This window comes from Canis lupus, chromosome 20, assembly GCF_048164855.1.
Source record: "Canis lupus baileyi chromosome 20, mCanLup2.hap1, whole genome shotgun sequence".
Lineage (NCBI taxonomy): Eukaryota > Metazoa > Chordata > Mammalia > Carnivora > Canidae > Canis > Canis lupus.
Genome location: NC_132857.1, coordinates 20,397,885 through 20,542,063, shown reverse-complemented (window position 1 = coordinate 20,542,063; position 144,179 = coordinate 20,397,885). Strand labels below are relative to the sequence as shown.

The window sequence follows — 144,179 nt, the reverse complement described above, 5'->3', positions numbered from 1 at the left end:
CGCACTGAGTATTCTTGACTCCCTTTTCAAATATTAGTTGACTGTATATGCAGGAGCTTATTTCTGATCTCCATTCTGTTCCATTGTTCTATTTTTGTGCCAGTACCATGCTGTTTTGATTATATATAGTTTGAAATTAAGAAGTGTGATCTGTTCAGCTTTGTTCATGTTTTCAAAACTATTTTGGCTATTTCAAGGTCTTTTTTAGCTCAATATGAATTTTTAGAATCGTCTTTTTTCTATTTTTATGAGATTAATTCCTTTTTTTTGGCAGAGTCTTTAGGAGTCTTTATATATAAGATCATATCATCTCCAAACAAAGACACTTTTCCTTCTTCCTTTCCTATTCTAATTGGTTTTCTTTTTCTTGTATGATTGTTCTCACAAGCATTTTCAGTAGTATTACAATATCTTGTTCCTGATCTTAGATGAAAATATTTCAACCTTTCACCATTGAGTATGTTAGCAGTGAGTTTGTAAAATATGGTCTTAATTGTATTGAGGTATGTTTCTTCTATGTGCAATTTTTTGAGCATTTTAATCATGAAAGAAAGGTGTACTTTGTCAAATATTTTTTCTGTATCTATTGAGATGATCTTATGACTTTTTTATTCTTCTAATGTTATACATCATGTTTATTGATTTGCTTATTATGAACCATCCTTACATCCCAAGGATTGTGAATGATTCATTTAGTGTTTTGTTGATTTAATTTAATATTTTGTTGAATATTTGTATCTATGTATAATATGGATATTGGAGTATAATTTCCTTTCCTGTAGTATCCTTATCTGGCTTTGGTGTTAGGGTAATGCTGACCTTGTAAGATGAGTTTGGAAGTATTCCCTTCTCTTCAATTTTTTGGAAAAGTTTGTGAGGGACTGGTATTAATTCTTTAAATATTTGACAGAATTCACTAGTGAAACCATCTCATCCTAATTTTTTCTGTTTTGAGAGGTTTGGGAATACAGATTCAATCTCTTTATTTGAAATTGGCTTTTTCAGATTTTTATTCATGATTCAGTTTTAGTAAACTGTATGCTTTTAGGAATGATTTCTTCTAGGTTATCCAGTTTGTTGGCACATAATTATTCTCTTAGAATTCTTTGTATTTCTATGATGTCTATTGTAAGTCTCCTCTTTCCTTCTTTTTTAAAAAGATTTTATTTATTCATGAGAGACATAGGCAGAGACATAGGCAGAGGGAGAAGCATGTTCCCTGTGGGGAGCCTGATGTGGGACTCAATCCCAGGACCCCAGGATCATGACATGAGCCAAAGGCAGATGCTCAACCACTGAGCCACCCAGGTGCCCCTCCTGTAAGTCTCCTCTTTCATTTCTGATTTTATTTTTCTGAAACCTCTGTTTTTCTGAGTTAGTCCAGACAAAGGTTTCTAATTTTGTTTATATTTTTTTTCAAAACACCTCTTAGTTTTATTGATCTTTTATATTGTTTTACTGGTCTTTATTTTGTATTTATCTTTTTCATGTAATTATATTCACTTATATCTTTTCTTTAAGATTTTATTTATTTCAGGGAAAGAGTGAGCAAACAAGAAAGAAAGAAATAGAAGGAGCAGGAGGAAGGGACAGAGGAAGAAGCAGACTCCTCACTGTGTAGGAAGCCCAATGTCGGGCTCTATCCCAGGACCCTTAGATCATGACTTGAGGGGAAGGCAGACATTTAACTGACTGAGCCACCAAGGCACACCTGTATTCACTTATTTTTGCTCTGATCTTTGTTATTTCCTTCTTCCTACTAACTTTGGGCTTCATTTCTTCTTTTCTAGTTTCTTGAGATATAAAATAAGGTTTGTTGAAGATCTTTCTTGTTTATTGGTAGTGGTATTTTTTGCTATAAGCTTCCTTCATACAACTGCTTTTACAGAACCCTTTAGGTTTTGTTTCAATACATCATGTTTCAATTTTATTTTGTTTCAAGATGTTTATTGATTGCCTTTTGATTTCTTCTTTGACATATTCGTTTTCAGGAATGTTATTTAATATCTATATATTTGTGAATTTTCTGTCTTTCTTCCTGTTAAAGATTTCTAATTTATATAATTGTGGTTAGAAACGATACTTGATTTATCAGTCTCCCTAAATTTGCCGAGACTTGTTTTGTGATCTATCATGTGATCTATTCTTGAGCATTTACTGTTTGAACTTAAGAAGAATGTATATTTTTATGCTGTTGGATAAAATATTCTGTATATGTCTGTTAAGTCCATTTGACCTAAAGTATGGTTGTGATCTAACATTTTTTGTTGATTTTCTATTTGGATGATCTACCCATTTTTGAGAGGTATTGAAATCCCCCAATACTATTGTATTAATATTTCTCCTTTCAAATCTGTTAGTATTTGCTTAATATATCTTTTAGGTGCTCTGATGTTTATGATGCATATATATTTATGATTGAGCTATCTTCCTGATGAGTTGATCTCCTTATTATATAATAAGCATCTTTCTCTCTTGTTACTATTTTGGCTTAAAGTATATTTTGTCTGATAAAAGTATTAGCTAACCCTGTTATATTTTTTTTCCCACTTCATGGGATATCTTTTGCCATCCCTTCAGTTAGAATCTATGTGTGACCACAAAGAGCACGTAGATTCACATAGATGAGACCCTTGTATGCAGCATATAGTTGAGTCTTTTTATTTTTTAATCCATGTAGTTACTATATGCCTTTTGACTGAAGAATACAATCCATTGGTATTTAGAGTAGTTCTGGAAATGTAAAGACTTACTAATTACATCTTGTTGTTTTCTAATTCCATTTTTTATTTCTTCCTATCCTTGATGCCCTCCTTTGTAAACTGATTTTCCATAGTAGTATGATTAGAATCTCTTCTCTTTATCTCTTGTGAATCTATTGTAGATTTTTGTTTTGTGCTCACCATGAGGTTTACATAAAAAAATCATATCTATCTCTTTTATGTTGATAACAATTTAACCGTAATCATGTATGAGTCTATTCTTCTCTCTATATATTTTTAAAATTTCAGTGTCACTTACATTTTTATGATGTATCAATTAATGTATCATTAAAGCTATAGATATTTTTTGTTTTTTAATTTGAATTATAGTTAGCAAATAATACTTTCATATGTACACCATAGTGATTCAGCAGTTATATACTCTACTAAGTGCTCATCATAAGTGTAGTTACCATCTATCACCACACAGTTATTACAGTATTATTGACTATATTCTTTATGCTGTACTTTTTATCATGATGACATATAACTGGAAGTATGCACCTCTTAATCCCCTTCACCTAGTACACCTATTCCCTACTGCCCTCCATTCTGGCAACTACTAGTTCTCTATATTTGAGTCTGTTTCTTTTTTATGTTGCTGTTTATTTCTTCATTTATTTTTTCAATTCCACATATAAATGAAATCATAATATTTGTCTTTTCCTGTCTGACTTACTTCACTTAGCATAATACTCTCTAGGGCCATCCATGTTGTCAAAATGGTAAGATATCATTCTTTGTAATGACTGTTATTCTATTTTTTATATATACTGTATTTTCTTTATCCATTCATCTATTAAAGGACACTTCCGTGGCTTCCATATCTTGGCTATTATAAATAATGCTGCAGTGAACACAAGGGCGCATATATGTATCTGAACTAATGTTTGTTTTCCTTGCAGAAAGTGGAATTACTGGGTTGTATGGTGCTTAAATTTTTAGGACTTTTTTTCTATTTTTAATTTTTTTGAAGAATTTCTACACCATTTTCCATTCTGGCTCTGCCAATTTACATTCCCACCAACACTGCACTAGGGTTCTGTTTTCTTCACATCCTCTCTAACACTTATTTCTTATCTTTTGTTTTTTTTGAAGATTTTTATTTATTTATATATTTATGAGAGACACAGAGAAAGAGGCAGAGAGACAGAGGGAGAAGCAGCAGGCTCCTCACAGGGAGCCTGATGTGGTATTCTATCCGGACCCAGGATCATGCTCTGAGCTGAAGGCAGATGTTCATCCACTGAGCAACCCAGGCATCCCTCTTATCTTTTTAATACTAGTCATTCTGACTGGTATGAGGTGGTATCTCATTGTGGTTTTGATTTGCATTTCTTTAATAAGTAGAGATGTTGAGCATTTTTTTCATGTCTTCTTGCCACCTATATGTCTTTGCAAAAATGTCTATACAGGTCCTCTGCACATTTTTTATATGGTTGTTTCAAAGTTGACTTATATGAATTTTGGGGGGTATTAATCCATTATTGGATATATTACTTGCAAATATATTCTCCCATTTACTAGACTGAATTTTTATTTCGCTGATATGTCCTTCACTGTGCGAAAGCTTTTTAGTTTGATGTAATTTTGATTGTTAATTTTTGTTTCTGTTTTCCTTGCCTCAGGGGACCTGTCTAGAACAATGCTTCTAAAGTTGATGTCCAAGAGATTACTGCCTGTGTTTTCTATCAAGAGTTCTATGGTTTTACATCTTATATTTAGGTCTTTAATCCACTTCAAATTTATTTTTGTGTACAGTGAAAGAAAGTGGTCCAGTTTCATTGTTTTCTTTGTAGCTGTCCAGTTTTCCCAAGATCATTTATTAGAGATTATTCTTTATTCATGGTATATTCTTGACTTCTTTGTGGTAGACTAACTGAACACATACTTGTGGATTTACTTCCTGGCTCTCTATTCTGTTCCATTGATCTGTGTGTCTATTTTTGTGCCAGTACCATATTGTTTTGATTACTATAGCTTTGTAGTATAATTTGAAATCTGGGATTGTGTTAACTTCAGCCTTGTTCTCCTTTTTCAAGATTGCTTTGGATATTTGGGGTTCTTTGTGGCTCCATAAAATTTGTTGTTGTCATTCTCAAAAAAATTCTATGCATATTTTGATGGGAATTGCATTAAATCCGTAGATTGTTTTGGATGATATGTACATTTTAAAAATATTCTCCCAAATCACGATCATGATGTATCTTTCTTTGCGTCATCTTCAATGTCTTTTATCAATGTCTTATAGTTTCAGAGTATAGATCTTTCACATCTTTGTTAAATTTATTCCTAGGTATTTTATTCTTTTTGATGCAATTATAAAGGTTATTAACTTTCTTTTCTTCTATTTTGTTATTACTGTATAGAAATGCAACAGATTTATTTGTGTATGTTACAGACCATATCCCCAAAGACCATACCAGGACTTTGTATCTACAAATTTACTGAATTCATTTATGCTAATAATTTTTTGGTGGGAGTCTTTAGTGTTTTATTTGTATAGTATCATGCCATCTGCAAATAGTTAACACTTTATTTTTTTAAGTTATTTTTATTTATTTTTTAAGATTTTATTTATTTATTCACAAGAGACACACACAGAGAGAGAGGCAGAGAGACACCGGCAGAGGGAGAAGCAGGTTCCATGCAGGGAGCCCAACATGGGACATGATCCTGGGACTCCAGGATCACGGCCTGGGCCAAAGGCAGGCTCTAAACCGCTGAGCCACCCAGGGATCCCCTAGTTAACAGTTTAACTAACATATTCCTTACCAACTTGGGCACCTACTCTTTTTTTTAATCTGATTCCTATGGTTAGGTCTTCCAGTACCATGTTGAATAAAAGTGATAAAAGTGGGCGCTCTTGCCTTATTCCTGATCTTACAGGAAAAAACTTTCAGTTTTTCACCATTGGGTAGGACATTAGCCGTGGGTTTTTCATATATGGCCTTTACTTTGTTGGGATATATTTCCTCTAAAACCCACTTTGTTGAAAGTTTTATCATGAATCAATGTTGAATTTTGTCAACTGCTTTTTCTGCATCAAATGATATGAGCATAGGATATTTATCTTTCACTTTGTTAATATGGTGTACCATGTTGATTGATTTCCAGATATTGAACAATCCTTGCATCCCTAGGGGAAAAAATCTCTCTTGATTATGGTAACTTATTTTTTAAATGTAATTTTAAATTTGATTTGCTGATATTTTATTGGTAATTTTCACATCTATACTCATGAGGGTATGGTCTCTAATTTTTTTTTTTTTGTAGTGTCAGGGTAATGCTGGCCTCATAGAATGAATTTATAAGCTTTTGATCCTATCCTATCTGTGGAATAATTTTAGAAGAATAGGTATTAACTCTTTAAATGTTTGGTAGAATTCATCTGTGAAGCCATCTATTCATGAACTTTTGTTTGTTGGAGGCTTTTTGATTACTGAGTCAATTTCATTACTGATTTATTTTAGTCTGATTTTTTTATTTGTATTTTTTCCTTGTTCATTTGTTTCTTAAATTCCACATATGAATGAAATCATATGGTATTTATCTTTCTCTGATTTATTTTACTTAGCACTATACTCTCTAGAAACATTTATGTTTTTACAAATGGCCAGACTTCATTCCTTTTTATGGCTGAGTAATATTCCATAGTGTGTGTGTGTGTGTGTGTGTGTGTGTGTACACACCCCATATCTTCTTTATCCATTGATGAACACTTGGACTGCTTCCATAATTTGACTATTATAAATAATGCCACAATAAATAGGAAGACATATATCTTTTTGAACTAGTGTTTTCATACTCTTTGGGTAAATATCCAATAGTGTAATTACTCAATCATAGGGTAGTTCTATTTTTACTTTTTTTAAGAATCTCCATAGTGGTTGCACCAGTATGCATTCCCACCAACAGTGCATGAGGGTTCCTTTTTCTCCACATGCTCATCAACACTTGTTGTTTCCTGTGTTCTTGATTTTAGTCATTCTGACAAACTTGAGGTGCTAACTCATTGTAGTTTTCATTTATATTTCCCTGATGATTAGGAATACTGAACATCTTTTTATGCATCTGTTGGCTAACTGTATGTCTTTGTAAAAATGTCTGTTCGTATATTATTATTATTATTATTATTATTATTATTATTATTATTGGTGGTGAGTCATAGAAGATTTTTATATATTTTGGATAATAATCCTTTATCAGATTTACCATTTGCAAATATCTTCTCTCATTCACTAGGCTGTCTTTTTATTTCTGCTTTTGTTTTTCTTGCCTTAGTAGACATATCTAAAAAAAATGTTGCTATCGCCAATGTCAGAGAAACTACTCCCTGTGCTCTCTTCTAGAATTTTTATGGTTTCAAGGCTCACCTTTAGGTCATTAATACATTTTGGGTTTATTTTGTGTATGGTGTAAGAAAGTGGTTCAGTTTCATTATTTTGCATGCAGCTGTCAGTTTTCTTAACATTGTTAAAGACACTGTCTTTTTCTCATTGCATATTCCTGCCTCCTTTCTCATAGATTAATCTACCATATAATCATTGGTTTATTTCTGAGCTCTCTATTTTATACCATTGACTTTGTATCTATTTTCGTGCCAGTATCCTATTGTTTTGATTACAACAGGCTTTGTACTGTATCTTGAAATCTGGGATTGTGATACCTCCAGTTTTGTTCTTTTTTAGGCTTGCTTTGGCTATTCAGGGTCTTTTTGTTTCATAAAAATTTTAGGATTATTCTAGTTCTATGAGAAGTGCTGTTGGTATTTTGATAAGGACTACATTAAATCTGTAGATTGTTTTGGATGGTATTGACATTTTAACAGTATTCTCCCAATCCATGAGCATGGAATATCTTTCCATTTGTTTGTGTCATCTTCAATTTCTTTCCTCAGTGTTTATAGTTTTCAGAGTACAGGACTTTCATCTCCTTGGTTAAGTTTATTCCTAGATATTTTATTCTTTCTGGTGCAACTGTAAATAGTTTCCTTAATTTCTTTGTGTTGCTTCATTATTAGTGTATAGAAATGCGGTGGCTTCCTCTTATATTGATTTTCTATGCTGCAACTGAATTCATTTCTCACTTCTACTAGCCTTTTTGTGAAGTCTTTAGGATTTTCTATGTATAGTATCATGTCCTCTGCAATTAGGTAGTTTTACTTCTTTCTTACCAATTTGGATGCTTTTTATTTCTTTTTGTTGTCTGATTTCTGTGGCTAGGACTTCCAGTAGTATGTTGAATAAAACTAGTGAGAGTGCACGTACTTGTCTTGTTTCTGATCTTAGGGAGAAAGCTCTCAGTTTTTCACTATGGGGTATAATATTAGCTATGAGTTTTTCTCATGTGACCTTTATCATGTTGAGGTATGCTTGCTTCTTTCTACTTGTTTTAGGTTTGTTTGTTCTTTTTCTAGATCTTTTAGGTGTAAGTTTAGGTTGTTTATTTGATATTTTTCTTGCTTCTTGAATTAGGCCTGTTTTGCTGTAAACTACTTTCTTAGAACATCTTTTGCAGCTTCCCAAAGATTTTGGACCTTGTGATTTCATTTTCACTTGTTTCCTTTTTAATTTACTTTTCGATTTCTTGATTGACCTTTCATTGTTTAGTAGCATGTTATTTAATTTCCATGTATTTGTGTTCTTTCCAGATTTTTTCTTATGGTTGATTATATAAACTCTAGGTTTATAGAATTGTGGTCAGAAACAATGCATGATATGGCTTCAATCTTTAATTTCATGAGACTTGTTTTGTGGTCTAACATATGATCTGTTATGGAAAATGCTCCATGTACATCTAGAAAGAACATGTGGTCTGTAGTTTTAGGATGGAATGTTTTGAATATGTGTGTTAGATGTGTCTAATGTGTCATTCAAAGCCACTTTTTTCCATGTGTTTACTATGAGACATAGTGAACACAAGAAAACAAGACATTGAATCACAAATACACAAAATATGACTTATCAGAGGTAAAAAGATAAACAGCACTTGAGATATGTCACTGCTAAGAAATATTATCAAAGTCACTGTCTTAAAAGAGGAATGTGCAAATTCATTTATTTGCTTTCTGTTTCTACTTCTATTTATAAACCTTGTTTAAAAGTTAGAACTTTTTGTTAAACAAGCATATAAACAATGGGCTCTGGAATAGAAAAAAATGAAACCAAATCATAATTCAGTCCAATTGTCTTCTTCTTTAGATATTATTAGCTAGTAGACCATGAGATGTTTCCGTCTACTACTTGCCTTCTTGTCCATCTTCCTTCCTTTTCCCCTAAATCTGAAGCAATACTTGTCAAGGGGGAGAGATTGCTACTCAGGGGACATTTAAAGCCATTGTTTCTGTGCTGATATTCTGTTTGGATTATCTGTCCATTGATGTAAATAGTGTGTTAAAGTCACTAATATTAATGTATTATTATCAGTTTCTTACTTTATGTTATTACTAGCTGTTTTATATATTGGGTTGCTCCTGTGTTGGGTGCATAAATATTTAAATTGTTATATCTTCTTGTTGATTTGTTTCCTTTATAATTATGTAATGTCCTTTTCTCTTATTACAGTCTTTGTTTTAAAGTTTATTTTGTCCAGTATAGGTATTGCTACCCTGGCTTTATTTTCACATCTATTTGCATGATAAATGATTTTCAATCTCTTCATTTTCAATTGGCATATGTCTTTTGGTCTGAAATGAGTTTCTTATAAACAGCATATAGATGGACCTTGTTTTTTTTTTTGTTTTTGTTTTTGTTTTGTTGTTGTTGTTGTTTTTTTTTTTTGGACCTTGTTTTTTTATCCATTATGTCACTGTGTGTCTTTTGATTTTGATTAAAGCATTTAATTTATTTACATTCAAAGTAATTACTGACTGGTATGTATTTATTGCCATTTTGTTACTTGTTTTATAGTTAAGTTTGAACCATTATAAAAGCACTAAATTTTTATTTCTTTAATCCCTACATTTTAGGTATATGGTGTTGTCCATTACAGTCTTTTTTTTTTTTTTTTTTTTTTGTGAGTCCCTTGACTGACTTTTAATAGATGTACTTAAGTTTTCTGCTTTTGTGCTCCCTACTTTTTTTTTTAAACTCATGCTTATGGTCTTTCCTTTCCACCCAGAGTCCTCTTTAACATTTCTTGTAAGGCTGCTTTCATGGCGATGAATTCGTTTAACTTTTGTTTCTCTGGAAACTATCTCTCATTCTATTCTGAATGGTAGTCTTGCTGGATAGAGTGTTCCTCGCTGCAGATTTTTTTCCTTTCAGTGCTTTGAATATAGCATGCATCTCTCTCCTGGCCTGCAAAGTTTCTGCTGAAAACTCAGCTTATAGCCTTATGGGGTTTCCCTTGTATGTAACTGTTTTCTTTCCCCTGCTGCTTTTAAAATTCTGTCTTTGTCACCACTTTTTGCCATTTTCATTGCTGTGTGTCTTGGTGTGGACCTCCTAGGGCTGATTTTGTTGGGGACTGTCTGTGCCTACTGAGTTTGGATTCCTTGCGCCTTTCTTTCTTTTCTTTCTTTCTTTCTTTCTTTCTTTCTTTCTTCTTTCTTTTTCTTTTTCCTTTTCTTTTTCTTCTTCTTCTTCTTCTTCTTCTTCTTCTTCTTCTTCTTCTTCTCTTCTTATTTTTGTTTCTTCTTTTCTTCTTCTTTTCTTCTCCTTCTCCTTTTAGAAAGGGACAACATGTGAGCAGTGCAGGGAAGGGTAGGGGGAGAGAGATGGGGGTGGGAATCTTAAGCTGGGCATGGAGCCTGATGTGGAGCTCAATCTCATAAGCCTGAGATCATAACCTAAGCCAAAATCAAGAGTGAGCCATTTAACCAACTGAGCCACCCAGGTGCTCCCTGAGTCTGAATTTCTGTTTCTTTTCCTGGACTTGGGACGTTTTCACCTATTATTTCTTTAAATACATTTTCTGCCCCATTTCTCTCTCTTTTCCTTCTGGTATCCCTGCAATGTGGATGTTATTATGCTTAATGATGTTGGTAAGTTGCCTTTATCTATTCTCATATATTATTATTGATTTTTTCTTTCTCCTGTTCAGCATAACTGCTTTCCATTACTTTGTCCTCTAGGTCACTGATTTATTCTTCCTCTTTCTCTAGTCTACTATTTATTCTCTCTAGTGTATTTTTAGTTACAGTAATTGAGTTCTTCATCTCCAGTTGGTTCATTTTTCTGTTTTCTATCTCTTTTTTTAAGGGTCTCACTGAGGTCCTCTACTCATTTCTCAATTCCAGTGAGTCCTTCAGGACAAATACTTTAAATTCTCTATCAGGCATATTATCTCCATTTTGTTTAGTTCTCTTGCTGTGATGTCTTAATCTTTCATTCTGAAAATATTCCTCTGTCTCTTCATTTTGTCTAACTCTTTTTATCTGTTTCTATGTATTAGGAAAGTCAGCTATATCTTTTCCTCTTGAGAGTAATGACCTTATAAAGAAGAGGTTCTAGAGTGCCCTGCAGTGCAATGTCAGAACATGGCACTTCGTGAGTGTCTCCTATATCTGTGGCATGCATCCTACTTTTGTGGCTGAGCTGCATTTGCCTTCATTCCAATTATCTGCAATGTATTTTTGCCTGTTGTGGGCAAGATTTGGTGCCTACTTTGTTAGTGGGGCAGTCAAGAACAAACTCGGACTTTGGTTGGGTCATACCAGGCACTTGCCAGAGTTGCCAATCACACTGAACTTCAGGGTCCTCTTCCTTTATTTTCCCCTGAAAAGCTTTTGTTGGTGGGCAAGGCCTGCAATCAGACCAGATGTCTGCCCCCAGCCCACTGGTGTGGGTAGTTATCTCCCCCACTCTTTCCAGAACAGGAGTCACTTTGGAGTGGTGCTGGCCCCTATTGTAGCTGCTTATACACTGCCATATTTGTGGTCCTGATTTAAATGGATTTCTGCTGAGGGCATGTTCAAGGAGGCAGGTCCACAGAAGAGTGCTCTTTATTTTTTTTAAAGATTTATTTATTTATTTATTTATTTATTTATTTATTTATTTATTCATGATAGACATAGAGAGAGAGAGAGAAAGAGAGGCAGAGACACAGGCAGAGGGAGAAGCAGGCTCCATGCCCTGGAGCCCGACCAGGACTTGATCTCAGGACTTCAGGATCGCACCCTGGGCCAAAGGCAGAGGCCAAACTACTGAGCAACCCAGGGATCCCCTGTACTATCTCTTTAATGGTGGGGACCCAGTTTCCTATCACACTCCAGATCTCCCAGAACTGAGCCCACTGATTTTTTAAAGTTCCAGGTATTGGGACACCTAGGTGGCTCAGCGGTTGAGCACCTGCCCCGGGCTCAGGGCATGATCCTTGGTCTCAGGATCAAGTCCCACATCAGGCTCCCTGCCTGGAACCTGCTTCTCCCTCTACCTATGTCTCTGCCTTTCTCTCTCTATGTCTTTCATGAATAAATAAGTAAAATATTTAAAAAGAAATAAAGTTCCAGGTATTAAGCCCCACTAATTTTAAGAACTTAGAAAACTAAGCCTCTGGTTTTCAAGGACAAATGTTACCCGGATTCATCTTTCTAGTGTAGGAACCCTATGTCTGGCTTGCCTGTTGTGTCTACTCTTCTCTCTTCTCCATGCCCTAACTTTTTTCTATTGTCATTTGTATAGAATATATGTTTTCCATTTCTTCATTTTCAGCTTGCATGTATTTTTACATCTAAAGTGAGTCTGTTGTAGGCAGTATATAGACACGTCTTTTTTTTTTTTTTTTAGACACGTCATTTTTTTCATCCATCCAGTCACTCTCTTTTGGCTGTAGCTTTTAGTCCATTTACATTTAAAGTATTAATAGGTATGTATTTATTGCAATTTTATTAATTTTTTTAATTTTTAATTTTTTAAAAATTTTTATAGTTCTTTATTCCTTTCTTTTCCTGCTCTTTTCCCTTTTGGTTCAATGGCTTTCTTTAGTGTTGAATTTGGATTACTTTCTCTTTATTTTTTTGTGTATCATTATAGATTTTTGGTTTGCAATTACCATGGGGTACATATATAACATTCTATTTGTATATCAATATTTCTTGAGCTGCTGGTCACTTAGTTCAAACATAAAAGCATGACATTTTTAGTCCCTTCTCCATGTTTTATATATATAATGTATATATATATATATTTTTTTTTTATTTTTCCTGCCAGAGTTAATTTTTTTTTTAATTGGAGTTCAATTTGCCAATATATAGTATATCTTTTTTACTTTATTCTCGCCTGTGTAATGTCTCTGAAGAATAATCTGCTAATAGGCCTTTTGGGATTCCCTTATATGTGAGATTTTTTTCTCTTGATCCTTTTAAAATTTTGTCTTTGTCATTAGTTTCAGACAATTTTATTATATTTGTTCAAGAAGAACATTTTGAATTGAAATTTTGAGGTGATTTATTAGCTTCATGAACTGGTATGTCCAAACCTCTCCCTGTGTTTGGTACATTTTCAGCCATTGTTTCCTTAAATAAGCTTTCTATTCCTTCCTCCCCATCTTTTATTTCTTTTTTTTTTATAAAGATTTTTAAAAATTTATTCATGATAGACAAGGGGGGGTGCAGAGACACAGGAGGAGGGAGAAGCAGGCTCCATGCTGGGAGCCCGATGTGGGACTCCATCCCGGGACTCCAGGATCATGCCCTGGGCCAAAGGCAGGTGCTAAACTGCTGAGCCACCCAGGGATCCCCCATCTTTTATTTCTTGAATTCCAGTAACACAGACATTATTTCTTTTTTGAGGGCCATATAACTCCCATAGATTTTCTTTCTTTTTATAATTCTTTTTATTCTTCTACTTGTATAATTTCATTAATCTGTTTTCTAGTTCACGAATTCCCTCTTCTTGTTGTTCAAGTCTGATGCTGAAACTCTTTAATGTTTTGATATTGTATTCTTAAATTCCAAAATATCTTTTGGTGCTTTTTTGTTTTCTATCTTTGGTGAGCTCCTTATTTTGTTCTTGTATTGTTTCCTACTATTGTTAAATTGTCTGTTTTCTAATAGCTTTTGAAGTATCTATAGGAAAAACAGTTTGAAATCTCTCAGGCAAATTCCATATATTCTTTTCTTGGGGCTGGTTACTGGAGTTTATCATATTCATTTGGTGGATACTGATTTCTCTGATTCTTAATGATTTTTGTAGCCTTGTTAAATGTGTGCACACTTGAAGAAGCAGTCACTCCTTCCAGACTTTATGGACCGGTTTGGGTAAGAGCAGCCTTCCACCTGCAGACGGGGGAAACACTGGCTTGTCCTATGACCCTGGGTCTACTGACTCAGGGTGCCAAGGAAGGGGAGATATGGCAGCACTGGGTCAAAAAAGGGTGTGATTTCTCTCCAGCTCAGGCCACCGAGGTCCACAGTATCAACAACTTTGTTGTCCTTGGTGAGCACAATAGGGGGACTACAGTGGCTGCAAGAGTTATTAAACTCCTAAGTGACATCTCCAGGACTTGTTGCTAGGAACCAGGGCAAGTAGCATTGGTGGATGGAACAGATAATGTGCACATGCTCATTTATGGGAGCACATGCAGGTACCTGTATATTGGCAGAGGTCACTTGCATATATACTTGCAATGATGGGGGCCAGGGCAGGTAGCAAGGGCTAGGACCCATTATGAGCTCACTTGGTATCTTCAGAGAATCCGGATGTCAATGTGTTCTCCTATGACTTCATACTCTATCCCAAGGTGTGGATTTTGCAGCAGAGGCCAGTGAATGGAGGTCAGACCAGGTGTGGAGGGCATGCATATTCATAGCTGAAAGGACTAGGTGGTACAGGTACACACAGTGATGCCAACCAGTGAAAGAAGGCAAGACCAGGTCTGGATCTGTAACCAGATATGGGATTCCTGGATGTAAGTGTGTTCTCCTGTGACTATACACTCTTCCCTCTGGATATATGCACAGCAGTGAGGACCAATGATATAGGGGTCAGGCTCAGCACATGCCTGGGTGAAGCTATCTAAGGTTGGGTGTGGTGTTGCTGACCAGTTGCAGAAAGCAGGGTCTAATCTATATCTACAAGCAGGTGTCAGGGGCCCTGGATATCAGTGTGTTTGCTCATGGCTAGACACTCTACCCTCCATTGTATGTGCGCTGCAGTGGAGGCCAATAATGGGCATTAGGTGAATGGCATGCAGGTATACAGCTGCAGGGGCTAGCTCCAAGCATGGATACAGTGGTGAGATCAGTTAAGGGTGCCTATGCTGGTGTCTTGTGCTAGTGGTTGGTAGGGCAGGGCAAGGATAGGGCCTGGGAATGGGAGAAAAAGAGGGACCAAGACGTGGTTGGTATTAGCAAATGTGATGTCTATCAAGACCCATGTTCTAGTTGGTGACTTTGGTAGGGGTGGAAGCTGCTGAGTTCAACTACTGAGCAGGTTTCTGTGAACAGCAATCACTTCTACTATGGACTTGCGAATAATAGCCTCTGCTTTTCTTCCTTGTTGTGAGCTGGCTCTCTTTGCTGATCTGAGTTGGGTGAAACTGGACCTTCAGAGAATGCCAAGAGAGGCTAAAGAAATTGGCTCATCCCAGTCTCCTTTCTTGACAAAGGAATTCCTAGCTTGGAAATTTCTTGGTGCTGAGCAGTGCCAGCTTAAGGGATGATGCAGGCAAAATGAACTTGTCTTCCTTCTTATATGATTATTCTTGTATTTTGTTCTTATTTGTTTCGTTGTTGCTCCAAAGTGTTGCTAAAACTAAGTGGAATCGAGTTCTCTGGAGCTGTTTTTGTTCACAGATAGTTTTCTAATGTCTTTGTGGGGGCACAGGAAAGCTGAGACCTCCTGTCACCATTTATTTTCCAGAATGTGCCAGTATTTCATGGTTTTGATGCTATTGTAATTTCTCTATTTTTCAGATATTCTGTTGTGTTTAGATATGCAACTGGCTTTTATACATTGATTTTGTATCCTGCAACTTTACTGAATTCATTTGTCAATTCTATAAAGTTTTGGTGGATTTTTAAAGTTTTCTAAATATAAGATTATGTCATTTTAATTCTTCCTTTTCCAATGTGGATGTTTTTTATTTCTTTCTCTTTGCCTAATTGCTCTGTATGGGACTTTCTACACAATTGAACAGGTGTGGTGAGATTGGATACCCTCACCTTGTTCCTGATGTTAGAGGCAAAGATTTCAACCTTTGCCATTAAGTTATACATTGAAAGTATATCCTCTTCCAATGATGATAGCATCAGAGACTTTGAATGGGTCTTCTTTCCCCAAGCTGTATCCTCAAAGCCAGTGTACTAGCAAGAAAAGCAATATTATCAAATAAATTAGCACAGTTTGATTTTCTCAGGGAAGACAGCATCTTCTTAGAGAGACAGCTCTTTCTTGGTTAAATCCTATAATAGGCCCCATTTATCATGTTCTGAAGAGGAGGCAGTGGGAAAAGAGGAATTGAAACTGCTCCACATCATCTTGTGAACAAGGTTCTCTTCACTGGATTGGGGAATTAGCATGCCCTGCAGTAAAGCAGTTTCATTTTACCATTGTTTACACTGTCTTCTGCCCTGCAGTAAATTAATTAGCATGCCCTGCAGTAAAGCAGTTTCATTTTACCATTGTTTACACTGTCTTCTGAGGTGTTTGCCCTTGAGAGGTCAAAGGTGTATCTTTGAGCAAGAGAGTATGGGAGAAAAGAAAGGAGAGATGGGCATCCATTTAAGGATTACCACAAGAAACAAAGAGCAGATTTAGAAGGCCACAGAAGCAGGCCATGATGTATTATCAAATCCCACCAGAGGAGAGTGTAGGAGGCTTGCACCTGCACCTGACCCCACAAATTTTCAGAATAGGTACTAGATCCTGGCGGGGGAGGGGGGAGTGGCAGGTGGAATGTGCTGCCATAAGTTACGAGATCCAGTACACCTGGGTTGGGAGTATAATTGAGAGTAAGTGGAATCTAAGGAAAGGATTCTAAAGTAGGATAACAATATTTTCCTGCAGTTGGCTGAGAATTTGTGAAAAAAGAAAAAGAGATTATTTTTCTTAAGAAAGACAAAAAATAGGACCCTAAGACCCAAAATAGATATGCCTATGAGAAGGCATTCCTGAAAGACTTAGCTTTTCCTTGGATTGTGAGAATCAATCTTATTTAGGGCCAAAATGTTGTCTCCCCCTCTGTTGTAATTTCTTTTAGTTATTCTTCAGTAGTTGCCTGGTAAAGTCTATTTTCTGTGCCACCCTGTGTTTGACAGTGGTGCTTTGAAGATTAATGGAGGGGCACTGTGCTCTTCCCTGTACTGTCCCCACAGGCACCCAAAACAGCATATTGAAAAGTTTTAAGCAGGGAGAAGCTATACCATGAACACATGTCTGAAACTGGTAGGACCAAGTGACTCTAGAGAAGCAATCTACAGCATGTTTTCACAAATCTTTTTCTCCCCAAATAACTAGGAATAGATGATTCTGGAAAAGTCATCTAGAAAGAGGTGGAGAGAAAGAGGGTGCAGGGAAGTGTCTGGAGACAGGGTAATTACACATAATCCATACAAGATAGACATTTGGGTCATAATAGGTGGTTAGTATGAGATTTCTTATTCTTTCCCACAATGGTCTGGTTTGTATTTAAAGTCCATAGAGTATTAGAGTTGCCACCTACAGTTTATGGGCTTGTCTACATGGAGTTTTATGGAGAAAAATATGTGTTTTCTTTATTGCAAAGTACTGAGAAGTATAGTGACTAAGAATATGGCCTTTGGTGTTAGATTGCCTGGTGTTATTTCCAGGTTCTCAATTTAATTGCTATGCAGCTTCAGCCTATTTACTTAGTCATTCAGAACCCCAGTTTTCTCATCTTTACATACTATCTGTAATGGTACCTACCTTATAACATTTGAAATGATTAAATGGGAGGCAATGTAATTTGTAAAAGCTATTGGCACACAATAAGTGCTCAGGAAATTTTATCTCTAATTGTAATACTCATTTATTCTAAAGTGTTAGGAATCTCTACCTTTCCTTGCATATGACAGTGGGGAAACTTATAAGAGAGGATTATAGGATCAGTGTTGTCTGACATGTTTTTGATGCCATCCCTACTAGGAGGAGCCTCAGACTTTCACTTAGTGGTTCTTAACCTTGACTGTACCTTAGCATTGCCTAACAAGTGACTAGAGATCCTGATGCTAGGCCACTGCCAGACCAACTAAATCAGAATATCTAGGGGTGTCATCATTATTTTCAAAGCTCTGGAGCTCATTCTAATATATATAGAACAAGTATGCTAGTCCCTGGCTACCAAAAGTGCAGTCTGTGAAGCAGCAGGCTTAGCATCATTTGGGAACTTATTAGAAAGTTACATAATTATAATAAAAGACAAACCAAGAAACAGACACTTAAATACAGAGAACAAACTAAAAGTTACCAGAGAGGATGTGGGTGGGGAGATAAGTGAAATAGGTGAAGAAAATTAAGAATACACTTATGATGAGCACTGAATAATGTATAAAATTGTTGAATCACTATATTGTACACCTGAAATTAATATAACACTATATGTTAACCATACTGGAATGAAAATAAATTTTTTTTAAAAAAGAACAGCTCTTTTCGTGGATGGAACTGGAGGGTATTATGCTGAGTGAAATAAGTCAGTCAGAGAAGGACAAACATTATATGGTCTCATTCATTTGGGGAATACAAAAAAATAGTGAAAGGGAATAAAGGGGAAAGGAGAAAAAATGAGTGGAAAATATCAGAAAGGGAGACAGAACATGAGAGACTCCTAACCCTGGGAAACGAACTAGGGGTGGTAGAAAGGGAGGTGGGTGGGGGTGACTGGGTGCTGGGCACTGAGGGGGGCACTTGATGGGATGAGTACTGGGTGTTATTCTATATGTTGGCAAATTGAACACCAATAAAAAATAAATTTAAGGGATTCCTGGGTGGCGCAGCGGTTTGGCGCCTGCCTTTGGCCCAGGGCGCGATCCTGGAGACCCGGGATCGAATCCCACATCGGGCTCCCGGTGCATGGAGCCTGCTTCTCCCTCTGCCTATGTCTCTGCCTCTCTCTCTTTCTCTCTCTGTGACTATCATAAATAAATAAAAATTTAAAAAAATAAATTTTAAAAAACTGAGCTCTTTTAATAGAGAAAACGAAGTTTTCTTAACTAAACAAAAACCTGATGAAGACAACATGAAGCACAGGAAATTGTTTTGATAAACACAGAATCTCTGTTTTCTAGGTAGATACTTAAGATTATGAGAGAGAAATAAGCAGAAAAAAAAAAAAAAAAGGCTTCTACTTCCCAAATCACACGTGCATTTCATCAGTGAAATCCAATTTACATCACAGACCCTGACTTTGATCACCTATAAGGTGTGTATTCTAGCTTCTCAGCCCCTTCAATAAATGAAGCCATATGAAATGCTTAAAAGAATAGATACTGAGTTATTGCCTGACATTTTCAAGGCAGCCAGCTTAGTTTCTGTGGAACCTCCAATTTAGTTGCTCATTTAGGAAAAATTAAGGAGTCAAATGGGGCTGCAAAGCATCTTTAAAACTAGCAGTAAACACAGCTTAGCAACCTCAGCCTGTTCAGAAAGCAACCTCAGAAACTAATACATTTGGGAGGTTGGTCGCTAGTGGTGACTAGGACTGATGATTTAGCCCTGCCAGATGTTGGGACACCTGGGTGGCTCAGCAGTTGAGCATCTGCCTTTGGCTCAGGGTATGATCCCGGAGTTCCAGGATTGAGTCCCGCATCGGGCTCCCTGCATGGAGCTTGCTTCTCCCTCTGCCTGTGTCTCTGCCTCTCTCTCTCTCTCTCTCTCTCTCTCTCTGTGTGTGTGTGTGTCTCATGAATAAATAAATTAAAATCTTTTAAAAAAAAGCCTGTCAGATGTAATTATGTTAGACTCTTTCTCATCTCCTAAGGCACTTAATTATGGTAATAAGTTAAAGAAATTCCCAGTGTAGTGCTCTGCAAATATATTTTCATTAGGTTAATTTTGTTAATAGAAATATGCAAAATAGCATTTTAACTCTGTGGTTCTCTACCTTGCTTTTGTTCTTTCCTTGAACTCCATCTTCCCTTACTTTCCTCAGCTGCTTAGCTCTACTTATCACTGTTTCAGCAGATATTAATGTGCTTTTCAAATGCATGGATGCTTCAAAATAGAGTGTCTACTTTTGAAAGGGTGGTTGTATTTTCTTTATTAATATAATCTAGGGTCACAATTAGAGTTTACTTTGGAGAGCTGTGAAAGAGCTACAACTGTTATAATTTCTCTTAATATTGAACCACAAACTATTAACTTCATTTTAAACGTTCTGGGAAAGAGGAAGATAGCAAAGGAGGAAGATTCTGAGCTTACCTGCTCCATGGACTCATAGAGGCAACAACTACACGTAATGCAACCCACTCTGAAAATGACCTAACATTGGCAGAGCAGGTCTTCTAGCTAAAGACATGAAGAAATAGCCCCATGGAGGACAGGAAGGGAAGGAGTATGTGAATAAACCAAACCTCAGATGTGGTGGTGACCTACAAGCAGGAGGGATATAAAAGCCAGGGAGGTCCTTCCCTGAGAAGCAAGGTGATCAAAGCCCAAATCAGGTGCCCACAGCCCGAGACCTACTGGGAAGATGAGCCCTAATAAAATCTGGCTTTTAAAATATGTGGAATTAAGTTTAGAGACTTTGAAAATCAGCAGGGCTTAATTTCAGGAGAGCTGAAGAGTTATAAGTAACCAACTCTGTTCTCATGAAGAACCAGCACACTCCATCACTTGGCCCAAGACCCAGCATAGAAGCAGCAGTTTGAAAAGCACCTGGGGAGATTTAGTGACAGATTTCAAGATGTATGCTGGAGAGGTAGAGACCAGAAGTTTGCTCCAGGATCAGAAATGCTGGTGAGCAGTTTTTATTGCCTTCCTTCAACCTAGCTAGCCAGATGCTTCCAGAAAACAGTTCTGACACTCTCCATCTACCTTGCTAGCACTGCATGTCCCACTCTAGTGTTCCCCTGTGGACCCACCCTGCCCAAACTTCCTGCTTTGGCAGCTGTCCCTCCAAAGCAGCTCCAACCCCATTATACCTGGGAGGTAGCTTCAGTCAGAATTAGTATCCCATCACAGCAATTATCATCAACCATAACATTTTGGCAGCTCTGGAGAGAGGGGGCATCTGGGCCTACCTACCAATGTGACCGCAGTGAATGAAACTCCTCTCTGTCAGCCCCATCAGGGACAAGCCCTGCCCATCAGTATCCTCTCAGTAGTCATGGCTAGTCATGCTGACAGCTGGGCTGAGGGCCAGCCTCCCCTACCAGTACACTTGCAACAGTCATGCCCCTGAAACAACTGGAGGGAACATGTAATATATACAGGGGACACCCTTGTAGCACATGGTTCTTGGTTTGTTCCTCAGGACCCCCCAAGACATATTCTCTGTAAGGTCACTCCTTCAAGACCAGGAAACATAGCCGACCTACATAATACACAGTAACAAACACAGGGTTTAAGACAAAATGAAGAGACATAAGACTATGATCCAAACAAACAAACAAAAAGAGACAAAACTCCAAAAAAAAAAAAAAGAAATTAATGAAACAAAGATAAGCAAACTATATGATAAGAAATTGCAGGTAATAGTCATAAAGATACTCATTTTGGCTTGAGAAAAGAGTGGATGAATTCAGTGAGGACTTCAAAAAAGGAGAAAATATTAAAAAGAAATAGTCAGAGCTGAAAAACACAGCTGAAATATTTTTTTAAAAAACCACTAGTGAGAATTAACAGTAAATTGGAGCATGCACAAGAATGGATCAGTAATCTGGAAGACAAAGTAGTTGAAAGCAGCCAAGCAGAACAGATAAAAGAAAAAAAATGAGCATGAAGATGAAGGGTCTCTGTGACAATATGAAGTATAATAAAATTTACTTTATAGTCCCAGAAAAAGAAGGTGGCATAAATTGAGGAGACAACAGGTGAAATTGTCTCTATCTTAGGGAAGGAAGCATATCCAGCTCCAGGAAGCAGAGACGACCTCAAGTAAGATGGACTCAATGAGGTCCCTAATAAGACACATATTTAAAATGGCAAGAAATTAAAATAAAAAAAGAATCTTAAAAGCAGAAAGAGAAAAGCAGTTACATACAAGGGAAACATCATAAAGCTATCAGCTGATCATCAGCAGAAACTTTGCAGGCCAGAAGAGAGTGGCATGGTCTATTCAAAGTGCTAAATAGAAATAAAACAAAAAAATGACAACTAAAAATACTCTGGCCTGCAAGGCTACCTATAAGAATTGAAGGAGAAAAAAAGTTTCCCAGATGTTAAAGTTCATCACCACCAAATTGGCCTTACATAAAGTGTTAAATATACTTCTTAAAGTGGAAAAGAAAAAGCCATAACTAGAAGAAAATAATTAAAGTAAAAATTTCACTGGTAAATACAAACATACAATAAATGTAGTAAATTAATCCCTTATAATGCTAGTATAAAGGTAGAAAAACTAAAATAGTACAATTAATTATATTATAAAAATTGGTCAAGGGATAAACACACACCAAAAAAGATGTAAAATATGACATCATATACAGAAAATACGGAGGGGACAGTAAAAATTAAGTGCTTTTAGAATGTATTTGAACTTAAGTAACTATTAACTTAATATAGACTTCTATAAATGTAGAAATTATATATGAACTCATGGTATCCATGAATCAAAAGCCTATAATAGATACACAAGGAAGAGAAAAAAAAAGGAATCCAAGCAGAACAGTAAAGAAACTAAATCAAAAGGGAAGAAAACAAGAGAAGAGGAAAGTAACAAAGAACTACAAAAACAACCAGAAAACAATTTTAAAAATGGCAAAAAGTACAGACCTATCAATAATTTAACTGTAAATACAGTAAATAACTTTAACTGTAAATGGACTAAATGCTCCTGTCAAAGTACATAGGGTGACTACAAAACAAACATCCATAGGGTGGATAAAACAAACAAATAAGACCGATCAACATGCTGCCTACAAGAGACTCACTTCAGACCTTAAAACACATACAGACTGAAAGTGAAGGGATGGAAAAAGATACTGCATGCAATATTTATATCAGAAAAATAAACTTAAAAACAGAGATCATTACAAGAGACAAAAAAAGAAGGGGCACTACATGATGATAAAGAAATCAATCCAACAAAATATATAACAATTGTAAATATACACCCCAAATAGGAGCACCTAAATATATAAAGAAAATATTAATAGACATAAAGGGAGAAATCGACAGTTGTACAATAATAGTATGGGATTTAACACCCCATTAGATAATGGATAGGTCATCAGGCAGAAAATCATAAAGAAATATTGTCTTTGAATGTCACATTACACTAGATGGACTTAACAGACATATAACAAGATATTCCAGTTAAAAGAAGAACACAGATTCTTTTAAATAAATTCAAGAAGACTGAAATCCTATCAAGTGTCTTTTCTCACCAAATGATATAAACCTAGAAATTAATTACAAGAAAAAACTGGAAAAAACACTAACACTTGGAACCTAAACAATGCTATTAAATAAACAATGGATCAACAGAAAAATTAAAAATACAGTCAAAAAATACCTGGAGACAAATGAAAATAGGAAAAAAATGTTCAAAATCTTTAGAATGCAGCAAAAGCAGCACTAGAAGTAAGTTTATGGTGATATAGGCTTACTTCAACAAACAAGAAAAATCTGAAACATTCTAATTTTATACCTACATAAACTAGAAAAAGAACAAACTTAATAGGAAATAATAATCAAAAAAAAAAAAGGAAATGATAATCAAAGGAGAAATGAGAGACCAAAAAAAAAAAAAAGATAAATATAAAGAAGACTTGGTCTTTGAAAAGCTAAATAAAATTGACAAACCTTCAGCCAGACTCATCATTGAGAAAGGAGTAAAATAAATAAAATCAGAAATTAAAGAGAAATTAAAATTGACATCACAGAAATACAAAGTATTATGAGACTACTGCAAAAAATTATATGGCAACAAATTGGAAAACCTAGGAAAAAAATAAATTCCTAGAAACAGTCTTCCAAGACTGAGTCAAGAAAAAAATAGAAAATCTGAATAGACCAATTATAAGTAACAAAATTAATAATAATAATAATAATAATAATAATAATAATAATAAACCTCCCAACAAACAAAAAAGTCTAAGGTCAGATGGCTTCATGAGTGAATTCTACCAAACATTTTTTTAAAAGATTTTATTTATCTATTCATGAGAGACAGAGAGAGAGAGAGAGAGAGAGAGAGGCAGAGACATAGGCAGAGGGAGAAGCAGGCTCCATGCAGGAAGCCCAGTGTGGGACTTGAGCTCAGGACTCCAGGATCATGCCCCAAGCCAAAGGAAGACACCCAACCACTGAGCCACTCAGGCGTCCCTCTACCAAACATTTAAAGAAGAGTTAATACCTGTCCTTTTCAAATACACCAAAATATAGAAGAGTAAGGAATATTTCCAAATTCACTCTATGAGTCCAATATTACCCTAATACTAAAACCAGACAAAGACACTATGAAAAAAAGAAAATTATAGGTCAAAATCTCTGATAAACATAGATGTAAAAGTCCCTAACAAAATATTAGCAAACCAAATTAAAAAATCCATTAAAAAGATCATTCACCATGATCAAGTAGGATTTTTCCAGAAATGCAAAGATGGTTCAATATCCATAAATAAATGTAATACAACACATTAACAAAGTGAAAAATGAAGGTATTATGATCATCTTAATAAACGCAGAAAAGGGATTTGACAAAATTTAGCATCCATTAATAGTAAAATCTTTTAACAAAGTGGGTATAAAGACATACCTCAACATAATGAAGGCCATATAGGACAAACACACAGCTAACATCATACTCAGTGGTGAAAAACTAAGTTTTCCCTCTAAGATCAGGAAGAAGGATGCCTACTTCCATTACTTTTATTCGACATAACACTGGAAGCTCTAGCCACAGCAGTTAGACAACAAAAAGAAATAAGAGGCATCAAAATTGATAAGGAGGAAGAAAAACTTTACCTATTTGCAGATGACATGATACTGTATATAGAATACCCTAAAGACTCCACAAAATACTGCTAGAAATGATTAATTTGTAAAGTAACAGAATACAAAGTTTTTTTAAAAAAAGATTTTATTTATTTATTCATGAGAAACACACAGAGAGAGGCAGAGACACAGGCAGAGGGAGAAGCAGGCTCCCTCTCAGGGAGCCTGATGTGGGACTTGATCCCGGGATCAAGTCCAGGATCATGTCCTGGGTGGAAGGCAGGCGCCAAACCGCTGAGCCATCCAGGGATCCCCGGATACAAAGTTAATATACAAAAAATCTGTTTCCTTTCTATTAACAAATAAAATTAAGTGGTAGAGAAACTGAAAAAATATCCCATTTATAATTGCACCCAAAATAATAAAATACCTAGGAAAAACTTAACCAAGGAGGTGAAAGACCTGTACTCTGAAAACTATAAAACACTGATAAAGGAAATTGAAAACCATACAAATGAAATGGAAAGATATTCCATGCCCATGGATTGGAAGAACAAATATTGTTAAAATGGCCATATTCCCTAAAGCAATCTATAGATTCAATGCAATTCCTCTAAAAACATAAATAATATTTTTCACAAAACTAGAAAAAATAATACTAAAATGTGTATGTAACCATAAAAGATCTCATATGGCCAAAGCAATCTTGAAAAAGAAGAACAAAACTAGAGGCATCACAATCACAGATTTCAAACTGTAGGGCAAAGATACAGTAAAGCAGTATGGTGCTGGCCAAGAAAATAAACATATAGATCAACAGAACAAAAGAGAGAGCTCAGAAATCACACTTATATGATCAACTAATCTATGACAAAGGAGGCAAAAAATATACCATGGTGAAAAGAGAGTCTCTTCAATGACTGATGTTGGGAAGACTGGACAGCTACAGCAAAAGAATGAAACTAGTTACTTTCTTACATCATACACAAAAATAAATTCAAAATGGATTAAACATCTAACTGCAAGACATGAAACCATAAAACTCCTAGAAGAAACACAGGCAATAATATCTTAAATGTTAACCTTAGCAATATTTTTCTGAATAGATCTCATCAGGTAAGGGAATTAAAGCAACAATAAACAATTGGGATTACATCAAGCTAAAAAGCTTTTGTACAGCAAAGGAAACTATCAAACAAAATGAAAATGAAGCCTTCTGAATTGGAGAAAATATTTGCTAATGATTTATCTGAAAAGTGCATAGTATCGAAAAATACATAAAAAATTTACACAGCTCAAAACAAAAAAACCCAAACAATCCAATTTTAAAATGGGCAAAAAACCTGAAAATTGGGATGCCTGGGTGGCTCAGTGGTTGAGCCTCTGCCTTTGGCTCAGGGCATGTCTGGGGATCGGGTCCCACTTTGGGCTTCCTGGGAGGAACCTCTGTCTATATCTCTGCCTGTATCTCTCATGAATAAATAAATAAAATATTTTTTAAAAATAAAAAACCTGAACATTTTTCCAAAGTTTTTTTTTCTAAAGGAGATACATAGATGTCCAACAGACACATAAGATGCTCAATATCACTAATCATTAGGGAAATACAAACAAAACCACAATGAAATATTATCTCACACCAGCAGAATAGCCAGTGTCAAAAAGAAAAGAAATAGTAAGTGTTGGTGAGGATGTGGACAGAAGCAAACCTTTGTGCACTATTGGTGGGGTTGAAAATTGGTGCAGCCACTATGGACAATGATATGAAGGTTCCTCAAAAAACTAAAAGAAGAAGCAAACAATCCAGTGATTTGACTTCTGGATATTTATCTTAAAAAAACAAAAACACTAATTTGAAAAGATACATGAACCCCTATGCTTATTGAAGCATTATTTATAATAGCCAAAATATGGAAACAACCAAAATGTTCATTGATAGATGAATAGATAATGAAATGTAATACAAATACACAGTGGAATATTACTCAGACATAAAAAAGAATAAAATCTTGCCATTCACAAAGATATGCATGAAACTAGAGAGTATTATGCTGAATGAAATAAATCAGAGAATTATCAATACCACATGAATTTACTTATATGTAAAATCTAAAAAATAAAACAAATTAACAAAAAACCTCAACCAAAAAAAAAAAGAAACAAACAAACAAACAAACAAACAAACTCATTTACACAGACAAAAAATATATGGTTGCCAGAGAGGAAGAGCATGGGGCTAAAAGCACAATAGATGGAGATTAAGAAATACATATTTTCAGTTATTAAAAAAATTAGTGATGAAAAGTACAGCATAGAGAATACAATTAATATTTTTAAAATACTATATGATGACAGAGTAAGTATACTTGTGAGCATTACATAATGTATAGAATTGTCAAATTATTATGATGCATACTTGAAATTAATATCAGCCATACTTCAATTAAAATCAAAGTATTTTTAAGCTATTATATTTTAAACTATTATATAAAACTTATGTAAACTATTATATAAAATTTTAAATTATTATAATATCAACTATACTTCAATTAAATTTTTTTCAGCATCTTTTCTTGATTAAAACTCTCCACAGTATAGGGATAGAGGGAACATACCTCTATATCATAAAAGCCATATATGAAAAGCCCACAGTGACTATCATTCTCAGTAGGGAAAAACTGAGAGCTTTTCTCCTAAAGTCAGAACATGACAGGGATGTCTACTCTCACCACTGTTGTTCTTTTTTTTTTTTCACTGGTGTTCAACATAGTACTAGAAGTCCTACCTTCAGCAATCAGACAACAAAAAGAAATAAAAGGCTGGTCCTCAGTAGCTCAGCGTGTTCACTCAGCATGTGACATGGAAAATTTCATTTTCCATTATAATTCAGTGGCTTTTTGTATATTCACAGTTCTACAACCATCACCACTATCTGATTTCAAAATATTTTCTTCACACTAAAAACATGCCACTATCCATCACTAGCAGTCACTTCCCATATCTCCCTCCCCCATTCCTGGTAACCACTAATGTACTTTCTATATCTCTATGGATTTGCCTTCTGAACATTTCATATAATTGGAATCATATGTGGTCTTTGTTTCTTACTCCTTTCATTTAGTGCAATGTTTTTAAGGTTCATCATGTAGCATTTTTCAGTAGTTCACTCCTTTTTATTTTTGAATAATAGTCCATGGTATGTATATGTCACATTGTGTTCATTCATCACTTGGGTTATTTTCATTTTGGGGTTTATCTTAGTCTGTTTGGGCTGCTATAACAAAAATACCATATATTGTGCGACATAAACAGATTTATTTCTCACAATTCTGGAGGCTGAGAAATATAGGATCAAGGCATTGGGAGTATAGGTGTCTGGTGAAAGCCCACATCCAGGCTCATAAAAAGGGCGAGGGAACTCCTCTAAGTCTCTTTTATAAAAGCACTAATCCCATCCAAAACCTAATCACCTCCCAAAAAGTTCCACTTCCAAATACCATCACAGTGTGTGTTAGCTTTCAAAATATGAATTTTGAGAAGACACAAACATTGTTTCTAGCATAGTTATTGCAACGAATGCCACCACGAACATTTGTGTAGTCATTTTTGCATGGAGACATGTTTTCAATTCTCTTAGGTGTATACATAAGAGTAGAACTGCTAGGTTATATGTATAGTAAGTGTGCCTTTAACATTTTGAAGAACTACCAAACTGTTTTCCAATGTGGCTGTATTAATTCATAATCCCAACAGCAAACAATGATGGATCCAATTTCTCCACATCCTTGCTAGCACTTCTTATTGTTTGTTGTTTCACACTTTAGCTTTCTTCACATGTGTAGTTTCTGTTTTCATAATTTAGTGAACTCAGGTCCTCTTGGACTTTGGTGGTATGAGGGCAGGGGATGCAGAGGAATGGAATATAAATCAAATCTCCTGGATAGTTGAATTCAAATATTGTTGGAAAAAAAGGTTCTAGGCAACAGCCTTATGAGAGGAGAGGCCTGGAAGAAGGATTAAAACACCATTCATCAGTGTTTAGTTGTTTGATATGAGGAAGAGTCAGAGCACAGGAAAAGAAAAAAAAAAGCCAGCAAAAATTAAGACTGTTCACAATGGAGATGGACACATTGTTCCTAATGCAAATTCGGGAAGAGTGAGCCTATGATGAATTGCACAATTGTGGGGAATGAGAGAAGCACCTTTTTGACCTAAAGAATAATATAAGTAATCAAGAAATATTGCCTGAAACAATGAATAATAAGGCCTTAAGATCAGGTTCTCTCTGAACCGGGCAGATACTATAATACCTTGTACTGACTTCAGCAGAGAAACTGTTCCACTGAGAGCTGAATCAAAGGGGACAATAGAAGATAAGCATACCCACTCCTTATATCTAACCTTTATCCTTCCCTTCCTTTTTAACTTTTACCCTTTCTCCTTCAATAAATATTTTTGAACATCTGTTCAGTTCCAGGAACTATGGTACAGACTGGAGGTACAAAGGTGAACAAAGCACAGATCCAATCCCTGATGTCATGAACTTTTTCATTCTAGTAAGGGCTAAACTGAATATGTAAATGGTTCATGTGTAGTAAATACTGTGGGAGTATAGTATTTGGAGATGTCATGGAACCACAGATTATAAATGCATAATCCAGAGTATAATCCAAGTGGGAAATTTATGCTGGGGCAAGTGGCCTCAAAGATGGGACCTTAAAATGAGTAGGAACTAACAAAGCCAAAACAGAGGGGAAAAAATATCCAGAGAAGAAACAGCATTCTCATTGACCAAAGAACTGGAAAAGATTCCATTTGGCTGAATCATACAGTTTGAGGGAGAGAGGACGCAGAGAGATAAGCAGGGCCTCTATATTTAGAGTTGAGAACTTCTCTTTTCCCTAAGTGCAATGAGAAGATATTGAAGGTTTTCCCCAGCTTTTCCCTCATTGGTAACCACATAGGTTTTATCCCCATGTAACACTGCTCCTCTAGGGCCCCTCTAGGTTTCACCGGTTATTTTGCATAGACCCAAGAATGACCCCTGCTCATAACTAAGTTTAGTAATGGGCCTGGAATCCCTTAAGGTTTCTATCTATGTCATCCTCCACCTTTACGTGCACTGCATTCCCTAGGGCATTTCTCAGCCTCTGCTTGGTGTTGCTTCCAAGTTTACTCTGATTTTCAAAGCACTGGATAAAGTTGTGCTCATTGAGGAAGAAAAGAGAATACTCCCCAATGTGACACTTTGTTTCTTGAGCATCCAATAATGATGTTTGTATCCCAGTGTCTCAGAATCCTCCTAAAGCCCCCACCCCTCCCTATTTTGTCCTGAATTCAGACCAAATTTGGAAATCTGGGTCTGGAGAATAATTTCTGAGACCAACACTGCACTTCCTCATGCTCTTTCTCTCTAGTACATTCTGGTGTCCCTGTGGCTCTCCTTCTGTCCTAAATCCCTTGCTCATATAAATCCATTTTGTATGGCTGACTCAGAATCCAACAATAAATGTAAGTTGGGGTAATGGCTTTGTTATAGTCTTAACCCTCTGTTCTCTAAAAGCAATCAGAATGATTAAAAACAAAACAATAAAACCACACAAATCATATCATATCACTTCCTGCCTAAAGTCTCCAGTAGTTTTTCACTGTATTTAGAATAATGTTCAACTCATTACAATGGTCTATAAACTTGTACATGATCTAGGATCTGCCCACCTCTTCAAATCCATCTTGTGTCCAGCCACAATGATCAAGGATGCTTGCTTCTCAGGGCCTTGGCATTGGCCATTCCCTCTGCCTACATCTCTCTTTCCAAATAAACACCTAACAAATTTTTCCTTAACCTTAAATTCTTTGCTCAAGTATGACTATATCCTCAAGTAACACCTTTCTCATACCTTTAATAGCACCCATCTGAACACTTCTGCCCCTTCTTTCTGCTTTATTTTCTACAAAGCACTCATCATTTTATGATACTAATTTATTTCATTTTCTCCCTCTTTATTGTCTTTCTTCGACTGTAGAAAAAGCCCATGACAATAGAACCACTGTCCATTTGGTCCCAAGAACATGGAAGAGTGCCTGGTAAATGCTAGTTATTGAATAAATACTTCTTCTTGAATGAATGAAATAGTCAATAAATTATTAGCAATAGACTCTCATGTTTAGGGCATAATTATACCTTTTATAAATTATGGTATGCTTGGATTCAAATTTAGAAACTCAGAAATAACAAAATTATCAGCATTAAATCATAGTATCATATACCTTTTATGCATCAACTGTCTCTGGGACCACTTGTTTCTACCCAGCCACCACAGCAACTTCACTACAGCATAGGAAACAGTAGCTCACACCATGCCTATGTCATGTTTCTCACACTTTATCCTGGCACTTCAGTTCCTGCTGAAGGAGGTGACACACAGCTTCTAGGCAAGTACAAACAATGTTGAATGGGGGTAATTTTCACTTTGACCAATGGGACATGGAACCTGAAACTAAATTCTTCTTCCTTCTTCCTCCCTCGGGTAACCTGTCCTGTGCTGAAGTATTAGAAAATGGAATATATATAGCTTCTTGGAAGACAGTCCCTTGAGATCAAGCATTCAATTACACTTGATACCAAGGGGTGACCACCTCAGTAATACATCTTGTGTTTGTTTTTTCTCTTTCCTGTATCCCATAGGGAAACTCTTAGAAATAGTAGGAAAACATGTCACAGAACTCTATCCCATCAGAAAGACATGAAAGCTAGGATATTTATACACCAATTCCTAGGTCAGTGACTGAGAGCTACTGGGGTGAGGGTGGTGATTTCTTAGCACTTTTAGTCTATTTCACATATGGGCAAAATGATATAGATACTGGCAGATGGAAGTTGTCTGAAAGATGTCAAAACAATAGGGTCAAAGGAATATAGTCAGAGTCTTGACAGCATCTGCTCCTCACAACACTGCAGTGTTGGCGGTCAACACAAGGATTTAGGAGGAATCATAATGAGAAGTATGTTCTTTCCTGACATTAGCATCATTGGATGAAATGATATTAAATATCAGAATCTAATTCTGGGATAGAGAATTAGGATAGGGGAGGGTGAACATTAACAATACGACAATTGTTCAACGCCTACTTTGGCCAAAGTTTGCTTGGGTCTTTATATGCATGGTCTCTGATCATTATAATGCCCTAGAACTAAGATGTCCCAGTTTTCCCAGGGTGGTCTCAGTTTACACCCAGTATCCCAGTGCAATCTATAAGAGCACTTTCTTCACTTTCAAAGGTATTATGGATTGGAAATTAATTGACACTCTACAATCTATTTTAAAGAGAAGGAAAATGAGGGTAATGGAAATTAAGTATTGACATATTTATGTAGACCTAAGGGTGAGAGTCAGAATTTCAGTCTGAGTCTGATTCTAAAGCCTCCTTCTTTTCTAATAGGTTGAGCTCATTCAGATTGCAGTCCCCTAACTAAAAGTGGTTGTGTTCCCTTAACACCTAGATTATGGAGTCTAAATCCCATTCCCAGTAAAAGAGACCAAAGCTTCTTGGAGAAATGGCTGGTTTCAAGTATAGGAAGGGAAAGTATATGATTAGCCAGGAACATGGAAAAAATATTACCAAGCCTAGTAATAAATGTTTCCTTTGTATTCAGATGGACAGTTTAAACATAAATAAGAATAAAAACTTCAAGGCACTGAATGATATCAGGTATTTTTTTTAATTAATATAAAAAATTTAAATATATGCTAGAAAATCGCTACAGGGTATTGTGCTAAGTGAAATAAGCCACCAGTAAAAGACAAATATCATATGATATCATTCACATGTGGAATTTAAGAAAATAAACATGAGCATAGGGAAAGTGAGGGGAAAGTAAAAGAAGATGAAGTAAGAGAGGGAGACAAACTATAAGAGACTCTTAAATATAGGAGACAAACTGAGGGTTCCTGGAGAGGAGGTTAGTGGGGGGATGGGGTAACTGGGTGATGGGCATTAAGGAGAGCATGTGATATAATGAGCACTGGGTGCTATATGCAACTGATGAATCACTAAACTCTACCTCTGAAACTAATAATACATTATATGTTAATTGATTTTAAATTAAAAAACAAGAGAGCAGGTATATAAAAGGAAAGAATCAACCATTCTTGTTTTATATATACCTCATTTTATTGCACTTCACTTTATTGTGCTTTGTAGATATTATGCTTTTGTTGTTGTTTGTTTTACAAATTAAAGGTTTGTGACAATCCTGCATTAAGCCAGTCCATTGACACAAGTTTTCCAACAACATTTGTTCACTTCATGTCTCTGTGTCACATTTTGGTAATTCTCACAATATTTTAAACTTTTTCATTATTTTTTAAAAGTGGGCTCCATGCCCAGCATGGAGTTCAGCATGGGGCTTGAACTCATGACCCTGAGATCAAGACCTGAGCTGAGATCAAAAGTAGGATGCTTAACCAACTGAGCTACCCAGGAGCCCCTGGACTTTTTCATTATTACTCTTATTATTATATTTGTTATGGTGATTTGTGATCAGTGATCTTTGATGTTACTACTTGTAATTGTTTTTGGGTGCCACCAACTGTGGCCATATAAGATAGTGAACTTAATGGATAAATGTATGTGTTCTGACTGCTTTACCAGCCAGCCTTCCCTGTTTCTCTCCTAGTCCTTAAATCTGTCTATTCTGTGAGACAGGATTATTGAGATTAGACTAATTAATAATCCTATGATGGCACTCTAGTTGCTTAAGTGAGAGAAAGAGTCACACATCTCTTTTTAAATCAAAAGTTAGAAATGATTAAGCTTAGTGACGAAGGCATGTCCAAAACTGAAATAAACCAAAAGTTAGTACACTCCTGTGCCAGTTAGCCAAGTTGTTGATGCAAAGGGAAAGTTCTTGAAGAAGATTAGAAGTGTACTACAGTAAACACACTAATGATAAGAAGATGAAACAGCCTTACTGCTAATACAGAGAATGTTTTCGGGGTCTAGATAGAAAATCAAACCATCCACAACATCCCCTTAAGTGAGGTCTGATTCAGAGCAAGGCTCTAACCCTCTTCAATTCTATGAAGACTGAGAGGAGAGAGGAAACTGCAGAAGAAAAGTTTGAAGCTAGAGAGATTGGTTCATGTTTAAGAAAAGAAACCAGGGATCCCTGGGTGGCACAGCGGTTTGGCGCCTGCCTTTGGCCCAGGGCGCGATCCTGGAGACCCGGGATCGAATCCCACATCGGGCTCCCTGCATGGAGCCTGCTTCTCCCTCTGCCTGTGTCTCTGCCTGTCTCTCTCTCTCTCTCTCTCTCTCTCTCTCTCTGTGTGTGTGACTATCATAAATAAACAAACAAAAAAAAAAGAGAAAGGAAAAGAAAAGAAAAAAAAGAAAAGAAACCATTTCTGGGCAGCCTGGCTGGCTCAGCGGTTTAGCGCCCCCTTCAGCCCAGGGCCTGATCCTGGAGACCTGGGATGGAGTCCTATGTCGGGTTCCCTGCGTGGAGCCTGCTTCTCCCTCTACCTGTGTCTCTGCCATTCTCTCTCTCTCTCTCTCTCTCTCTCTCTCTCTCTGTGTGTGTGTGTGTATGTGTGTCTTTCATGAATGAATAAATAAATCTTAAAAAAGAAAACATTGCTATACATAAAAGTGCAAAGTGAGCAAGTTATCTAGATGATCTAATTTAATTAATTAATGAAGGTGGCTAAACTAAACAACAGATTTTCAATGTATATGAAAATTCTACTAGAAGAAGATGACATCTAGAACTTTCATAACTAGAGAGAAGTCAACGCCTGTCTTCAAAACTTCAAAGGACAAACTGACTCTTGTTAGAGATTAATGCAGCTAGGTGCTAATTTACCATTCCAAAAACCCATGGGCCCTTGAGAATTAACGGTAACTCTGTTCTGCCTGTGATCTACCAATGAAGCCGAGATGATAGCGAATCTACATACCACATAATTTACTGAATATTTTAAGCCCACCCATTTTGAAGCTTGCTGTTATGTGATTGTCCATCTATTGATAATTACAGAAACTAGATAATGAGGCCATTAGTTCATTATACAGTTCCGTATAGATGTTTTCAAATTTTCATATTAAGAATCATAAAAATGAAATGGTCGTAATTCAACAATGGAACTTGGACACTCAGTGCATAACTGACTTTGTCAGTTTTATAGATGTTTGGACTTCATGAACCATCTTAAACTAGTGCCAAAACAAGTAGTAGAAACTTACTTGTGTAAAAAAGGATGAGAAAGGCAACATTTAGGACCACATATACTACTACATGCAGCACAGACACATACTAAGCAGGAGAGCAAAAGCTGGCTACAGAAGACTGAACAAAATGTTCAAAGTCCTTGAAATAAATGAGCCCTTGGTAAATAGAATTTCTTCCCCTGCAGTAAGGTAACAGAAAGACCTCCTGTCTTTTCAACATTCAGTGACTAATCACATAAAGTATCAGAGTTTTTCTAAGTGCTGGGGAAACAAGATGACAAAATAATCTCTGCCTGAAAACTGGAAGGAAGGAAAGAGACTACAACCACTTTAAGAGATGTACAGTAACTGCAAAGCACTGTAACAACTCAGGGATTAAAGCAATGAAGAATGGCCAGAAGAGTGAAAACTATTTTAAAGAAATATTTGAACTGTCTTAAAGAATCAGAAATTCACCAGAATGATATAGATGAGGAACTGTGTCTTAACTCCAAATTTAACTAAATATTTAAAATGTTTTTAAAGGGAGTAGGTAAAGTTTATAATTTTCCAACGCAAACGTAGTTTAAAAATATGTTCTCAAAAATATTGCCTGTACACAGTAAAAATTCAAGCAGTAGAGAAGACAAAAAAAGAGAAAGTTTGTTATGCTATACCCTATATACTAGTCCCAATTTCCAAAGATGACCACTTTAAACTATTTCTATATATATTTTTAGTTATTTTGACAGATTCTAAGTAACTCTAAAAATGTTACTGATATTTCTGCTTATTGACATACCAATCAGTTGATTTCCTACAGTAAAAGGTAAATTAGCTCACTTAAAATCCTACTAGCTTTATCGGCTACAGTCTTTTAAGTATTCTTTTCATCTTTGGTTAATGATGATAACATGCATCCTCATCTTATTACACTCACCCCTAAGTTAGTAAGTACTTTTCTCATTTCCTAAACAGTATAAGAACCTTAAAAAAGCTTAACTCTACTTACCACCACCCCTGATTTTTGTACTATTATTATATATTGTACTTCCATATATATGTCACATAAGACATTATTACCATTTTTTGAAGCCATCTATAACATTGCATTTATAAAAATATTTACCCTTTCTGATGCTCTTCCTTCCTTTGTGAATTTCTATGGTTCCATCTAATATAATTTTCCTTCTGTCTGAGGAACTTCCTTGTAAAACAAGTTGGCTGGAAATAATACATTTTTTTCTTTACTTATACTTCATTTTTGAAAGAGATTTTTACCAGGAATAGAATTCTAAGTTCAGTTATTTTCAGCATGTTAAAGATAACAATTTATTATATTCTAGCTTCATAGTCTCTGTTTAAAATTTAGCTGACATCTTAACAGTTTCTTCTTTGAAGATATCTTTTCTTCACCCTTTGGCTTCAGAGATTTCCTTTGTTTTCAAAAGTTAGACTGTGATGTCTGTAAGAATTTATCCTACTTGAGATTGCAGAGCTTCTTGCAACTGTAGTTTGCTATTTCATTTATATGGAAAATTCTACAGCAGGTTCTCTTAAACATTTTCTGTCTCATTTTCTCTCTCCTCTCCTTAAGATCTGCTTGTACATGTTGACCGTCACATGGTTTTCCACGTCTCCTGTGCTCTTTCCTAAATTGTCTATCCCCTTTTAAGTTTGTTATACAACAGTGTTTAACTGATACACCCCATCCCCAAATGCCAACATAAAGAGAATGTTATTATTCTAGGATGCTAATATCTATGCCAAGAGCCCTAGATCCCAGCAGATAAAGTTTTCAATTTCTTTAGGAATCAGTTTTCTTTACACACTGCCAGTCATTCTACACACTCCAGGGAAGAGCAAGGGTGGACTTTGTCAAATCTACCACCCATTTTTTTTCTCTATTCATCACTCCTGCTCTATCTACTTGTATGAACTTGGTAATCTTTACTAGAATTCTAGCAGGAAGAACAGTTCTTATATCCACAGCAGCATTGGCTGTCCAAATTCACAGTAGGGATTCCCCTCTACCCTTCACTTTGTTGGGAATGTGTTCTCTCTTGTATTTTTCTTTCTTTTCTTTTTTGCTAGTTTAATTTTTATTGGGAAATATATCACATGTAAAGAAGATGGTATGACGGGCACTAAGGGGGACACTTGACGGGATGAGCACTGGGTGTTAGTCTATATGTTGGCAAAATGAACACCAATAAAAAATAAATTTATAAAAAATAAAGAAGATGGTAAAAATATGTGCAGTTAAAGAATAATAAAATCAAATCCCATAAGCCTATTATTTAAGTAAAGGAATAGAAGATTACTAACAAGACCATATAAGCTCTTAAATGTATACTTCTCTCACCCCCAGGAAATAACCACTGACATGATTTTATCTTAATCATTCCCTTGCTTTTGATTTTGGTTTGTACTAATAATGTAAAAATCTCTAAATAATATATTGTTTAGTTTTATTTAAAAATGAGTAACAAGGATAAACCCAGCTATGCAAGAAAAGGACAATATAGCCATCATCAGATGAAAAAGTTTTTTTAAAAGTTGCTAAGATAGATCTTAAAAGTTTTCATCACAAGGAAAAATTTCTGTGATTATGTATGATGACAGACGTTAACTAGACTATTTGGTAATCATTTTGCAATGTATATAAATATCGAATCATTATGTTCTACACCAGAAACTAATAGAATGTTGTATGTCAATTATACCTTAATTAAAACATTTTTCAGCTTTATTGAGAGTTGATCAGCCCTGAGGAATGTAATGGACAAGATCAAAGTGAGTCATGGGAATCCCTAAGCTTTTGGAGTTGAGTTTTCTGGCAGGATTAAAATGAGAACTAGGGATTAGACATCTGGCATAAAGATAGTGAAAAAAAAAAAGTAGCCCGCTCTGTATTTCTTCCTCCAGGTGCACCATGCCTACCACAACTCTGCAGGTCAGGACAGGACAATTCTGTTGGGTGAAAGGACCGTTTTCTTGTCATTGATACAGGCTGTAAAACATGAGGGGGATAACTAGAAATGACATCCAGGAGGTGGGGTATTGGTGAAATAGATGAAGGAGATTCAGAGGTACAAAATTCCAGTTACAAAACAAACTACAGAGATAAAAAGTACAGCATAGGGAATATAGTCAATAACATTGCAATAAAATTGTATGAGGACAGATGATGACCAATGATGAGCACTGAATAATGTATAGAGTTGTTAATATATTATACACCTGAAACTAATATAGCACTGTACACCAAATATTCCTCAATTTTAAAAGATGTGAATAAAATAAATGATATCCACACTGCTCAGGATATACCTAGTACAGATTAAAAGTAGGATCAGGATCATTTGACCTTTGCCGTCAACTTAAAAAGATAATACAGTGAAAAAAATTAAAAATAATAATAAAATGACAGTGGGGATATTAGTGATGACAGCTCTCAATTCATCTCCAGGTCAGACCTTTCTCACAAATTCCTGACTCATAACCTTCTTGGCAATGCCACTTAGATTTCTAATGGATATCTAGAAATTCAATGTCAAAGATAAATTTCTAACCTCACCTGCCCACCTCCAGAATCTTCTTCAAATGCAGCATCTCCATTTCATTTGAAAGTAACCCCATCCTTCCAGGTGCTCCTACAAAAATTTGAACTCAATCCTTAACTTCTTTCTCTCTGGTCTGTGCTGGCCTTATCGAGAAGACAAAATTTGAATGATACCTTGAAGGAGGTGAGGATTTGGCCAGAAGTTATTTGAATAAAATTATAGTGACTGAAGAAACTGCTAGAACAGTACCTTAAGGTGGGAGCATGTGTACAACCATGGTGCATTCAAGGGACTGCAAAAAGGTCATAGTGACTAGCATGACATGAGCTGTTAAGTACTTTTGAGAATGTCAAAGAAGCAAAGGGGGAGACTGAGCCACTGTAGAGATACTAGCTTTTACCCTAAGTGAAATAGGAATTCTTTGGAAGCCTCAGGGCAGAGAAGTCACATGATCTGACTTAAATTTTAAAAGGACTACACATTATATAATTTATTTGCTTACTTTTTATTGTTTTCCTCTCCCTGGCAACAGAACATAAGCCCCATGACAACACACATATCTTTGTCTGCTTTGTTCACTGTTGCATATCAAGCACCTAGCAGAGTGATATATAGTAGGGGCTCAGTGCATAGTTGGTGAATAAAGGAATGAACACTTTCAGCTCTTAGATGACCCTGCTTCAGTGTGGACTGGCTGCTCTTCATGTGTCTATACACACAATATCTCAGGATACTCCTGGAGATTCCTTCTATTTTCCATATTTCCTTTCTTGGTTTACTCTTTTATTTAGATAAAGCGTGTGTAGAGAAGTACATTTTCAAGAACTTGCATATGTGAAAACAATTTTATCCTCCTTTTGATATGGTAGCTTTGTTATTCAATTCTGTGTTGGAAATTTTTTTTCAGCATTTTTCCTGTATGCTTACAATGCTTCTTTTTTTTAAAAAAATTTTTTTATTGGAGTTCAATTTGCCAACATATAGCATAACACCCAGTGCTCATAGTGTTCTGATATCCAAATCATTGGGATATAAGCAAATTATTTTTATTCCCGATCTTTTGTATGTGACTTTTTTTAATTTGGTAACTTATAGAATATGCGGGGTTTTTTTTCTTTTTTCTTTTTTTTGTCCCCAGTGTTTCAATATTTCAAAACTATGAGGCTTGTATATATATATATTTTTTATCCACTTTAATGGACCTACAGAACTTTTCACTCTGGCAATTCATGTGTTGCATATGGAAGAATTATTTTTTTAATAATAAATTTATTTTTTATTGGTGTTCAATTTGCCAACATACAGAATAACACCCAGTGCTCATCCCGTCAAGTGCCCATCTCAGTGCCCGCCACCCAGTCACTCCCAACCCCCGCCCACCTCCCCTTCCACCACCCCTAGTTCGTTACCCAGAGTTAGGAGTCTGCATCTGGAAGAATTCTTGAATTATTTTATTAATAATATCACCCATTGTTTTACTATTCTTTCCTAGAATCTCTATTATTCATATTTTCGACTTTCTAGATCAGTTTCTATTTTTCTTATTTTGTATTCCTAATTTTCTATCTGTTAGTTGTCTACTCATTTCCTAAAGACAACTTCAACATAATCTGCCAATCTTTTTATTTACTTGTTCATCTTGTTCATTTCTCCTGTGTTTTTAGTCTACATGAGTTTTCCATGTTCTCTGAATTTTTCTTTTTTATTTCATTCTGTTCTTGTTTCATGCCTGCAGTATCTTTTGCTAACTGACTATTAAAGTTTATTTCAAGTTGCTTCTTTCATTGGTTTGTTTGGGTTTTTATCTTTCATGTTGAAAGCTTTCCCAAGGTATCTGGTAGTCCTTGGAAATCTGCTTAGGATGAAAAGCGCAAGATTAAAATGCTGCTTGGAATGTGTAAACACACAGGTGGTATTTGTAGATTTGGAGTACTATTGTAAAGTTATTTGGGGTAGGAGGAGACTTTAGGGAAGGAAAAACTCCAATGTTAATATTATTAAATATTTTCTTGGCCTAGTCAAATTCCTAAGAGAATTTTTTATCTTTTAATCACCTTCCCAAAGGGTAAAAATCTGGCTCTCAGCTTTCTGGTAGTAGAGCATCCAGCATTGATTATTAATAAGGTCAGTTAATCTTTCCTTTTTTGTAGATGTTAGTCATTCCCTCCATGTAAAAGACCTCTTTTCTATACTCTCCCAAGAACAGAAAAGCAGACTTCTGCCAGGATATGTGGTCAAGGGTAGGTACCTACCAGTGTTTAGTGGGTGAGGAATCCTTCTAGAACTGAAACATGAATTATCAGAGTTAAAGTCTCCACTGAAAGTCCAGAAAAGTGGATAAAATTATGTCCACACTAAGACTCTTTTTTTTTTTTTTTTTTTATTTATGATAGTCACACAGAGAGAGAGAGAGGCAGAGACACAGGCAGAGGGAGAAGCAGGCTCCATGCACTGGGAGCCCGACGTGGGATTCCATCCCGGGTCTCCAGGATCGCGCCCTGGGTCAAAGGTAGGCGCCAAACTGCTGCGCCACCCAGGGATCCCCACACTAAGACTCTTTTTTTTTTTTTTTTTTTTTTTTTTTTCACACTAAGACTCTTAAACAGTTTGCACTTAGGCTTCTTGATTTCAGACCTTGGACCATCTCTTGTTTCAGAGGTACCTGATGTTGCTTTCCTGGACCTTTTGAGAACTCTGCAGTGTACCTTGAACTTTTTCTCAGTTATCCTCATGAGTAACATGTTTTTTGGTCTGCTAAATGACTTATTATTTGTATATCTGCTTTTAAACATAGCAAAATTTGTTGTGATGCTCTCCTTTCTTGCAGGGTGTAGGGAAAAGAGATTGGATTAATCATGATCTTCAACTGCCATCTTTAACCACAAACAGATATTAAAGCTTTTAAATTGTAATTGTAACCTTTAGGTATTTTGAATTAAAGGCATATTTTTTAAAAAGGCATATATTTTAAAATTTTAGATATAAATTCTAAGAAAGTGCTGTGAAAAAATACTGAAATACATAGTATAGAATATTAGAGATAATTTAGTCACATACACTATAAAATGTTTATATAAACCTCTTTTTTCACATTATTTTTTTCTGACATTCTTAGCATTCAGTGCTAGAGCAAGTTCTGTAGTCTAAATAGAAAATGGCTTACCTTGACATTTTCCTACTATAATATCACTTAGAATACATTTCAGAGTTAAGAACGAATCATTCAAGAGTGATAAATATACTGATCCTCATTTAAAGTATTCTGGCAGAAGTCACGTAAGTGTCTAAACTCATTTCATTCAACTAAAAAAATAATAGAGCTTTCAATAATCTATTCTTTGCTTTTGTAAAGACTTTTCTTATTTTGGAGTTATTCATTTGAATTTGAAATGTAATTGTGGAATCATATAATTGATAAAAAAATTTCTGAATCTACTAATGAGTGTGAAGATAAAACAAAAAATTAGTTAGAACCTTAAGTGTATATTTTATTTTTATTTTAAGTGTATATTTTAAACTTTAAATGTTTACTCGCATAGGATAGTCATATTTGTAGTTGCTTAGTATATAACCCACTGCTACAGCAGCAAAATTTATTTGAAAAATTTAAACACTGCTTTTAAATTATACACCTTCTAAAAATGAAGCACACAATAGTAAGTTGTAAAGAATATTCAATATTGCTACAGTAAAGGCAAATAACACTTTTTATGGTTAAAAAGTATTAAATTGAAAAAAATTTAAAATAAATAAAAATGAATTATTAAATTAGATTTTTTGCCAAGTGGTATAAATCATTTAATTCAAATTGAATTTATCCTCAATAATAGTATTTGGTTTCTTTGTATAAAATAGTAAATCACCTTTATTTTAGTGATATTGCCTTTTAAAAATGAAAAGACCAACAACATCCTCTTGAACTTGGCCACAGCACCTTCTTTCAAGATACACCTATGAAGGCAAGGGAAACAAATGCAAATATGAACTATTGGGACTTAAGATAAAAAGCTTCTGCACAGCAAAAACAACAGTCAACAAAACTAAAAGACAACCTACAGAATGGGAGAAGATATTTGCAATCAACATATCAGATAAAGGGTTAGTATCCAAGATCTGTAAAGAATTTATCAAACTCAACACCCGAGAAACAGACAATCCAGTCATGAAATGGACAGAAGACATGAACTGATATTTCTCCAAAAAAGACCTACACGTGGCCAATAAGCACATGAAAAAATGCTCCACATCACTTGCCATCAGGGAAATACAAATCAAAATCACAATGAGATACCACTTCACACCAGTGAGAGTGGCTAAAATTAACAAGACAGAACAAATGTTGGAGAGGACATGGAGAAAGGGGAACTCTTTTGCACTGTTGGTGGGAATACAACCTGGCACAGCCACTCTGGAAAACAGTGTGGAGGTTCCTCAAGAAGTTAAAAATTAGAGCTACCCTTGACCCAGCAATTGCACTACTGGGTATTTACCCCAAAGATACTGATGTAGTGGAATGCTGGGACACCTACACCCCAATGTTCACAGCAGCAATGTCCACAATAGCCAAACTGTGGAAGGAGCTACAGCCATCTGCCCTTTGACAGATGAATGGATAAAGAAGATGTGGAATATATATATATACAATGGAATATTAGCCATCAGAAAAGACGAATACCTCACCATTTGCTTCAACATGGATGGAACTAGAGGGTATTATGCTGAATGAAATAAGTCAGTCAGAGAAGGACAATCATCATATGGTTTTACTCATATGTGGAATATAAGAAATAGTAAAAGGGATTATAAGGGAAAGGAGGGGAATTGAGTAGGAAAAATTAGAGAGGGTGATAAACCATGAGAAACTCCTAACTCTTGGAAACAAAGTGTTACAGAAGGGGAGATGTGTGAGGGGTTGGGGTAATTAGGTGACAGGCACTTGATGGGATGAGCACTGGGTGTTATACTATATGTTGACAAATTGAATTTAAGTAATTAATTAATTAGTAAAGAAATTTAGTTTTTAAAAAATGAAAAGGCCAAAGTGTTTCTCTGACAACAAATACAATTTCTATCACTGCCTGAAGGGTTTCCTATTTCTGCAACTACTGTTAAATTATAGTATAATTAAATACTGCCTTTACTGAAACCTAAAATTGGTTTTGGAGATTATTTTATTTTCTTATAAATAGCTAGAATTCACAGAAAGACATAATTATAGGCAATTTATCTCTCAAATCAGTAGTAAAAATATTTCTCATAGACTGAAGCAACAAAATATTTAATTTTTCTCAAAGTAGAATATGTAATAGAATATAGTAGAGGCAGGCTCTGAAGTCATTAATTCAACAAATATTTATTGAGCACTTGTGAAGTTCTTGCCAGATACAATGGCGAGCAAAAGTCTTCTAACCTCATAGCATTTCTAGTCTGTAGGGTGATGGCCTGTGTACTGTAATGCTTTATTGTATTGGGGGTTTTGTTGTTTAATTTAATTTGGAATGCCTTTTGACAGTGGATTTTGCTCTTAGATTTGGCTACAACACCTGCTGCTCCATTTACATCATACACCAAGGTTTCACATATTCATATTCTCTGCCTAACTCCCCCTGACATTAGGTTTTGTGTTCTCTGATCAAGTGAGTCATACCAACCTGGGTTTAAAACCCAACTCTGCTATGCACAGTGTGACTCTGGGTAAGCCAGTTTACTAGTCTGAACCTCAGTTGTCTCTTACGTAAAATAAGAATAATATCACCTACTTCATAGAGTCATTATACATAAAAATAATATCTAAGGGGCACCTGCATGGTTCAGTCAGTTAAGCATTTGCCTTTGGCTCAGATCATGATCCTGGGACGAAGCCCCACATTGGGCTCCCTGTTCAGTGGGAATTTTGCTCCTGTCTCACTATCTCCATCTCTGTCTCAAATAAATAAATATGTTTAAAAATAAAAAATATATATCTAAAATATTTAGCACAGTGGCACACAGGCCAGTTAGTATACTTATAGGTAATATATTCCTAGTTTAAAATGAGCAGAAGCAGTATGTCTTCTTTTAAAATTAATATGAGGCTTTTAAAATAATTTATGAGTAATATCTAAACATAAGGCCTTATTTCTTATTGCATTTCCCAATTATAGGTAAAAGCACAATATTGCCTAAAACATTTGGCAATGATCTAGAAAGATTTGGGAGGAATATTAGGCACTTGACATAATACATTGATATATATGATATTTATACCTATTAGCTGAATTTATTTTATACAGAATAACTCAGTAAATGTAACCCATGCTCCCTAAGACAATTTATTAGGCTATAAAACATTTTTTTCCCAACTAATCATGACTAAAGCAAATGAAAGTACTTACGTAGTGTCTGGTTTATAGTGAATTTTGTCTAAGAGGTTTACAAAAATGATTTTATTTCACACTGACATCATTCTTTTGAAATAGGGAAGAAAGAACTTCAAACGTAATCTCATATGAAACAAATCACAAGTTACAGAGAACCTAAATCACTTTACATATGCTTGAAAATTAATTAGTACATGATCTCTACCATCATCCCATGCATTAGACTATTCTGTCTCCCTCAAAGGCATGAAAAATAACTTTGATTTTGGGATGCAGGGATGAAATTATAACTGAACACTGATTAATAAATTAATTTACCAGATAAGTATCTATTGAAATTTTACTATGCACTAAGCATATCTTAAGACATTTGAAATATAAGAGTCAACAACGTAGGTCCCTGCTCTTGTAGAGCTTATAATTTTATAGTAAAGAAGGATAAAGTAACCAAGTATATTCATTCATGAGCAGGTTAATTTGAGATGGTGAAAAGAACTATGAAGAAAATAAAACATAGTGGTATAATAAAAAATGGCTGGCAAAGAAATAATGTCAGCAATATGGTAGAGTAAGCCCTGGACCTTCCTCCTCCCACAAGCAACTCATGGGCACATTTTCTCTGTGATAAATCCAGAAACTAACTGAAATTTTCCTGTACTGTAGGCAAATACAAGCCAGAATCAAGCCAGTAGGAAGATTCAGGAAATGCTGTGTTCAGAGTTGCTGTCCCTGGTGCAGTACTAGGAAGAGATTCCCTAGATCTGAGCTTCTAAAGGAGGGAAAATGTTGGAGGAGGGGCAAGATGCGGAAGACTGGGTCCCCGAGTCACCTGTCCCCACCAAATTACCTAGATAACCTTGAAATCATCCTGAAAATCTACAAATGCGGCCTGAGCTTTAAAGAGAGACCAGCTGGAACGCTACAGTGAGAAGAGTTCGTGCTTCTATCAAGGTAGGAAGGAAGACGGGGAAAAAGAAATAAAGAAACAAAGGCCTCCAAGGGGGAGGGGCCCGCGAGGAGCCGGGGCGAGTGTCCCCAGGACAGGAGAGCCCCGTCCCGGAGACGCAGGAGCTGCACCGACCTTCCCGGGGGAAAGGGGCTCGCAGGGAGGTGGAGCAGGACCCCAGGAGGGCGGGGATGCCCTTGGGCTCCCCGGGACAGTAACAGACACCTGCGCCCCGGGAGAGCGCCCCGAGCTCCCTAAGGGCTGCAGCGCGCACGGCGGGACCCGGTGGGACCCGGAGCAGCTGAAGGGGCTCGGGCGGCGGCTCCGCGGAGGGGGCAGCGGGGGGGGAGAAGCTCGGGGGGTTCGGGGGCGGCTGCGCGGAGGGGGCTGCGCCACCGGGAACGCGAATCCAACAGGGCAGGCCCCGGAGCCCAGGGCGCCGGGGACACAGCCCAGGATCCGGGCTTCCCCCCGGACAGGCAGAGGCCGGGAGGGCCCAGGACAGCGAGGACGCTCCTGCCCCAGCTGAGCACATCAGCGGCCCCGCCCCAGAGCCTCCAGGCCCTGCAGACGGAGAGCTCCGGAGTTCCTGCGGGGGCTGACTCCAGGGCTCCAGAGCTGGCCCAGCCACTGTGGTTGTTCCTCCTGGGGCCTCACGGGGTAAACAACCCCCACTGAGCCCTGCACCAGGCAGGGGCACAGCAGCTCCCCCAAGTGCTAACACCTGAAAATCAGCACAGCAGGCCCCTCCCTCAGAAGACGAGCTAGACGGACAAGTTCCAGGGGAAGCCAAGGGACTTAAAGTATACAGAATCAGAAGATACTCCCCGGTGGGTTTTTGTTGTTGTTGTTGTTTTTGTTTTGTTTTTTCTTTGTTTGTTTGTTTTGCTTTTTGATTTGTTTCCTTCCCCCACCCTTTTTTCCTTTCTTTCTTTTTCTTCCACTTTTTCTTTTTTTCTTCCTTTTTTCTTGTTTCTTTTTCTCTCTTCCTTATTCTCTCCTCTCTTTTTCTCCTTTTCCCAATACAACTGGCTTTTGGCCACTCTGCACTGAGCAAAATGACTAGAAGGAAAACCTCACCTCAAAGGAAAGAATCAGAAACAGTCCTCTCTCCCACAGAGTTACAAAATCTGGATTACAATTCATTGTCAGAAAGCCAATTCAGAAGCACTATTACACAGCTACTGGTGACTCTAGAAAAAAGCATAAAGGACTCAAGAGACTTCATGACTGCAGAATTTAGAGCTAATCAGGCAGAAATTAAAAATCAATTGAATGAGATGCAATCCAAACTAGAAGTCCTAACAACGAGGGTTAACGAGGTGGAAGAACGAGTGAGTGAAATAGAAGACAAGTGGATGGCAAAGAGGGAAACTGAGGAAAAAAGAGACAAACAATTAAAAGATCATGAAGACAGATTAAGGGAAATAAATGACAGCCTGAGGAAGAAAAACCTACGTTTAATTGGGGTTCCCGAGGGCGCCGAAAGGGACAGAGGGCCAGAATATGTATTTGAACAAATCCTAGCTGAAAACTTTCCTAATCTGGGAAGGGAAACAGGCATTCAGATCCAGGAAATAGAGAGATCCCCCCCCCCTAAAATCAATAAAAACCTTTCAACACCTCGACATTTAATAGTTAAGCTTGCAAATTCCAAAGATAAAGAGATGATCCTTAAAGCAGCAAGAGACAAGAAATCCCTGAATTTTATGGGGAGGAGTATTAGGGTAACAGCAGACCTCTCCACAGAGCCCTGGCAGGCCAGAAAGGGCTGGAAGGATATATTCAGGGTCCTAAATGAGGAGAACATGCAACCAAGAATACTTTATCCAGCAAGGCTCTCATTCAAAATGGAAGGAGAGATAAAGAGCTTCCAAGACAGGCAGGAACTGAAAGAATATGTGACCTCCAAACCACCTCTGCAAGACATTTTAAGGGGGACTCTTAAAATCCCCCTTTAAGAAGAAGTTCAGTGGAACAATCCACAAAAACAAGGACTGAATAGATATCATGGTGACACTAAACTCATATCTGTCAATAGTAACTCTGAATGTGAACGGGCTTAATGACCCCATCAAAAGGCGCAGGGTTTCAGACTGGATAAAAAAGCAGGACCCATCTATTTGCTGTCTACAAGAGACTCATTTTAGACAGAAGGACACCTACAGCCTGAAAATAAAAGGTTGGAGAACCATTTACCATTCGAATGGTCCTCAAAAGAAAGCAGGGGTACCCATCCTTATATCAGGTAAACTAAAATTTACCCCGAAGACTGTAGTGAGGGATGAAGAGGGACACTATCTCATACTTAAAGGATCTATTCAACAAGAGGACTTAACAGTCCTCAATATATATGCCCCGAATGTGGGAGCTGCCAAATATTTAAACCAATTAATAACCAAAGTGAAGAAATACTTAGATAATAATACACTTATACTTGGTGACTTCAATGTAGCTCTTTCTACCCTCGATAGGTCTTCTAAGCTAAACATCTCCAAAGAAAAGAGAGCTTTAAATGATACGCTGGACCAGATGGATTTCACAGATATCTACAGAACTTTACATCCAAAGTCAACTGAATACACATTCTTCTCAAGCGCACATGGAACTTTCTCCAGAATAGACCACATACTGGGTCACAAATCAGTTCTGAACCGATACCAGAAGATTGGGATCGTCCCCTGCATATTCTCAGACCATAATGCCTTGAAATTAGAACTAAATCACAACAAGAAGTTTGGAAGGACCTCAAACACGTGGAGGTTAAGGACCATCCTGCTAAAAGATTAAAGGGTCAACCAGGAAATTAAGGAAGAATTAAAAAGATTCATGGAAACTAATGAGAATGAAGGTACAACCATTCAAAATCTTTGGGATGCAGCAAAAGCAGTCCTAAGGGGGGAATACATCGCAATACAAGCATCCATTCAAAAACTGGAAAGAACTCAAATACAAAAGCCAACCTTACACATAAAGGAGCTAGAGAAAAAACAGCAGATGGACCCCATGCCCAGCAGAAGAAGAGAGTTAATTAAAATTTGAGCAGAACTCAACGAAATTGAGACCAGAAGAACTGTGGAACAGATCAACAGAACCAGGAGCTGGTTCTTTGAAAGAATTAATAAGATAGATAAACCATTAGCCAGCCTTATTAAAAAGAAGAGAGAAGACTCAAATTAATAAAATCATTAATGAGAAAGGAGAGATCACTACCAACACCAAAGAAATACAAACGATTTTAAAAACATATTATGAACAGCTATACGCCAATAAATTAGGCAATCTAGGAGAAATGGACGCATTCCTGGAAAGCCACAAACTACCAAAACTGGAACAGGAAGAAATAGAAAACCTGAACAGGCCAATAACCAGGGAGGAAATTGAAGCAGTCATCAAAAACCTCCCAAGACCCAAGAGTCCAGGGCCAGATGGCTTCCCAGGGGAATTTTATCAAACGTTTAAAGAAGAAACCATACCTATTCTCCTAAAGCTGTTTGGAAAGATAGAAAGAGATGGAGTACTTCCAAATTCGTTCTATGAGGCCAGCATCACCTGAATTCCAAAACCAGACAAAGACCCCACCAAAAAGGAGAATTACAGACCAATAAACCTGATGAACATGGATGCAAAAATTCTCAACAAGATACTAGCCATAGCCAATAGGATCCAACAACACATTAAGAAGATTATTCACCATGACCAAGTAGGATTTATCCCCGGGACACAAGGCTGGTTCAACACTCGTAAAACAATCAATGTGATTCATCAAATCAGCAAGAGAAAAACCAAGAACCATATGATCCTCTCATTAGATGCAGAGAAAGCATTTGACAAAATACAGCATCCATTCCTGATCAAAACTCTTCAGAGTGTAGGGATAGAGGGAACTTTCCTCAACATCTTAAAAGCCATCTACGAAAAGCCCACAGCAAATACCATTCTCAATGGGGAAGCACTGGGAGCCTTTCCCCTAAGATCAGGAACAAGACAGGGTTGTCCACTCTCACCACTGCTATTCAACATAGTACTGGAAGTCCTAGCCTCAGCAATCAGACAACAAAAAGACATTAAAGGCATTCAAATTGGCAAAGAAGAAGTCAAACTCTCCCTCTTCGCCGATGACTGATACTCTACGTAGAAAACCCAAAAGCCTCCACCCCAAGATTGCTAGAACTCATACAGCAATTTGGTAGTGTGGCAGGATACAAAATCAATGCCCAGAAATCAATGGCATTTCTATACACTAACAATGAGACTGAAGAAAGAGAAATTAAGGAGTCAATCCCATTTACAATTGCACCCAAAAGCATAAGATACCTAGGAAGAAACCTAACCGAAGAGGTAAAGGATGTATACCCTAAAAATTATAGAATGCTTCTGAAAGAAATTGAGGAAGACACAAAGAGATGGAAAAATATTCCATGCTCATGGATTGGCAGAATTAATATTGTGAAAATGTCAATGTTACCCAGGGCAATATACACGTTTAATCCAATCCCTATCAAAATGCCATGGACTTTCTTCAGAGAGTTAGAACAAATTATTTTAAGATTTGTGTGCAATCAGAAAAGACCCTAAATAGCCAGGGGAATTTTAAAAAAGAAAACCATATCTGGGGGCATCACAATGCCAGATTTCGGGTTGTACTACAAAGCTGTGGTCATCAAGACAGTGTGGTACTGGCACAAAAACAGACACATAGATCAGTGGAACAGAATAGAGAACCCAGAAGTGGACCCTGAACTTTATGGTCAACTAATATTCAATAAAGGAGGAAAGACTATCCATTGGAAGAAAGACAGTCTCTTCAATAAATGGTGCTGGGAAAATTGGACATCCACATGCAGAAGAATGAAACTAGACCACTCTCTTGCACCAGACACAAAGATAAACTCAAAATGGATGAAAGATCTAAATGTGAGACAAGATTCCATCAAAATCCTAGAGGAGAACACAGGCAACACCCTTTTTGAACTCCGCCACAGTAACTTCTTGCAAGATACATCCACGAAGGCAAAAGAAACAAAAGCAAAAATGAACTATTGGGATTTCATCAAGATAAGAAGCTTTTGCACAGCAAAGGATACAGTCAACAAAACTAAAAGACAACCTACAGAATGGGAGAAGATATTTTCAAATGACCTATCAGAAAAAGGGCTAGTTTCCAAGATCTATAAAGAACTTATTAAACTCAACAGCAAAGAAACAAACAATCCAATCATGAAATGGGCAAAAGACATGAAGAGAAATCTCACAGAGGAAGACATAGACATGGCCAACATGCACATGAGAAAATGCTCTGCATCACTTGCCATCAGGGAAATACAAATCAAAACCACAATGAGATACCACCTCACACCAGTGAGAATGGGGAAAATTAACAAGGCAGGAAACCACAAGTGTTGGAGAGGATGCGGAGAAAAGGGAACCCTCTTACACTGTTGGTGGGAATGTGAACTGGTGCAGCCACTCTGGAAAACTGTGTGGAGGTTCCTCAAAGAGTTAAAAATAGATCTGCCCTACGACCCCGCAATTGCACTGTTGGGGATTTACCCCAAAGATACAGATGCAATGAAACGCCGGGACACCTGCACCCCAATGTTTATAGCAGCAATGGCCACAATAGCTAAACTGTGGAAGGAGCCTCGGTGTCCATCGAAAGATGCGTGGATAAAGAAGATTTGGTTTATTTATACAATGGAATATTCCTCAGCCATTAGAAATGACAAGTACCCACAATTTGCTTCAACGTGGATGGAACTGGAGGGTATTAGGCTGAGTGAAATAAGTCAATCGGAGAAGGACAAACATTATATGTTCTCATTCATTTGGGGAATATAAATAATAGTGAAAGGGAATTTAAGGGAAGGGAGAAGAAATGTGTGGGAAATATCAGAAAGGGAGACAGAACATAAAGACTCCTAACTCAGGGAAATGAACTAGGGGTGTAGAAGGGGAGGAGGGCAGGGGGTGGGAGTGAATGGGTGACGGGCGCTGGGGGTTATTCTGTATGTTGCTAAATTGAACACCAATAAAATATAAATTTTAAAAAAAAGGAGGGAAAATGTTGGTTCATATATTCAGTACTACAACTTTACTGAGGGGGCTCCCCAAATGGCTTGCTTCTCTCTTTTAAAAATCAGAGAGTCAAAGACAATAAAGAATCAAGCAAAGATGCTCCAAAGAAAGGAACAAGATACTTCTCGAGAAATTGACCCTAGTGCAATGAAATTATATGATTTACCTGGCAGAAAATTTAAAATTCCTGTGATAAAGATGTTCACTTTAAAGCATGCAGTTTTGCTTTCAATTTCATGTGTCTTGGTTCTGAATTAGACTTGCAGATGTGTACATAGTTCAAATTTATGTATTGCACATAATCATGCTATTAAGCATTGATATTATATTGTATCATGTAATTAATATAAGCCATGTCCGGGGGGTGCAGGGAAGGTGTTCACTAAGGTCATGAGAACAATACATGGCCTAAGTGAGAATTTCCACAGAAATAGAAAACATTAAAAAGTATTAAATCATGGAGCTGAATAGTAAAATTATGAAACTGAAAAATTCACTAGAGGGCTTCCACATCAGAGTACATCAAGCAGAACAAAAGAAACTGAAATCTCAAAGATGGGCAATTGGAAATATTCACTAGCTAAAACAAAAAAAGAATGAAAAAACTAAAGTATAAGACACTTATAAGACACCATCATGTATATTAGTTTGGACACTGGAACTTTTAAGAAGGATGAGAGAGAGAAAGAACCAGAAAGCTTATTCAAAGAAATAATGATTGAAAACTTCCTAAATGTGGGGAGGAAAATGGATATCTAGATCCAAGAATCTCAAAAGACACCAAATAATAACATCAAATAAATCCACGCCAAGATATTATAATCAAACTATCAAATGACAAAGAGAAATGTTTGAAAGCAGCTAGAGAAAAAAAGATTTGATCCCTATAAGGGAACCCTGTCTCCATAAGACTCTCATTGGATTTTTTTCAGCAGAAACCTTCCAGGCCAGAAGGGAGAGGGATGATATTTTCAAAGTAGTAAATGAAAAAAACTGCTAAATGAGAATGCTATAGCCAGCAAAATTGTCCTTCAAAAGTGAAGGAGAGACATAAAGATTTTCCCAGACAGACAAAAGCTGAGGGCATTTATCACCAGTAGAACTATTTTATAAGAAATGCTAAAGGGAGTTCAAATTGAAAAAAAAAGTACAATAAACATAAGATAGCATGAGAGAGTATGAAACTCATTGATACAGGTGAAATGTACAGACAAGTATAGAATCCCATATTACTATAATGGTAGTAGGTAAATCACTTTTAATTCTACTACAATAGAAGTCAAAAGTATTAAAATAATCAAAATAAAAATATATTAAGATATACAATATGAAAAGATGTAAATTGTGATAAAGTAGGGGGGATTAAAGTAGTTTTTTTAATGTAAGTGAACTTGTGCCCAGCTTAAAAAGTTACAACTATAAAATATTTTATGTAAGCCCCAAGATAACCACACACATGAAAAAAACACAAGTTACACAAAATAAAAAGGTATCAAAGTATAACAATGCCAAAAATCAACAAAACTGAAGATAGAAAGAGAGGAAAAGACAGAAAAGGAACTACAAGAGTAATAGGAAACAATGAACAAGAAGGCAACAGTAAATCCCTTTTTATCAATAATTAAATGTAAATGGATTAGAATTCCTTTTTTTTTTTCTTTTTTTTTTTAAATTTTTATTTATTTATGATAGTCACAGAAAGAGAGAGAGGCAGAGACACAGGCAGAGGGAGAAGCAGGCTCCATGCACCAGGAGCCTGATGTGGGATTCGATCCCGGGTCTCCAGGATCGTGCCCTGGGCCAAAGGCAGGCGCCAAACCGCTGCGCCACCCAGGGATCCCCTGGATTAGAATTCCTAATCAAAAGACATGGAGTGGCTGAAAGGAACAAATATTGTTAAAATGTCTATGCTACCCAACGCAGTCTACACATTCAGTGCAAGCCGTATCAAAATACCATCAACATTTTTCACAGAGCAGAACAAATAATCCTAAAATTTGTATGGAACCAGAAAAGAACCTGAGTAGTCAAAGTAATATTCAAAAAGAAAACTAATGCTGGACATATCACAATTCTGGACTTCAAGCTGTATTAAAAGCTGTAGTCATCAATATAGTATGGTACTGGCTCAAAAACACATAGATGAAACAGAATGTAGAACCTAGAAATAGACTCTCAACTCTATGGCAAATTAATCTTCAATAAAGCAGGAAGGAATATCCAATGGAAAAAAGATGGTCTCTTCAACAAATGGTGTTGGGAAAATTGGACAGCCACATGTAGAAGAATGAAACTGGACCACTTTCTTACACCATACACAAACTCAAAATGGATGAAAGACCTAACTGTGAGACAGGAATTCATCAAAATCCCAGAAGAGAACACAGACAACAACTTCTTTGACCTTGGCCCCAGCAACTTCTTGCTAGACACATCTTCAAAGGCAAGGGAAACAAAAGCAAAAATGAACTATTAGGACTCCATCAAGATAAAAAGTTTGTGCACAGCAAAGGAAACAATCAACAAAACTAAATGGCAACCTACAGAAAGGGAGAAGATATTTTCAAATGACATATCTGATAAAGGGCTAGTATCCAAGATCTATAAAGAACTTATCAAACTCAACACTCAAAAACAAATAATCCAGTTAAGAAATGGGCAGAAGACATGAACAGACAATTATTCCAAAGAAGACATTCAAATGGCCAACAGACACATGAAAAAATGCTGACCACACTCAGCATCAATGACATACAAATCAAAACAAAATGAACTACCACCTCACACCAGTGAGAATGACTAAAATTAACAACTCAGGAACAACAGATGTTGACAAGAATGCAGAGAAAGCGGAACCCTTTTACACTGCTTGTAGGAATGCAAACTGGAGCAGCCACTCTGGAAAACAATATTCAGGTTCCTCAAAAAGTTAAAAATAGAACGACCCTACAAGCCAGCAATTGCGCAATCAGGTATTTATCCAAAGGATACAAAAATAATGATTCTAAGGGGCACCTGTGCCCCACTGTTTATAGCAGCAATGTCCACAATAGCAAAATATGGAAAGAGCCCAGATGTTCATCGACAGAAAAATAGATAAAGAGGAAGTGGCATATATATACAATAGAATATTACTCAGCCAACTTGCCATTTGCAATGACATGGTTGGAACTAGAGGGTATTATGCTAAGCAAAATAAGTCAGAGAAAGACAAATACCATATGATTTCATTTATATGTGGAATTTAAGAAACAAAACAGATGAACATAGAGGAAGGGAAAGAAAAATAAAACAAGATGGAACTAGGGAGGCAAACCATAAGAGATGCTGAACTCTAGGAAACAAACTGGGTTTGCTGAACAGGAGGTAGGTGGGGGGTAAGAATAATGGGTGATCGGCATTAAGATAAACGAGTAGAACATCCAATAGAAGATCAATACAGAAACAAAAGACTTGAACAATACTATAAACTAAATGGACCTAACTGACATATACAGAAGATTCCACCAAATAGTAGCAGAATACACATTCTTCTCATGTGTATACGTATCCCTCTATAGACTAGATCGCAAGGCCAAAACGTCTTAACAAATTTAAGATTAAAATGGTATCAAGTATTTTTTGATCATAATAGAATGAAACTAGAAGTCAATAGAAGAAGGAAAACTGGAAAATCCACAAATATATGGAAATTAAACAACACACTCTTAAATAACCAGAGTCAGAGAAGAAATCAAAAAGGAAATTAGAAAATACCTCAAGACAAAAGAAAAGGAAAACACAATATATTCAAACTTATGTGATGCAGCACATTACATGCCAACAAACTAGGTAGCTTAGAAGAAATTGATAATTACTGGATACACGATCTGCCAACATTTCTCAAGAAGTAGAAAATCTGGACAGACCTATCACTACTATAGAGATTGGATCGGTAATAAAAAAACTTCTAAAGAAAAACCCAGGACAAGATGACTTCACTGGTAATTTCTACCAAACATTTAAAAAATTTTCTTTTTTAAACTCTTCCCCCAAATTCAAAAGAGCAGAACACTTCCAAAATCATTTTATGAGCTAGAATTACCCTGATAACAAAGCCAAAGAAAGCATCAGAAAAGAAAAATTAATCCTAATGTTCCTGGTGAACATATATGAACTAATTCTCTTTTTTAAAAGATTAATTTAGAGAGAGAAAGAGAGCACATGCCCATGGTGGGGAAGAGCAGAGGAAGAATGAGGGAGAGAATCTCAAGCAGACTCTCCACTGAGCATGGAGCCAGTCACAGGGCTTGATCTCATGATCCTGAGATCATGGCCTGAGCCAAAATCAAGCATCAAATGCTTAACTGACTGAGCCACCCAGGTACCCCTAAATGCAATAATTCTCATCAAAATACTAGCAAACTGAATCCCACAGTATATTTGAAGGATCATACACCATAACCAAGTGGGATTTATCCTGAGATTCAAGGAAGGTTCAACATATGAAAATCAATTAATACAGTATACCACATTAGAAAAATAAAGGATTAAAATCACATGGCCATCTCAATATATGCAGAAAAAGCATTTGACAAAATTCAATAATTTTTCATGGTAAAAACTCTCAACAAACTAGGAATAGAGAAAATTATCTCAACAAAATAAAGGACATACGTGAAAATCCCTTGAGTATCATCACATTCAACATTAAAAACCCGAAAGCTTTTCCTCTAAGATCAGGAAAAGTCAAGGATGCCCATTTTCATCTCTTCTATTTTTTTTTTTAATTTTATTTATTTATGATAGTCACAGCATCTCTTCTATTTAACATACTACTGCAAGTCCCAGCTACAATAGTTGGGCAAGAAAAAGAAAATCACCCAAATCAGAAAGGAAGAAGTAAAATTTTGTTTGCAAGTGAAATGATCTTATATGTAGTATACTATAAAGAGGCCACTAAAATATGTTAGAATTAATAAATGAATTCAGTAAAGTTACAGTATAAAAATAAATACACAATAAAACAGCTGTTTTCTGTATACTAGCAACAAACTATCTTAAAAATAAATTAGGAAAAAAAATAAATTAGGAAAATAATCCCATTTACAATAGAACCAAGAAGAATAAAAGACTTAAATATAAGAACTAAAACTTTAAAATTTCTAAAACAATCTATAGGGGGAATGCTTCATAACACGGATCTTGGCAATGATTTCCTGAATATGACATTGAACACAAAGGAAACAAAACCAAAAATGAACAAGGTGGGCTACATCAAACTAAAAGTGTCCATATAGAAAAAGAAACAACCAACAGATGAAAAAGATCATGTAGAATGGGGGAAAAATTGTAAATTACATATTCAATAATGGATTAATCTCCAAAATATATAAGGAACTTCTATAACTCAGAAAAAAAATCAATAATTCAAATAATGGGCTAAGGACTCAAATAGAGATTTCTCCAAAAAAAGATGGACAAATGGCCAACACATGTATTATAAGATATTCAAAACCACTAACCATTAGGAAAATGTAATCAAAACCACAATGGAATATCACCTCATACTGTCAGGATGGTTATTTAAAAAAGAAGAAGAAGAAGAATGTATTGGTAAGGATGTAAAAAAATTAGAACACTTGCACACTATTGGTATGGAACACAGTACCTAGGTTCCTCAAAAAATTAAAATGGAACTACAATATGATCTAATAATTCTACTTCTGGGTATTATCCAGAAGAATTGAAATCAGAATTTTGAAGCAATATTAGCATTCCATGTTCATTACAGTGCTGTTCACAATAGATAGGATGTGGAAATGACCTAAACGTCCATTGACAGGTGAAAATACAGAATTTGTAGTATGCACATGCACTGGAATATGATTCAGCCTTTATAAAAAAGGAAATTCTATCATATGTGACAACATGGATGAACTTGAGAATATTATACTAAGTGAAATAAGTCAATCACAAAGACAAATGACACATGATTCAACTTATATAAGGTATCTAAAATAGTCAAATTTATAGTCAAATTTATAGAATCAGAGTGGTGGCTTCCAGGGGTTAAAGGAGAAAGGGAAATGGAAGATAGTAATCAAGGGACATCAAGTTTCAGTTAAGATGAATAAATTCTAGAGATCTGCTGTACAACATTGTACCTACAATCAACAGTAATGTGTTATATACTAAAAACCTTGTTAAGAGAGTAGATTGCATGTTGTGTTATTTTCACAAAACAATTTTTTTTTCAGAGATTGGCTGGCTAGAGAAAATAAGCACGTGTAAGAAAGTCAAAGAAAGGACTCCCTGCAGAGCTCTTTGAGCTGAACAAGATCTGAAGGAGAAGAGCCAGCAAAGTGAATGTCTAGAAACAGAACATTCAAGGTAAATACCTAAAGATACAAAAAGATTTCAACATGTTTGAATATTTGAAAAAAAGAAAAAGATAAAAGACCAGTATGTCATTTTCACTGAATATCACCTGAATTATCCAGGATCATTGTGATCAAGAAGACTGATAGATAAGTCAGAGTGTTAAGTGGGAGCTGAATTGTGGAGAGCCTCCTGTTCTACAACAGTGTAAAGCTACTGAAATTATTTTCACAGAAAGAGCTACAGAATCTGATTTACATTTTAAAAGACTATTCTGGCAGCTATAAGAGAGAGATAATATGTGTGCAAGTGTGTGTAGGGATGTGGGTGGATAGGCAGGCAGCATCTACTAGGAGTGAAGCAGGGTGAGCTGTTAAGAGCTACTGCAGCAGACCAGATTATACTGTCATAAACAGCCTTTGTGCAAAAGGTGTGGAGAAGTAATGTAGTCAGGATATATTTTTGGATTTAGAACTCATAGAATAGGTAGATGGAGTACGTGATAAATTAGTGGCCACAAATTTCTTTTATCCCAGTATACATGTCCCCTTGCAAGGTGAATTTCTTTTCCTCCCATTTAGAAATGGAATATATTCACGTCCTTAAATCTGGGCTGATTTATGACTTGACTTAACCAATAAGATGGAGAGAAAGTAACTTTATGTAAAGTTCAAACTAGGCCTTAGACATTGCAGATACCAGTTTTGTTCACTTGAACTAATGCCATGAGATCCCACATAAAAAAGTATACTTAGCTTATAATTAAGTGAGGAGTCATATGGAAAAGAGATAAAGCACTACATATGACAGCCAGAATCGACTTCCAGACATGTAAATTAAGCCATGTTGGTCCTTGCAGTTCAGCCAACTTGTCAGCTGAATTCACCACATAAGTGAACTCAGATGAAACTAGCAAGAGAAACTCCCAAATATAATACTGAAAGTCTTAGTCATAGCAATCAGATAAGAAAAAGGAATAAAATATATCCAAATTGGTAAGGAAGACATAAAATTTTTACTATTTGTGGATGACATCACAAAATATAGAAAACCCTAAAAAACCCATCCTTCCCCCCAAAAAACGGTAACTGATAAATTCACTAAGATCGCAGGATACAAAATCATTATACAGAAATCCATTGCATTTCTATACATTAATAATGAAGCAGCAGAAAGAAAAATTAAGAAAACAATCTCATTTACAATTGCACCAAAAATAATAATATAACTAAGAATAACCTTAACCAAATAGGTGAAAGATCTGCACTCTCAAAATTGATGAAAGAGGGATCCCTGGGTGGCGCAGCGGTTTGGCGCCTGCCTTTGGCCCAGGGCGCGATCCTGGAGACCCGGGATCGAATCCCACATCGGGCCCCCTGTGCATGGAGCCTGCTTCTCCCTCTGCCTATGTCTCTGCCTCTCTCTATTTCTCTCTCTGTGACTATCATAAATAAAAAAAAATTGATGAAAGAAATGACACAAACAAATGGAAAGATATCCCATGATCATATATTGGAAGAATAAATGTTGCTAAAATGTCCTTACTACCAAAACCATTTACACATTGACTGCAGTCCCATCACAATACCAACATTTTTCACAGAACTAGAACAAACAATCCTAAAATTTGTATGGAACCATAAATGATGCTGAATAGCAAAAGCAATGTTGAAAAAGAAAAAGCTAGAGGTATCACAATCCCAGATTTCAAGATATACTAGAAGGCTGTAGTAATCAAAACAGTATGGTACTAGTACAGAAACATATCAATCAAAGGAATCAAATAGAAAGCCCAGAAATAAACTCACAATTATATGGTCAATTAATCTTCAACAGAAGAGGCAAGAATATGCAATGGGAAGGTCTCTTCAACAAATGGTTTTTGGAGCAACTGGACAGCTACATGCAAAAGAATAAACCTAGACCACTAACTTACACCATACACCAAAAAGAACTCAAAATAGATTAAGAACCTAAATGTGAGACATGAAACCATAAAAATCCTAGAAGAGTGCATAGGCAATACTTTCTCTGACATCAGCTGTAACATCTTTCTAGATATCTCTCCTGAAGCAAGGGAAATAAAAGCAAAAATAAAATAGCAGAACTATATCAAAATAAAAGACTTCCGCATAGCAGAGGAAACCACCAGAGAAACTAAAACACAAACGACTGAATAGGAGAAGATATTTGTAAATTATATATTAATAAGGAGTTGGTATCCAAATATATAAAAAACTTATATAACTCAACACCAAAAAACCCAAATAATCCAAATAAAAATGGGCAGAAGACATGGACAGCTATTTCTTCAAAGAAGACTGTACACAGATGGCCAACAAATACATGAAAAGATGCTCATCATCACTATTTAGTAGAGGAATATAAGTGAAAACCACAATGAGATATCAATCACATCTGTCAGAATAGCTAAAATCAAACAAAGAAACAAGCGTTAGCAAGGATATGATGAAAAAGAATCCTCCTGCACTGTTGGTGGGAATGCAAACTGGTGTAGCTGCTATGGAAAACAGTATGGAGGTTCCTCAAAACATTTAAAATAAAATTACCATATGATCCAGTAATTGCACTACTAAGTATTTTCCCAAAGAATACAAATACATTAATTCAAAATGATAATGCATCTCTACGTTTATTGAAGCATTTACAATAGCAAATTATGGAAGCAACCCAAGTGTTTATCAATAGATTAATGGATAAAGAAGAAGTGGTATATGTATATACAATGGAATTTTATTTAGTCATAAAAATGAATGAAATCTTGCCATTTGCAACAACATGGATGGATCTGGGAATATAATGCAAAATGAAATAAGCCAGTCAGAGAAAGACAAATACCACATGATTTCATTCATATGTGGAATTTAAGAACTGAAACAAACAAAGGGGGAAAAATAGACAAACCATAAAACAGACTTAACTACAGAGAGCAAATGGATGGTTACCAGAGGGGAGCTACATAAGAGGATGAGTGAAATAGGTAAAGGGATTAAGATTCATTTATCTTGATGAGCACTGAGTAATATATGGAATGGGTGAATCACTATATTGTATACCTAAAATTAATGTAGCACTGTATATTAACTATACTGGAATTAAAATTTTAAAAACAAAAAAGAAACTTTCAGCTAACCCATAGAATTGTGAGAAATAATAAATTGCTTCTTTAAAGCCACTGTATTTGGTGTAGTTTGTTACATAGTAGCATGTAGCTGAAACAGATGATATCTGGAGTGGGAGAAACAGAATTATGGATAGGTTTTAAATGCTTGGCTTCAACATAGTTAAAAAACAGAGGTGCACTGAGTTGGAGAATACTGAGAAGGGATGAATTTAGCGGTGAAAAAATTACAAGTTTTTTTTCACCTATGTTGAATTTGGAAATGTCTATTAGCCATGCATTTGAAGTGGAGAAGCCAACAATGGGTAATTTTGAAATCCATCAACATATAAATAGCCTTTAAAAATATAGGAATAGATAAGACCCGCTTAAGACTAGAATATAGATAGTGAAGAGTACAACTTGGACTCTAAAATATTCTAACTTTTGAAGTTTAAACAGACAAGGAAGAAATAAAAAGAACAACAAAGACAGAAAAGCATCATCTAGTGAGGTGAGAGAAAAATCCAGAAGGGAGAATATAGTCCCATGGAAGCCAAAAGAAGAGAGTGTTTCCAGATGAGCATGATTAAATGATATTAGGAGGCAGCTAAGTGACCACAGGGTGTGTCAACATGGCAGCCATGGGAAGCCATGAGCATCCTCAATGGAGTGTAGACTGCCCTACAGACTACCCTTTTTAGAAGTATTGCCATGCTTCTTAGGAGAAGAGAAATGCTGCAGGAGCTGGAAAAATCCAGGAAGCCTTAAGTCAAGGTGGTATGTTTTGCTTGCTTTGTTTTACTTTGTTTTCTTTTTAAACCCTCCTTACCTCTCATCATCATGTCATGGAATCATGAAGCTGGAAAGTATCACACTTTCCTGTTATCCTCCTCAATTTACAGATTAGAAAGCTAAAGAAACAGAGAAGGTAATTACCCTGTCTATAATCACACAATAAGTGATTGGCTGAATTGTAACTGACTACAGATTTTTTTTTTTGTTTGAATATGAACTGGATAGTAGACAATATCATGAAACTACTATTAATTTAAGTACAGCAATAGAATGGTGGTTATTTAGGAGAATGGGTTGTCCTTTTCAAAAAAAAATTTAATGAATTTATATTCCCACTTCCACCCCCTGCCTACTGCAAGGACAAATCTGTCCTCTATATCTATAAGCTTGGTTTTCTGATTGGTTTGTTTTTAGATCCTCCATATGAGAGAATCATGTGATATTGATCTTTCTCTGTTTGACTTATTTCACTTGGCATAATGCCCTCAAGGTCCACCTATGTTGTTGTAAATGGTAAAATTTCATTCACTTTGATGGCTAGTATTCATATGTGTATGTATCACATCTTCTCTAGCCATTCATTTATCAATGGACATAGATTGTTTCCATATCTTGGCTATTATAGATAATTCTGCAATGTCAAGTTAGTGTTTTCATTTTCTTTGGACAAATACACAAAAGTAGAATTATCGGATCATATTATAATTTTTTGAGGAGCCTCCATACTGTTTCCCATAGTGGCTGCACCAGTTTACATTCTTACCATATGTGAGGATCCCCTTTTCTCCACATCCTCACTAGCATGTGTTGTCTATTTAATAATAGCCATTCTAACAGGTGCAAGGTGATATCTTATTGTGGTTTTGATTTGCATTTCCCTGATGATTAATGATGGTGAGAATATTACCATGTACCTGTTGGCCATCTACATATCCTCTTTGGGAAAATTTCTATTCAAATCCTCTGTCCATTTTTTAACCAGATTTTTGTTGCTGTTGCTATCGAGCTGTATGGGTTTTTTTAAATAAATTTTGAATCTAGTCCCTTACTAGATATATGATTCACTAATATTTTCTCCCATTCAGTAAGTAGTCTTTTCATTCTGTTGATTTTTTTCTTCTGTGCAGAAGCTTTCAGTATGATAGTCCCACTTATTTTGTTTGTATTGCTTTTGCTTAGTGTCAGATTAAAAAAAAAATCATTGCCACAACCTATGTCAAAGTTCTTACTGCCTACGTTTTCTTTTAGAAGTCTTATGGTTCTTTGTCTTACATTCAAGTTGTTAATCCATTTTGTGTCAATTTTTTTGTGTATGATTTAAGGTAGTAGTGATCAAGTTTCATTCTTTTACATGTAGCTGTTCAGTTTTCCCAATATCACTTATTGAACAGACCATCATTTCCCCATTGTATATTCTTGGATCTTTTGTTGTAAATTAATTAGTTTTTTATTATGGGTTTATATCTGGGGTCGCTATCTTGTTTCATTGATCCATGTATCTGTTTTATGTCTTTTATGTTTTTATAGTCAACAGTCTTTCCCCCCATGTTAATCTGTTTTATTTCTTAAATCTCACATATGAGTGAAATCATACAGTATTTGTCTTTCTCTAACTTATTATGCTTAGCATAATACTCTCTAGCTCCATTCACATCATTGCAAATGTCAAGATTTCATTCTTTTTATGGCTGAGTAATATTCCATTATATTTTCTATTTCTTGTGGTATTCTTGTATAGTTTTGGTATCAGAGTAAGGCTGGCATCATTAAATGAGTTTGGTAGAGTTTCTTCCTGTTATATTTTTTAGAAGAGTTTGAGAAAACTGGTATTAATTTTTTTTTAGATGTTTGGTAGAATTCACCAGTGAAGCCATTCAATCCTAGACTTGTGTATGTTGGGAGGTTTTTGGTTACTGATTTAATATCCTTATTAGTAATTGGTCTGTTCAGATTTTCTATTTCACCATGACTCAGTCTTGGTAGGTTGTTTTTCTAGAAATTCATTCATTTGTTCTAGGTTGTGCAATTTGTCAGTATATAATTATTCATAGTAGTCTCTTACGATCCTTTGTATTCCTGAGGCATAAGTTATAACATCTCTTTCATTTCCAATTTTGATCTCTCTCTTTTTCTTGGTCAGTCTAGCTAAAGGCTTGTCAATTTTGTTTATCTCTTCAAAAACCAGCTCTTGGTTTGATTTTACCTATTGTCTTTTTAGTCTCTATTTTATTTGTGCTCTGATCTTTGTTACTTTATAATTAGAATTTTCTGATTAGATTTTCTAACAATTATTCATTAAAAACTATTGATTCTGCAATAGGACCTTCTGACAAATACCAATTTCAATAATTCTCTACATAGTTAATGTAGAATTTTCTGATTAGATTTTCCAACAACTGCTTATTAAAAAATATTGCTTCTGCAATAGAACCTTCTGACAAATACCAATTTCAATAATTATTGAATCCAAAAATGGATTGAACATTTTAAAAAGCAAGATACTTCCCATTAACCATATAACAGAATCCTACAACTGCCTCTCTAATCTCATCTATGGTATATGACCCTTTCCATTAAGAGTATTACCTAGCGAAAGCCTATTAGAAGAAACAACTGGCTCTCTCTAAACTATAGCTTTATAAATAGAGCCTGGAAACTTAAAAGGAGAATTATACTTTTCTACTTTTCTTCTAAATCTCTGATGATTGTTAATACCTAGCGAAAAGATAATTTTTTGTCTACAGAGAAAACCTAAACATAATTATTTGAGTTGAATTAATTACAATAGGACAATGTTTCATTCTCTATCTATAGCCTTGACAAACCAAAATACTACATGTCACTATAACACATACATACATAACATGAATATTCAAATTAATCAAATAATAAATACCCTTACAGCACCCTTTAAGAACAATGCCTCTAGAAAAGGATTCCATCTTAGGCAACATATGTGGGACTGCTATGCTAGAGAGCTCTGGATGCAGTCATGATATGTCTCTGGGGTTTCTGTTCTCCAGAGTTCTCTGCTCTCATTCCATCACATCTCCACAATAGCTATGTCACACACAGTATCTTTCCAAGCTGAATGACCAGAATGTTTAGCTATGCCTGTCACAAGGAATACACAAGTCAATGCTTCTGAGTTTTCCTTAAGAGCCTAGGGTGCAAGGCTGTAACAAAGAAGCCAACCTCTAATCTTGCTACAATTAACATTAATTCAAAAAGCATTTACTAGAAACCTACTTTACCATATATGCTGAAAGATAAAAAGTAAAGTAGAAAATCATCAGAATAAGCCCTTACATTTTCTGTGTTGTCCATCCACAAGTGACATTCCTCCAGGGCTTGCACGAGGATCCTTCCAACCCTGATTTCACCCTAACAGTAGCTTCTTTTATATTCATCCTTTGCAGCCACCAAACATTTGTCCTGTATCGTTTTCCACAAATTTTTTAAATAACTGTTTTATTTAAGATATACTATCCTCTACATTTTTGTTTCATATTATCTATCATAGAGCAAAGCAAATCTTTTTTTTAAAGATTTTATTTATTTATTCCTGAGAGACACAGAGAGGCAGAGACCTAGGCAGAGGGAGAAGCAGGCTGCCTGTGGAGAGCCTGATGTGGGACTCCGTCCCAGGATCACGACCTGAGCCAAAGGCAGATGCTTAACCACTGAGCCACCAAGGCATCCCAAGTAAAGAAAATCTTATTCAAGTTATTTTTTAAAGTGTCAATTTTTTTTTTCAGAAATCAGCATGGTATAGAAAGATGATGGACTATACAGACTAATAAACAAATGGATGTAATGCTAGCTCTTCCTTTCCTACTGACCTAAAGTGGCTAACTTCTTTAGGCCTCAACACCCTCTTCTATAGAGTAATAGAATAATAATACAGTAGTCCTCACTTACTCATGGTTTTGCTTTCCACGATTTCAGTTATCCATGGTCAACCACAGTCCAGAAATAGATGATCCTCCTTTTGACATATCATCAGCAGTTCAATGTAGCCTAATGCTCTGTAACAATGTCTGTGTCATTTACCTCACTTCATTTCATACATTTTCTCACCTCATATCGTCACAAGAAGGATGAGTATAGGAAAAGACATTTTCAGAGAGAGAGTACACATTCACATAACCTTTACTATACTATATGTTTATAATTGTTTATTGTTACTAATCTCTTATTCTATCTAATATATAAATAAAACTGTATATCATTGATATGTATATATAGGAAAAATATAATATACATAGAGTTCAATACTATCCATGGTTTCAAGCATCCACTGGGAATCTTGGAACAAATCCCCCATGGATAAGGGGGGACTACTGTACCTGTCTTGTGGGACTTTATGTATTAAATAATATATGTAAAGAATCTTGCACACTGCTACTATTCAATAAAAGTTTCATTCCAATATCTTATTTTAGATGTGGCATTCTTACAGTTTTGGCAGGTGAACACCAACTATATCAATTATTATATAGCTTTACTTATTTCTCCATTAGAAATAACTTCCAATACTTCCTTTTTGTCTGATGAATAAGTTGCATGCTTTCAGACATTCTCAGTGGGTCTTTTAGTAGCTATAGACTGGAGAAAGTTCTTGAGCCCATTGTGTTTGCCCTGAAATCCTGAAAAAAGTTTGAGATAGTAATTGTGAGATGCTTGATCATGTACTATGTGCCTGCAATCTCTAGCATGTTTGGCCGATATTGTAACTCCTGGTTTGTGTTTCAAGGTAGGGAAGAGAGTCCCTGACTACCAATAGCTTAGAATACTTTGGTAAAAGACTTTGAACTATAGGTTTAGGTGTCTGATATCTATATAAATCCCGATGCAGAGGAGTGGCCAAATCAAAGCCCCAGCCATAAAGACAGCTTTATTTGTAGATAAGGCAGAAAAGGCAGGCAGCCCAGAGAGAAATGGGTGGCATCAACTCAGGTGAGAGCTTCCAATTTAAGTCTCATTATGAAAAGGAAACATAGTGCAGATATAATCACAATACGGGTTAGCAACAGATTATACACACTGACCAAGAAGCACTGGTAAGGCTCCTTCTTGATTCAAAAAGTCATTCATTTGTGGGCATTACTCTTCAAGTGATTTAGTTGTGAAAAAAAGGAGCAAAAATTCCTTCTCCTTGCTTATTTTTTTTATAATGGTGATGATACATTTAGTTTAACATCTTATGTTAAGTAGGTAAGGATGAGAGGGAAAAAAATCATAGGATAGATACATTTATACATCACCTGTTCATAGAATGTCGTTTGACTCATCAAGAACATAGTATATAGCTCAGTATCCTGCTAGAAAGAGAAGGACCTGGGGACAGTGATGGAGCCCTCAGAATGAGGTAGGATACTCAACTCTGGAGGAGACACAGTGAAAAAAGCCAGGGAAAGTTCATTCATGAGGGGTGGTGGAAAGGGAGGTGGGTGGGGGGTGGGGGTGACTGGGTGACGGGCACTGAGGGGGGTACTTGATGGGGATGAGCACTGGGTGTTATGCTATATGTTGGCCAATTGGACTCCAATTTAAAAAAAAAGTTCATTCATGAACTAAATGGTTTTCAAAGTCTTTAGCTAGGAGGAAAAGCTGCTCCATTTGCCCTCTCCTGATTAATGGATCTATATAAGGGAGAAGAAAATGGCCTTTGCTAAGCTCTGACTTCTGTTGTAAGGAAATACTGTGTCTTCCTTTCTCTAGATTTACTTCCTTTTTTCTGTGTATTTATTTGTCATTTTTCTTTTATATGATGCTTCTATACGGTATAAAAGAAACTGAAATCATCTACATACTACTTATTCACCATCCTGAACAATTTTTCACTAGAGGATTGTTTCAGAACAAAAAGTATCCCCACACTCCTAGGAAAAGATTGATTGTTCTGTAGCCTTGGTAATAACCAGCAAAACTGGTTTAACTTGTCTAATTGATCAATGACAACTTGCTTCAGTGAACAAGTCTCTGAAAGCCAACCAAGTAGTAAATGATACTCTCATGCCTCGAAAGTCAGCCAGTAAGTAGCCAACTAACTCCAGGATACATGTTTCTAAGGTTGTTGACAACACACTGTCAACCCATTCTCTTGTGTAAGCAATACAACCACGCCTCTTAGACTGACATCAACTCACTCTTGCCCCTGAAATCAACACACCCTAAACAAACTTTTCCTCAAACCCTTATATAACATTAGGAATTTCCTTTTTTTTTTTTTTTTTTTTTTCAGAATGAGAGAGGCAGAGGGAGAAGCAGGCTCCATGCAGGAAGCCCAACGTGGGACTCGATTCCTGGTCTCCAGGATCACACCCAGGGCTGCAGGCGGCGCTAAACCACTGTGCCACCTGGCTGCCCAGGAATTTCCTTTCTTAATGAGACTTTGCCTGTTCAGTCTAGCTCTTCCTTACTTAAGTAAGCAATACATTTAGTTTTGGTTTTTATTTTAGATTTTGAGTCATGGCCTTAGCCATTTATCATTTTCATTTGAAATGTTCTGTTGTGACATCTCTGTTAAGATACCTACAGCCTTGAAAAGAGTATTAGATATGGTTAGTGATGGTTCAAGGTTCTAGAATTTACTGTGGCAATAATTCATTGTATGATGTTAGACTTCTCTCTTTCTCCCACAAACATCTGTTTCTTCATCTGTAATAAAAAGGGGGGATCCCTGAGTGGCGCAGCGGTTTAGCGCTTGCCTTTGGCCCAGGGCACGATCCTGGAGACCCGGGATCGAATCCCACGTCGGGCTCCCGGTGCATGGAGCCTGCTTCTCCCTCTGCCTGTGTCTCTGCCTCTCCTTCTGCCTGTGTCTCTGCCTCTCTCTCTCTGTGTGACTATCATAAATAAATAAAAATTTTAAAAAAAAAGGGGGTCAACTAGATATCTTTTAGCTTCCTTTTAGTTTAAATACTTCATGATTCTATTCTTGTAAGGCCCAGTAAGACTGGATTTTTTTCTCTACTCCCACATGTTTGTTTTTTTATAAAGACTGATTTCAGATATCTTAATATCAACATGTCAATAATTGACATCTCAAAGTAATAGCAATAGTTCACACTTTTGAATACTTATGTGTTAAACACTGTTCTAATTAAATACATTATATGTATTAACTCATTTGATTATAAAAACCTTAACAAAAAAAAACTATAGTAATTACTCTCATTTTATAGATGAGGAAATGGATGCATAGATAAGAAACTTGTCCCAAAGCACATAAGTAATAACTGGTAAAACCAGGTTTCAAGCTAGGCTGTCTAGATTCAGAGCCAGGTTTATTAAAACAACCTAAAGTATAATATTAGAGAATGGTGCTTAACTATTTATAGCCTACAACAGTATACATTTTTATTTTAGAATTTTTCTGTTGAGCTTTTTAATCTGTTGTTCCCAGTTTTCTTCTTGAAAAATCAATCTAGTTAATATCCATTATTATCATATATTCATTAGGTTTATTATTTTGTGTAATCTAATTCAACCCTTAAATATTTGATTAATAAATTTATTCTTAAATTAAGACACATGTGTGTATATAATTACATGGTCTCCAAACCAATTGCAACAAAGAATGAACAACCAAAAAAGGAATTAACTGAAGAAATAAGTGTCTCTAGATTCCTTTTTCAAGCCCACTAGCAACAGTTTTACATGTGATACAATTCATTTTGAAATAGCTTTACTTTCTAGTCATTGGTGCTGCAGGAATGTGAAGTGTAGTTACTTTGCTTTTAGTAAATGGCATGATAACATGGGGAGAAAAAAGTCAGCCCTCTACAATAAAAATTTCACACCATAATTAGAGCATGATACTCTTCTAACCTGCATTATTTTTCAATCAAAAGGGAGCTTTGAAAGTAGCACTAGAAGTTTAATAAGATCAGTATATTATGTCCGAACTCCTACCCTAGCTTTATTTATAAATTTAGCTTGCTGTCTTCACTCTTTCAGAGAAATCTTTTGGCAAACTTACTAATGATTTATTCATATAAATCACATTAGGGCAATGCTATTCATTAAAAAAAATCACTATAGAAAGGGAAATTAAATACTCTGGTTACAGTAACTGAAATCTTGTTTCTCTATTCATAACTACTCTAAATTACCCTGATACCGTGTATTATTTTAAATTTCAAACAAAACTACTACCCAATACTGTCCCAGACAGTTCTCTTCTCTGTGGCCTTAGAAATGCCAACTAAATTCACTATTATTCTACGCAGACAGTGAACAGAGATAAATACATAATATGCATTTTTTAAAAAGTAGAATTTAGTTTAGGGACTTTTGAAACTTAAATTTAGAATGACATGCCTGTGCAGAATGTATGTCAGATGATTTTTTTGTCTTAATCAGACATTTTAAAACACCGAAGTTAGTACGTAATAAAGACCAGGCGCATAACAAAACACCTCTTGCGTTTCTGAGTGAAACTAAATCTAAATAAATAGCATACTGTGGGGAGGATGGAGTAACTGGGTAATGAGCATTAAGGAGGGCCCTGATGTAATGAGCATTGGGCATTATATGCAACTGCTGAATCACTGAACTCTACCTCTGAAATTAATAATATACTATATGTTAATTAATGGAATTTAATAAAATAAATTTAAATAGCATACTGAATTCATTGACTCTAAAATGGCACTGATTGTCAAATACATTCCATCTTCAAGGATCTTAACATACACTTTTTAATGTGTATATTAAAATTGATGAAATATGGTATTTAAAAATCTAGAAAACAATGTAGATCTTTTAAAGGGCTGGGACAAGCGTCACATTTACAAGATATATCTATCAGATGGATAACTACAGAGATAACTTCTTGGTCTATTAGGAAATGATTCCATGATTCTTCCTAATTAGAAGAGCTGTACTTTTTACCTGGGCCATAGTGATTACTACTATTATTTTATGAATGTCATGAATTATAGAGCTTGCATTTCTCTCTTTAAAAAGAAAAGTCAAGAACCAAGAACTGAGCATGTGCCCTGTCCTGTTAACTCTACTTTAGTAATTTCACATGTGCCTTAAGAACTAAATTCCCTTATGACCTCCTCTTCCCTTTGGCCTACATATCCTTTTATTGTTTATTTTTCCTTGTATCATTTTATGTCTTTGATATGCCTTCTTAAGTCTTGTTTTGTTACAATGTGAGATATAGACAAAAACATACTCAGTAAGAATATATTTTACTCATGATGAACTATAAATTTTATGAAGAAGCCTCCAGGTCAAAACATAAGAAATGAATGGAATAAATAAATAAGCCATTATGAAAATGGAAACAGATGTTCTTTTTCATTTTCTATTCTATTACTTTCTACCTATTTCCCTCCCTTTCAACACATACAACCCAACACACATATTTAGAAAAGGTAGCAAAAGCCAATTAGAAAATTCTATTTGTTAAATGTTGACAGATGTTGTAGAAGAATTAACTAAATTTCCTTCAGTCATTCAGAATTCAAAGAAATTAAATTGCTTAAAATCCTTCCCACAAAACAAAAAATCTTTAAACACTAAGATTCTCTGAATGTAAACCACTTTCTTAGCCTGCAATTTTAGAGCTGTAGAAATTATTTCCATATGAAGAGTCATAAACTAAACGCTATAATAATTTTTGCATTTTATGTTCATCTGGAAAAAACTGGGGAAAAACAGTATAACATATGAGTAACAAATATTTGATATCTATAAGGCATGAATGTTTTATTTTTTTTTATTGGAGTTCAATTTGCCAACATATAGCATAACACCCTGTGCTCATCCCATCAAGTGCCCCCCTCAGTGCCCGTCACCCAGTCAAATTTCTCACATCAAACCTATAAAATTGTGACCATTGTTTTCATTTCACAGATAAGGAAACAAATGTTAAAGGATAAAGAAAAATCACATAGATCCCAGTTGTGGGTGATTTAATAAAATTTCAAACTCATACCTGTTTGACCCCAAAATCTACATTCTTTGTTTTTCAGCACTTATATAGCGAGTACAATAATGGCGTTAACTTCCAGAAAGAATCTCTAGTTTTCCCTCATTTTTCTTAAAACATGTACATTAAGGCTGACAGATCTTAAGAGATTTTGTTGATGTCACGATGCACCATAACACTAAGAAAGTTCTTGGGCCACATTCTCAATTCTTTCTCAGCCCAGAAAGACAAAAATTCTCAAAGACTACAAACTAAATTTTGCTAGTTTTCTTCCAACAACATCCACATAGATTAATGACAGGAAAGCACAAGGGGGTGGGGGGGAGGAAGGGAAGATTATCAGGAGACTGGATACCTTAGATTTCAACAGACCTTTGGCTTGTATCCGAGTGATTTTGCATGTAATCATGTAAGGCAAAGGGACAGAGAGTTTTATTTCTTGTTTATTATGAAATATACAATATAATAGTATAAATAGTATAATAAACTACCTATGTAATTTATTGCTTTACAGATAAAGAAATAGAATGTGACAAATATAGTTCCAGATAGGGTTGTAGTTTCTCTTTATCTGCTAATAAAAGCATCACTCTTCCTTCATCCTCAGAAGTAATGACTACCCTGAATTTTGTGCTTTCTTTCACCAATAAGCAGACCATAGCAATACATAGTTTACTTTTACATACTTTTAATTTTTGCATAAAGTTTTATAAATTTTTTTAAAGATTTTATTTATTTCAGAGAGAGTGAGCAAGGGGGGGTAGTAAAGGGCAGAGGGAGGGGGAGAAGAAGAGCCCAATTTGGCACTTAAATCCTGGGATTCCATGATCATCAGACACTTAAGGCAGACACTTAACTGATTGAGCCACCCAGGCACCCCTAAAATTTTATAAAATTTTTGAGCAATTTTGTATGTATTGTTACAATAGACAACTTCTGACAAGGCTCCCAATGATCTCCATCTGTTGATATTCACATCCTTGTGAAATACCTTTCCCTTAAAAGTAGACTTAACCTAGTGACTCTGCTCCTAAAGAATAGAACACAGCAATAGTAATGGAATGTCTCTTCCATGATAAGGTTACAAAAGACTGTGACTTACAAGTGGCTATTACTCACTTATGCTGGCACTTTCTGTTGCCTTCTTGCTTGTTCTGATAAAGCAAACTGCTACCTTGTTAGATACTTTATGGAGAGTACAACTTAGCAACAAAATCTCAGTGGAGTTTAAAGATTCCAGATTCTTGAATCATCTGAATCCAACTAAATGTCTCTATTCCAGTTGCCATATTCCAATCTTTTCAATATTCTAACTCTCACATAGAGTCCTGACAAGTCTGTAATTCAGCAGCACTCAAGATCAGACCCATATCTATTTTTCAGCTATGCCAGCCCAAGAGCTACAAAAGATAAAGACTTCTTGAGATCAATCACAGTAACTCCTTCGTTCTCTGACTTAACATCAAAGAATTTTAAACTCTCAGTCTATTTTAAGTGCTATCGAAAATATCTAGCCCAACCCACTGCTTTGTATTCTTCATTCCTATTAAAACAAAAGAGCCATTTGGTTTGCCAAAGTCTTGCATTTCAGGTGACCACATACAATAATTTAAGCAAATGTTTGATACTGCATTTCATGATTATTCGTATCTTATTTAGGGTCATCATTGCTTCCAAAATCATGCCAGATAAGCAATCAAGATACCCATATTTGAGGTTTTATTTTTTGCAACTACTCCTGGCACCAAATCAGTCAAGGGTGAGCACAAAGAACAAATAGTTAGAAGTTTGTCTAAGCTGAAAGGAGCTTACCACAGAGGATTGTTTACATGAAGGGCTGGAATCACAGAAGTTAGATGCTGCCATTGGACTACTGATTTCAAGAACATACTACTATAAACCGCAGTCTAGAAGTCATAAAGCTACTACTTCTTCTGCCACTATTGCTACCTCTCTAACTAGTTCTTATTCTACAAAGCTAGTAAAGTAGCACTGACCCCACAAACCTCATAAATCTAGCTGAACTTTTTGCAAGCACATATTAGTAGTATATTGTCACCTCACGCTCATGTTTCATATCTTAGTAATGTGCATCTAGTTGCAACTGAGAATAGAACATATATTTTATCTTACCACCATCTCCAAGTAGAGGATGAAATAGAGATTGAGAAAACCAATCTAAATATCTACCATTTTTAAAAAAGCAAGAATTCTTCAGTTTCTCACTTCCACCTCTGTTTGCAAGTGGCTACATATGACTCCAAGCAAAACTCAGCAGAGAAATTCAAACATAATTAGCTGGAAATGCAATTTTAATAGAAAAGCTACTACACAGATACACAGATAATTTGCAAACTGGCTTGAAGTTGCCTAGTTAAATGAATTTTTTTTTCTAAGCTTATTTCCAAATCCATTTTATTTTTATTTTTAAATTCAATTAGCCAACATATAGTAGTACATCATTAGTTTCAGATGTATTGTTCAATAATTTATTGGTTGCCTGTTACACCAGTGCTCATCACCTCACATGCCCTCCTTAATGCCCATCACCCAGTTACCCCATCCTCGCACCTCCTCCCTCCAGCAGCCTCAGTTTGTTTCCCAGAGTTAAGAGTCTCTCATGGTTTGTCTCCCTCTCTACTTTCTTCTCATTCAATTTTCCCTCCCTTCCCCTATGATACTATGAGCTGTTTCTTATATTCCACATATGAGTGAAACCATATGATAATTGTCTTTTGATTTATTTCACTCAGCATAGTACCCTTCAGGTCCAATTCCATCTTAATACTAGACCTCTTCATAACTGGTATCAGGTATCTGTATGGTTATTTTTTTCTCTATATGGTTATTAATGTTATTTCTAATTAGCTAAGATTTAAAAGATCCAAAATATAATTTTTTGGCTCTGTTTTGGATTAAGTGAGACAGAATCTTTAAAAATTAATGTTAGTCTGGATAGGAGGCAAGGAATTGTAATTAACAGTATTTTTTAACTTAACTAATTCAGATTTCCATCCATGCAGGTTATATCTTTTTGAATTATTTAATAATCATCTGGTAATAGTTTTTTTTAACAGCTAAAATAACCAAACATCCCTTCTTATGTTTCTTACCTGACAAAAAGAAGGCATAAATAAAAAGCATGAGAAATGACAAAATTAACGTAACTACAGGTATGGCAGAAATTAAAATAGTAATATAAAAGTGCCACAAATAACTTTATGTCATTATATTGGTAAACTTAAGTAAATATGGAGAGTTTTCAGATAGTTATCTTATTGTGGTAACATTACTAGTGTTCACCAACACCCTTTTCTTCTGCATAGAGGAGCACAATTTGTACTCCTTGAAGACAGACATGCCTGTGTGACCATTATTATCCAATGAGATATAACCAGAAATATATATACCACATCACTTTCTTTTTTTTTTTTTAACTTATGATAGTCACAGAGAGAGAGAGAGAGAGAGAGGCAGAGACACAGGCAGAGGGAGAAGCAGGCTCCATGCACTGGGAGCCTGATGTGGGATTTGATCCCGGGTCTCCAGGATCGCGCCCTGGGCCAAAGGCAGGCGCCAAACCGCTGCGCCACCCAGGGATCCCGACACATCACTTTCTGATTGAAGCATTTAATTGATACTCTTCTGCTCTCAATTTTTCTCATCTTGTGCCATAGCAATTGTGGAAATACACATAACAATCCAAGTAACCATGATGAGCAGAATCCCTACAACCTGTGTTTGACTTGAAACAGACTTTTGTTGTTCTAAGACTCTAAGATCTAAAGGTTGCTTGTTGCTCCTTCTAATCCATTTTGCTCAGACTCAAATAATCCTATTACAATTAAAGACATTGAATCACCAGTTAGACGTTTCTCTGTGTAAACATTACACGTAGTGGGTGTTCAAAGAAACAAATCATTTCAATAAGTACAAACTGCTGCAAGGCATAATAAATTGGGCTGTAATTCTCAATTTATTTTGTAAGATATGTCTAACCTCATACCAAAACCAAAAAGAACTAACCTTCTGATCTCCCAACATCTATCGTGAATTCTTTCTCATCTTAGTAAAATGACATCCTCATTGTTCAGCTGCTCAGGCCATGAAAACCTTGAATCACCAATAATCCTTCAAATAATTTTATTAGGCCTACACCTTCAAAGAACATCAGAATCTGACTTGTTAACACCTCCACTATGATAACCCTGGTCCAAGAAACCATCACTTTCACCTGGATTATTATAGTAGTCTTCTTATTTTCCCCCTACTTCCAACTTTGGCCACTTCTTTCTATTCTAAACAGAGCAGCCAAGGTGATATTGCTTCTGTCTCCAAAGTCTCCAATATTTTCCCAATTTACTCCAAATAAAAGCCCTAATCACTACAGTGGCTCAATAGACCCAGGGCTATCTGTCCCCCAAACTCCTTGCCATTATCACTCTGAACTAACTCAGAAAGTACTTCATGCCTCACTCATTACCCTCTACCAGTCTGCTCTTCCTCCAATACACTTTGCCTCAAGTCCCCTAGATTACGGACTCTTTCCCTAAATATATGTGACTCCTTTCACTTTTTCAGGTTTACTCAACCTCTTCTCAATGAGAACATCTGTAGGTAAGCTGACATACTCAAATTCCATATCCCATTCACCACTTTACCACTTTAATTTTCCCCTTAATACTTAAGTTCTATCATTATATTTATATTTTATATTCTTTATTGTTTCTCTCCTACAATTAGACTTTATGCTCACATGAGCTTTCTGTTTTATTTGTTGCTATATCCATAGCAATTGGAAAACTGTCCATTATGGATGTGCACTCAATAACTGATGAATGAATGAAAAAAGAAAACATTAAGAATAAAATTTCAGGCCAATCTCTACTCTGCAAAAACAGAAAAATTCTAAATAAAACTTTAAAGAAAATTGTCAACACTGTGTAAAATCTGGGGTTATTCTGCATGTGAGAAGATTTTGTCCTTAGAAAAAGCAAGTCGATACTTTGGCAAAAAAAATGATATATATATATATATACACACATATGTATATATATATAATGATTATATATAGAAGTAGAAAAGCAATTGATTAAATTCATCAATAATACACAAAAAATCTTTTAGAAAGCCAAGAGAATATATATTACATAAAATAATATACAATTTCTTTTATACACATAGAAAAATCTCCTAGTTTCTAAGTTTCCTATGATAGTTTTTTGTATATTACAGCATATGTAATATATAAAAGTACATATAGATACATAATAATGTATATTATACAAATATAATCCATATGCTGTGGACTGAATAGCTGTGTCCCAGCCCCCACTGTCCTCACAAACCTCACAGTCTCAATTTCTTATCTCACTGAAGACCAGTAACAGTTCAGGAACTGGCACTGGTTCATGGAACACACTTTGGGTAATGTACATATATAAAAAAACTATCTCAAATTGCCAAGAAAAAAAAATTTCTCTGGTGATTCTCTGCTTATTAGAGGAAAACTGGAAAAAAGGCTCTTAAGGGTCAGAAGCCACACTAATTTGTTCTGGTAAGAGACCCACAACTGAAACAACAGATTATGCCATTTTAGTCACCACATAATTAAGTTTATAATGGACTACTATATTTCCCCAGGATCCAAAAGTATTCTTCACAAGGCAAAGGCAAACTAAATGTAGATATTACAGTAATAACCACTTTTGTAACCTTTTAAAAATGGGAGCACTAATTTTCTATTAATATCCCTGGGTTGGGGAATTATTTTGATTTACTATTTTGTTTCAGTAGGCTCTTGCTACCAAAAAAACCCTTACCCTATGGGTCAGAAGCAAATAGGGGAAATTCTATCTGTCTAGTCCTGCCATACATCCTGGAAATTGGGAAATTATGATAGCATAACAAATCCACTTAAGCCTTTATGAAAAATAACCACTGAAAAATGTGCTTTAATCATCTGACCCATAGAGGTTCCCACCACTGATGGAACATTGTGATATTTGCAGTCCCCAGTAAGCCCCTAAAAGTTATAATTATTTCTCTTTCTGTAGGATATAGTTGTATCAGTTAGTGGCCTTAAGTCTCTTTGGGCAAAGCTATAAGAAAGATTTATATTATATAGGGGTATATTACAGGACCTTTTTATCCCACTTTCCATTCATTCAAGGATTACTAAATATGTGAAATCACTGTGAAGGGGCCATGACTTTTATATCCTGGTCACTCAAGCAAACTTCTGTTCACCAAAGTGCGTCTAGTGCTTTTATTTATTTGGGGGGGGGGGGCTGTCTAGTATTTTTAGAATACATTTTCCCATAGCCTCCAAGTTTCTGCCTGCATATATTAGTTTTAAAAAATTGTAATTATTTTTCAGTGTAAGCCTTCTACTCACAGGGTACTCTGTGTTTGCCCCCTGAGGCATGTTAGACTGGGACTGGTTACAGGTTAGTTGGCAGTGACAAGTGGCATGTGTGGGCTATGATGTGAAACTGCATCTCACTGTGAGGTAGTCAGCTGAGGTATCTTTAAAGTTCTTCAGGAGATAGAAGAACTTAGCCGACAGGGAGGGTGATTTGTCTGTGCTCATCAGGGAGGTTCTGTAGGGTTGGGAAGTTTGGGACACTCAGGTACAACTGAATTTTCAAAATGCTCACCTTCCAATTCTTGGGCTCTCACTTTTTCCCAACTGACATCATAACTTTCACATAAGAGAGCTGGCAAATTGTTGAATCAATGTATAAGCTGAATTCATAAAAAGCAAGATTAGGTTCTGCCTCTGTTGACTCTAGAACTAAAGGAATAAGAGGTTCTTATTCAGGGCAGCAGTAGAGTCTCCCTAGGATTTGAGATCATATTTTGATTTTAAAACCTAAGCCCTTAGCCTTGTCATTTTTTTCAGGTTTTCTAGGAGACTTAGAAATATACAGGCCGGGAACACCCGGTGGCTCAGCAGTTTAGTGCCCTTCAGCCTGGGGCGTGATCTTGGGGACCTGGGATCGAGGCCCACATTGGGCTCCTTGCATGGAGCCTACTTCTTCCTCTATCTGTGTCTCTGCCTCTCTTTCTCTCTGAGTCTCTCATAAATAAAATAAAATAAATAATAAAATAAAATAAAATAAAATAAAATAAAATAAAATAAAATAAAATAAATAAAATAAAATAAAATAAAATAAGAAATATATAGGCCATCTACAGTCCTTGTATTCCTCATTCTTATCATAGGGCTTCATCTCTGAAACCATTTATTCTGACAAGGCCAATTTTTTTCAGTACATACTTCATGCCAGGCATTTAAGTATTTTTTACCACTGTATACGATACTTTCTGGTGTCCCAGCCTCTGGCTCTGATGGTATATTTAAGGTCTTCAAACACAATCAAGTCAGAAAACTAGCTTTATATCGACATTTCCTTGAGAGTCTGTGGCCTACACTGTTCTTGGTATTGATTATTACATTATCAGTGTTCCTATAGAAAGAGTTAAGTTCACACTGAAATTGCTTACTGTTTAATAAGTGGCTTATATAATCATTGAGCTGGCAGGAGAAACATACTGTGGGCTTAGCTTCCAGGAATTGAAAGTCATAACACAAAACTGAACTGACACTGCAGAAAATCACTTCTCAAACACATCAGGAGGGTTCCACTATAGCCACCACTCCAGAACCATGCCACCTTTGTAACACAAGGAAACCACATGCTAAGTTAGAAAGCTACCACCTCCAGAACTGTGCAACCTCTGTTAAAAGACATTGATGGATCAGATCTCTCCACTGACTTCAAGTCTTAACTGAAGTCTCCTGTGAGTTCTTCTGAATAAAACACTCATACCAGAACTCTTGCTGCAAGGAAATGTAGGAAATATATTGCTTTTCAAGCTCTGCCAAACAAAAAGACACCCTAAAAGGAAGAGGAATAAAATTTAAGCAAAATGATCCATAGTATCTGCCCCTAAAATTTAGGGGAGAGAACTGTGCTAGGGTATATGTTCAAAAATGTTGATGGCATTATTGTTTATATCAAACAAATGGAGACAAACATGAAAATTGTGTCTAGGAATATGTCCAATTAAGTATATAGACAGGAAAAATGAACTATCATATAGTGAATGAATTATGACTACATATAAATATGGATGATTCTTAGAACATAACTGAGAGTAAAGCAAGTCAAAACTACTATATACAGTATGACAATAATTTTCATAAAACTCCAAAGCAAAAAGTTATATTGCTTAAAGATATGTATATATGCAGTATAACTATACTTGAAAAGGCAAATAAGGGGCACATGGTGTGGCTCAGTGGTTGAGCGTCTGCCTTTGGCTCAGGTCATGATCCTGGGGTGCTGGGATCAAGTTCCATATCAGGTTCCTCACAGGGAGCCTGCTTCTCCCTCTGCCTATGGCTCTGCCTCTTTGTTTCTCATAAATAAATATATAAAATCTTTAAAAAAAATAGAAAAAGCAAATAAATGATAACCGTCAAATTCATGAGGGACGAAAGAGACTGAAATTGGGAAGAACATATTTAGCTTCGATGGAATTGGTAATATTCTAGTTGTTAGGTGGCTGTGAATTTACTGGTGTGCATTTTCTTATTATGTTTCAAACATATTACGCTCCATATTTATATACCATATAGTTTCATGCTAAAATTTTTCAAGCTTATGCAAGCTTAGATTGCATTAAAACAAGCATGAGGTCCGAATAAAAGAAAAGAATAGCTTTTCTTCTTTAGTGGTGAGCATATAAGTTAGAGTCATTTCGGGTGATTAAGTTAGGATATTGGCAAGCTATAGTTTGCAAAGTTGCAAACTATCACTTTAGAGGAATACACCTAGGAATTGGTGGATCCACCAAAGAGGCGTAAAATGAGTGCTAATCCCTAGACAAGAAAATGGCTAGACTGGAGGACAACACTGGCAGGGCTGCTGTGGTAAAGGGGGAAACTTATTGCACTTCAGTCTGTAGCACTAGCCTTCCATGCCTCGTGTTTCTCTCAAAACACAAGTCTTCTGTCTGAAATTTGAAGGTTCTTGAAGGTCATGTTTTCATGTGTCCAGAGATTCCTTTTTAGTGAAGGTAGCTGCTATCAACCAGGAGAACAGATTTATGGAGAAAACGGTTACAAATGCAGAGTAAGGGCAGCCTGGGTGACTCAGTGGTTTAGCGCTGCCTTCAGCTCAGGGCCTGATCCTGGAGACCCAGGATCGAGTTCCACGTCGGGCTCCCTGCATGGAGCCTGCTTCTCTCTCTCTCTCTCTCTCTCTCTCTCTCTCTCTCTCTCTCTATGTATCTCTCATGAAAAAATAAAATCTTTAAAAAAACAAAAAAAAAAAAAATGCAGAGTAAGCAGGGACCCAGCCCAGGGTGAGTTTTCTCAAACATTGAGGACACTTTACCAACCTAACCTAAAGGCCCGAGAATGTGTGTGTGCTTATGAGCTAGGCAAAGTTTAGGAGACCTGACAGTCAGTATACCTTCAGAGAACTAGCAAGCCTATGACATTATGCTTTCATAAGTATGCTTAATAAAAAATATTTTTGTTATCTTAACACCAAAGTAACCTGATATGGTAAGGGTACGGCTCAGTGATTCTCTACTTTCCTTGGACACCCACCTTGCACATACATACAATGATGTAGATCACCTATAACTAATTAATTCACTCAAGAATATTAATACAGTCTAGTCCCACTCCTGACTTCAAGCCCCATGTGGGTTGGTTAGCTCCATTTGGTCCCACAGAATTTACCTCAAATCTAGCAAATGTGAACCTCAGACAATAAATAAGGAGAAGTAAAAAAGAAAATGTGGATGATTATTGATGACCTATCTTCATTGCTGGAAAAGCATGGTAAATTATATACTTAGTAGAAATTGTGGTAGGAGAAGTATATGACTAACTGACAAAGTCCCATGGTAGAAAGATGCATAAGTGAGGCAAAGATCACAATTACAGATTTTGAGGCTTTGGTCCCAAACCCCAGTGCACAAGTCTAATCAACTAGATTGGATCACATGGAGATTTCTGTTACCCTAGCAACTATGGCTGGCCCAAATGAACATTAAGAGCAAGAAGCACGCTCTGTCAGTCCCTCCTGCTGACTCCAGACAAGCCTGCGACCTGGCACACATCATGTGGTATCATGTGGAAAGGCTGCTCCCTACCAGAAAATAGCAGGTAGGAACCAAGGCTAAAAGAGGGAGTAACAACTTCATAATCCCATCTGCTCCAGGGTCTCTTAGGCCAAGGTAAGAGATCAAGCAGAGAGTTTAAGCAAAGGAGAAGGAGAAACCTCCAGTTTGTTCCTATTCTTCCAGACTGAAGGATAGGAAGAAAGAGGAAATACTATACCCTTCATGTGAGGTTTAGCCCCTTTGAAGTCTCTGCCTTGGAAAACGTGACCTCATCAAAATTCTTGAACTTGAGCAACTCCTTGTGGAATGAAACTTCTGTTCTTTCTTTCTGATTTTTTTTTTTTTTTTTTGTGGAAATGGTAAGAGTAGGGAGGAAAAAGGCCCTTGAATTCCATCAAGTGATGAACATATTCTTTCAAGAATGAAGCACTAATACAATCAGGCATAAACAGAAGCATACTATGGGAGTTTTAAGTCACAGCCTTAAAAATAACTTTTAAAGATTCTGTGCTGACATGTCATAGCCAATACCAATTTGGGAGAAGAAAACAACATCTATTGGGAATCTACCTGTGAAATGATAGGCACTCTGCTAGCAGGTAAATTTAACACTATGAGGTTTGTGGTCTTTACATCCCATGTTGCAGATAGAAATACAGGCTCGGGAGCAGTGGAAAGTTCATTGTCAAAGGCCTACCTAGAAGCAACAGATCTGAAATGTGCATATGAGACAGGAAGAGTGATTTGGAAAACTATGATATCGATCACTGGAGGAGAATATATTTAATTGAAAAGAAGTGGATTTAATGCAGACACATGAATGGATGCCCTTCCTTTGAGTCGCCTACATATCATGAAGTCACACTCAAGAGTATATTGTCCCAATAGCTGTTTTTGTTAAAATTCCAACTTCATAAGCGCAAGCATGTGTCACCTTCTAAAAATTGCTGCATCTAAAAGCCTTTAGAGACAGACCTTCTAGGACTTCTGATAGTTGGGATTCACTCAGCATATATGTATTGTACATCTTCCACCAGACATGGATGCTTTCAGCTTCCCTTTTTCTCTTCAAAGCTCTATCTTCATCAAAACTCTTCTTAAATACTTCTCATTACATTACAAGGAAATTTTGAGCATCTATTAGTTGCTTTCAACAGATATCTTTAGCAACTGATAATCTCTTTTTCAATGAGAACATTATGCCAAAGGTACACAGTAAACTTCAGGCAATGGCAAAAGCAGCCAACTGGAGACAAAAAGAGCAAAATAACACCCGTGGGCTGGTAGGGAGGGCTCAACTAAGCTGCGGATCCATAAACAAAAGTTCCTATAAATAGAGAAAGCCATTTGGAGAAAGAAGGGAGGATAACTGAATAATTCATGATAGAAGAAAAATCAAGCAGATTTTCTAAAACTTGAACTTAGCCATTACATGTTCCCCTGCAGAACATTAGTTTCCCAAGAGCACAGTTTGAAAACCTTGGATCTAGCTGAGCTTTCAAATGTTCCTCCACATGTGTGATTTCAAGAGCACAGAATAATTCTTTACATTTGAAATGTATGAAGTTTTGTCATATACTGTATATTCATTAGGTTGATATTTTTGAAGTACGCAGATCAAATCTCGTATGAAAAGTGTTGTTGTAATACATCATTTAGGAAAATATTTGATTCAGATGCCCTGCCTTATCATTCCCACAGCACTACAGGGTAGTTCCTCAAAAACTCACAACACATAAAATTAGATTTCTTATTCCATAGGGTGTAGTATAGGCCTAGGAATGTTTTGGACAAGACAGTCTTCAACGGCCACAGAGGCCAAGGTAAGATCCTCCACTTAGTTCAAGGGCTGTTGGTGACACCACATTTTAAAATTACACTTGGTTCCACAGAGGACTCTTGGTAAATATGTGTTATTCCTTCAAACTAATCACCACTTTCTCATTGTCACTAGCAAAAATTGGAACCACAGCAAAATATCAGATGGAAAAGCCAGAAGGAATTCTATGAACAGCATGCAATTCTCCTAGACTCTAGCAAACAGTCCCAAGGCCTTTATTACTAATTTAATGCTCTCAGAACAATTCACAGTTATTTCCAGACAAAGATACTTCCAGACTATGAGCTCCAGAGCCTTTTACAATTTCATACCTGATAACTGCCTGGAGGCCCACTAACATTTCCAATTCAACAAGACCAAAATTAGCCCATCACCTTCTCACCAAAATCCTCACTTCCTCTGCCTCTATAATACATAGTAACCTTATTATTTACCCAGTTTCCTAATCTAGAATATTCAGCACATTATTCTCCACGTTAAGTTCAATCATTTCAGTCTCCAAAGTTTACATATTTCTATCCTCTTCTCTTCCTTGTCCATATCTGTGCCCCCATTCCTTGTCACTTGGATTATTACAATAGCCATGAAATCAAGTAATCCTCCTAAAATGCTTTCTACCTCCTGCCATCCACCCTCACAGCAGCACAAAGGCATCTTCCTAAAACATAAATCTGTTTGCACCCCTCCCCTGCATCAAAGCCTTGGTAGATCCCCATTTTCTTCAGGATGAAGACCAATTCCTGTGCATGCTTGTAGAGCCCTTTACAAGTTCATGTCAATCTCTATTTCCAATCTCCCTTTCCCAGAGCTCTGACACTGCATGACTTATGCTTCCCTACACAAAACTGATTATTCCTCTCACATGCCTATATTTTAGCATGTGCTGTAATATCTGTTTAAAGTGATCTTCTCTGGTTCTTTATGTTGCAAATACCTACTTTTCGTTCAAGTTCTGGCTTCTGCATAATTTTTCCTAAAAAATCTTCCCTCCTTCCCCAGGGTACTAGTCTCTCCTCTCTCTGCATCATCCTCATGCCTCTACTTACTTCTTATGGGCTGAATTGTGTCCCCCCAAAATATATGTCCATGACCTAACTCCTAGTACTGTGAGCATGACCTTATTTGTAATGAGGGTCTTTGCAGATGCAGTTGAGTGGAGGTGAGATCATACTGGATTCAATGACCAGTGTCCTTACAAAAGGAGGGAAGTCTAGACACAGACAAATACACACCAGGGTAAACATCTTGTGAAGATTTAAATGTAGATGAAGTGGTGCATCTCCAAGCCAGGGAACACCAAATATTGCTGGTAAAAGCCAGAAGCTAACAGACAGGCATGAAATAAATACTCCCCCAGACGCCTCAAAAGGAAATAACCCAGCTGACAGCTTGACTTTGGACTTCTAGCCTTTATAGCCCTAGGAAACTAATAGCTACCCAATCTTAGAGTTCTTTATATCACTGCTCTTTAGTTTATACTATTTCTGCCACAAAACAGTAAATTCCTGCACAACAAAACCTGTACTTTGTTTTGTTTCTTTCCTCCCTGTTTCCAATCCTTCCCCACTTCCAGTTCACCAAGCATATTTCCTGAACGCTGGTAGGCACCAAAAGCCATAGAATAAAAGAAAAAAAGTGGAGGATAGGAAGGAGGCTAAGAGAAGGCACCACCATCATCATGGTAGATGGCCTGAAGAAAATGACATATCTTAACCATTCCATCAAATGCTTCCTGATGTCTTCATTAAACATTTTTCTCTAAGAAAATTTACAATTTTAAGGCTTCTAATTATGGATGAGAAGTATGGTCTGTTTATATTGATGATAAAAACTAGTAACCAGTGTTTGGGATCCAACCTGCAGATATGATTTCTTTAGCCCTCAGAATATTTGGTCCACTAAAAGTTTTCTTTGTCAAGTTTTTATTAGTGTTTAACCTTTAAAATCATACATAAAATCCAAAGTTGGGGTTTCTTTAACAAAAGATGACTGGCAAACAATGGCCTCTCATTCCTATGTGTCTGTAGCATCCAGCCTCTAAGTGGTGGTGTCCCCTCAGGTAACACTCAGCCTCTCCTATTCACCACAGTCCCCAGCACACTGTCACCTCTTTTCCTAGATCATTTTGCTTATGTATATCATCTGCCTGGAGTCTGCAGCCCACAGACTGCCATAGGAATGAAGATGGTAAATGTGTCGCAAATACTTTTTAAATAAATCTTTATTCCAAAATATTATTCATATTTTCAAACAATAACTATGAAGAAAATGCAAGCATGGGTGTGCGCATTAAGATAAGTAAATTCTGGGCAGCCCCGGTGGCCCAGCGGTTTAGTGCCGCGTTCAGCCCAGGGTGTGATCCTAAAGACCCAGGATCGAGTCCCACGTCAGGCTCCCTGCATGGAATGTCTCTGCCTCTCTCTCTCTCTCTCTCTCTCTCTCTCTCTCTCTCTGTGTGTGTGTGTGTGTGTGTGTGTGTGTCTGTCACGAATAAATGAATAAAATCCTTTTTTAAAAAAAGATAAGTAAATTGCTAGGGTTGTCCAGAAGATTCAGACTTTGGGATTCTTATTAATAAAACTATCAGATCACCTTCTACAACCCTAGAGAGTGTGAGCCTTAGCCTTCTTCTCTCACTCTTCACCACAGCTATCCAACACTCTGAGGCAAATAAAAGGGTACAGATAGCACTTTTGCTATTTTAATAACCTAAATGGCCTCAAACTCAGGTTCACAGTAAATGCTCTTGTGGTATTTATCATTTTGAAAATAAGTTCAAGAAGCAAAGCAACTCTAAAATGTCCTTTAAATGACAGCATTAGCTCACAGATACCACAGAAAAATGTCTGTTACAATTTATATGCACTTTACTTCGTTGTACCTTCTCTTCATCATTTCATTTTTCTTGGAAAAACCAGAAACACTGAAGGCTTAGGCTGAAAATTAAAGAAAAGAGAAATCTTCAGATTAAAAAAAAATTAGTATTTCCATTTTAGTTCCTGAAAGGTATATGATGTTTCTGGAATTGAACAGCATTGGTTTTGTCAATATAAGATTCTTTCTCTATGTTGAGATGGCTTTCCACAAATGTGTACCACCAATGAATAGAGTTCCCTCTTCAGCATTTTTAGATGAATTTTGTGGAAGAAAAGACCCCCTGAAAAATTATCCAGTGACTAATCTGCTCCTGAGGGAATACTCTTGGGAATCAGGATCTCAAAATCCCCTCATAAGAGATGTGGCTACTAAAGAAAGTGTAACCTGAGTTTATTGGAAATGCTTTCCACTGAAATGTTAGACCAGGAATCTCCCTCTATTTGCATTGAATTATTAATATACTTTATGAGCATCTTTGAGATTTCCATTTCTTCAGAGAAAAATAGAATGATAATGGGGTAAATCATAAGAGGGAACAAATATAGTTCTCAAAATTTGCTTCTCAAATGTTTTGACAGGGGATCATTTATGTGTTCCATTCTTGACCTAAGTCCTTCCTAATTTACCCAGTTTCTAAGTATTACTTTCAGTGATGTGCTGATGAATTAAATGAAGGCTGGGATATGACTGCTTTATAAGACTTTTAAGGGTCATGGTCTCTGTTTATAGAGTTCCCCAAACCAAAATACTTAATAAAAGTCAAATCTCTAATTCCTTTTCAGGTATATATAGGAAAAAGAAAAATATAATGGAAATATCAACCCAAATTATCTAAAAGCTTCTTGTGGCAAAGGATAATTGAATTTCAGGACATGGAACAGTTATAAGAAAAGAAAGCTATTAAAGCATGTGTACAGAAGCTTGATTGGTATACTCAGAAAATAGATCATATGTGGTTATAAATGGAAACGTGTGCTTCTGGGTCTCTTTAGTTTGTATAAATAATAAAGTGTTTTTTATTATCTACATGACATTTCTTATTGGACAGATTGTTTTGTCTGAAGGAGACAGATGGAAGATGGATAATTTCCTATTTTTTTATTAGTTTCAGAGGTAGAATTTAGTGATTCATCAGTTGCATATAACACCCAGTGCTCATTACATCAAGGGTCCTCCTTGATGTCCATGACCCAATTATTCCTTCCCCCTACCCACCTCCCCTCCTGCAACCTTCAGTTTGTTTCCTAGAATTCAGCATCTTTTGTGGTTTTTCCTCTCTCGATTTTCATCTTATTTTTTCCTTCCCTTCCCCTATGTTCATCTTTTTTGTTTCTTAAATTCCACATATGAGTGAAGTCATATGGTATTTCTTTTTTTCTGACTGACTTACTTTATTTAGCATCCACATCATTGCAAATGACAAGCTTTCATTCTTTTCAATGGCTGAGAATATTCCATTATATATACATGTATATATTCTATCATAGATTCCATATATATATATATATATATATATATATATATATATATGCCACCTCTTCTTTATCTATTCATTTGTTAATGGAAATCTGGGCTCTTTCCATATTTTAGCTATTATGGACATTGGGGTTCATGTGCTCCTTTGATTCACTATGTATCCTTTGCATACATACCTAGTAGTGCAGTTACTGGGTTGTAGGGTAGCTCTTTTATTTTTAAGATTTTATTTACTTAGTTGAGAGAGAGTGAGAGAGCACAAGCAGGGAGAGTGGCAGAGGGAGAGAGAGAAGCAGGCTCCTCTCTGAGCTGGGAGCTCAATGTGGGACTCAATCCCAGGACCCTGGGATCCTGACCTGAATCAAGGGCAGATGCTTCACCAACTGAGCCACCCAGGTGCCTGGTTAGCTCTATTTTTAACTTTTTGTGAAATCTCCAAACCGTTTTTCAGAGTAGCTCTACCAGTTTGCATTATCAACAAGAGTGTAAGAGGATTCCCCTTTCTACACATCTTTGCCAACATTTGTTGTTTCCTGAGTTGTTAATTTTAGCCATTCTGATAGGTGTGAGGTGGTAGCTCATTTATATATTACAATATGATTATACCATAACATTGGCTAACACCTTTATCATATGACATAATTATCATTTCTGGGGTGAGAACATTTAAGATCTGGTCTCTCAGCAACTTTGAAGTTTATAATACAGTATTGTTCCCTATAACCACTATAGTACTATATTAGCTCTCCAGAACTTACTTATCCAGTAGTTGTAAGTCTGTAAGTTATGCAATATTTCCCAATTCCCCCACATCCCAAGTCCCTGGTAACCACCACTGTACCCTGTTTTTATGAGTTCAGCTTTTAACATATAAAAGCGATATCATGCAGTCTCTTAATGTTCTGTTGAATTGATTTACTAATATTAAAAAGTCCTCTCATCCTTTACCCTAAATTCCTCCCTAAACATTGAAAACATGACTCTCTCAGGCAGTTAGATGCCAGTAAGGGTTTTCCTCCTTTCACTGATGAAGAGTTCATTAGCTAAAAATGAAAATGTTTCTTCTACTGCAAGGAGAACTGCAGCTGGTTTGCTTGCTAGTAAGTTCACCTGCTGTTATGGGTTGAATCATTTGGATAATGATTTGGACCATTTTTGGAGAGGATCTTCACAAAAGTAATCAGGTTAAGATGGAGTCATGAAGGTGGCCCTAATCTAATTTGACTGGTGTGTTTATAAAAAGGGGGGAAATGGAAACAGATACACAACAGAGAGAGAAAACACCATGTGAAAGTGGGGGATCAGGGTATATCTATAAGCCAAGGAATACCAAAAATTGCCACCAAATCACAAGAAGTTGAGATAAAGGCAAGAAAAAGATTTCCCCATTGCCCTCAGAAGGAACGACCCAAAGTACACCTTGATCTTTTAGCCTCTAGAACTGTGAGACAATAAACTTCCATTGTTTAAGCCACCCAGTTTCTGGTTCTTTGTTACAGCAGCCCTTGCAAACTAATACAGCCGTCAAGGATAGTGTTCTTTCTTGAAAGCACATTCTGACCTCAATCAGACCTGTTAATTATTCTGGTCCTGCTAGCTAATGAGTTTTTAAAGTCTCATTGGGCCCAGCATTAAGAGGAGTTTCCATACCAGCTGCGAAGGGCTTCTTTGCTGTCTTAAAAGGCTAATGTCAGTTCTGATTTTTTTAATCCAAAGCTCCTTTCATCCTATCAGCCCCTGGACTCACAATTTGGCCATCCCTACCACCACACACACACACACACACCTTTCCCCTCCCAGGCTCTACAAGGGGAGCAGGGCATCCAATCTCTCCATTTCAAATCCACTGTTCCAATTTTCCCCTCATCTTCCACCCTCCAGTTAGAAGGGAGTATTTTCTAAACTCTGAGAGAGTTTTCCTTTCATGTTTCTGACCAAGAGATTTTATCTACACCTGAGATTCTTCTCTTACAATGGAGTTTAAGCCTCAGGAAAAATCAGTCATGGAAGCTTTTGCTTCACCCCTGCTTTCCTCCTAACATAACCCTCCCCACTGTTGCCACTTTCTAGTAGATTCCCACCAGGACACTAGAATGCTCCCTCAAAGCATTGGAATATGCCATTCCTTCCATTTGTGTTCTCACAAGTTTCTGTGTGATAACTGTTGAAAGAAATGGATATCATGAAGTAACAACTGTACAGAGGACAGGATTGCCCTCCTATCTTGCTTTTTCAAACTTCTCATTTGTCTCTCACCACTCATTTATGCTCAGCTGTATGCTTTAGCCTTTTTCATCCTCTCCTCCATCCTCCACCAAGCTGAGTGATAAAAGAATCTCAGGAGGAAAATGGACCTGCCTCCACCACATGCCCACAGTGTTTCAAAGAATGTATTGAGGTCCTAAAGAAAAATTTGAAATTTTATAATTATCTGAAACTGTAAATGGTACATAAAATCAGCTATAAAAACTGAAACATAAAGAAGGCTGTTTTAGGATTATGTAAATAAATCTCAATATTTTAAAAGATATAGAATAAAACAGACTCTGTATTCTATCTCTGGAAGAGATCTACTATCACCAGGCCCATCAACCTGCTTTCTTTTCCCTAAGTCATTTTATTTATGCTAGTCTGTGTCCATCCCCATACAATAACGGTTCCCAAAATGGGTTGCTCAAAGACGCACAATACCCCGTCAAGAAGCACTGAATCCTAAATCTTTGTATTTAAGCTTCTCTTGTAATTCTGAGTACTGATCAGGTTAGGGAACCACTGCTAAAAAGCCATTCCAGAAAATACAAATTAATCACACTATATTTTCTGTCACGAACAAATCCATAATTTCTAGCACTCTTTTAGCCACTCCACACCCTTGCCCATCATTGAAATTACAGATCAGTGTCCCAGGAATTAAATAGGCAATAGAGTGCTACTGTGGCTAGAAGCTAGTAGCCACTGGGTCCCCAGTGTAGCAGTCTAACTTTGGATTTGCTCTCTAGTTCAACATACCAGCTTTGTCTGCATCCAGGCAGACATCCTAGGCAGGAAGCCCAGTGCCCAAGGCAAGGCATTTCCCAGAGGTTAATTGTTAATCACCACAACAAAGAAAGAGCTGGTAGGTAAGAGCAAAATGGTAGCCACATGCCTTCTGGTATTTGGTAAGCAGTGCAACTTGTACTGGAACATGTTTCTTTAGATCTTTTTTATTTGTATGTGTGTGTGTGTGTGTGTGTATATATATATATATATTAAGATTTTATTTATTTATTCATGAGAGACACAGAGAGAGAGAGAGACACGCAGAGACAAAGGCAGAGGGAGAAGCAGGCTCCATGCAGGGAGCCTGACATGGGACTTGATACCTAGTCTCCAGGATCAGGCCCTGGACTGAAGGTGTCACTAAACCACTGAGCCATGAGGGCTGCCCCTATTTTTGTATATATATATTTTTTATTGGAGTTCGATTTGCCAACATATAGCATAACACCCAGTGCTCATCCTGTCCAGTGCCCCCCTCAGTGCCTGTCACCCAGTCACCCCATCCCCCCGCCCACCTCCCTTTCCACCACCCCTTGTTCATTTCCCAGAGTTAGGAGTCTCTCATGGTCTGTCACCCTCACTGATATTTCCCACTCATTTTCTCTCCTTTCCCCTTTACTCCCTTTCACAATTATTTATATTCCCCAAATGAATGAGACCATATAATGTTTGTCCTTCTCTGATTGACTTATTTCACTCAGCATAATACCCTGAGTTCCATCCACATCGAGGCAAATGGTGGATGTTTCTCGTTTCTAATGGCTGAGTAATATTCCATTGTATACATAAACCACATCTTCTTTATCTACTCATCTTTTGATGGACACCGAGGCTCCTTCCACAGTTTGGCTATTGTGGGCATTGCTGCTAGAAACATCAGGGTGCAGGTGTTCCAGTGTTTCACTGCATCTGTATGTTTGGGGTAAATCCCAAGCAGGGTAATTGCTGGGTCGTAGGGCAGGTCTATTTTTAACTCTTTGAGGAACCTCCACACAGTTTTCCAGAGTGGCTGCACCAGTTCACATTCCCACCAACAGCGCAAGAGGGTTCCCCTTTCTCCACATCCTCTCCAACATTTGTGGTTTCCTATCTTGTTAATTTTCCCCATTCTCACTGGTGTGAGGTGGTATCTCATTGTGGTTTTGATTTGTATTTCCCTGATGGCAAGTGATGCAGAGCATTTTCTCATGTGCTTGTTGGCCATGTCTATTGTCTTCCTTTGTGAGATTTCTGTTCATGTCTTTTGCCCATTTCACGATTAGATTGTGTGTTTCTTTGCTGTTGAGTTTAATAAGTTCTTTATAGATCTTGGATACTAGCCCTTTATCTGATAGGTCATTTGCAAATATCTTCTCCCATTCTGTAGGTTGTGTTTTAGTTTTGTTGACAGTTTCATTTGCTGTGCAGAAGCTTTTTATCTTGATGAAATCCCAATAGTTCATTTTTGCTTTTGTTTCTTTTGCCTTCATGGATGTATCTTGTAAGAAGCTGCTGTGGCCAAGTTCAAAAAGGGTGTTGCCTGTGTTCTCCTCTAGGATTTTGATGGCTTCTTGTCTCACATTTAGATCTTTCATCCATTTTGAGTTTATCTTTGTGTATGGTGTAAGAGAGTGGTCTAGTTTCATTCTTCTGCATGTGGATATCCCATTCTCCCAGCACCATTTATTGAAGAGACTGTCGTTTTTCCAATGGATAGTCATTCCTCCTTTGTTGAATATTAGTTGGCCATAAAGTTGAGGGCCCATTTCTGGATTCCCTGTTCTGTTGCATTGATCTATGTGTCTGTTTTTGTGCCAGTACCACACTGTCTTGATGATCACAGCTTTGTAGTACAACTTGAAATCCGGCATTGTGATGCCCCTGGTTCTGGTTTTCTTTTTCAATATTCCCCTGGCTATTCGGGGTCTTTTCTGATTCCACACAAATCTTAACATGATTTGTTCCAACTCTCTGAAGAAAGTCCATGGTATTTTGATAGGGATTGCATCAAACGTGTAAATTGCACTGGGTAACATTGACATTTTCACAATATTAATTCTTCCAATCCATGAGCATGGAATATTTTTCCATCTCTTTGTGTCTTCCTCAATTTCTTTCAGAAGCGTTCTGTAGTTTTTAGGGTATAGATCCTTTACCTCTTCGGTTAGGTTTATCCCTAGGTATATTATGCTTTTGTGTGGAATTGTAAATGGTATTGATTCCTTAAATTCTCTTTCTTCAGTCTCATTGTTAGTGTATAGAAATGCCACTGGTTTCTGGGCATTGATTTTGTATCCTGCCACATTGTTGAATTGCTGTATGAGTTCTGGCAATCTTGGGGTGGAGGCTTTGGGTTTTCTATGTAGAGTATCATGTCATCTGTGAAGAGGGAGAGTTTGACTTCTTCTTTGCCAATTTGAATGCCTTTAATGTCTTTTTGTTGTCTGATTGCTGAGGCTAGGACTTCCAGTACTATGTTGAATAGCAGTGGTGAGAGTGGACATCCCTGTCTAGTTCCTGATCTTAGGGGAAAGGCTCCCAGTGCTTCCCCATTGAGAATGATATTTGCTGTGGGCTTTTCACAGATGGCTTTTAAGATGTCGAGGAATGTTCCCTCTATTCCTACACTCTGAAGAGTTTTGATCAGGAATGGATGCTGAATTTTGTCAAATGCTTTCTCTGCATCTATTGAGAGGATCATATAGTTCTTGTTTTTTCTCTTGCTGATATGATGAACCACATTGATTGTTTAACGAGTGTTGAACCAGCCTTGCATCCCGGGGATAAATCCCACTTGGTCATGATGAATTATTTTCTTAATATATTGTTGGATCCTACTGGCTAGTATCTGGTTGAGAATTTTTGCATTTGTGTTCATCAGGGATATTTGTCTATCATTCTCCTTTTTGGTGGGATCTTTGTCTGGTTTTGGAATTCAGGCGATGCTGGTCTCATAGAATGAGTTTAGAAGTATTCCATCTTTTTCTATCTTTTGGAATAGCTTTAGTAGAATAGATATGATTTCTTCTTTAAACGTTTGATAGAATTCCCCAGGGAAGCCATCTGGCCCAGGATTTTTGTGTCTTGGGAGGTTATTGATGACTGCTTCAATTTCCTCCCTGGTTATTGGTCTGTTCAGGTTTTCTATTTCTTCCTGTTCCAGGTTTGGTAGTTTGTGGTTTTCCAGAAATGCATCCATTTTTTCTAGATTGCCTAATTTATTGGCGTATAGCTCTTCATAATATGTTTTTAAAATTGTATTTCCTTGGTATTGGTGGTGATCTCTCTTTTTTCATTCGTGATTTTATTAATTAGAGTCTTTTCTCTTTTGTTTTTAATAAGGATGGGTAATGGTTTATCTATCTTATTAATTCTTTCAAAGAACCAACTTCTGATTTTGTTGATCTGTTCTACAGTTCTTCTGGTCTCTATTTAATTGAGTTCTGCTCGAATCTTTATTAACTCCCTTCTGCTGAGTGTAAATTTTATTTGCTGTTCTTTCTCCAGTTCCTTTAGGTGCAAGGTTAGCTTGTGTATTTGAGTTTTTTCCAATTTTTTTAGGGATGCTTGCATTGCAATGTATTTCCCTCTCAGGACTGCTTTTGCTGTATCCCAAAGATTTTGAATGGTTGTATCTTCATTCTCATTGGTTTCCATGAATCTTTTTAATTCTTCTCTAATTTCCTGGTTGACTCTTTCATCTTTTAGCAGGATGGTCTTTAACCTCCACGTGTTTGAATTTCTTCTAAATTTCTTCTTGTGATTGAGTTCTAGTTTCAAAGCATTATGGTCTGAAAATATGCAGGGGGAAAATCCTAATCTTTTGGTGTTAGTTAAGACCTGATTTGTGACCCAGTATGTGTTCTATTCTGGAGAAAGTTCCACGTGCACTTGAGAAGAATGTGTATTCAGTTGCGTTTGGATGTAAAGTTCTGTAAATATCTTTGAAATCCATCTGGTCCAATGTATCATTTAAAGCTCTTGTTTCTTTGGAGATATTGTGATTAGAATATCTGTCATTTGCAGAAAGCACTGTGTTGAAGTCTCCCAGTATTAGTGTATTATTATCTAAGTATGTTTTTACTTTGGTTATTTATTGATTGATATACTTAGCAGTTCTCACATTAGAGGCATAAATATTCATGATTGTTAGGTCCTCTTGTTGGATAGATCCTTTAAGTATGATAGAGTGTCCCTCTTCATCTCTTACTACAGTCTTTGGGATAAACTTTATCTGATATAAGGATGGCTACACCTGCCTTCTTTTGAGGTCCATTTGAATGGCAAATGGTTCTCCAACCTTTCATTTTCAGCCTGCAGGTGTCCTTAGGTCTCAAATGAGTCTCTCGTAGACAGCAAATAGATGGGTCTTGCTTTTTTATCCAGTCTGAAACCCTGTGCCTTTTGATGGGATCATTAAGCCCATTCACGTTCAGAGTTACTATTGAAAGATATGAATTTAGTGTCATCATAATACCTATTCATCCCTGTTTTTGTGGGTTATTTCTTTGGGCTTCCTCTTTTTTTACAGAGTCCCCCTTAATATTTCTTGCAGAGCTGGTTTGGTGGTCACATATTCTTTCAGTTTCTGCCTATCTTGGAAGCTCTTTATCTCTCCTTCCATTCTGAATGACAGCCTTGCTGGATAGAGTATTCTTGGCTGCATGTTCTCATTTAGGACCCTGAATATATCCTGCTAGTCTCTTGTCTCTTGCTACTAAGGATTTTCTCTTTATCTTTGGAATTTGCAAGTTTCACTATTAAATGTCGAGGTGTTGAACAGTTTTTATTGATTTTAGGGAGGAGGATCTCTCTGTATCCTGGATCTGAGTGCCTGTTTCCCTCCCCAAGTTAAGGAAATTCTCAGCTATGATTTGTTCAAATATGCTTTGTGGTCCTCTGTCCCTTTTGGCGCCCTCTGGAACCCCAATTAAACATAGATTTTTTTCCTTCTGAGGCTGTCATTTATTTCCCTTAATCTTTCCTCATGGTCTTTTAATTATTTTTCTCTTTTTTCCTCAGCTTCCTTCCTTGCCATCAACTTGTCTTCTATGTCACTCACTCTTTCTTCTACCTCATTAACCCTCACCGTTAGGACCTCCAGTTTGGATTGCATCTCATTTAATTGATTTTTAATTTCGGCCTGATTAGATCTAAATTCTGCAGTCATGAAGTCTCTTGAGTCCTTTATGCTTTTTTCTAGAGCCACCAGTAGCTGTATAATAGTGCTTCTGAATTGGCTTTCTGACATCAAATTGTAATCCATATTCTGTAACTCTGTGGGAGAGAGGACTGTTTCTGATTCTTTTGTGGTGAGTTCTTCTTTCTAGGCATTTTGCTCAGTACAGAGTGGCTAAAAATGAGTTGTACTGGAAAAAGGAAGAAAAAAAAGAAAGAAAGAAAAAACAAAAACAAAAAAAAACAAGGAGGGGTACCCTCTGGTTCTATATACTATAAATCCATCGACTTCGCCTGGAGCTTTCCAGTGCTGCCCAGCCAAGAACTTGGTCTTCCCCTTTCCTTCCACCTGGTCTCCTGGGAGAGGGGCCTGATGTGCTGATTCTCAGGTGTGTGCACCTGGGGGAGCTGCCCCACCCCTGCCAGGTTCACTCGGGGCCTGCGCTGTTAGAATCCTGCTCCTGGGGCCATGCAGCCCCTTCCGGGTGGAGCTACCACCTGACCTGCTCTGGGGCCCTGCCGGGCACACTCCAGCCCTTTACCACTTGGCCCGCAATGTGTGGCACTCTGCCCCCAGGGTGCCCCTACTCTGTTAGTGACCCCGGGAGCCTGGAGGCTCCACTGCCCCTCCTGTGGTTCTTCCAAGTTCCCTGCTGAGTGCCTTTCCATCTGGGAAGAATCCGGTGCAGATTTTTAAAGTTCCTGCTTCTCAAGGGCTGGGCTTTCCTAAACCGGAGGCTCTCGTGGGGCCCCCTCCCCGATTTGATTCTTTTTTATTTTTTTCTGCCTTCCTACCTTGTTAGAAATGCAAACTCTTCTCTCTCTAGCGTTCCAGCTGTTCTGTCTTTAAATCTCAGGTCGAATTTGTAGGTTTTCAGGATGATTTGAAAGTTATCTAGGTAAATTGGTGGGGAGAGATGACTTGGGGACCCTACTCCTCTGCCATCTTGCCCCCGTCCCCTGTTTCTTTAGATCTTGTTTTTAATTTCCCCACCAGCATTTCTAACCAATTGCCAAAATGCCTGGAGTTGTGGCGGTGAGCCAGTGTAGGCCTGCCACATAGCTCCTAGCACACTTGCCCTGGGCCATCTCTAAGGATGACTAAGAGGACAAACTTTCCTCACTCTGGCCCTATGTCAGATTCACGGGGGTGACCCAGGGCAAAATGTATTAGCAGTTATCTGCCCTGTGAGGGGGCAATCATCTGATATATGTTATCAGTTATCTGCCAACAGAAGTGTAAATTATTCATCAGTAGCTGAAATGTAAGGATACCCAGGGGCCAGGTTAGGGCTTAATAGTGATTACATATAAACTGGCATTCCAATGGTATTTGGAGTAATTCATGTGTATCATGTATTTAGTGTATCATGGCTTTAGAATATTGAGAGAGCAATCTGAATATTAAATGTAGTCTTGAAATTGAAATCATTGGGATCCCCGGGTGCCTCAGCAGTTGGCGCTGCCTTTGGCCCAGGGCATGATCCTGGAGCTCCCTGCATGGGGCCTGCTTCTCCCTGTGCCTGGGTCTCTGCCTCTCTCTCCCTCTCTCTTGTGTCTCTCATGAATGAATAAATAAAATCTTAAAAAAAAAATGGAAATCATGATACACATTGAAATATTGCAGGAGAAGCAGAATGTTCTTGATCATTCCAATCAACTGGTTGCAATAATGTTGCATTAATCAGAGGAGACTTGGGTTCTCTAAGCAGTTCTTCTGGGGAAGCAAATATTTTTCCTTTGGCAAGGTGCTTACTTCAGTGAGGAGGTTGAAGTGATCACAGAGGTATTTTATTTGAAGTGATCACAGAGGTAAATACTTTAGGTATTTAGGTTGAGTGTTCTGTGCTTTCATAAAATAAACCAGATTCTACCTCACAAATCACTTTTAAAAGTTATATGCAAAAGACAAAAATATGCTAATCCATTTAAAACAGATCCCTTTCTATACCTCCTCTAGAACCAACTCCTAGATTTTTTCACCATTTCAAAGAACCACAGATTTGCAGTTACAAGAAATAGAGGAGAGCTCCAAGTCCTATCCCAAACCAGTGAACTTTGGTGGCCTCTTCCAGTATGGTAACACTATTGTCAGATAAGAGTAGACAGATTTAAGATTAATTTTAGAATACAATTGATAGAATTTTGGATTGGATTAAATGTGGACAATGAGAAAGAAGGGAGAGTCCAGAATAATTTGTTTGGGATTGAATAAGTGGAGGCAAAAGTGCCGTTAACCAAGATGGAGAAAATAAGGGTAATTTTAAGGCAAACCTTCAGTCTGTAGGCTTTGGACACATTATGTTTGAGATGCCCATAAGATATTCAAGATATCAAGTAAACAGTTGGAACTTAAAAAAAAAAAAAAAGGCAAAGGCTTGGAGCTGAAAGTAGAGATCTGTCCTTAAAATACAGATTTGGTGTTTTTCAGCATATGAATAGGATTTATAGCAAAAAGAATGAAAAAGGAATGAGTGTAATAGAAAAGAGCACCAAGGACTGAAGTTTTGAGAGAATATGAAAAGAAGGAGAATTCAGCAAATAAGACTGGAAAGGAAGCACTAAAAATATAGGAGAAAAATTGAGAATAACCTACCATGCCAACTACTGAATCACACACTATTATAAATCTAGTAGCTTTTTTATCATGCTCATGAATTCCATCAGTCAGGAATGCAGAAGGAGCACAGCAAGATGGCCTGTTACTGCATAATATCTGTGATTCAACTAGAAAGAGTTGGAGGCTGAGCTGACAAGATGGTTGAGTGTTGGTCATCTGGAATCATCTTTCACTCATATGTCTGGAGCCTAGGCTGAGAACACTTGAATACAAGAACTGATGACAGGAGTATTTACACATAGCCCCTCCATGGGGCTCAGATTTTTCTAGATGGCTTCAATTAGTCTTCTTACTAAAAGCCTGAGACTCTATGCCAAACTTTCAGCCAACAAGGGAGAAACTGTTTAGCCTTTTGTGACTTAGCCTGGAAAGTCAAGCAGCATCTTCTGCTACATTCTATTACTTAAACCAAGTCCCAAGTACACCCAGACCCAAAGGCAAGGGAGGTCAATTTTACCACTTCACAGGGGAATGGCAAGTTTGCAGAAAAGCATGAAGCAGGAGCCTCGTATTAACCAATTCACGTTATATGCTACAGAGAAGCCTAATAATATGAAGACTTTAAGATGTCCAGATGAATTTGCAGCATCAGATGTTCCTAAGAGTCTTCCCTGAGTTCCTAAATATAATTAACATTGTCTTCTTTTGTCCTTTATTTGATCACCTGTCACAACGTAATCTAAATGTTTCTCCTACTAAACTGGAAGCTATTTGTGAGTAAGAAATAGGCTATCTCCATATTATTAATATTTTTATTTTTGAGACTTAACACAGTACCTGACACATAGTAGAGGTTCAATAGATGTTTGTTAAAGAGAAGACTCTAAACTTCTCTCTTTTCTTTTCTCTTGGTCCCCTATTTCTTACTACTTATAGGACAACTCTAGTAGGCCTTCCAGCCATCTCCTCAAACTCAAAGTCTCATGTTATTTATACTATGACAAATTGTTTGATTAGCTTTATCTGCATATAGCAGGAATAATTCCCCCAAACAATAAAAAAGATAATGTTAATTCTCTATCATATGAAAAATGTCCAGAGCTGGCATGGTAAGTTTACAGTACCAGGGAACCAGGCTTCTATTTTCCTGTTCTGCCTTCCTTATCACTTAACTTCCATCCTTAAAGTCATTTTGGCCCAATAGGACTGACACATTCCAGATTAACAACAGAAGGAGAAAGGAGAGAATAAAAGGAACACCTTTCAGCTGAGTCAACTCCCTTTAAGGAGCCTTACTTCAAGTACCATAGAGATTTTCCATTTATGATTTCATAGCCCAAACTTAGTCAATAACGCACTCCTGGCTAAAAAGGAAGATAAGATATATTTTCATTCTGACAAAAAAATAAAAATAAAAAAAAAAAACCAAAACCAAAAATACTGCCAGCTAACACAAGATCTTATTATTAGGGTCAAAAGATAAAATAGATATTCTAGTGTCTCTGAATTTCTTATCCAGCATTTCTATTACTGTTTATGCCATCATTTTAATTCTTGGATTCTGTTTGATCTTCATTTGCCCTTTAGAAAAAGAACTCTAGCAGCTTAAAGGAAAATGAATTGAAAGTGGAACAGACAGGATACATGGAGACTAGGAAGTTACAAGGCTATTGCAGAAATCTAAGACAAGAAAGATCAATGCCTAAACCTCAGAAGTGATGGCAGGAAGAAAGAGGAAAGGCTGTGAAAGAGCATAAAAGGAACAAAGATTTACAAGGCTGACAATTACTGACAATTTAAATATTTAAATCAAAGTGAAGAAAGTATATATGATGCCCGCTAGCAGTAGCTCTACCAACATAAAACATCATAGCAATGGCAGAAAGCCAATTACTTAAATGGATTATTCAAGAATAAGCAGACAGAGAAACTTGTGAAAACATTTTGGAATTTTAAAAAATACTTGACTATATTATGTGTTTACCTGTACCAAACTTGCTCTCTTAACAGAACTATTTACTCTGAATGGGTTAAAATAGTTCTGAACTCAGTGTTTGTGAAATGGTATATGTGTATTATTAGTATAGCATGATGTGTATGTGTACGACGTTGTGATTCATGAGTACGTGCCCAATGATTTTTACCACACTCCCCTCTGAGGTTTTGTGTGAATAAAATTACATTTATTTTTGGTTTTTATCTGATGCAAACAAATACAAGGAAAAGTAGGATAAGTAGAAAGATTAGGGTAGAGAAAAAAATACAAGGCCTTGTGTCTTTCTTCATTGTCACCTTTTCAACCAAAGAGTGAGTTTACTTGCTATAGGGATGTAGGAGAGTGAAAAATGTGTTGTAATATGAGACTTTTATTGTGAAAATAAAGATCTCTTAAATTAAGAACATCAATTTCATCTACTATGTAATATAAAGGAAAAAAACAACATCCTCTTATTTAAACATATTAAGAAAAGAATTGAAGAGATGACAACATATTCTCTACTGGCCTCTAACTCAATTAACACCTAGTGTCAGGGCTAATTCAGTCTCTAACTAAAGGTTCAGCCTTGCCACAGTTCCCAAGTTGACTCCTTCACTTATGCAACCAGCAGCATTCTTATTTGGTACCTACTTTGTGCTAAGCATTATTATAAGCACTGACGATAAAGTAGTGATTGTATTTCAATTACAATCCCTTTGTAATTTGTGTAGACAATGTCTACACATTTCCTCATAGCACAATTTTAATTTACATTTCCAATCTCCCCTGCAGTTAGATGAGGCCATAACATCAAGTTCTACTCTATAGAATGTCCTCCAGAAAACCTTTTTCAGTCTTCCATGCTCTTTTTCTCTTTCTATCCATTACCTGAATAGAAAATACTCTTAACGACCTGGGATTGGGGGTGTGGAGGGCGACAGGAGGGAAGGAGCTTCTGTCCCAAATGACAGTGTGGAACAAAGCCCAGGCTTCCTGATCCCTACCATCACCAAACCACATTAGACTATAAACTGCATAAGCAATAAATTCTCATTGTGTTTATTGGTATTGACATTTTGGAGCTGTCTGCTGATGTATCTTTCTATACAGACCTTGAGACTGCAGATACTTGGCATATTCACAGGAAAAGTCAGTACAGCTATATCAAAACAGGAAAAGGTAGGAGATGATGTCAGAGAGGTCCAAGAGCCAGGCATTTAGGCCTCTTATAAATACCACATAAAGCCTTGGATTTTAGTGTCACTGAGGCAAGGAAGCCACTGCAGGCTTTGAAGAGAGTGACATGATCTGATTCAGAATGTTAAAAGTGCCCCCTTTGTCTACATGTTGAAATATGAGCAAAGAGTGGTAATAGGAGGCTTTTGCAATAACCAAGTGAGAAATATTGGCTTGGACTAAGGTGGTAGCAGTAAAAGTTATACTTAAGTTATACTTTGAATACATTTTGAAGAGAAGGCCAAGATTGCTAATGGAGCACTATCAATATTTAAATCTCAAATATCCAACTGAAGATATAGAATAGAAAATTATGTTGATGAGTCAACTGTTCCCAGGAGATGTCAACTGTGAATTGGAACTATATGTTTTGGAGTTGCCAGCAGATAAAGAATACTGAAAGCTATGAGATTAGATAAGACCACCAAGGAAATAAGAATAAATAGAGAAAATAAATCCATGGATTGAGCCTTGGAACACACCAATACTGAGCAGGTGGAAAATCAAAAGGGACCAGCAGAGGAAGATAAGGATCAACAAAAGCAAATAAGGTAAGAAGATCACCCAGAAAGCCTGGAGCTGGCCTCTGAAGTCAAGTGAAGAAAGCATTTCAAAGAGGAAGAAATGATCATTAATGTCAATTTCTCCTTAGAGACCATGACAGTTGAGGACAGAGAACAGACCATTTAACAAAAAAGAGATTGTTGAATATTATACCAATAGTTTCAATGGTGGAGATAAAATCCTGACAGGAATGAGTTTTTAAAATAAGAGTGAAAGTAGAGGCAGAGAACATAGAGTTTGCTTTTGACGAATTTTACTGCAAAGCTGGCCTGCCACCAACATTTGTAAAGCTGGAGTCAGGAGTTCAAACAGAAGCTCCAGTCCTTAGGCTCACCTCCCTTGTCTTCCCATTCTCCATTCCACACTACATACATGCATGTGAGCACCCCATGCAGCTCACTCAATATTTGCCCCCTCTGGCATAGAGTTGCCTTTGAACCAATCCTCAGGCCTAGGGGTATACACACTGGTTATGTCAAGAGGACAGACCAGGGAAGAAGCTCACACAAGCAAAATCAGAGCCATTGGGAACAGCAAATTTTGGAGTCTCAAGTATCCAGAACACGGGCAAGGAAGAGAGGAGTATGGCAACATAAGTGTCAACATGTCCATGGTCAGCTATTTCTTCTATAATTCCATGAATGTATGATTTGTTTTTTTTAAGATTATTTATTCATGAAAGACAGAGAGAGAGAGAGAGAGAGAGAGAGAGGCACAGGCACAGGCAGAGGGAGAAGCAGGCTCCATGCAGGGAGCCCGATGCAGGACTCCATCCGGGACTCCAGGATCACACCCTGGGCCAAAGGCAGGCACTAAACTGCTGAGCCACCCAGGGATCCTCTGAATGTACAATTTGAATTACATTTTCAGCATTACCACTTCTTTTTAATATTTCAAGTTTTTAGTTAACAGTTAATATAAAGTGTAATATTAGCTTCAGGAGTAGAACTTAGTGATTCATCACTTCCGTATAAGACTCAGTGATCATCACAAAAGTGCCCTCCTTAATACCCATCACCCATTTAGCCCACCCCCCACTGCTACTTCCCCTCCAGCAACCTTCAGTTTGTTCTCTGTAGTTAAGAGTCTCTTGTGGTTTGCCTACATCTTTTTTTTCCTTTCCCCTATGTTCATTTGTTTTGTTTCTTAGATTCCACATATGAGTGAAATCATATGATATTTGTCTTTCTCTGATTGACTTATTTCACTTAACATAATATACTCTAGCTCCATCCAAGTCTTTGCAAATGACGAGACTTCATTCTTTTGATGGATGAGTAATATTCTGGTGTGTGTGTGTGTGTGTGCGTGTAACACCTTTTTTATCCATTCATCAGTCAATGACATTTGGGCTATTTCCATAATTTGGCTATTGTAGATAATGCTGCTATAAACATCAGGGTGCATATAAGGTACCACCTCATACCTGTCAGAATAGCTAAAATTAACAACCCGGGAGACAACAGATGTTGGCAACGATGTGGAGAGAGTGGAACCCTGATTGTTGGTGAGAATGAAAACTGCTACAGCCACTCTGGAAAACAGTATGGAGGTCCCTCAAAAAGTTAAAAATAAAACTACCACTTTTGCTTTCTTTGTTGCAATTTCATCTTATTAGCCAACTTCCATTTTAGTTTATCCATTTTTTTTTATAAAATGCCGCATGAGTTTATTAATGGAAGGCAACAGAATTACATACTTTGCTGTAAATGTGAACTGAGTTTCACAGTGACCAATCACCAACAGATTCAGAGAAGTGACATTATTGGTCACTAATCATGATGCACACGTGTTATTTACACAATGATCTGTGAACTGAACAGCTAGCAGCCAGATTTGTACTTTATGCCATTACTCAGCTAATATACTGTAATAGATGAAACTTGAACCATGTTGTTGGAAGACAGTTATTATTTAAACCATATAACTGAAATCTACGCCTATTCAAATCCTGCAAAGCTAGGATTGTTACTGCTGCTTTGAAAAACTGTAAGAAAACACAGGCAGTGGTTAGAGGATACATTTAGGGTCAAGGAGGATTTTTAAAAAGATTTTATTTATTTAAATGAGAGACACAGAGAGGCAGAAACCTAGGCAGAGGGAAAATCAGGCTCTATGCAGGGAACCTGATGTGGGACTTGATCCTGGCACCACAGAATCACGCCCTGAGCCAAAGGCAGGTGCTCAACCACTGAGCCACCCAGGGATCCCAAGGAGGATTTTTTTTAAGTGGAAAAAATTACACTTTTTATGATGATAGAATGGTCCTAAAGAGAGGAATAAGTGGGTGGTTGAGAAGAAGATATTTACAGGAGTAACACCTTTTCATAGGCAAAAGGAAATGGAATCTAATACATAAGTGGAGGGTTGGTTTTAGATAGAAGCACAAAAAGTTTATTTTAACTGCAAAGTAGAATAGGTTGTTGTTGAAAAGTAAGGTCTCTCTTGATTGCTACTATTTTCTCAGTGAAATAAAAACCCAAGTATTTAAATGATAATAAAGAAGAAATAGGAAATAATAAAGCCTTGAGAAAAGAGTTGTCTTGGAGAGAGGGAGAGTAATTTCTGAACCCTCTAAGAGCCACTCGAGATTAGTGATTGAAAAGAGACCTGTCAGCTTATTTTCCCCAGCCATTTTCATTCTGTCTGAATCCTATGTGATTTAAGAAACAGACCCATTCTCCTGCCCCAATTTTCAGCCAAACCCTCCCCATCCAAAAGGTCAATCACTGGAGAGTCTGTATTCAGAAAATCAAATGGAACCCTGGAGCTCCAAGTCAGGGTTCTCTGTTATCCCCATCAAGAACATAATAGTCCAAGAAACAAAAAACATAACTCAAGAAACGTAAGTTAAAGTTTTAACAGTAAGTAGAAAAATACATCATTGGCTTGCCTTGTTCTAGTTATTTAACATCGGAGAGAATATAAAATGTTTCTTAGAGAATTTTAAAGCAAGATACACACAAATCAAATAATTTCTTTGTTCTTTCACCTAAATTTCTATGGCTTACTGAATTCATTTTCCATACCATAATTTTCACATAGATTTAAAAATTCAGAGTGATTGAGTAGAGTTTGAATTGAAGACAAAATGAAGTAAGATAAGTCAACTAAAAGAAAATTCAGAAGTCGGACTAGTCCAACGCATAGATCACATGGCAAAAGTCAGTAAGGAAGTCATAACTCTCTTTCATGCAATAGTAACCACAGAGATTAAAAATGCAGTAGATTTTGATGTCCTAACAAAGAAGTTACATTTCTTTTTCTGAGAGAAAAATAAGACCTAAATAAAAGAATGAACCTAATTAAAGAAATTGAATTGACAAATGGTTTATCTATAAACAAAGCAAAAAACTCACTTTTCTGATTTCCACTTACCTCTTTTATTCCATGTCACACTTATTTTTTTTTCACTTCAAACTTTTTGTTTTTTTAGCATCCCTAAGGGAAGCCCTACCATTAGGGTTACCCTACCATTTCTTAGCACTCCAAGCTCTTGAGCTTCCTACACACATTGCCCCCTCTGACTACAGCACTTTACCCCATTTGTTCCTCTAGCTGGTACTTACACAACTTTCAGATCTCACCTTAAATGTTATTGCCCCAAAAGCCTTTCCTTCATTCTCCAACTAGTTTACATTTCCCTATCCTCTCTTTAAAAACACCTTATACTTTTACTTCATAGAATATGCCACAATTTGTAGTCAAATATTTATTTAACATCTATATTTCTTAAATAGTTATTTACCATCACCCTGATTATAAACTGCATGAGGGTAGGACTAAGTATGAATTGTCCACCATAGAATGGACAATAGCGGGCTCAGTGCCTGGAACATGGTAGTCTGCAATAATTAATCATGGAATAAGAATGATATTAACAAATAAGTACAGTCATTCACAGACCAGAATCTGGGGCAAGGGTTGTTTCATGTGTTTAAAGACTTTGAAGAGCAAAAAATAAGGAGAGGAAGAATGGAAGTCACTCAACTACTGCTTGAGAACAAAAAGTTAGCATGGGGTCCTGAGAAAGGACTAGAAGATATATCTGGGAGTCAAAGGACCTCATATTCACAGCTCATGGTCCTGCCACTTAGCCATTTTGACTCTGATAAAGGGACATCACCTTTCTTAACCTCAAATCTTAATATCTGAAAACTGATAGAGGGCATCAGGTGATATCTACACAGAAGATACTATCTGGCATCTCCCCTCTCATTTCCTTTTTATTTTTTTAATGTTATTTATTTATTTGAGAGACAGAGTGCATGTGTATGAGAGAGAGAGCAGGAGTGGGTAGAGCAGGTGGGAGAGGCAGAGGGAGAGGGAGAAGCAGACTTCCTGCTAAGCAGGGACATCCCTCCTCCCCCTGGAGTTCAAATTTAAAAAGTGATTTAATTTTTAAAACATGTCCTTCCTAATCAAAATTTCTGATGCACATTTCTAATGAGCCATGCTTAAATAGTATTTGTGCTTGAGTTTCTCCTACATATTGAATATCAGACTTAGTTGTGACTTTGGCAAAGGCTCTTAGACTTGGTCATGAAGAGAGCAATACAAAGCCATTTCAATTTATTTTTTACACAGCACTTTCAACAACCAAATAAAATCTAAAAGGATATCATCTCCCCCAATAGTTCTTTGAGAGAGAACATATCGTCCTGTAAAAATCCATGAATTTGGGGTCAGTAAGCCTGGGCTTGAATCCTGGCTTTGTTATTTAATAAATATACCACATTGAGCTAGATCATTACATTTTCTGAATTCCAATTTTCTCAACTTTAAATGGAAAACACTGTAATAAAAAAACTCTTAAACATGTTCTAATTTAAAATACGTGGCAACATCTCTGTTGGCCTGGAAAATGTACTTCTAATATCCAAGGGGCAACCTGATACCCAGTTGTGGCTCCACCCCACATGCTGGGTTTTACTCTAGACCTACTGTGTCAGAAATTCCCAGATAAGAAGACCAGATCATCTAGATCTTGTAAAAACTAAACAGGCTCTTCTGTTGTGCTTCCCTGGTTAGGAACAAGGAAGTGGAAGATAGTGGTCAGAAGTGCTGTGAAGCCCCATAAACTAGGTTTCAAAATTGAGAAGACATCTTCCAAAAGGGGCTGCTTCTTCTATGGCAGTGCTTAGGGATAAGTAAGGGATGTTCAAGAGACAGCTCACTTGCAACTGAAGGACAGAACCAAGCTGACAGTAGAGATGTAATCAAGTCAAAACAAAACAAAACAAACTGGGTACCTAGCTGGCTCAGTCAGTAGAGCATGTGACTCTTGATCTCTGAGTTGTAAATTTGAATACCACATTGGGTCTAGAGAGTATTTAAAAATAAAATCTGTTTTTAAAAAAGCAAATTTAATGGCTAGAAAATCAGAAGATTCAAATACAAGGTATTCACCAAGACTGTGGGCTCTCTGAGGGCAAGGCCATCAGAGATGGGACCAAAATACTTCTGAATTCCTGTTGGCCAGAGCAAGAACAAAATGGCAATTCAAAACTTTTATTATTATCGTTATTTTTATTACATTTTCTGTGCTGTTAATATTGTACTACAAGGTCATCTTCATGTTAGATTCTGTTTTGAGTGGGACAGGGATTGATATAGTCAACCTTATATCAATATGAATTGTTCACCATGGAGTGGACAATAGTGGGCTCACTATAATGTAAAAGGATTATTCCATGGAAAGAATGTGGCATCCCTCCAATTAAATTTTAAGTTTCTGATTTTCTCACCACAAAAATCCTAGAAGACAGCACAGGCAATAACTTCTCTGTCACCAGTCATAACAACTTTTTCTAGATAGGTCCATTGAGGCAAGGGAAACAAAAGGAAAAATAAACTGTCAGGACTATATCAAAATTAAAAGTTTCCACACAGCAAAGGAAACAATAAAAAAAAACTAAAAGGCAACTTATGGAATGCAGGAAGATATTTGCAAATGACATATCTGATAAAGAGTTAGTAATCAAATATATAAAGAACTTACAAAATTTGGGGCACCTGAGTGGCTAATTCGGTTAAACTTCTGCCTTTAGCTCAGGACCTGATCCTAAGATTCTGGGATTGAGCCCCGAAAAGGGCTCCCTGATCAATGGGAAGCCTACTTCTCTGTCTCCTTCTGCCCCTTTCTCACTGCTAGTGATAGTGCTCTCTCTCTCTCTCTACTCTCTCCCTCAAATAAATAAATAAAAACTTTTTTAAAAATTAAAAAAAAGAACCCATGAAACTTAGCTCTCAAAAAAAAATAATCCAATTTAAAAATTGGTAGAAGACATACATAGACATTTCTCCAAAGAAGACATACAGATGACCAACAGACATATAAAAAAAAATGTTCATCATCACTTATCATCAGGAAAATAAAAATCAAATATACCATGCAATATCACCTCACACCTGTCAGAATGCCTAAAATCAACAACACAAAAAACAACAGGTATAGGTGAGGACCTGGAAAAGTTGGAACACTCATGTACTGTTTTGAGAATGTAAACTGGTGCAACCACTATAGGAAACAGTATGGAGATTCCTCAAAAAGTTAAAAATAGGACGACCCTATGGTCTAGCAATGGAACTGCTAGATATTTACCCAAAGAACACAAAAACACTAATTCAAAGGGATACATGCACCCTTATGTTATAGCAGCATTATTTATAATAGCGAGGGCTGCCTTCGTATACTGTTGGAAGTGGAAGGTGAGGAGAAACTGTTCAACAATTTTTTTTAAAAAACTGGCAGTTATAAAAGCAGAACATAGGAACATCCTGTGATCCAACAATTGCACTCTGTTTATATATGTCCCTTCTGATATTCTTTCAAGATTCTAAATTTTAAAACCCAGAGTAATGTGTGCTCATGGGATTGGAGATGGACTTCAAGTTGTCACCTGGAGCATCGCGGCTGTGAAGGGACAGCAAAAGATGAATAAATTGCTGTTAGAGATAAGAAGTGACAATCAGACAAATGTCAACATTCCCTAAGAGTTGTTAGAAATATTTGGTAAATAAATAAATATCTTTTAAAAATTGGCTTACTACAATGGGATGGAGGCTGTTTTATTTGGACATTGAAGCAAAGGTCAATTTTGGGTTGATAGGGAAAAACTTAGCAATACCCAGGGCTACCTTGGTATTTCCTGCATCCTGACACATAACAGGTGCTGAAAATACTGGAAGGCTTAACAGTTAAGCACAATGGTTATGGAGATAGATTTAAATTGGAATCCCAGCTTTGTCAAGTGACTGAACATCTAGAAGCCTCTGTTTCTTTCTGTTTAAAATGGAGATGAGAAGGATTGAGTGAAATGATACATGTAAAGTATCTGGCATGTAGTAAGTACTCACTAAGCATTTTAGTTTGGGTTTTCATTTTACTTTAAGAGAGAGAATAGTGTTAGGTAGTATTATTTGAAGTGCTATAAGTTGCTTCAGTAGAATACCTAAATTCCTGATCAAAAAGCCAGGAGCAGGGCCACAGGAGGTCGTAAATAGCAAATTTCCCTCAAGGTGTTCTAAGGAAGTTCTCTTTGTTTCTGACAAAGCAGTGTCAAACAGCTGCCTCTGCTGGCAGATAATGACTTCCTCCATCTTCCTACTTCTAGATGGCATAGCATTAAAACCCCTGCCAGAGTGCCTTCCTCTATTCTTAAAGTTCAATAGAGGAAAAGATTCCATCCATTTCTTCAGGCACCTGTTCCCATGCACTGTAATCCCTCTTTTCAGAAATAGCTATTTTATTTTTAGGTAAATGTCTATGTTTATGTGAAGAAAAAATATTGTAGTAGGAGTTCTGAGTGTGCTCAGATTGAGCCTTGCCCATCACCTTTTATTTTATTCAGAACCCTTTCGAGGCAAGAGATGGAAAGCCAAATCATATCACTGCAAGAAAAAAATAGGCAAATGTTGGCTTTATAATGCGAAGTCCAGGAGTTGGTCTACATTCAAGTACAATAGGAGATGTTCAAACAGTATCCTTAAAAATCTGTTTCTCTTTCTTTTTATCCTTTGTTCTGCTTCCCTCTGTGCTAATGTCAGTGTCCAGGATATGCTTGCCTTACAGAATCTGACCTCAGAAGGATAGGGGCTACTTCACTCTTCTCATTGTCCCCATCACACCAAATAACAAATATCCCATACTCCACTCCTTTCCACATAATTCCCAATAAGGGAGGTAGGTGCAAGAAACAATAGTCAAATATGAATCAAAATGCCAACACTCCCCCCTCCCAATAAAGTAAGATAAAGCATTCGGGTAAACTCTGAATTTGAGGATACAGCTCAGTCAGTCCTAGAGGCCTTAGTAAGGTTTTCTGCTTTCCTCCTCCAAATGAAAATGGAGAACCTGGCTTACTGATCCAATTAATAAGGGACAGAAGCATAAAAATGTTTACCTTTAGCCCAGAAGACTGACCTAGAGCCTGCATAGTTCTGATACAGATCAATATGTGCTGGTTGCTGCATTTTTAAAGGGTCTCATGACTGTCTATAAACCTCACCCATGGTTAATATCATACTGAATGGTCAGCACCAGAGAAATCTTGAAAACATAGTTTTATGAGTAGAAATTAAAAAAAAAACATTTATGATCTAATACCCCCTATATATCCCCTTCCCCCTTGAGCACTAAGCATTATAACCACCAGTTTCCTACAGCCAAGGTTCAGCTCTTTCTGCCCATGGGTCCTGTCTCTGTGCTACTTAAGTAAACTTACTAAGTCACACCATACAATATCTCAAGAATTCTTTCCTGCAACACAATCCTTTCCAGAGACAGAAGAGGGAGAAGAAAAACTTGAGTCTACCTTGAGTAAGAAAGCACTGTGCACAGTGACCCCGCAAATTACAAAGTAGGGCCTAAGTTATCAACCTCGTTGGCACTGAAGTGATGAAGCAGGATTGAGAAGGCACGAGAAGAGGCACGACAGAGGGCCCCTGCAACACGGATGCATCTCTTCCAGGGCTCAACGGGATTTTGACTAACAATTAAGATACTGTTTGAGTATCTTAACAATTTAAGATACTGTTTGTTTGAACTGTTTGAGGTTACACAGTGAGAAAAGGAACAGAGGGATTTCCCATCCTGCAGAACAGAACTTGAACTATCCATGCTGGAAGGACTGCCTTCCACAAAAGCTTCTCACCAAGTGAAGAGTGTTTGCCCTAGCACTAGAGCCCACCACGGTTCACTTCCTGCTTTGTTATAACTCAGTGTTCAAAAGAAATAATTTGTCCTCTGGAGCCCATACACTGTGCTCACCACCTGCAGAGACATCCCACCATCTAATTTTGTGTTGATTCAATCCATTAACTTCAGGAATGGCATTTCCACCTCAATAAGTAAACTGGCAGATGTGCATTTTCTCACTGTTTGGAATCTAGAATGACACCATGTGAGGTGTCTCTGTGAAATGCACATTTCATACTTCTGGTTTCTTATCCCCGCCACCTTCTCTTATTTTCACACTATAATTTCTGGGATTGACAGTGGCCCATCCCAGCAAATCCTAGTTCTGCTTTTCAGAATAACTAGGTGCTATTCATCCAATATAAACTCTCTCAATTTATTTTCCCTTTGTCTTAAAATTTGATTAACATTCTCCTTGTGTCCTCTCTCCTTTCTGCCCTAAAAGGGCCTCCATTCTAAGGCTTAGTGACTCCTTCTAGGTTATTGTTTCATCTCTCCACTTGTTCTTTCTCTTTACTCCTGGCTCTTGCCCTCAGCCTTAAAATATGTTCAAGTCTCTCCACCATATAAAAAAAAAAAGAAAGAAAGAAAGAAAGAAAGAAAGAAAGAAAGAAAGAAAGAAAGAAAGAAAGAAAGAAAGAAAACAAAAAACAATTCAATAAGTACAAAATGAAATCTTTCTTCAGATATGTTTTCTTCAAGCTGTCATTTTCTTTTTCCTATAATTGGCAGACTGATTAATATCACAGACTTCCTCTGTTCGTGACCACTTCCTACATCTGATTTTGTCCTTATTAGTGTAACCTAGCTTCCACAAATCTGTGTTTCTTCATTCCACTCCTCATTCCATCCTTTTTTCCTACCTCTTTTTTAAAAAATATTTTTATTTATTTATTCATGAGAGAGAGAGAGAGAGAGAGAGAGAGTTAGGCAGAGACACAGGCAGAGGGAGAAGCAGGCTCCATACAGGGAGCCCAATGTGGGACTCGGCCCTGGGCTGAAGGTGGCTAAACCGCTGAGCCACCCAGGCTGCCCCCTACCTAACTCTTGTGAAGACGGGGATCTTGTGATATTTTATCCAGCACTTTATAAATACCTAGCACAGATCCCATGCTCAATTAATATTTGTTTGATTAACAAATAACTAATGGATACTGTTAATTACTCCTTTGATTTCACCACTCTTCTGGCTTCTGGGATATTGTATTATCTCTGGTTTTTCTCTTCTTCTATTTCTTGTCCTTCTCATTCTCTTTATTCTGGTTTATACCCATTGAATGTAGACATTCTCTGGGATTCTTTTGTGTTTTCTTCCTTATCCGTATTCTCTAAGTACATCATCATCATTCTCAAAATCTCAAATCTCACATATATTTGGATGATTCTTTCTCTGAACTTAATTTTTCCTTGATTCCAGTCATTATTCCCTACAATAGGTGTTCTACAGAAGACTTCGATTGGACTTGGCCACACCTGAAATCATTATCTCCCCTTAGCCAAACCTACTGGTCCTCCAGTCTTCCCAACATTCATTCCTGCCATCATTTACTTGGGCAGTGGGTTCACTTTTCCTCTCTTTCATATTTGTGTAGTCTATAAACCTGGCACAATAATAAGCACTGAAAATGCAAATATGAAAATGGTTTGGTGCCTGCCTGCCTTCCAAGAATGTTGTAGTGTATTCAGGTAGACCAAAACATACATAACTCTAATGTAAGATGAAGTTAACAATGATGGAGGTGTACCCTAGAGGCTGTCAGAGTACCTCGGAGTCTAGTACAATAGAGGAAGGAAATCTCTGAGTCTTGAAGGAGGATACTGATTAGGTAGGCAAATCGTGGTATACAGAGAGAGCAGTTTAGCCTGATGTGTGACAAGGATTTCCATTACTATAGGTGAGAAATATAGGAGTCCTAAGAGGTCAGAATTTGAAATCAAATCTGCCCTACCTACTGTGTCTTGCGCTGTTGTTCTCTGATGAAGAACCTTTACATTGCTCTATCATCACTTATGTTTTTTTTTTTTAGAAGTTTTGTTTTTTTTTAATTTTTATTTATTTATAATAGTCACACAGAGAGAGAGAGAGAGAGAGAGAGAGAGAGAGAGAGAGAGGCAGAGACATAGGCAGAGGGAGAAGCAGGCTCCATGCACCGAGAGCCTGACATGGGACTCGATCCCGGGTCTCCAGGATCGTGCTCTGGGCCAAAGGCAGGCGCCAAACCTCTGCACCACCCAGGGATCCCATCACTTATGTTTATATCCACAGGTAGCCTGTGATGAGAGCAACAGCTAATATATACTGCATATGTGCTATGTGCCAAGCATGGCTCTATGTGCTTTATTCTTTTCATTAATTCTCAGGACAACACTGTGAGGTAGAAATTATCGTTATCTTCACTTTATTATTAAGGAAACTGAGGCTTAGAAAGGTTTAGTAACTTACCCAAGACACCTCTAATAGACAGCAGGGCTAATTTGTGAACCCAAGCTTTCTTGCTAGGGCTCTATGCTCTTATTTAGTAGACTGTATTGCCTCCTTTTTGGCCTAAAATACTTTGCCTTTACTTTTAGCCTTGCAGAATTTATAACATTTTGGTATTTGTTCATCAGATGATATGAATATTTTTAAAAAGGTCCAAGAGAAAAAAAAAAAAAAAAAAGGTCCAAGAGATATCTTTTGTGTCAAGATATCAAAAACCTCTGGCCCTAATTGGAAATGTTAAGCATTCATGAGAAGGTTCAATATGCAGCATATACCATATGATCTAAATAAATATGATCTAAATAAAAAACAACTATAAAATGTATGCAGGGGCACCTGGGTGGCTCAGTGGTTGAGTATCTGCCTTTGCTCCAGTCATGATCCTGAAACACTGGGATCCAGTCCCACATCAGGCTCCCTGCATGGAGCCTGCCTCTCCCTCTGCATCTTTCATGAATAAATAAATAAATAAATAAAATCTTTTTAAAATGTATACAAAAATTAGCAGGCTTGTTTTCCTATCTTATCTGATGCTGGTCATGGATTGTGGGTTGTTGTGTTGATGAAAAGAGGCTGAATTTTGAGGGAACCATAACATGGTAAAATATAAAAAGCGTTGTTTTTTAAAACTTATATAACCATTTATCCAAACATATCTTCTACAATGGTATCAGCAAATGTCTTTACATCAAAAAATAAAATTCTCTACACAAAACCAATTGATTTTCTCTTCTTAGCACAAGAACACAAGTAACTGGAACTAATATAAAGGAATATAGTTTCAGAAGCTGGAACTAATATAAGGGAGTACACTTTCAAGAACTATTTTTAAAATTAGATTTTACTAGAGTGTCAAGTACAAAACATATGGCATGAGAGAGGAAACAGTACCTTCTAAGGTACACCAAGTAGCTTGGATTCTTAGAAAATTGAGGTGAGTTAAATTATTTCTTTAAGACCACATTGGTTAGGGACAGAGCAGAACTTCAATTTCAGTCTTTTTTTTAAAGATTTTATTTATGTATTCATGAGAGACATACACAGAGAGAGGCAGAGACATAGGCAGAGGGAGAAGCAGGCTCCATCTGAGAGCCCAATGTGGGACACGATCCTGGAACTCCAGGATCACACTCTGAACCAAAGGCAGACGATCAACCGTTGAGCCACCCAGGTGTCCCCAATCTCAGTCTTCTTATATTAAGTCTAATGTTCTGTCTACCATGAATCCTATGTCAGAGTCCAAAAACTGAGAACTGGAAGTAATCTTAGAAATCATGTTCACTTCTCCCCTCATTCTGTTTTTTAAAAATATACAAGTCAGTAAGGTATGAAAGGTGAAAGGGCTTAACCAAGGCCTCATGAGTGACAGAAACAGGTTTCTTCAGTCTCCTGACTCCCATACCAATGATTTTCTGCAGTCAGATACTTTGCTATTCTAGGTTCCAGTTTGGCAAAACTTGATTTTATGAAAAACTATGGTTATTGTCCTCTTCTCTTTTTGTTCCCAGGAATTTTTGATGCTATTCCTTCAAAAACTAAAAAAGGACCAGTGTCATTGTGTGGGGTGAGAAGGAGGATTGCTGAGAGATGTCAGCCCCAGTGGAGAAGAGTATTTACCACTGATATTGTTTGGAATTGTCAGCATATGGTAATAGTAGAAAAAAAGACCCTAATTTTGCCAGTTTCAATATGATTTCTCAGCTCAAGACAACACACTACCTTACTGCACGTGAGATGGCAATTTAAAATAGTGTCAGTGGTAAAATACCTTCCCCTGGGCTCTGAAAAGCACAAAAGGGATGGAAGAGGCAAATATGCCCATGGAGAAGAGAATATCAAATATAAAATTTTCTCCATTTTCCCAATGAGAAGATCCTCCAAATAAAAGTTTTTGGCCATATTGACTCTACAGTCTTTTAGGGATATAGATGAAATAGTTAAGGCAGTCTGTAAAATAGAGAATTTAGCCATGTTGTTATATACATATTATGATATTTATTTATACATAAATGATATTTATGATTGCATGTTTTCCCATAAAATGAAAATTAACCTGGCAATTTTAAAGCATTAGTTTTTTCCTCACCTTGACATTGTATGAAACTATTCAAGCTTTTTACATGCAATCTTGATATCATGGTCTTCATCATCGCCAGAACTACTGAACACAGTTCCTAGAGCATATCATTTTATTTCCTTCTAAATTATTTAAGATACCACATTTTCTTTGAATCTTTATAAGACATCAGCTCCCGACATCATGTACAAAATAGAATTAGTCATTCCCACAAACTGAGATAGTGGTTTTTGTTTTCTTTGTTTTCATTTATACTGTGACTGAGAAATTTTATGGAAAAATTTATTGTATGTTTTTTTAAAGTGATCTTTAAAAATCTTATTTTAAGCAATATCCAGCCATAAAATTGTGAGATTATACCCTCAGGAATACTAAATATTTTAATGTTGTTGCTTCTTTTTTAATCAAATCCATAAGTGACCTCACATCATCTTTAGGCATGGAGTTAAATAAGTCGTCCTCAAGCTGATACTGAGAAGAAAGCAGTGATGCCAGTTCCATGCAGAAGGCTGGCACTCAGGTCAATGTAGCCTTATATTATTATTTGGCTGCAGAGTAGTGCATCTGTGCCCTTGATCATACAAGTATGAACTTCCAAAATGAAATTCAACCCCCTGAAGAGATGGCTCTGCAAAACTGATGACCCAAATACCAACAAAACCATCAATCAACACAATTACCAACCAAGGAACATGGGTACCTACCATCCGTCCACTAACAAGATAACCCCGTGATCACATTCCAGATGTCACCATAAGCCATACTTCAGCCTGGGACTAGCAGATCTGTAGAAGGTAGTTAGATTCTTTTCTCAGACATTGGTTATTCAAAACTGTTTAATGCCTTCAGATCCTCTGGCTGCACATCTAGTAAGGAGAAGGTAGTTCACTTCCGGCCCTCTCTGAACTTGGTGGTCTCATGTGAGTTCATCTTCATTGACAATTATTTTTCTGGATTTTTAGATTTTCACTCTGGTAAGAGCTACTAAAGATCCAGTTGTACACGCTTGTGTAATCTCAATAACGACTGAGAAGGTATCAGTCTACCTTATTTTGAGAGGCAGTGGAGGGAAAAGTGTGGGTCTGATGGCACAAGGGCTGAAAACATTTTGTTGCAAGGATCTACCAGAGCACAGAGCAAGTTTGCAGACCACTTCTCTCCCCAGAGGTTATAAATATATAAAGCACTATCAAGGACAACCACAAACTACAAAGCCACTGCTTGAAGCAAATTTTCCCATGTATAAAATCCTTGCTTCATGCAGTTTATCAAAGAAATGAGATTCAAAACTATTTCTTATTGTATTTTTATTTTTTGAGAAAATATTAAGATCTCCCTGCTTTCACTTTAAGAAGATTAAAAGTAAATTTGATGAGAGCCTCAAGATTTAGACTAAATGAATTTTAAAAATTTTTTAAAAAGATCCAAATACCCATAGACTTAAGACTGTGTTGTAAAAACTTTCTATGTTGATTAAATTACCTGCTTTTCATTTTTAGGACAGGCAGACCATTAGAATCAAAAAAGCATGACACAAAATAATCCTAACTCTTATCACTAGCCCAATATGGCACATTGGGCAAATCATTTAAAGTTGCTAGGTCTATTTCTTAACTGTAGAATGAGATATAAAGTCCCCAGGTTTCTCTTACATTCTATGAAAATGATATTTTAAAAAGTTATGTGAAAAAGACATTTTAATTTGACTGTCAAAAGACATATTCAAAATACATAAACCTCCTAAAAAGCAATAAAAAGGAGAAACAATTGAATGTTTCAACCATAGGCAAGAGACTTGAAAAGACATTTCATTAAAAAGGAAAGACACTCAAATAGCCAATCAATATATAAAAAGATGTTCATTTTTGGTCATAAGAAATGCACAACTGCAACCAACCAGGATGGCTTTTTTTTTAAATTACCAAGTATTGGCAAAGATGTAGAGCAATTGGAACTACTGCTGATGAGTACATGAAGTACACACAGCCTCTTTGTAAAACTGTTTGGCAGTATCTGCTAAAACAAATGAAATAGATGATATATAAGAGATAGATGGGTGATATATATGTCTTATATATATTATACACACACACACACAGAGTAATGAGGTGGGGGGAGATTGAAAAAAAAAAAAAAAGCTATGTCCAGGTAATATTGACAAACTATTCACTAAATCCTAACGATTTTTTCCAGCAATTAGAATTGAGAAGATAGCTTACTTTTGTCATGGATTTTCTATATTGTTTGAGTTTTTATAACAGTATATATCATTTTAACTAATAACATATAGCCATTATTCGTTAAGAAAAATTAATAAAGCTCTATTGGTAACATAATTAACAACTGGCCTTGGGAAGGAAAATCAATGGAGTTTGGACATGCAATATTGGCAGCAAAACCCATAGGTAGCATCATTCTGAAATCGCTACATCCTTTTGTCCCATTCTGTTACCTACTGCACTGCTGTCAATGCCCAAAGACACCATGGAGATCTCTACAGCTCATCTCAGGGGGGAATCTGCTCCATGATCTCATGGATACCAGCAATGCCCCTCAGCTATTCTTTCCCTACGGATACCATCCTTACACTTCTCCCAGTTACCTTCCCAGTATCTGTGGTTCTGACTGACTTGTCCAGGCCTTTGGCCACCCACATTGCTCTGGACAGTATGCCTCTCCCCATTACACAGGCCTAATACAGATGCCCCTTCTCCACCCTAGCCCAAGTTGAATACATGAAGATTGTGGGTAACCTAAGTACCTGATTTTTTCCCCTGCAGCAGAGGGCAGCTACTGACCCGCAAGTGGTATATATTTGTCAAAGCTGATGCTATTCCTTTTGATCATGTAGTCTCTGATTATCCTTCTGATCTGGGGAAAGGAATTCTCCTTTGCAGATCTGGGCAGAACACAAGGCCTTATCTCCTACTGTGAAAACCCAAAAAGTCTTTAGCAGCTATTGGCAGAGCATGTATTCTCAACTGCCAGTAGGAGCTTCCATACAAGACTTGGAATCCTGAGGGTGTGATGTAAATAAAGTACAGAAGCATCCAATTATACATAAGGGTAACTTCAGAGTTGAGTGTCCACAGGTGGTAGCAAGTGCTGTCTGGTAGTAGTGCCAGTGGCTTTCTACCAGACTTTTCTGGGATGTGAAATTTGCCATCCTCAGACTTCCTTGGCTGGTGACTATTTTCCAAGCCTAATTCTTCTGTAGGCTACCCAACTGTTCCTAATACCCACCTTTTCTTTCAAAGCTATCCAGATTTGCTTTCTGTTGTTTGCAACTAGGAACTCCAATCTCCCTCTCACTACATTTTTTTCCCCTCTCCAGGTGAAACCTGAAAAAGAGTAACATTATTTCTCCTTGAATCTGCATCACTGAAGGAAGTAAGTTCCAGTCACTCGCTCCCACCACATCACCCACCATATCTCTCTGGTATAATTGATTTCTCTCCCAGACAGATTCCACGTGCACTGAGTCTGTTTAAACTTTTCCCCTTGGCATCTTTCATTGCCTTTACAAAATCCATTTAAAGAGGAAAAGTCTAGTTTCATTCTTTTTCATCTATCTGTCCAACTTTATGTTCATTTCTGGGTTTTCTAATGTGTACAATTGATCCATGTGTCTATTTTTGTGACGGTACCATGCTGTTTTGATCACAACAGCTTTGTAATATAACTTGAAGTCTGGAATTGTGATGTCTTCAGCTTTGCTTTGCTTTTGCAGGATTGCTTTGGCTATTGAGGATTTTTTTTTAATCCCATCTACAATAGCATCAAAAAAAAAAAAAGCTTAACCAAAAAGGTAAAAAACTTGTACACCAAAACCTACAAAACATTTACAAAATAAATTTCAAAAAACACAAATAAATGGAAAGATATATCATGATAATAGGTTGGAAGAATTAAAAATGTTAAAATGTTCATGTTTTGCAAAGTGACCTATAGATTCAATGTAATCCCTACCAAAAGGCTGATGTCATTTTTAAAAAGAAATAGAAAAAAACAATTCTAAAATTCACTTGTAATCGCAAAGGACCCTGAATAGCCAGAGCAATCTTGAGCAAGAAAAACAAAGCTGGAAGTATCATGCTTACGGACTTCAAATATAATTACAAAGCCACAGTAATCAAAACAGTATGGCAACAGCATAACAATGGGTATATATACCAATGGAACAAAACAGAAAGCCCAGAAATAAATCCATGCATATATGGTCAACAGATCTTTGACAAGAGTCCCAAGAATAAGGATCCCTGGGTGGTGCAGCGGTTTGGCGCCTGCCTTTGGCCCAGGGCGCGATCCTGGAGACCCGGGATCGAATCCCACGTCGGGCTCCCGGTGCATGGAGCCTGCTTCTCCCTCTGCCTGTGTCTCTACCTCTCTCTCTCTCTCTCTCTCTCTCACTGCGTGCCTATCATAAATAAATAAAAAAAAATTAAAAAAAAAAGAGTCCCAGGAATACAAAATGGGGGAAAAAATAGTCTCTTCAATAAATGGTGTTGTGAAAATTGAGTATTCATATGCAAAAGAATAGAATTGGGCCTTATCTCATAACATATACAAAGATCAACCCAAAACGGATTAAAGATTTAAACGTAAAAAGTAGAACAATAAATGTCTTAAACGAAAACATAGGAAAGAATCTTTTAGACATTATGTTGAGCAATAATTTCTTGGGTATGACAGCAAAAAGCAAAAGCAAAAATAGACAAATGAGCTTACATGAAACTAAGAACTTCACAGCTAAAGAAATAATTAACAAAATGAAAAGGCAACCTATATAATGGGAGAAAATATTTGCACACCATATATCTGATAAGGGGTTTAGTATCAAAATTATATAAGGAACTCTTACCACTCAATAGCAAAAAACAATCTAATTAAAACACAGGCAAAAGACCTAAATAAATAGTTCTTTAAGAAAGACATAAAAATGGCCAATAGGTATCTGAAAAAATTCTCAACATCACTAATCATCAGAGAAATGCAAATTGAAACAACAACAAAATGTCACCTCACACCTATTTGGATGGCTATGATCAAAATACAAAGGACAAGTGGTGAGGATGTGGAGAAAAGAGAACTCTTGTACACTGATAGAGGGAATGTAAATTGGTATATCCATTGTAGAAAATGATATTGAGTCTCCTCAAAAAATTAAAAGTAGAATTATCATTTGATCCAGCAATTCTATTTCTGAATATATATCCAAAGGAATTGAAATCTGGATCTCAAAGAAGTATCTGTACTCCCATGTTAATTGCAGCATTATTCATAGTAGCCAAGATGTTAAAACAACCTAAGTGTCTATCATCAGACAAATTGGATAGAGAAAATGTGGTGAACATATATAAATACATCTATTCATTCATATCTATATCTATACATGCACACACACCAGATTATTATCCTCTAAGAAGGAAATTATGCCACTTGTGACAACATGGATGGACATAAGTGAAATAAGTCAGATACAGGAAGTCAAATTTGCATAATCTCACTTATATGTGAAATCTAAAATAGTCAAATACATAAAAGAAGAGTAGAATGGTGGTGTCAAGGGATTAGAAGGAGAAAGAAATGGAGAGGTGTTCAAAGGGTACATAGTTTCAGTAATGCAAAATAACTAGGTTCTAGAGACCTACTGTGCAACACTAGGCCTTTGATTAATACTCTATTGTATAATTTAAAATTTGCTAAGAGGGTAGATCTTATGGTAAGTACTCTTACCACAAAATGAAAAAAAAGAGGAAACTTGTGGAAGTGATGGATAAACTTATGACATTGATAGTGATGATGGTTTCACAGGTGTATACTTTATCACCAAATACATCAATTTGTATTCATTAAAAACCTATAGTTTTTCTATGTCAATCATTAGTCAATAAAGCAGCTTAAAAAAATAAGTCTACCAAAAAGAAATAATTGTTAAATATGACTATATTAAAATCAGGAACTTTTCTTTATTAAAAAACAACATAAAAAGAATTTTCAAAATAAGTCACAAAGAGACAACTTTCAAAGTATGTATTATCTACAGAGGAATATTATTAAGAAACAATAAAAACAGGGCAAGGAAGTGGTTAAAAACTTCACAGAAGAGGAAACACAAATGGCCTATAAACATGAAAACACACTCAACTTCATTAGTAATCAGGAAAGTGCAAATTACACTTACCATATTAGCTAAATATAAATATATAAATATATTAGCTACAATGTAGAGCAATAGTAATTGTCACATGCAGATGGTGAATGTAGAATTGATATAACAATTTGTAAAACAATTCAGCATTATCTTTAAAGTTGAATGGAGGGGATCCCTGGGTGGCTCAGTGGTTTGGCGCCTGCCTTTGGCCCAGGGTGCGATCCTGGGGTCCTGGGATCGAGTCCCACATCAGGCTCCCTGCATGGAGCCTGCTCCTCCCTCTGCCTGTGTCTCTGCCTCTCTCTCTCTCTCTCTCTGGGTCTATCATGAATAAATAAATAAATCTTTTAAAAAAAATAAAGCTGAATGGATTCTTAGCCTAATGATCCTAATGATAATTCTTAGGTAATTTCCTATTTTCTAGGAAAACTCTTGTAGATGTGCACAAGGACACACATATATTGTATGCACTACCAAAATGTCCACCAACAGAATAAATAATTGTATATCCCATAATTGAGTATTATGTAGCAGCTAATATGAATAATTAAGGGTATACGCATCAACACAGGTAAATCTTCAAAATATGATGCATAAAAAAGCAAATCACAAAACAGGAATAATATGATTCCACTTTTTTTTTAAAGCATATATTATTTCTTAGGGCATTATTAGGTTCTCAGCAAAACTGAACAGAAAATATACAGACTTCTCATATATTTTCTAATCCCCACATGCATAGTTTTCCCCACTAGCAACATCCTGTACCAGAGTGGTATATTTGTTAAAATCAGCAAACCTGAATTGACACATCATTATCAGCCAAAGTCCACACTGTACATTAGAGCTCATTCTTTTTTTTTTTCTAGTGTAGAGCTCATTCTTGATGTTGTATATTTTATGGGTTTGACAAATGTATACTGACATGTGTGTACATATAGTATCATACAGAATAGTTTCACTGCCCTAAAAGTCCTCTGTGCTCTGCCTATCCATCCCTTCCTCCTTCCTAATTCCTTACAACACTGATCTTTTTACTCTCTTCATAGTTTTGCTTTTTCCAGAACATCACATAGTTGGAATCATACAATATGTAGAATTTCAGATTGGCTTCTTTCAGTTAGTATCATGCATTTAAGATTTCTCCATGTTTTTTCATAGTTTGGTAGCTCATTTCTTTTTAGCAATGCATAATATTCCATTGTCTGTAGCATAGTTTATTCACTCACCTACTGAAGAACATGTTTGCTGGTCCTAAGTTTTGGCAATTATGAATAAATTTTATATTAAAAAAACGTGCTTTGGCTTTCATAAATTTTCAACTCTTTAGGGTAAATACCAAGGAGCACAATTCCTGGATCATATGGTAAGAGTAAGTTTAATTTTGTAAGAAACTGCCAAGCTGTTTTCCAAAATGGCTATGCAATTTCATGTTCTCACCACCAATGAGTGAAAGTTTCTATTACTCCTTATCCTCACCAGCATTTGGTGCTGTCAGTGTTTGGGATTTTTGACATTCTAATAGTCATGCAGTAGTACCTCACTGGTGTGTGTGTGTGTGTGTGTGTGTGTGTGTGTGTGTGTATCACACAGAGAGTACCTCATTGTTGTGTGTATTATATATGTATATATATCACACAAAGAAGATGTTTCCTCACCCAGCAATCCAGTTTTCCCTGATATGTGTGAAAGGGAACCATGAACAAATTTCTACTGCCCTACTTCAAAGTCTAAATCACAAAACATATCCATTAAAAAGTACAGGTAATTGCAGAAGCCTAGCTATCATCTAAAAAGGATTATAGAAGTTGCCATTTCAATATTACCAATTTTATAGATCAAGGAAACTAAACTCCAAAATGTTTAAGAGACTTTCCCAAAGTCACCCAGAAGGTGGTAGAGCTGGGATTAAGAGTCGGGGCTCTGGACTTCAGAGGAAGATGGTGGAGTAGGAGGATCCTAAGCAAAACTTCTCCTATGGATACAACTAGATAACATTCACATTAGTGTAAATAATACAGAAAACAACTGGTAGAAGAGTGTAAATAATCCAGAAAATGACTCGACAACTAAATGCAGAGAAGAGGCCATATCAAAGAAAGTAGGAGGGGTAGACACTTAGTTGAAACTAAAATGGATCTATGGGACTAGGACTGTCCATGGGAAGAATGGAGTCCAAAGGCAAAGAGAGGAAAGAAACAGATCCTCACACCAGGCACCGTAAGCGTGAGAAACTCCCATGGAAAAGATAAAGCCCCATAATATTTGGTTTTGAAAACCAGAGAAGTATAATTTTATGAGTTCTTACAATCATTGGGGCTTAACACCTTAAACTTCAAGGAAATAGAAAAAGAAGAACTAAGAAAACCCAAAACCAGAGAAAGAAGGAAAGAGTAGAGCAGAAATAAATGAAATAGAAACTAACAAAACAATAGAACAGATCAATGAAACCAGGTATTGGTTCTTTGAAAAGATGAACAAAATTGACAAACCCTAAGCAGACTCATCAAAGAGAGAGAGGAAGAGAGAAATTCAAATAAATGAGATCAGAAATGAAAGAGGAGAAATAACCAACACTACAGAAACACAAAGGATCATAACAAAATACTGTGAGAAATTATACGCCAACAAAATGGACAATCTAGAAGAAATAAATTCCTAGAAACATATAACCTCCCAAAACTGGAAGAAAATAATGGAAAATTTAAACAATCTCATTACCAGCAATGAAATTGAATCAGTAATCAAAAAACTCCCAACAAACAAAAGTGGTAAACCAGATGGCTACACAGGTAAAGAAGAGCGAATACCTAATCTTCTCAAACTATTCCCCCCAAAAAATAGAAAAGGAAGGAAAGTTCGCAAATTCATTCTTAGAGGCTAGCATTACCCTGATAATAAAACCAGATAAAGACACACCAAGAAAGGGGTGGGGGGACCACAGGCCAATATCTCTGATGAACATAGAGGCAAAAACACACAACAAAATATTAGCAAACCAATTTAACAACGCATTTAAAAAATCATTCACCACAATCAAATGGGTTTATTCCTGAGTTGCAAGGGTGGTTCAATATACACAAAGCAACCAACATGATAGATCATGTCAACAAGAGAAACAATAAAAACCATATGATCCTTTCAATATATTCAGAAAAAGCATTTGACAAAGTACATCTATTCATGATAAAAATCAACAACGTAAAGGTTTAAGGGGAACATACCTCAACATCACAAAGGACACATATGAAAAACCCATAGCTAACATCATATTCGGTGGTGAAAAACTGGGACATCTGGGTAGCTAAGTGGTTTAGCCTCTACTTTTGGCTCAGGGCATGATCCTGGGTCCTGAAATCGAGTTCTGCATCAGGCTCCCCGCAGGGAGCCTGCTTCTCCCTCTGCCTGTGTCTCTGCCTCTCTCTCTCTCTCTCTCTCTCTCTCTCTCTCTCTCTGTGTGTGTCTCATGAATAAATAAACTGAAATAAAATAAAATATTAAAAATGGTGAAAAACTGAGAGCTTTTCCCATAAGATAATAGCAAGACAAGGATGTCCACTCTCACCACTTTTATTCAACAATACTAGAAATCCTAGCTACAGCAAACAGACAAGAAAAGGAAATAAAAGGCATCCAAATTGGTAAGAAAGAAATAAAATTTTACCTATTTCCAGATGACATGATAAAATATATAGAAAATCCTACAAACTCCACCAAAAAATTGCTAGAACTGATAAATTAATTCAGTAAGGTTGCAGGATACAAAATCAATATACAGATATCTGTTGCATTTCCATACACTAATAATGAACTAACAGAAAGAGAAATTAAGAAGACACCATCTTATTACAATTACATAAAAAATAATAGAATGCCTAGGAATAAACTTAACCAAGGAGGTAAGACTTTTACTTTGAAAATGATAAAATATTGATGAAGAAACTGAAGATGACACAAACAAATGGAAAAATATTCTGTACTCACAGATTGGAAGAACAAATATTGTTAAAATGTCCATACTACCCAAAGCAATAACAGATTTAGTGCAATCTCTATAAAAACGTCAACATTTTTCATAGAACAAAAATAATTATCCTAAAATTTATATGAACCTTCAAAAGACCATGAAGAGCCAAAGCCCTCTTGAAAAAGAACAAAACTGGAGGTATCACAGTCCCAGATCTGAAGATCCACTACAAAGCCATAACAATAAAAATAATATGGTACTGGCACAAAGATAGACACACTGATCAATAGAACAGAATGGACTCCCAGAAGTAAACCCGTGTTTATATAGTCATTTAATCATCAACAAAGGAGGCAAGAATAGCAATGAGGAAAAAAGTGTCTTCAGCAAATGGTATTAGGAAAACTGGAGAACAACACACAAAATAATGAAACTAGACCACATTTTTACATTACCCACAAAAATAAGCTAAAATGGATAAAGGATCTAAATGTGAGACCTGAAACCATAAAAATCCTGAAAGAGAACACAGGCAGTAATTTCTCTGAATCAGCCATCACAACATTTTTCTAGATAACTCTCCTGAGGTAATGAAGACTAAAGCAAAAATAAATTATTGGGACTACATCAAAATTAAAAGCTCTACATAGCAAAGACAATCAACAAAACTAAAAGATACCCTACTGAACAAGAGAAGATATTTGCAAATGATATATCTGATAAAGTATTAGTACCCAGAATATAAAAAGGACTTATACAACTCAACACCAAAAATAATAATCCAATTAAAAATGGGCAGAAGATATGAACAGACATTTTTCCAAAGAAGGCATACAGATGGCCAAAAACACATAAAAAGATGCTCAGCATCACTAACCATAATGGAAATGCAAATCAAAACCACAGTGAGATAGCATCTCATGCCTGTCAGAATGACTAAAATCAACAACACAAGGTCCCAGAAGTGTTGGGATGATTCAAAAAAAAGAAGAAAAAAAAGGAAAAAGAAAGAAAAGAAAATGCAAACTGGTGTAGCCACTGTGGAAAACAGTATGGAGGTTCCTCAAAAGAATTTTGGAAATTATGATATGATCCAGTAATTCTACTAATGGGTATTTACCCAAATAACACAAAAACACTAATTAGAAAAGATATATGCACTCCTATGTTTGTTGCAGAATTATTTATGATAGTCAAATTATGGGAGTAGACCAAGTGTCCATTTAATATAACACTGGATGTCAACTATACTGGAATTAAAATTAAAAATAAAATAAAATAAAACTGTCGGGGCTCTGATTAAATACTAACACCATACTTTAGCTTGAGTTATTTAACAGACCAATTCTAAAAATGTGCTAACTTGATATTTGGTTATTATCTATACCCTAATCTCCATCTCTTTTATTTATTTTTTATTTATTTTTTTAAAGATTTTTTAATTTATTCATGAGAGACACAGAGAGAGAGAGAAAGAGAGGCAGAGACACAGGCAGAGGGAGAAGCAGACTCCATGCAGGGAGCCCAATGTGGGACTCGATCCCGGGGACTCCATGATCATACCCGGGGCTGAAGGCAGGCGCTGAGCCACCCACCGATCCCCCAAGCTCTTTTTTTTTTAAATATTTTCTTTATTTATTCATGAGAGACACACAGAGAAAGACAAAGACATAGGTAGAGGGAGAAGCAGGCTCCCCATGGGAAGCCCAATGTGTAACTTGATCCCCAGACCCAGCATCATGCCCTGAGCTTAAGGTAGATGCTCAATCGCTGAGCCACTCAGACATCCTATATGTACAGCTCATATACTGTTTCCTAGATAGTAGGCACTCAATGAATGATAGATTATTATCATTGTTATTTTGTTTTTTAGAATATAATTGATGATCTTTATTATAGTTCACTCATTTTATTTTTTTTATTTTTATTTATTTATTTTTTTTTTTTTTAGTTCACTCATTTTAAAGATTATGTCTTGGGCTTTAAATATATAAGTATTTTTTGGAGGTAAAGGTATAAAGTGGTGTTTTTTTATCTGAAAATCAAGAGCTAGAATATGAAAGAGGAAATATTTTTGCAATGATAATTCATTGGTTTGCATGTATTTAATGTTCATGTTTTTTTTTTATTGGAGTTCAATTTGCTAACATATAGCATATCACCCAGTGCTCATCCCGTCAAGTGCCCCCCTCAGTGCCCATCACCAGTCACCCCATCCCCCCGCCCACCTCCCTTTCCACCATCCCTTGTTCATTTCCCAGAGTTAGGAGTCTCTCATGGTCTGTCACCCTCACTGATATTTTCCACTCATTTTCTCTCCTTTCCCCTTTATTCCCTTTCACTATTTTTTATATTCCCCAATTGAATGAGACCATATGATGCTTGTCCTTCTACAATTGACTTATTTCACTCAGCATAATACCCTCCAGTTCCATCCACATCAAAGCAAATGGTGGGTATTTGTCGTTTCTAATGGCTGAGTAATATTCCATTGTATACATAAACCACATCTTTATCCATTCATATTTCCATGGACACCAAGGCTCCTCCCACAGTTTGGCTCTTGTGGACATTGCTGCTAGAAACATCCGGGTGCAGGTTCCTGCTGTTTCACTACATCTGTTTCTTTGGGGTAAATCCCCAACAGGGCAATTGCTGGGTCGTAGGACAGGTCTATTTTTGACTCTTTGAGGAACCTCCACACAGTTTTCCAGAGTGGCTGCACCAGTTCACATTCCCACCAACACTGCAGGAGGGGTTCCCCTTTCTCCACATCCTCTCCAACATTTGTTGTTTCCTGTCTTGTTAATTTTCCCCATTCTCACTGGTGTGAGGTGGGATCTCATTGTCTCCACCTCTGTAGAAAGATGCGTTGTAAGAACAGCAGGCCTGGAATCAGAAGCAGCTGGCAGTAAGCCTTGACCTAACTCTTTATCTATGTGCTTTGGAGCAAGTGATTTAACTTCTCTGAACCTCAATTTCCTCACTTTTAAAATGTGAAAATTATTATTTAGTTTTTTTTTTAAAATAAAATATAATCTTTAAGTCACTCTGTTAATCACTTATGTACTCCCTAAATCTCTTTTCGTAAGAACCCATTAAGATAAGTTAGGAAGAAATGGCGGAAGAGTAGGGTCCCCAAATCACCTGTCCCCACCAAATTACCTAGATATCCTTCAAATCATCCTGTAAATCTACAAATTCGGCCTGAGATTTAAAGAGAGAACAGCTGGAATGCTACAGTGAGAAGAGTTCGCGCTTCTATCAAGGTAGGAAGACGGGAAAAAGAAATAAAGAAACAAAGGCCTCCAAGGGGGAGGGGCCTGCGAGGAGCCGGGCTGAGGCCGGGGGGAGTGTCCCCAGGACAGGAGAGCCCCGTCCCGGAGGAGCAGGAGCTGCACCAACCTTCCCGGGTGGAAAGGGGCTCGCGGGGAGGTGGAGCAGGACCCAGGAGGGCGGGGATGCCCCTAGGCTCCCTGGGACACTAACAGACACCTGCGCCCCGGGGAGATGCGCCGAGCTCCCCAAGGGCTGCAGCGCGCACGCGGGACCCGGAGCAGCTCGGGGGGGCTCAGGCAGAGCAAGAGGCTCCGTGCGGAGGGGGCTGCGCGGGAGCAGCTCGGACGGGTTCGGGCAGTGGCTCCGCGGAGGGGGCTGCAGGGCAGGAGCGAATCCAACAGCGCAGGCCCCAGAGCACAGGGGCCGGGACACAGCCCAGGATCCGGCCTCCCCCGGGACAGGCAGAGGCCGGGAGGGCCCAGGACAGCAAGGACGCTCCTGCCCCAGCTGAGCAGATCAGCGGCCCTGCCCCGGAGCCTCCAGGCCCTGCAGACCGAGAGCTCCGGAGCTACTGCGGGAGCTGACTCCAGGGCTCCAGAGCTGGCCCTGCCACTGGGGTTGTTCCTCCTGGGGAGTCACAGGGTAAACAACCCCCCTGAGCCCTGCACCAGGCAGGGGCAGAGCAGCTCCCCCAAGTGCTAACACCTGAAAATCAGCACAACAGGCCCCTCCCCCAGAACACCAGCTAGACGGACAAGTTCCAGGGGAAGTCAAGGGACTTAAAGTACACAGAATCAGAAGATACTCCCCTGTGTTTTTTTTTTGTTTGTTTGTTTATTTGTTTTGGTTTGTTTTTTTGTTTTTTTTTTTGTTTTTATTTTTGATTTCTGTTTGCTTCCCCCATCCTTTTTATTCCTTTCTTTCTTTTTCTTTCTCTTTTTCTTCTCTTTTTTCTTTTTTCTTTTTCTCTTTTCTTTCCTTCTTTCTCTCCTCTCTTTTTCTCCTTTTCCCAATACAACTTGTTTTTGGCCTCTCTGCACTGAGCAAAATGACTAGAAGGAAAACCTCACCTCAAAAGAAAGAATCAGAAACAGTCCTCTCTCCCACAGAGTTACAAAATCTGGATTACAATTCAATGTCAGAAAGCCAATTCAGAAGCACTATTATACAGCTACTGGTGGCTCTAGAAAAAAGCATAAAGGACTCAAGAGACTTCATCACTGCAGAATTTAGATCCAATCAGGCAGAAATTAAAAATCAATTGAATGAGATGCAATCCAAACTAGAAGTCCTAACGATGAGGGTTAACGAGGTGGAAGAACGAGTGAGTGACATAGAAAACAAGTTGATGGCAAAGAGGGAAACTGAGGAAAAAAGAGACAAACAATTAAAAGACCATGAAGACAGATTAAGGGAAATAAACGACAGCCTGAGGAAGAAAAACCTACGTTTAATTGGGGTTCCCGAGGGCGCTGAAAGGGACAGAGGGCCAGAATATGTATTTGAACAAATCCTAGCTGAAAACTTTCCTAATCTGGGAAGGGAAACAGACATTCAGATCCAGGAAATAGAGAGATCCCCCCCCCCCTAAAATCAATAAAAACCGTTCAACACCGACATTTAATAGTGAAGCTTGCAAATTCCAAAGATAAAGAGAAGATCCTTAAAGCAGCAAGAGAAAAGAAATCCCTGACTTTTATGGAGAAGAGTATTAGGGTAACAGCAGACCTCCCCACAGAGACCTGGCAGGCCAGAAAGGGCTGGCAGGATATATTCAGGGTCCTAAATGAGAAGAACATGCAAACAAGAATACTTTATCCAGCAAGGCTCTCATTCAAAATAGAAGAAGAGATAAAGAGCTTCCAAGACAGGCAGGAACTGAAAGAATATGTGACCTCCAAACCACCTCTGCAAGACATTTTAAGGGGGACTCTTAAAATCCCCCTTTAAGAAGAAGTTCAGTGGAACAATCCACAAAAACAAGGACTGAATAGATATCATGATGACACTAAACTCATATCTGTCAATAGTAATTCTGAACGTGAATGGGCTTAATGACCCCATCAAAAGGCACAGGGTTTCAGACTGGATAAAAAAGCAGGACCCATCTATTTGCTGTCTACAAGAGACTCATTTTAGACAGAAGGACACCTACAACCTGAAAATAAAAGGTTGGAGAACCATTTACCATTCGAATGGTCCTCAAAAGAAAGCAGGGGTAGCCATCCTTATATCAGATAAACTGAAATTTACCCCGAAGACTGTAGTGAGAGATGAAGAGGGACACTATATCATACTTAAAGGATCTATCCAACAAGAGGACTTAACAATCCTCAATATATATGCCCCGAATGTGGGAGCTGCCAAATATTTAAATCATTTAATAACCAAAGTGAAGAAATACTTAGATAATAATACACTTATACTTGGTGACTTCAATGTAGCTCTTTCTACCCTCGATATGTCTTCTAAGCACAACATCTCCAAAGAAACGAGAGCTTTAAATGATACACTGGACCAGATGGATTTCACAGATATCTACAGAACTTTACATCCAAACTCAACTGAATACATATTCTTCTCAAGTGCACATGGAACTTTCTCCAGAATAGACCACATACTGGGTCACAAATCGGGTCTGAACCGATACCAAAAGATTGGGATTGTCCCCTGCATATTCTCAGACCATAATGCCTTGAAATTAGAACTAAATCACAACAAGAAGTTTGGAAGGACCTCAAACACGTGGACGTTAAGGACCATCCTGCTAAAAGATGAAAGGGTCAACCAGGAAATTAAGGAAGAATTAAAAAGATTCATGGAAACTAATGAGAATGAAGATACAACCGTTCAAAATCTTTGGGAAGCAGCCAAAGCAGTCCTAAGGGGAAAATACATCGCAATACAAGCATCCATTCAAAAACTGGAAAGAACTCAAATACAAAAGCCAACCTTACACATAAAGGAGCTAGAGAAAAAACAGCAGATGGACCCCACACCCAGCAGAAGAAGAGAGTTAATTAAGATTCGAGCAGAACTCAACGAAATCGAGACCAGAAAAACTGTGGAACAGATCAACAGAACCAGGAGTTGGTTCTTTGAAAGAATTAGTAACATAGATAAACCATTAGCCAGCCTTATTAAAAAGAAGATAGAGAAGACTCAAATTAATAAAATCATTAATGAGAAAGGAGAGATCACTACCAACACCAAGGAAATACAAACGATTTTAAAAACATATTATGAACAGCTATACGCCAATAAATTAGGCAATCTAGAAGAAATGGACGCATTCCTGGAAAGCCACAAACTACCAAAACTGGAACAGGAAGAAATAGAAACCTGAACAGGCCAATAACCAGGGAGGAAATTGAAGCAGTCATCAAAAACCTCCCAAGACACAAGAGTCCAGGGCCAGATGGCTTCCCAGGGGAATTCTATCAAATGTTTAAAGAAGAAATCGTACCTATTCTACTAAAGCTGTTTGGAAAGATAGAAAGAGATGGAGTACTTCCAAATTCGTTCTATGAGGCCAGCATCACCTGAATTCCAAAACCAGACAAAGACCCCACCAAAAAGGAGAATTACAGACCAATATCCCTGATGAACATGGATGCAAAAATTCTCAACAAGATACTAGCCAATAGGATCCAACAACACATTAAGAAGATTATTCACCATGACCAAGTAGGATTTATCCCCGGGACACAAGGCTGGTTCAACACTCATAAAACAATCAATGTGATTCATCATATCAGCAAGAGAAAAAACAAGAACCATATGATCCTCTCAATAGATGCAGAGAAAGAATTTGACAAAATTCAGCATCCATTCCTGATCAAAACTCTTCAGAGTGTAGGGATAAAGGGAACATTCCTCGACATCTTAAAAGCCATCTACGAAAAGCCCACAGCAAATACCATTCTCAATGGGGAAGCACTGGGAGCCTTTCCCCTAAGATCAGGAACCAGACAGGGATGTCCACTCTCACCACTGCTGTTCAACATAGTACTGGAAGTCCTAGCCTCAGCAATCAGACAACAAAAAGACATTAAAGGCATTCGAATTGGCAAAGAAGAAGTCAAACTCTCCCTCTTCGCCGATGACATGATACTCTACATAGAAAACCCAAAAGCCTCCACCCCAAGATTGCTAGAACTCATACAGCAGTTTGGTAGGTGGCAGGATACAAAATCAATGCCCAGAAATCAATGGCATTTCTATACACTAACAATGAGACTAAAGAAAGAGAAACTAAGGAGTCAATCCCATTTACAATTGCACCCAAAAGCATAAGATACCTAGGAATAAACCTAACCAAAGAGGTAAAGGTTTTATACCCTAAAAACTATAGAACACTTCTGAAAGAAATTGAGGAAGACACAAAGAGATGGAAAAATATTCCATGCTCATGGATTGGCAGAATTAATATTGTGAAAATGTCAATGTTACCCAGGGCAATATACACGTTCAATGCAATCCCTATCAAAATACCATATACTTTCTTCAGAGAGTTAGAACAAATAATTTTAGACTTGTGTGGAACCAGAAAAGACTCCGAATAGCCAAGGGAATTTTAAAAAAGAAAACCATATCTGGGGGCATCACAATGCCAGATTTCAGGTTGTACTACAAAGCTGTGGTCATCAAGACAGTGTGGTACTGGCACAAAAACAGACACATAGATCAGTGGAACAGAATAGAGAACCCAGAAGTGGACCCTGAACTTTATGGTCAACTAATATTCAATAAAGGAGGAAAGACTATCCATTGGAAGAAAGACAGTCTCTTCAATAAATGGTGCTGGGAAAATTGGACATCCACATGCAGAAGAATGAAACTAGACCACTCTCTTTCACCATACACAAAGATAAACTCAAAATGGATGAAAGATCTAAATGTGAGACAAGATTCCATCAAAATCCTAGAGAAGAACACAGGCAACACCCTTTTTGAACTCGGCCACAGTAACTTTTTGCAAGATACATCCACGAAGACAAAAGAAACAAAAGCAAAAATGAACTATTGGGACTTCATCAAGATAAGAAGCTTTTGCACAGCAAAGGATACAGTCAACAAAACTCAAAGACAACCTACAGAATGGGAGAAGATATTTGCAAAGGACGTATCAGATAAAAAGTGTTAGCATCCAAGATCTATAAAGAACTTATTAAACTCAACAGCAAAGAAACAAACGATCCAATCATGAAATGGGCAAAAGACATGAACAGAAATCTCACAGAGGAAGACATAGACATGAGAACACGCACATGAGAAAATGCTCTGCATCACTTGCCATCAGGGAAATACAAATCAAAACCACAATGAGATACCATCTTATACCAGTGAGAATGGGGGAAATTAACAAGGCAGGAAACCACAAGTGTTGGAGAGGATGTGGAGAAAAGGGAACCCTCTTACACTGTTGGTGGGAATGTGAACTGGTGCAGCCACTCTGGAAAACCATGTGGAGGTTCCTCAAAGAGTCAAAAATAGACCTGTCCTATGACCCAGCAATTGCACTATTGGGGATTTACCCCTAAGATTCAGATGCAATGAAGCGCCAGGACTCCTGCAGCCCGATGTTTCTAGCAGCAATGGCCACAATAGCCAAACTGTGGAAGGAGCCTCGGTGTCCATCGAAAGATGAATGGATAAAGAAGATGTGGTTTATATATACAATGGAATATTACTCAGCCATTAGAAACGACAAATACCCACCATTTGCTTCAACGTGGATGGAACTGGAGGGTATTATGCTGAGTGAAATAAGTCAAGTGGAGAAGGACAAACATTATATGGTCTCATTCATTTGGGGAATATAAATAATAGTGAAAGGGAATATAAGGGAAAGGAGAAGAAAAGTGTGGGAAATATCAGAAAGGGAGACAGAACATAAAGACTCCTAACTCTGGGAAACGAACTAGGGGTGGTGGAAGGGGAGGAGGGCAGGGGGTGGGGGGGAATGGGTGACAGGCACTGACGGGGGCACTTGACGGGATGAGCACTGGGTGTTATTCTGTATGTTGGTAAATTGAACACCAATAAAAAATAAATTTATTTTTAAAAAAAGATAAGTTAGGTAAAAATATTTTATAAACTAATAAACATTATATAATCAAAATTATAACAAATTTGAGGACTGACCCACCCTTTTTCCTTTACCTGGCAAGAATTACCATGGTGCTTTCATATTGATAAGTACATGTTTGTTATCTATTGGTTGATTAAGTCTCTGACTAAAATGTAAATTCTGAATCAGGAAAACTAGAAGTAACGTTTTTATAGGGGAGGGCATGGAAAAGAAACCAAGATCAGCAGCATCTAAAATCTGACTCCAACTGCTGTATCATTCTACATGGCATCATTAGTATTTAAATGACATTAAAAGATGGTGATTAATTTTATAAAAGAGTGAAAAACATTTCATTCCATGCACATATGACAATATTTAAGTTTGAAGATCACTTTGGAAAATTGTTCAATTTTGAGTATTGCAATAAAGAAAATGTCAAGACATTTTCTAAGAAGGCATTTAACTATTATATCTTCTGTTCAAAATGCTTACAAAGGATAACCCAATTTTTTTGAGTGTCCTAGCCATTGCTGTTTCAAATAGGATGGCATTATCAAAAAGGAAAAAAAAAGGAAACATCTGATAAATGTCAAAGAAATCATCAAAAATTAAGTTGATATTCCCGATTGATCTAATCCCCATCTTGAATAAGAGGGTTAGGGGAACAAGAGCAGAGACTTTACAATTTTGAGTTCCTGGAGATTTGAGACTTTTGCAGTGAAAAGCATAAAACATTACAGGAGCTTCCTCTAAGATGGGAAAATATTAAGGTAGATAAAACGACACAGCAGATTAAACTCTCATTAATTTTAAATCCTGAAACCTGCTCTTGCTCCCTTTCCCTCTTTCCCCTTCCCTCTGATGGAAATGGAGCTATAGTGATGAGCCAACTAGGACCATATCCTATAGATAGTGGGACCAGCAAAGACAAAGAAGAGATCTTTGCTACTTCAAAAGCAAGGCAGTCATACCAACTCAGATCAAAAAATAAATGTAGATTTTTTTTCTGCTGCTATAGTTTATGGTCAGTGTCACAGGAACCAAGCCCATAATTGATTCCTCTGCCCTATCTCTATTCACTCTTGAGATAAATAGGATAACAATAGACTACTATTATATATTACTATATGTACTATATTTAAACATTGAAAAAACTACCAAGTACTATCTTGATATTGGCCACCTACTCAAGACAAAGCAACAATCTCTTTAAGGACCTACAAAGGCAGAGCTACTTAAGGTGAAAGAAGACAACAACATTTAGCATACAAAGGTAAAAAGCAAGTATAATTATTCAAATTATTCTCATTTTCAAAAAAATGTTAGAGTAAGGTTTGTTTAATGGTGATGCCTTTTTTCAAAGAGGATGTGTTACAGTGATTTACTTCTAATTTTCAAAAATTGATAAATATAAAAATATCTCTGAGGCAAAGAGGAGAGTTTCAGGAAGTAAAAAAAAAGCAGACTGGCCCAGCAAGATATAATTAAATAATAACATCAATGGTGCTATAAAATGCAGAACGTGGATCTAAACACAAAGTTTAAATATGCCAATTGTTTTGCAACTGAAATACATCGAGATAAAATAATACGTACACACATGCATAACAGTCATTTCACGCAGAAATCTGCTCCTATTACCGGCTCAGCCAGAAATTGCTACAAGGCAGCTGGCTGTAGCTATTATCACCAAGGTTTTTTGCCAAGCTACTTCATCAGCAATCCTGAACTCAGCAGGCCTGGCTCTATCTGTCTTATTTGCCTGACTAGTGTCACTGAGATGTTCTCTCCTTTGAACAGTCTAATGAATAACTGACAGTGGTCTAGCCTTGTTATTTCACCATCACCTACCTAAGTTCAAAGGGTTTAGGTAGGTCATAGTCATGTAACAGAAGGTAGGGAGAGAGAAAAGGAAAAGTAATGTCTATTAAGTAACTTTTCTGCACCAAGCACTGTTTCAGGCTTGGTATATGTGAAATATAAATCCATATATGTGTGTTCTTATATGTATAGATAAGACATATAAGGTATATAAGAATAAAGAATTATAATTAATCAACACTCGGGATCCCTGGGTGGCTCAGCGGTTTAGCACTTGCCTACAGCCCAGGGCATGATCCTGGAGTCCTGGGATCGAGTCCCACATCAGGCTCCCTGCATGGAGCCTGCTTCTCCCTCTGCCTGTGTCTTCTCTGCCTCTCTCTCTCTCTCTCTCTGTCTCTCATAAATAAATAAATAAATAAAATCTTTATAATTAATCAACACTCATGGACACAATACCTAAAATAAAAAAGAATACAATTATGAGTATCTCAGAAACCTCCTGTACTCCTCTCCCAATTATCTCCCCATCCTCCCCTGCCAGAGAGAACAATTATATAGTAATCATTTCCTTGCTTTTCTACATATACTACATGTATATCTATTGATAAATAAAATATTGTATAGTTTTTATTGAAGTATAATTGACATTTGATATCTTATTAGTTTTAGGTGTACATCATAGTGATTCCATATTTTTAAACATTATGGAACAATCTCCACCATAAATGCAGTTACCATCTGTCACCATACAGTTATTACAATATTATTGACTATATTCCCAATACTGTATATTATATCCCTATGACATTTATTTTGTAACTAGAAGTTTGTACCTCTTAATCCCCTTCACCTATTTCACCTACCCCCAACGCCTCCCCCACTCCAGTAACCAACAGTTTGTTTCCTGCATCTATGACTGTTCTTGGTTTGTTTTTGTTTTTGTTTTTTGATTCCACAAGTAAGTGAAATCATACGGCATTGGTCTTTCTCTAAATGACTTATCTCACCTAGCATAGTACCCTCTAGATTCATCCATGTTGTCACAAATGGCAAGATTTTGTTTTTTCCGGCTAAGATTCCATTGTGTATGTATATATTACATCTTCATTATCCATTCATCTATGGATGGGCCTTCAGGCTGTTTCTGTATCTTGGGTTATTAAAAATAATGCTGCAATGAATATAGGGGTGCATGTATCTCTTCACTTGATGTTATCATTTTCTTTGTATAAATATCTGGATATGGAATTACTAGATTATATGGTAGTTTTTAATGTTTTAATGTTTTTAATTTTTTTAGGAAATTCCATACTGTTTTCCATAGTGATTGCTCCAATTTATACTCCTACCATTGGTGTATACAGGCTCACTTTTCTTCCCAGAAATAAACACATGTCCATATGGTCAATTAATCCATGACAAAAGGAAAAAACAATCTCCTCAATAAATGGTATGGGGGAAATTGGACAACTACATGCACAAGAATGCAACTGGACCATGATCTTATACTATGCACGATAATAAATTCAAAATGGATTAAAGGCTTGAATATAAAACCATAAAATTCCTAGAAAAGAATCCAGGCATTCTGATTTTTTTTTATTACTCTCATCAAACACAGCCAACAAAAGCTAAATAAACAAATGGAATTACACCAAACTAAAAAAAGGTTTTTCAAAGCAAAAGAAACAAGCAACAAAATGAAAAAAATAACTTGCTGAATGAAAGAAGATATTTGCAAATCATACGTCTGATAAGGGATTCATATCCAAAATATATAAAGAAGTTACATAACTTAATATCAAAAGAAAAAACAAACCACTTTAAAAAATGGGCAGAGGACTTGAGTAGACATTTTTCCACAGAAAAATCTGTATAAATGTGTCGCCTACTTTAATCAATATCATCTTTGAGATTTATCCATGTAGCTGTGGATATGGCCATATTCCCAATTATATACAATGCTACTGTGGACATTATGATTTATGCCTCCTTATATATATGCTCATATAAACTATACATCTAGAAATTAAATACCTGAGCCATAGAGCATGCATTTGTTCCACTTCATTAGATAACGCCAGTTTTTTCTAAAGCATTAGTCTACAATGCTATCAGCAGACTATGAGTGTTATTGTTGCCTTCAATAGTCATCCCCACTTGAGATGGTTTGACTCTAGCCAGTTTGAGAAGGATAAAATGGCAGGCATAAAATTTCATTATATTTTATATCCTTTGGTATTAGCAAAACTAAACATCTTTTCATAGGGTCATTTGTGTTTTCTTCTCTGTGAAATGTCTGTGCATGTCTCTTGCAAGGTTTCTTTTGCAAATATATATTCTAAATATCCCTCGGTAGTTTTACATGTTGTACATATCTTTTCCACTGTAGGAATTGCTTTTTATTCTCTTTATAATACTTTTAAAGATTTTATGTATGTATGTATGTATGTATGTATGTATTTAGAGAGCAAGTATGCATACAAGCAGAGCAGCAGTAAGGAGAAAGGGGACAGAGCATCTCAGGCAGGCTCTATGCTAAGTGTGGAACCCAATGTGGGGTTCGATCTCATGACCCTGAGATCATGACCTGAGCAGAAATCAAGAGTTGGATGCTTAATCAACTGAGCCACCCAGATGCCCCCGTTTATGGTATATTTTGAAAATCAGATACTGCTAGTTTTAACGTAGCTACATTTATCAATTATTTCCTTTTTAGTCTGTATTTCTATATGCTTTGTCAAGCATATAGATACATATGTATCTATACATATGTCAAGCATACATACATAAATTTATCCTACTCTGAATTCCTAAAGATATTCTCCTTACTTGTCCTTCTAAAAGTTGTACCACCTTGCCTTTTATATTTTAGTTTTGCTCTACTTGAAAGTTATTATTGTATATTGTGAGATGTAGAAAATCAATTAAAACTTTTCATAGAAATAACTAATCTTCCAAATATTATGGGTAATTTCCCCAGTGTTCTGCATATACTGAATTACCATATATGATAGGTCTACTTCTGGCCTTTCTACTCCCCCTGCCATCTTCTCCCCTTACTCATTCATTACTCTATTTGTCTATCCTTGTGTCTACATTACACCATCTTAACAACCATACTTGTATATAAAACATCATACCTGGTAGGGCAAGTACTCCTGCCTTGGTTCTTTAGAGGTGTTTTGCTATTCTTTTTTTTTAAGATTTTATTTATTTATTCATGAGAGACAGAGAGAGAGAGACAGAGACAGAGACAGAGGCAGAAGCAGGCTCCATGCAGGGAGCCCGATGCAGGACTCAATCCTGGGACTCCAGGATCACACCCTGGGCCAAAGGCAGGCACTAAACCACTGAGCCACTCAGGGATCCCCGGTGTCTTGCTATTCTTAGATCTTTGCTATTCCACATAAATTTTGGAGGTTGGGGTTAGGACTGGAATTGTACTGACTTTAAAGATCAACTTAATCTTGAAATCACTGTCTTTATCATCACCAGAACATTTTCAAGTCATCTTGAAACACAGTTTCGTGTATATTTCCAGTTTCATGTTTACTTCCTTCTAGGTTAAGATATAGCATTTTCTTTGTATCTCTGTAGGATGTCTCCAAAAGTTTTGTACAACCCAGAATTATTCACTTCTGTAGCTTTGGGCTAGTGAGAGGTTTTTGTTTTCTGTTTTTGTGTGTTGTATCTGGTGTTTCCATTAGTTATATAACCACAGCATAGATAGTTACTATTAATCAGCATTTTATGAACAAATCCAATGAGAATCAGAAAGGAAAGGGAAATTATTATTGAACATGTGTTCTATTTTAGGCATTCAACCGGGAACACTACACATCATCCCACTTTGCATATATGAACCCTCCTTAATCACTGTGAAGGGGAAGCTTTTGTTCTCATTTTATAGTCTAAAAAGCTGAGACTCGCATGGCTGAGCAAATTTTCAGTAGGATCTGGAAAATGGAAAGGAAGGCTAGGAAAAAGGAAAGGAATAAATGTGGGGAGAGGTAAGGAAAAAATGAAGGAAGCCAAGGAAGGGAAGGACAAGCATTACAGGAAGCCAAGAGCAGCACAAGGAAAGCAGCTCACCTCCCCCTCACTCCCTGGCCTTACTCCTGCTCAGCACCCATCCACCTAGGGTGTAAGAACTAGGAATTCAAAAAAATAAAAAAAATAAAAAATAATAAAAAATAAAAAATAAAAAAATAAAAAAATAAAAAAATAAAGAACTAGGAATTCATCTTAATGCCTGTAAACTCCTATTCCCTAAGACTTTGCTAATTTTACCAAAATGCATGCCTTCTTAAAAAACTATCCATTTGTAAGTCTGAAATCATTTTCAAATAAAAAGTTAAAAACAATGTCACTTTTAGTAGAGAACATCATTGCAAGGAATTGTCAGCCTCCTGAAACTTGTCAGTCCCTCCAATTATAAGCAGGCCTGGCCCTCCTTGCCTTCTGTCCATGACCTCAGGTGGCCCCCTGGTTGCCACAGAAATAACTGTGGCATCCTGCCTGGACCTGACTTTCTGGGCCCTTCCACAGGGAGCTTTTTAATTTTCCCTCCATATTCTCACTCTCCCCTACTCAAACAAGCCGCTCTGTGTCTCAAACCCAGAAAGCTCTCTTGTCTGACAGGGAAGTGATCATGTAAATCAGTTTATGATACTCTTAATGCATGTCTTCTTTAAAACAACATTCAGGGAAAAGACTAATAATAGAAAAATAACAGGAAGTAAAGGAACCAGGAGATATTGCGAGTAAATTGTTTTTTTTTTTTTCTATGCCCAACCACAGCCATGTCTATAGCTGTCTACTCTTTCTTCTACAAAAGCCCATCTTGCTAGAATGATAAACAGATGTAAAGCAGAAAAAAAGCAACAGAGAATTTTTAGCATAATAGCTCAAGCATTATGCTAAAAAATTGAGCAATCTTAGCAGGCCTGGTAAATCAACAAAAGCAGACAAAGACTCTGTGACATAATAAGGGACTAGGGCCATGTGCTAAGAGACATGTGTTTGTGTTATCAGGAGAACAGCTTATTTCCCTTGGATGTCACCTTACAGATGGACCAAGAAGCTGGTTGGTCCTCCCTCCTACTTGTCACATCTGAAGCACCCTCATCCCAGAGGCACCAGGGGACTATCTGGATGAACTGAACAACTGATGGTTCAGACCAAAGCTTGAGAGGATGGAACAGTAGGATCATATGAGTGTGTGCACATATAGGGGCAGAGTGGGGCAGGGATGGAAACACTCGGGGCTACTGGTGGTGGTGGCAGCAGTGGCAGGGAGGAGAGCAGCACTCACCCAGGGGAGGGAGGGCTGTGCAGCTAGGAAGGAAACAAAGCACTATCTCACACTATCCCCTGCTTCTCCCTGATGTGCCTGATTATTTAATAGTGAGACTTTTCAATAATGGACTAAATTTTTGCATCCTTCTGAACATGAAAGGCATAACTAAGGGGTTAAATAAACATTTCCTTTGTAGATTACATAAGCAGGTCATCATTGCTTCGTGGTGCTACAAAGAGGAAAGATCTCACTGTTTTGCTTTTATAAGATAAGACTGGGAATAATTTTCTACCTATTTTCTCTCAATTTTTTTCTGCCACTTCTGGATCAATAGAATGAATGATGAGGGCTGACAAATTTCCCACAGGAGTTTACATCAAGTGATATCATAGGAATGACCTCATTCTAAGGAAGTGAACCTTCACCTTTGTGCTTCACCTGCTCACTAGATTCATGTTTGCTCATTCAATCATTCATTCAATTTATAACCTGCTGTGTGTCATTCTCTGTGCTAGGGTCATGTCCAAAGTCTCTGTGCTTCAGAAACTGGCATAGCCTAATATTTGTTAAGATGAACTTTAGCAAAAAAGAAGATAAGCTGAGTTCTGTGTGCTATTATTGCTTCATTACAGAAATACTCTTACAGTCTAAACTAAAACTGATAAAAATAAGTTCTATAATTCTGTACTGTTTATTTTATCTTCCATCATTTCCCATTCCCAGCTTTCTGTTGTTTTTGTAAATCTTCTATTATTATTAAATAGAAAAACCTACTATCTCTTATATCA

At 36.8% G+C, this 144,179-nt stretch overlaps 1 long non-coding RNA gene across 1 annotated transcript; it reads left to right on the top strand.

The window, feature by feature from the left end:
* The first annotated feature begins 45,572 nt into the window (after window positions 1-45,572).
* On the top strand, window positions 45,573-120,507 carry LOC140612064 (uncharacterized). The gene is made up of 3 exons (XR_012013383.1): window positions 45,573-45,854; window positions 58,167-58,299; window positions 120,124-120,507. It is a non-coding gene; the product is annotated as an uncharacterized lncRNA (long non-coding RNA).
* The last annotated feature ends 23,672 nt before the right edge of the window (window positions 120,508-144,179 follow it).